Source organism: Mastacembelus armatus, chromosome 18 (genome assembly GCF_900324485.2).
Source record: "Mastacembelus armatus chromosome 18, fMasArm1.2, whole genome shotgun sequence".
Taxonomy (NCBI): domain Eukaryota; kingdom Metazoa; phylum Chordata; class Actinopteri; order Synbranchiformes; family Mastacembelidae; genus Mastacembelus; species Mastacembelus armatus.
Genome location: NC_046650.1, coordinates 6381710 through 6525888, shown reverse-complemented (window position 1 = coordinate 6525888; position 144179 = coordinate 6381710). Strand labels below are relative to the sequence as shown.

Below are 144179 nucleotides of genomic sequence, written 5' to 3'. Positions count from 1 at the left end.
AAAAAAAAAGATGTGTTGAATGGAGACAGGATGGTAGAAAATCTGCCCAGTGGTTAGTTTTTCAATTCAGGATTGAATGCACTGCATTTGCTGACAGGGCTAGTGAGTTTGCCTAATTGCTTTGGGCTAAAAACCGCTCAATCCACAAAGAAAAACCAGGCTAGGAGCTTAGCTGTCTCAAAATAGATAGAGCTGAATGCCTCCTTTGATACTGATTTGAATTGGCGAGTTTAAAAAGTCCCACTAAGACTGAAAATATGGAAAGTGAGTGTGGAGAGATAAGAACTGATTTGTCCTTTCTAATTTCTTCTCATATTGTATACTAGATTTAGTTTGTAACAAATAATAATTTTATTATATTATATTATATTATGTTATTATATCATCATTATTTCAGGCATTACAAATATTCACTAATGCAAAAATCTGCCTAAAGCATCCAGCTGAACTTAATGACTACTGAGCTTTGATATATTGCATGTTTACTTGGGTTATGTCAGACTGTTCATTTTGTTCTTGATTAACACTGGATGGATCGTAATGGAGCAGTTACATAAAAGTGCACACTCTTCACTGTTAATCAGACATTAGGAGGTTCAATATGTCTGTTGCCATAGAAACCAAGAATGAGTAGTGGACCAAATCACTTGATTAAACGTGAAGTTGTTCCAGTCATTAATGAAGAACGAATGGAGCACTTTGTCGCCATTACAAAAACATGGAAATCAATGCCTACACTCTCTGTTAATGTGTGTGTGTGTGTGTGTGTGTGTGAAATCATCTCATTTTAAGCCAGCTACTTATCCAAACGCAGGCCAGACAACTTTGGTTTATGAATGTGTCGGGTGTGATGAGCCTATTGCACTCCCCTGGATGAAGCTTTCACAAGGCAATACATGCATCTCATCTTAACTAAGTAACGACACGCCTTTTTGATGAATTTATGTTGATTTAGAAATAATGTATGGACTTTCTAATGTCACCAGCCATAAACTGACAAAGTCAGGGAAGGGTGAGCTAAATGAAAATGTAATTTGCTGCAGATTTACTGTAAGAAGTTCTAATCAGTAATGGATTATTTCAGAGTCAGATACACTTTATCAGCCGAGCTTCATCAATGTGTAGTGATTTGTGGGATTGGCAAAGGCATAAAAGAACCAGTAACATTTTCAGCTCATGTGTTTGTATTTCCTATTTTACAGTTTGCTCACATAAAGATTCATCATCTAAAGAGGTAGATGCGAACTAAATTACATAATGACATTGGGTTCACCTCTGGAATAAAGAGGTTAAATGAGTAAATCCATCCAATTTCAGTGATTACAGCTCTGCTAAAGGATTTCAGGTTATAAAAATGTGTTTTTTTTTTCTGCTGTTTTTAATCACTTGCTTAAAATACTTTTGAATGCAGCAAACATCTATAATTTACCAGAATCAATTTTATCCTTTATGTTATTATTGCTCTGTTGTATTTTTAATATCCTTTCCTCATTCCTGGTAGGTGGGTTTTATGGCCCCAGATAGAGTCAGTCTTGCTACTCATAGTGTTTACTGCACAGATATGAGTGAGAATGACCTTCTTGTCCAACATTTAGTAAGAATAAGTGTATTATTCCTTTGAGTTAAGTATGTATTTGAAGGCAGACCATACCAAGTTGACTGGAAAGAAAGAAAAATTAGGGAAATCACAAAAATGGCCAAACTTATTGGGACTTACATTTTTAGCCTAAGCAAAGACCTGGTGGTCATGATGGTGAGAATTTCATGTGTACCTGACAAGCTGCTGCTTCCATACTTAATCTAAAGGTTGTTATTTTTTTTATCCATGCCTTTTACCAATAATTCTGCAAAACATGGTGGCCTCTTCAGTCCTTATGTTGGCTGTGAAATGAGAACACTGTGTACTGATGAAAAACAAAACCAATTGCTTCCTTTTCTAGTCTTCAGCAGCATTTCAAGGCTAAAAACAAAACAGGCTATTAGATAACAGTACTGTTGTGTCCCGATAGGATGTGCTTTGTATCCACAGGTTGACCTCTCCGTGTCAGGCGATCCTGTCAGATTTGAGATTTCCCACACTAGCTGTTAGGGTTACAGACAAAGAGAATTCACTCCACTCCAACTTCTGTTGACTTCCCAACAGGAAGAAGGTCCTGTAGGGGCATACCCGCTTCCTGTCTCTGCTTAGCAACGAGGTGACCAGGAACTCTTAAAGGGGACAACAAGCCACTATAGACCGCATGTGTGCAAAAGAGGTGTGTCTGCAGTAACAAATTTGAAAAGTAAGTTTAATGTTCAGTGCTCTGTTGAGAGTTACACGTCATCTGATTGTCACTTGAGCAGTTTTTACTCTCACTTCATATTTAATTCAGCCTTAAAAGTCAGCAAACGTACATGAGATCTGCTTTAGACAAAGTCAGAGATTCAGCAATAATTAACAATCAGTCTCGCCCCGTTGGCTTCACTCAGTAACCTGGTATACACACACACACACACACTGGGCAGTCATCTTAAATGATGGTTTCTTATCTGCTCGTGTGTGTGCGTCTGTGTGTGTATGTGTCTGGAGAATGTCCTTATCTGCTGTAAGAGTCCTTGTAGGCTCCAGCTTTGGGGCAGTAAAACACAACAACACTTCAGCTGTATTTCCCCCTTGTGACAAAAGCACAGCAGAAACACCAAATAATGGCACAGAGGAGAGCCCCATTGCAATGAAGTGAGATTACAGCATGCAGGAATACACTGAAATGTGGTCAGGTGGTATAAACTGAGGACAGACAATAATAAGACTGAGAATAAAAGAAGGCTAAGCCAAAAACATATTATGATAATGCAGGATAATAGAGCACACACACACACACACACACACACACACACACACACTGGAACAAACTAATGATAAGAGAAAATGGAAGATGCACTTTAGGTAATGCTCTTTCCATACATGTTTATGTCCACTTTCACCTCATTAAAAGCCACAAAGCCTCTTTTAGTAGTAGAAGGACAACACCGGTAAGCATGTAAAATAAAAATGTATCCTGACAAGTGAGGTTTCCAGACTCTGACAGCAGATAGCAAGTCACCATGAATGTAGTGGGAAAAGGGCATCCATTGCTGCAGAGCCAAGAGTTCAGGGAAAAACACTGTAGGTGATCATAAGAAAAAGTGACTGGACTGTCAGAGATTAGTAGTCAAAGAAAACCTGTGTTATGCAGCACTGGTCAGATGAAAATACGATCCACTTATAATGACAAATGTTTGCTTCCCTGAATGTTTGACCTGGCAACATAAGCTGCATTACAGATGACTTTTTAGTCGTCATTAGTAGGGTAATGTTTGTGAGAGTTAAATTGTTTTCTAAATGTCTTGGTTTCCACTCATTTATCAGCCAAATCAAATCCTCCAGAGTGCAGCAGTAACAGATGTTTGTATGGACATGAATAGAAAACACTTAGTGGCCTTAATGGGAGATAAAATACGCTGAAATCCTGAAAGAAAAAAACAGAGCAGGATGTTTTGGAAAATGTTTAGTCATGATGACAGTGTATATGTTTAAAGTTAAGTTGGGCTAAGTGATGTTGCTTTAAGGATGTTGACTGACTTGTCCACCACAATGGTTCAATAGAATTACCATGGAACCTGGTACAGATGTGCATGGTGCCCAGAGGATCAACCCTAATAACTTTGGTGATCCCCTTATTCTCCTTAGTGCCACCAGCATGTTGACATATGACCTTTGTATTGATTATCATGCAATGTGGTGCAGACATTCACGGTGTATTCGAACTTTGCTGAACCTTTAAATTTCAGGTCAAAATGTTATTTAGTGTCAAACTGGCAACGTTTTTGGTTTTGGCTGTGGACCATTAGTCTAGTCGAAATGAAATCTTCTTTGAGAAATGAAGAATGCTCTGACAGGAAGGGTGCCACTTACACAAACAAACTTGTACCCCTGACCTTCCCTTTACTGGATTTGAACAATCACTGTAACCTCTCCTGCTGTGAAATATTCTCCCAGCTGCTCTAATCAGCTTCATTCTTCATCAGAGGTAAAAGCCCTGAAGCCTGCCCGCCTGCTGCCTTGGACTGAATAAGTCAAAAAGAAAGACAGGCAGAAAATGAGAGGGAGGGTAAGAGAGCACCTGATGAAAAGAAGAAATGAGAGCCAGGGAAAGAATAAAAAGGAATAAAAAAAAACAGTAGAGGACAGACTGCGCCCTCCGGTGCTTTTGTCCTATTGGCCAACGACCTGACCGGCGCCAGCGGCAACCGATGACATCACTGTATGAACCACAGCAGGGGAGGGCGGGGCCTCTGCTGCCTCTTGTCACCCTGGCAACAGGTTCATTTGTGTGTGTGTGTGTGTGTGTGTGTGTGCTTGTTAGAGTTATGCAGCGTTGGCCTCACCTCTGACTAGACGTCTGCAGCCAATTCTCTGTTCTGCTGTTTCTCACTGTCCTCCCTTCATTCTTTCCCTCGTCAGACTAAAATGTATTATCTAAAAAGGGTTCGTGAATTTTTAAAACACAATACACAAAATTCTTTTGTGACCCCCTCTCATTTACTCTAATATCCATGTCCTCCGTTCGCTTCTCCTCACTTCATTCGTTCCTGTCCAGATGTCCTTTTATCCTCTCTTCTCCTTCCATTCTTTTCCCCCTTCTCTTTTCTCCTCATCTTTTTTCCTCCCCTCCTCTTCACTCTTTTCAGTATTCACCGGAGTCTATCGTAAGTGGATTGGTGGTGTGCCCACTTAAAAGGAGTGGAGGAATCACACCAGTAATCCCATTGTGAGAGAACAAGAGCTGCTGGACGACAGTGTGTGTGTGTGTGTGTGTGTGTGTGTGGGGTGTGTGTGTCTAGAGCCCATGAGTGGAGTGAGGGACATTATTTCTGTATGGAGAAAACGTGTTTGAGAGAGGGATATCCTATAGATGGAAAAGACAGAAAGATAGAGGGGTCTTTGTGTGTGTGCCCTGTTAAATCAGGCATGTAACTCCCGCTTTTATAAGAAAGCCTCTCAATACTCCTGTGGTAAGTGGCAGGCTCCTCTGATCTATACATGAAAGGCCGAGAGCAAGAAAGGGAGAGAGAGAAAAGGTGGAGAGAACAGAGAGTGTGAGAAGAAAAGAAGAAATAGTAGAAACGATAGTGTGGTCTGTTCAAAGAAAATGTAGCTTTTCTACATCTTTGCTGTCTTCCTGAACAGAATGAACTTCGCATTCACACATCTATAGACTTTTACACCAGCACCATCCGGGCTGAGCAGCTAAGTCAAAGGCCCTTCGGTGCTTATTCTTACATTTTCCTACCAGCACAAGAAATCTGCCCAGATTTTCATAGATTAGAGGAGATAGAATTAGATGAGGATAAGAGAAAGCAACAGGTCAGCCACACTAAATGACAAAATATGTTCTTTGATGCCTTTACCCATATGAATGTTGTCTGACAAAGTGCCCCATTTTTGCAGGAAAGCAACATTTGCCAGTATTTTCCAAAATGATAGAATAATTCATATGACTGGAGGAAGTTTGATTAAGTTTGGGCACACAATCTATTTAATTGAGATCAGGGAAATTGCTCACAATCATTACTTTTTAGCCACTTGGGGGCAACAGAAACAAGCTGTAAACACATCTGATTTGTCATCATTTTCTGTAAGATCTTGATATAATGAAACTTTCTGGCAATCAGTCCCCTATGAACACACCCAGCTGATATGACTCAACATTAGTCATTTGGAGTCATGTTTCTGGCAACCTGATGGATTTAAGTCCAATATTCACCTTCATTTTAGCTCAATTATGGTCTCCACCAACTCCCGGGAGAAAAATCTGTCTCTTTATCTCCTTAAAGCTCCACTGTGCTCACCTGCTGTAATTGCAGTTTTAGTTGTTAGCAGTGTGCCAGAAAAGTGGTACTGGGAAAGTAATGTACATTTGGTTGATGAGAGCAGTAAAGTTGTGAGCCTCAAAACCTAAACTCTGAGCTCAAAGATGCTGCAACACTTCATTAAGCTGAGGGGAAGAGTGGGTGATAATTGTCTGTTGATTTCTCTCTATGAACGAACCCCTTATTTTTTTTTAGATCATTTGGTAATATAATAATGTTAATTAGAGAAGTAGAAAAAGAAGAAATACAAAAACAGATCCCTGGTGCACACAGATAACAGGAAGTCTCCTCTGATATGTGTTATTTATTAAAGTATTTCTGCTGTCCTTTTCAACCTTGATTTACATGCTCGCACCGTGCCAGCAGCAGGACGTCTTCCTCTTTGTCTCTTTCCCCTTCATCCCTCTGTTCTTGTCCCTCACACACTCATCACCCACCAGGAGCAAACACCCTGCTCTTTCATTCCTGACACTCCTGTTTTCTTCTCTTCACTCCCACCACTCCTCGCCCTGTGGGAGGCAGAAAGAGATTAATAGAGGCTGAAGTGAGATCATTGTTAGTGGTTGTCCTCTGAGCTCCCCTTTGAAATACACACACTCACACACACACACACACACGGATGCTGAAATGATGAGCGATCAAACACATGCAGGTGACTGAGCAAGCAATGAAGGGACACAAATGAATGGCCGCCCACACAAAAAACACACACACACATTCTCGCACTTTGACACACACATGCTACCTCCTTAGCCTTCTCCTGCCTGCTGTCATGAGAGTTTGTTCCCACGCTGTAGGGAGTGTATCTCATGACTGGCCAGCTGTGTGTTCATGTGTATGTGTGTGTGTGTGTGTGTGTGTGTGTGTTAGAAGGCGTTTTGGTACACCGGGGCTCCTCCTTGGAGATCAAACTCATGTTGTAAGGTCAGGCAGTGCTGCCCTGCTGGTGGCTGGGGGATTTACCCACACACGCACTCACAATCGGTTACCACAGGACAGAATTAGCTGGTGTCAAATGCAATATGTTATGTGTCCTGCCAGCAAAATCCATTACAGTGACCCCACAGGCCCCAGCAGTATCAGAAGCTATCCTCATGGAGCCTCAGCTGGGGAATTACTGCGTGTGTAAGTGGTTGGCAGGTGAGTGTTGTGGTAGTGAAATTCATTTAGTACGTAAATCACATCATGGTTAGTGCCTTGTTGCATAGTGCCAATACCTAAAGAAAGAAATGAGCATTGTAGCAAGGTCATTGTGAGTATGTTGCAGTCTTCCTCACATGCCGCTGACCATAGGCATGTGTTCTTTGGACTGTATCATGACTGCCCTAAATCAGCCCCATTGATCCAAACTGAGACAATGACGGATACAAGTCGGACTGTGACATGCACCAATGTGATACTGCTCAATAGCCAAACAAAATAATACACTAGGGATTACAAAGACATTATCTGAATTATTAAATGGAGAAAGTGTTTGCGTGGCTCAGTTCTGCTTTATTCATTCAAAAGCGGTAATACATTTGCATTTAAACATTTACAACTGCAAAATATCAAGTACAGTCTTAGAAATTGGACAGAGCTGATACTGAAGAGATTTAATATCTGACTCATGACTATATATCATAATCACTAATCATTTTCTTAACAGGAGCACTGTGGTTGATAGTAATAGTGAAGTTAAATAAATAGTCTTAACACTGAGCTGATTATTTGGGAAATGTTTTAGGGTGAATTGAGGAAGAGGGTTTTGGAAAGGGATATATGGGTTATGATGAGTTTTTTTTGAACATGGGTCTTAGTGCTGTTTAATCCCATTGTTATGAGACACTGTGGCTTTAAGGCTTCTGTGCCTCTCAGTTGACTAGTTCTGGGGTGTCACTGTTTTGGTCTGATTCTCTGCCTGTCGAGACAAATGACATTTGCTGCAATATGTTTGTTTGTGTCAAATGTGCTAATACCTTGAAGCCAGTTGTTAGGTGTTTGAGGTTTGTGAATATAGTTTGTGAATAAAGCTTTGTACATTCTTAGCAGTAGTAGTTTGAAATAATGCAGGTGTGCAGACTTTGGCTTTGCCACTCAGAAGTCCTGTGTGGTCTGGACCATTTGCTTCGGGTCACTGTTGTGCTGAAAGTTGAACCATCTGAGGGTTCTTGCATGCTGGAGCAGGTTTTCATCAAGGACTGTCCCTGCAGTCCTGATCATCTTTCTCCCTGACACTCTCTTAGTCTGTTAAATATCATTTGGCATACACCGAGCAGGCTGTATCATGCTGTGTGCCTTTCTAAACTGTGCCAAATCAGCTGAGTTGGCCACAGGTGGACTCCAGTCAAGTTCTAGACACATCTTGGGGATAATCAAAGCTGACAGGATGCACCTGATCACAGTGTGAGTGCAACATCAAAGCTTACTCCTGTACCTACAACTGTATATATTCAACTCACTCAGCTTTTATTTTAAAACATTTGTAATAATCTTCACATTTTGTCATTTTTCCATGCATCATTAATGTTACTCTATGGGTTCGTTTTTTTGTTTGCACTGACAATGAAATGTAGATAGATACTTACACACACAGTCTGTGACAGTCTGCAAAAGCTGTACTAACCTTTAGTTTCCTTTGTGTGTTTACCCATTTTGGCCCTGTGATGGACTGGTGACCTGTCCAGGGTGTACCTCTGCCTTCCACCCAAAGAGAGCTGGGATAGGCTCCAGCAGATCCCTGTGACCCTGATATGACACTGGACTCCAAACATGTGAGGCAATGTAATGTGAGGAACAAGAAACTGGTTCAGGTGGACACTGTATTTGACCTACTTTTAATTGGTGCACTCAACCCCAGAGCACATCTTAACCTTTTAGTGGTGAGGACCACCTGAGGCAACAGGAGGACAGTTTCTGAGACAGAGCAATCAGGTTCCTATTGTTTGTTGATTCGGGAAGGTGAAATTCTTTCACTCTCTGTGTTTGCCTTGGACAATCTTTTAACTCTAAAATTTAAACCACCAGGCTATTTTCCCTTTGGTGTTATACATATTCATTTTTCTGGTTAATATTTAATTTCTGACCTGTACTTCTTGTACAATATAGTCACCTTTATTATCAGTTTTTTAGCTTCTTTTTCCAGAGCACAGAAACCTAAATTATTACCTTGACGACAGCTGTTTTACAAATACTGCATCAGCCAAAAATGATTCGACCACTACCGGGATGATGAACAATTAAGATTTTCTGTTCATGAACCCACATTTGTGTCAAAACCTGCAGATGCATTGAAAACAGTCACATCTGGAGGGTGTCTTCATCCTCGGCATCTCCTTCACTGCTCTGACATTTTGAGCGACAATCATAATGTCACAGCTGACAAGCCGCCACCAGGACAGGGATGATGATCTTGCTGATTGAAGTGGCATTTACAGTGCTGCAGTTGGTGGTTTTGGGTGCAAACTTTAACCTCCTGATGTGTTTGGTCAGATCCACATAATCCACAGGATGCCTCAGTTTATTTATCAATGCATGACTGGATGAATGGAGAGCAATCTGCTGTTATATTGACTGTGTTGCCTCTGCAGTACTTTACACTGTATTGACTAATCAAAATGCCTCTTTGATTTTCCAATAGGTCATGCTGATAAAACATTTCTGCGCTCAGGATTATCGGCTACAGCTGCACTGCAGCTATTACTTTAGCTTTTTTTTTAAATTAATGATCATTTTAAAGTATTTCTGTGGTTTTAGTGGCTGATGTTTATTAAGTGTTACTGTAGACATAGTGCCAATACTTTCAGGTACTTTGCTTTCCATTAGTTGGGATATCTAGATCAGATGTGTATTGATTTTGGCACTATACAGACATACGTATACATATTATGTGTACTCAGGCTTAAAATAAAAGTTTATACACTATTTATATGTCAATAATTCACATAATGGTTCATTTTTGAAAGTGTTTTTAAAATGTAAAAATAGCCCTAAGCATAAGTCCCTCTTTTTCCTTTTGTAGAAGTTAGAATGCAAATTGTTGTTGACATCCCCAGAAATCAAATCCCACTGAGACCAGTGGGACAAAATAGAAAGGTTCATTTACAGTCTCATCATGTGCGTCAGTGAATTTAGTCATGTGTTTGTTAAATATATCTTAGAACTGCAGTTTAACAAACATGACCCCCACCTGTCTGTCTACTAGCAGGTGGTTCATACACACAGTAAGATGCACACACACTCACCCTCCCTCCCCCCCAGAATGTCAGAAAGCATCGATTGCAAGGTCATGAACAGGAGCCCACAGGCAAATTCAGGTTGTGTTTGTATCTCAACAAAGATATAAAAAACTCTGACAGTGTATTTAAAGGTCAGAACTAAAGAATGGAGGACCCCCTTTTGTGGGGGGCAGAGAAGAATGGACAGTAAGAAACAGAAATGTAGAATTACTTGACTTTTTTTTAGCAAAAATAATTCTCTAGTGAATGAAAAGGTAGCACTATAAAGACAAACAGCTGAAATGTGTTTGTATTTTTTTTGTTCAAAGCTTTAATTTATTTTCATGAAAAAGGTTTAAAATAGCTATTCAGATGCAGTGAGTAGGACCTCACACATATATACGGAGAGGGGCTTCTGCTTGGTGTTTAATTTAATCTCAGTCTCAATCCACAGGCATTAATCCTGCAGATTAGCGACCCCACAGTTCACACACCCACATCCACAATATTAACAGCATCTTTATTATATGTGACGGCCCCCTATCAGGGATATACAGCCCCCTCAGCGTTTGCCCATGACACCAGCTGAGCCACAGCCTCACACTGACACACATGAACACAGTCTCCTGCAGTATACCCTCACATGATCACATCTGTGTTTGCTTCCTCTTGTCTGTACATGTCTGTTTGTGCAGATAAATAATCAACATTAGACCCAGACCCAGGACTGAACTCATTTAACATATTGTTGCTTTTGCATGGATTAGTGTTTCTACATGTACACACGGATATACACAAATGATTAAGGTGATTAAGGACTCTGTATTAATCTGTCTCAGTGTGAGTGATAAGACAGCTAAAATATGCTGACCTCCACATGTCCGCAGTGATGTTGGGATTATACAACTACGTGTCTGTGTTGTGTAATCATATGTAATCTGTGATTACTGTGTATTGACACTGGGACACGTATAATTCGTCTGACCTGGTAAAGACAAAAATAGTCCCAAAGCTAAATGTAGAATGTGGAACTAAAACAGGCAGAAAAATAGTAACATTGTCTTAAAAAGATGTGCGATGTTGCTCAGAGGAGATGGGATAAAGGTGTTTGATAAAAGTTGTTCTGCTAAATAAGACAGTCATTTCTTGCTTTACCTTTTTTTTTAATTTGAGCAATGTAAACACACTTTTTCATATGTTTGCTAACTGGGCTACTGAAGTTTTTATGAAGACATTGTTCATATTTACGCCATAACTCCTTGACTGTCTTCATCCGTCTCATTCATAATCATGATCGAGTCTATATACATGGTTAATCTATGCACTTTACAGACAGGTAAACAAAAGTGAACCCAAAATACACAAGTCGGAGGAATGGTTGTCTTAACTGTCTGCAAAGAACTGCTCTTCCATGTTTACACAGGTGACGAAAGAGAGAACGAAGAAACATTTTTGGGTTTTTTTGGTTGCACAAATTTCACCATCAATTTATGAGTGACCCCACTAAGAAGCACAGTTTATTCAGTCTCCGTTTTCACATACAGAACAATTCAGAAACACATGGTACACAGTGCCGGCACACAGTTATTCATTATGAATGCTATTGATTCTAACAGAGAAATTATTTATTAAAAGACAAACATAACCATGTGCAACCATCAGTAACACCATAGCAACCACTGAGAAAGCATTAAAGCATCTGTCAATCAAAATACTGTCAATCAAACTGCTCGCTCACACATCAGCCGACTGTTTAATCATTTTAGACATTAGACTGTAACTCCTTTACTGTTTATATTTACTGTACATTTCAGTCGCTCACTCCTGAGTTCATTGCATACCCTTTTTTTTCTTTCATCCTTCATCCCACAGCAATCACATCATATTTACTTCAGAAAACGAACTCCCTGTTTATTAATGCTGTGATTATAGGGAAAGTTAATTACTAAATGAAGCATAAAAATACAAATATTTCTATACAGTTTCATTCTGGTGCCTCTGAGCATATGGGTATGTATATTCATGAGAGGATATAGAGATTATTATAATAGAGAAGTGCCAGTAGAGAGTCTGTGTGTGTGTGTGTGTGTGTGTGTGTTGTGAAATGGAATAATGCCAACGAGTCTTCGAGTCTGGAAGGTTCAGCATTAGCTTGAGATCAGACCATTGTGTCATGATCTTCTACAGCACGGTGTGTGTGTGTGTGTGTGTGTGTTTTTGTGTGCATATATATGTCTTTCTCCATTGTCCTGTCTCACGTTTTGCCTGCATGATATTACTCCAAGTTATTAGGTTCATTATTTTAACTGCTGACGGCCACCTATGCTGCTTCTTCTGCAGGTGCTAGTGAGTTTTCCTCTAACACATCTACAATTCAAATTTCTTGAAACAAGTTTTCCTCCTCTTTCCACTGTGCAACATAGAGCATGTTGCCTGACACACTTCTTTTATATTCTTTTAAAGACAGTATATAACATTACACATGTATATACATATATGTATGCAGCAGCAGTTATTGATGTAGTATCGAAGTAATTTCTATATTTGATCTCTTTCTGCTTTGGTCCAGTGTACGCTGGTAGCACCTAATTTATCCATGTTAGACTTTTCTAGCTCAGTATGTCTTAATGTGTAATAAAACATGTCTTGTTTGACTGTGTGCTCCGGATAGCATGAGTGACTGGGCACGATCTTGGCTCTACAATGCTGCGTTGGACCGGAGCCATGATGGCAGATGGTTGCTTGTCTGCAGGGTTTGGATTCCTACAGGGCCTTTAATACAGCAAACACAGACAACTGGGTGGAGGAAGATGCTGCCTGTATGACGATGTTGGTATTTATTGTCTCTTTGTGTCTGTCTCTCTCTTGTTTCTTTCTCAACCAATTAGTTTTTTTTAAATTTAACATCACTCCATTTTGTCCTCTTTTTTTTAGTGTTTTCCTCTTGGTGTTTTTTTTAATTTTATTATAAATAAGGTGTTCTAGCAAGAAGCAGACATAAAAATGACAGATAATACATTATGTGTTTTTTTCCTGTTTTACATTTAGTATAACTATGAATTTAAGATCAATTTATTTCTTTAATAATGGGATTATGACAGAATTAACAAAGTATAATATACAATTTATAAGTCACTATGCGGGCTGGGAAAGAAGACATTTTTCTTATTTCTGTTTACATTTTAGAGTCTCCTTGCAATAAATTTTCCTGTTTTAACATGTGTTTTTGATCCAGAGTTCTTTGCAGTGTGGTAAGCTTTAAATTCCTGTAAATCAGTGGCTGATATGAAGCATAGATGGTGAGTTACCGGACAGTAGATTAGATTAAAACTTTGCTTTGCTTCAGAAAAAAATCAATTATCTTTTGCTGTACAAAGAGTCATAAAGACAAAATGCTGAGCACTGTCATCCTCACTCCTGCATCCATTCATTTATCTATCAATTTGTCTTTTTTTTCCATTTCCTCCCAATTGCTTCTGCTGCTTGTCCTTTTTGCTTTTTCTCCCTGTCTCCCCGATTCTGACTCCATCTCACCCCTCTCAACCTCTCTCTCCCTTTCTTATCTCTCCGCATCCCATTCTCTTCTCCATCTCGATTTCTCTCCTGGAGCAACAGTATGTGTACACCCGGTTGCCGTGGCAACGCGAGGAGGCCACATGAGCGGGCGGATGAACAAAGGACCCAGAGACCCTCATCCAGAGAGAAAGAGTGAGAGCGAGAGGAGAAAAATCAGATTTCATTTTTAGGCGAGAGATTTGGTGTGTGTGGAAAATGAGAAGGGGGGGGTGGGGATGGATAGCGTAGGTGAGGTGAGTTCATAAATGAAAGAGAGAGACATGGGGGGTGAGGGGGATGTGGTAACAAAACAAAAAAAAAGGAAAAAAGGGAAGAGCCTAAAATATGCATCGGTACATTTTGTAAAACTGTTGCTGTCACACCATAATGGCCGGCAGTGGAGATCGTTTCAGAAGAACATTTTCTCTTTCTTAAAAACATCTCTATCCATCGCTATTCCATTGGAACAAATATAAGGTCATTTAAAGGCCATTTGCTTGAAAAAACAATTTTTATTAACACATTTGTTGCATTTCACTGCATGTAACTTGCATTAATGAAATCTTTCCTGCCTTTATACTACTGGCTCCATATTACTCATGTGTAAAGCAACCAGCAGTGTGTATAGTATGTGATGTAGGCCAACAGTGACATGTGAAACAGAGGGAATGACAATGATGAGAGAGCTGGAGCCATGAGCACTGGGAGAGTCTGATTAACAAGAATCAAAGTGCATTTTAGTCGAGCGTTTTCATTACTGTATCATGCAGCCTTTAAATTAGACAGATGTGTTAGTAATTTAACCATCCATATGTACGTAAACGTGATTTACATGTTTGATGTGATCATTTAGTAAATATAATGTATAATGAGATACAGAATTATGCTAAGAATGAACCTTTTCTTTGATAGATCACTTCAAAGCTTCTTCTGGTGTAGAACACAATAAATGTCTCTCCTTTAATCAGCTGCACTGCTTATCTGACTTCACATATTTAGTAATAATTAGGAAAAAAAATACAGTTATGAAAATGTCAAGTTGATTTCTACTTCAGCCATTCCCCTCATTATTTTTGCTGAGGTGTGGAAGCAGCTACAACTTTGTTACCAGGTCAGTACCATGGAGGAGGTTGCAGTTTTTTTGGACTTCTCTCAGCCATCTATAAAATGACAACCCCCAAATGCTCCATTCAATGCCATTAATCTTTGAAGTCTATAATTAACAGCTGAGATAGAGGCAAATGTGATCCTATTTGTCTAAGTAAATGGATGAAGCACTGATCTTTTGCAAAATATACACATAGACCCTTCAGGGCACAAATGGGAAAACCATATTCAATTATCCTGCCTATTAAAACTTGTCAGGTGTGTGTGTGTGTGTGTGTGTGTTAGCTGAAAAAAGTAGAGCCTTATGCAAATATAATTACACCAATTAAACCACAGAGGGGCCTCAGAGGGGTTTTGGGTGGAAAGACTGGCAGCAGTTGTGTGTGAGTGTCGGTGTGTGTGTGTGTGTGTGTGTGTGTGTGTGTGTGTGTGTGTGTGTGTGTGTGTCGGTGTGTATGGTGGTGCTTGTGTCTGTGCATGTGCATACATGTATGTAGGTTGGCGTGCACATGTGTGGGTGTTGACATTCTGGAAACACTGTTCTTTGCACCCTCTCCTCCATCCCCCATAATACTCCCCCCCCCCCGTCAAAAAAAAGCCTGCCTTCCTGTCAGTCTGTCTTCAGGGAGTTGAGGGAGCTCAAAGGAGAAGCTGGGGAGTGGAGGAGAGGTGGAGGAAGGGATGAGGACACAGAGAGAAACTGGAGCTGGATTACAGGGCAGTAGATAGTGTAGTGTAACTGGGGGTGGGGGGAGACGGACGGTTTCTTATAGCAGCAAGTGTAGTAGTAGTATCATGAATACTAACCTTTCTTTTATTTTTATAGTTTATTCAACGCAGCAACAAATATCCTTTACCTTTATGACTTTACTCATTAAATCTGGTAATATATCAAGTACCTGAGTGGAAATGAGAGTACACAGTACACTGAAAATGACAATATTCTTGGAATTTGATGCCCAGATATTAAATAAAACAGTACTATTTTAGGTAGAGGATATTGTTGGTGCAGGATCTAAAAACAGGACAGGTTTACAAGCATATAACCAAATTATTTTTGGAATTTGTTTATTTTTTATGCTCATTCTTATGGTATTATTGCTATATTATTATTATGCTACTCTATGCCTGCTTGCCAATTGAAGCTGTCAAGTGTTGTGGAACCAATCTAGCCCTGTATGTGTCATTTCTTCTGCAGAAAGGACTCAGGGAGAATAAGAAGGTTAGGTATAGATGGACTGGCTGAGGGAGTAGAGAAAATCACAGCAAAACTAATAATTATAGTTACAAAAACTGCCAAACGATGTAAACTGCATGTGTGAAGGCTTATATGACTGTCTTCTTAGATGATTTCCTTCTCTGTTGTTGCCTTGAGGAAACTTCAGCATGGACTGTCTGTGTGTGGAGATGAGTGAATGAGTGATTGTCTAACTAAAGTGATGTAATATTTCCTGACATTTACTACGAGTTTCTGTGCACGTTTCTCCCCCTTCCCTCCTCAACAGATTCTCTGGTATTTTGCCCAAAGGGTAACACCATCAGCCAAGCCTGTCAGATTAAATTTATCCCTGAGAAACTACCTGTTCATACAGCCAGTGGGAAAAAAAAAACAACAGAATTTCTTTTGACATTGTCTCAAAAAATATTTGCAGGTTTCCTCTCATGGAAGATAAACTGCCTTCACGACGCAGCATAGCTGACTGTATCACAAGCATCAGCGGCAAGTGGAAGTTATTGTGAAGTGTTCATCTCAGTGTTACTCCAAAGCACGATAACAACATCACACACTGGACTGCATTTGTGTGTGTGTGTGTGTGTGTGTGTGTATGTTGACAGCAGCACAAGAACAATCCAGTTCGGTTGAAAACAAAGGAAAAAAACACTTTTTTGTGACCATTGTAAGATCAGGTCTGTGAAGGCAGCAGATTATTAAAGAGCATGAACTGCTGTCACATGCCGGTACCCTATATTTTGTAAATGATGTATGGTAATTGTAATGTAATTTACCTACACTAATTAAAATGCATGCACTTTGACAGTATAAAGAAGAAATACACACGATTGCATTTTGAAGTTTATATTTGCTTATTTACCTTGGATGGGGTTTAATGTCAGATTTTTATTTTTCACACATATGACTTTATGACATTAATAACTACTGGCCCACACACTAGACCGCTCACATGCAGAAGGTGGGGATATGTCAATCCGAAAGAGACATGGGCTCCACAGCTCTCTCCTGTCTCCTCACTGTATTTATTTTCTCTATCCACTTTGCCTTATCTATTTTTAGCTGTCAAACAAACTTTAGGTCTTCCCTTCTCCTGCTAACCAGTCAGCAGTTGTTTGGGAGGGACAGATGTCATCGTCTTCCTCCTCCTTCCTGGCTGCTTGTCACTCCTCTACTTTTTCAGTTCTCTCTGAATTTCTTCTTTCAGCTTAAAATGAAGGAGCAGTAGTCATGTGAGCGGGTGCCCAGCTGGATTCTTCCCTCCCTCCTTCTTTCCCTACACAAGCCTGTTCTCCCTCCTGATTAAATTATTAATGCATATTCACGTTCTGATTATCCAGCCACGATCTTTATTATTAGATTTGATATTTGTTACTGTGTTACTAGCCTAACCTTGCGTTCATTCATCCGTCTATAAATTGTTCCTTTCTATGGGCCTAACAAGCAGCAAAGGAACAATTTAGCACCCTTCTCTATATTTCCCTTTCTTCCTCCACCCCCACTCCTTTCTGTCGTTTTTCCTTTGTCTCAAACCCTTTCTCTTTACTCAACCCACTGTTTTCAGTTTGCTTAAAAAAAAAAAGAGATGAAGGGGAATGATGGAAAGGCAAACATGATCTAACTAAGCAATATGATGAAATAGCATTACATATCCCTCACTGCACAGTGTATCAGTTGAATGAAAAAGATCAATTAAACTAACCATGACAGAAACTACTGCAGCCACAAACTTACGTCTTATGGCTTTTTAAGAGTTTTTTTAAGAGTAGGTGGCACTGATTCCTCTTCAGTCGTCAATGGGAAGAGCAAGGATGAGTGAATGTAACAGACCTTTGGACATTGTGGCTCTTGTAATAGAAGAGTCACCCATTTGTGTAGTCTGTTCCTTTATAAATTAAGGTTTGTAGAGAAGAAGGCATCGCCTGTCAGAGCTGCTGAAATAAATTCATTTGGCTCTTTCCCCACACATTTTCCTCCAGTTTAACAACCATGTGACTTACTTTACGTGGGTAAAACAAAGCATAACATAAAAACTCAAATTTGTGAACATCTCATTAGAAATCATAATAAGAAGTCATCTGTAGCCAGATAATTCATTACTTGAGTTTAATGGCCTTTGCTTTATGAACACTGAGGCTGTTTAATTTACCTTAGGGGAAGATGATAAAGAAAAGAAGCTGCTATAATGGGAGGGTTTCGTGTGTGAATGTGTCTATACACTTTAAGGCCATCTGGCTTGAACGAAGACTTGACACGTTGTCATTTTTATTGTGGGCTGAATTATAACTAGTGAGAGACACAAATTCTCGCACTAGCATGTTGTATAGTTTACCTGTCCTTTCCTTCGCTTGCTGGAGTGTTGTTTTCATCTTTCAGTGGATGAAGTGCAAGGCGACAGCTAACTCTTCATGGAAGGTCATTACATAAAGCCTCATTGATCAGCATGTATCTCGGTACTGAGCAGCCCAAACGACTAATTGAACACATCAGGTCTCTGCACTTGACCAATGTAAATAAGAAGTGGAGATGCTGGGGATTGAACCCAGGACCTCATACATGCAAAGCATGCACTCTACCACTGAGCTACATCCCCCTGTGGAAAGTGACCTTTGTTTCCGTAGTCACTAGGAAATATATCATGGTCTCAAAGCATGAAGTCAAGTGTCAGGTCACTGTATGTGTGACTTGTTTTTGTCAGAAGACAATAGTGAAGTTATTAATGGCACTGATGACTGTGGCTATACATTTTATTGACAGTACAGTCTAACATATAGTTCATCATCATTTCAAACAGGATTATTATGGATGTCGACAGCCACACATATACAATGAATTACTTCATCAGTGAACTATAGTGCAATATAATCTGTGTAATCAACCACAGAATCAGCTGAATGAAACGATCCTTTTCTTCTATATAATCATCATCTCTTATCCTTTCAACACTGGCTGCTGTGTAATTAATCCAGTGTGATCTCACGGAGCCTGACTGCAATGTCATTTTTCCTGTAAATGAGTGTGCAAAGCTTAAATTGCAGCTGCCTTTCTTCTCACTCTTAAAACGGACTGTTTAATACACGAAAAATACATCTGAAAGAAAATGTGTCTAAAAGGTTTGAGCTTATTTATTATTTCGGGCAGATGACTACATGTAGGCTGCATTTAATGCAGTCAAGTCAGTTCCAACCCGTATAGAGAAGCTCAGTTTAGGAATTAGAGTCATACTGACAGCTGAGGGTAATGTCATTAGTGTCAGCCATGCTGCTAAAATATCAGGTGTAGCTTTAGGATGAGCGGAGATGTAGTGTGGGTGTAAATAAACTGTTTCACTTTTGGGGAGAATTTATATTCAAGTCAGTGGGGAAATTTTGGTTTTAGTATCAGTATTGAAGCTGGACGCTTTACAATTCACAGCTCTGACTCCAATACAGCCAAAGCTTTATCCGCCCTCAAACAATAAATGCTTTGACGCTGAAAGGCCTTGAATATTTTCTCTTGCCCCTGAAGTGGGAATATGCCACATCTGCTGAGGCCCACGTTGCAGCAGAGTGATAAAGCCAGTAAAAAGCTGTGGTAGCATTTACTGTAAAGGGTTTAAATCCGTGTGCTATCAGCCGCCCAGAGCAGTTTATCTCCCAGCACGGGGGTACTGTTCTTACAAGCATGTTTCTCCAATAAAAGATCTACTGTGAAATCTACCATAGTGACTTAACCTGATGTCATTCCTCCCTGAAATGTATATTCATTCATATTGTAAAACATATAGGACTTTTAGCTTCTGCTAAATTGACCAGCGCACCCAGTGTTTTTCAGTTAAGACTCTTTTTCCAGCTCAATGATCAAAACATGTTGTCCATAACAGCTTAGCACACTCAACCTGTCTTATGCCTTCAGAGGTTAGATTTTATCATTATGAGACAATGACCTCATTCACCTCACATGTACTAAAATAAACAGCCTGTAGTGTATAAAGTCATGAGTAATACAAATGTTCTGAGGTTGTCTCTCCCCAAAACAGGTTCAGTGTTGGAAATGGCTGGTTAAAGATTAAAACGACCACTGTCTAATATAATTTTATACTATTCCTTTGAAATCAGTGCAGCAGCAGTGAAACTATACTGACATTGTAATGCTGGTTGCTGGACCGCACCCGCTGATCAGAGGTTTCACCATGTTAACACCTCAACTTAAGCATAATATAAGCTGGTGTTCAAATTTGGATCCTCTTCTTCTACACCCCCGCATTCAAAATCATGTTTTTCAGATTTATACGCTGAGGATCACAGAGGTCAAAATCATGTTTTTCAGATTTATACGCTGAGGATCACAGAGTTTTTTTGTTTTTTTCCCCCGCACGAGTCATGTATTAATGTCACCGTGAGTCAAGGAGCTTCACTTTGTACTGAGCACTTGTTTCTTCAATAAGATCTCAGCGGGGTGAAGGGGTACAATGTCGTACGCGCCCCAGGCCCTCTCCTGCTCATTCTCCACACAGTTAGAGTGGGTTAACAGGATTAAGGGGACATTTGCATTGGGTTTGGGTGGAACGCAGAGTACGTGGGCTGTGACTCCACCATGGTATGATAATGTGCAGAGAGCTCAACGTGTAGAGTCTTTATGTCAGATTTGAAAAATGCATATATTAACACACAACAAAGACACTGAGGGGTTAAAGACCTGCAACTGCGAGGAACTCAACCTTAACATGGATAGATAGATAGATAGATAGATAGATAGATAGATAGATAGATAGATAGATAGATAGATAGATAGATAGATAGATAGATAGATAGATAGATAGATAGATAGATAGATAGATAGATAGACAGACATAGATGACAGGAAATCCTGTAACAGTGTTTAAAGAAAGTGGTATTGGGGGTGTGCATCTTGATGTTGATCTAAGAAACTGAGTCTGGATCATCTGGGAGTTGATGTTTGCATAATCTACTTAATCTGATTGAAGGCAAGTCGTCTTCACAGGCTCAATAATTGATAACACCATCTGCTGTGGAATCAATCTACCACAGTCTCACAAATAAGGAATTAGGTTAGAGCAACAGTGGGTAATTACATTTTGCCTTTCTTTTCCAGAATGGTGAGATTGGAAAATAAAATAAACACAATTTTTTTTTTCCACTAGAGCCACAACAAGATGAATGTGTATGCAGTTCTTTGTGGGTGTATCTGTTCCAGGAAGATGTTTCAGTCCCTCAATCAAATGTAAAAACGAATATTCCTTAATCAGGCATGATGTTACACACACACACACACACACACACACACACACACACACATACACACACACAGTAGGTGGTGACCTGCACCTTTACCATTGTTAGGCCTTTACACAAGTAAAAGAAAAGAAGACGTTTTCATGGTGTTCATATTGTCAGAGAACATTAACAGTTGTAGTTTATCGTTTATTAGCTTGTCGGCTAACACTACGAGCTCTCAGATCTAGTCTGCTAGTGCACAGTATTATTTTATTAAATTAGAGAAGATTCTGTACTATAAAATATATTATAAAGAATCGCAATTGTGCACATTCTTCTTTGTTAATAAGTGAAAGAAAATTCAATTCCATGTTTAAATTAACTAAAAAAGTAATTTAACTTTTTATGGCTAATGCACAAACCACAGCTAAGTCACATACTGTTTTTATGACTGAGTGACACATATTTCATATAGACAGATATAGATCAATTTATTAGATTACAAATCCTCTGGCTGTTTGGTTGACCTTCTGGTGGGAAGCACAAAGATGAAGAGAGGAGAGCAGAGAAGGAGAGAGAGCAGGATAACGTCAGCAGAAAGAGAGAAAGAAGCGGGTGAGACAGTGGACAAGTTGTAAAGGCCAGATTGTGATAATGCCAAGGCCTCCTCAGGTACAAGTACCCCCTGACTGGGAATCACTGAATAAGATGATTAGATTTTGAGATTTTCAATTCAACTGATCGGCCATTGTTGAATAGCAGCATGTGTGTCTCACAAAACCTTTTGCGGTTTTCAGTGGGCTAAGGTATGTGTCAGTGTGCGCGTTGATGTTTTTCATTATGTCTAAATGGTGTTTTTATCTGTGTAACATGAATAATCGCAGCACAGAGACAGATAGCACGGTTCTCCCATCATGACTGAGAGGAAGTGTCTGTAAACATGAGCTAATGTTTCTAATTAAGAGCCTTTCTCTAACAGTGAAAAAGCACAACATGCTGCATGTAATGATTCCAGACAACTCTGTTTGCTCTGCCAAGTATTGTGGTGCAACACCTCAGCAGGTGGAGCCTTTTCTTGGAAGCCTCAGTCACTTTGACTTCATGTCATGTTGGAAAAGAGTTGACAGATTACTGCTACATTTTGGGAATGCCCATGAATTTAAAACCACTGCATGGGCGATATGGGAGATTGTATGGTTGCATCCAATATGGAATATCTACAAAGCAGCTTGAAGGGATCTGTGGGAGTTATGGACAAAGGGAAGTGAGCGATCTTTGTGTTTCTGAGTTGTATAGAGGTAAAAAACACAAATGAGCCAAATGTGTGCAGGAAAAGGGACTGTAGTGGAAACAGACCAGTACACTGCCTTTCATTCAATATGAGCTCCCAACCCTATACAGATAATCAGTGAAGCTGATGAATGTATGGATTGAAAACCTGACATGCACATTTAGTTTATATGAGAGGTGAGGGTCACCCACTGCAATAGGATTCCTGCTTTGTTCTGTCATAAAGGTAGAAATGGAGATGCTGGGGATTGAACCCAGGATCTCATACATGCAAAGCATGCACTCTACCACTGAGCTACATCCCCTCTGAATGACAGGCTTCAGTTTATTTATGGAGAGAGGTTGTGGTATTGATAACGAGCTTCATGAACCCACATGTGGTTGTTGACACTTGCAGTGAAATATAACAGATTCACTTGCTAGTATTGGAATTTATGAAATTTCATATGGTTTTGTTCAAACACCTCTGGGTTGTGGGAAGATGTTGTTTTCATCTTTTTGAGCAGAATTAGTTGAATCCAATGTTTGGTTATGCATAAGCAACAATACAGGATTATTTTATAATCCACTTTGTGGTATGTATATATATATATCATTCATTTCCAAACTAAAATGTCTGTGCATGTTGAATAATATGGACAGAAATACACACATTCCTGGGTCATTTGGGTGGAATGGAGCCAAGGAAATGTTTTAACTGGAGCATTGATCCAAATCTCCAGGCTTACCTGTGCTCCGTACAGAACAGTTCAGACCCACTGCCTCAATCTCTTTCATCTCCCCCTTAATATAACAGCAGAATCCATTGTTGGGGGATTAGTGGAAAGGGTTTGGGGCTGTTTGTTCCATTTCCTTCACAGCTGAAATAAGAGGTGGGGGGTAAATCATTTGGCAACACTCCAGCTGTAATTTAAAGACACAAGTAGTGGCTATCACACAGATTGGGGATTGACCCCATGGACGTCTTGTAATCTGTTTAACTCAGACATTGTGGGGGAAATGCTCACATTTATTGCAGGATTTCTGCCCTATGTCTTATGTGTTCACTCAGACTGACAGCTTGATTGATAAACCTGGAAAGAGGGAGGGGGGAAATGTGAGCAGATGTAACATGGGAGGTGGAAAGTGTGATGGGAAACAGGGTCTTGGGTTTAATTAGGGAAATGAAAGCTGATAACTAAGTGAGTGTTTCTGTGTGAGAGAGAGTGCATGTGGCCTGTCTGCTCCTTAGGGCAGAAGTCCCAATCCATTTGTGAACCCCCACTCTCCACACACATGTAATCAGAATTAATTGGAAATGGAACAGAATTAAAAAGCACAACTACATGCATTACGTACCCAACAAATCAATTAGGCACAGATTTTCTAGATTTAGTGGACAATAAACAACATTTTTGTCTTTTTGAACAAAGTCTCTGCTCCACTGTCTCTTTTAATGTCTGAGGAAAGGCCAATGTCACATCCATGAGTGTGTATGTGTTTGGCTTAAAGCTGATCATGGAGCAGCTTGCTCAGTGATTCAGAGCCACACAATTGCATTTGCTGTAGGAAGAGGCCTGCCTGTCTCTCTCGATCTCTTCCCTCTATCTGACTTTCCTTTCTGTCATCCTCTTCACCCGTAACAAACCCACCAGTTGTCCTGCACCATTAGTCACACATGTATGCAGATTCACACAAAACCTTTGTCCTAACTCAGTGTCTGGTCTTGTCTGACACACATTGTACTGATATGTGCACCCATGTATTCAAGTCTGCACACACATACTGTACACTCACAAACATGCATTTACAGACCTGTGATGATGCATAAAGAGGCCCGTGCACACAGGCACACATATTAACTCATGAAGTGCAGGGTCACGGACTGCAGCATCCTTACATCAGGGTCTGAATATTAATGTGGGAGGACAGATAAGCAACCGTGGCAATCCCTTTAAGACTCCTCTATGGTTGGTGCTTTTTATTAATGTATGCCAATGTACAGCCAAGGTGAGTATTTTTTTGCATCAGTTTCAACCAGTATGTGCAGAATGGTTCAAAGATTTTGATCAACCTGACTACATCACAGTGTCTTTGTACCTGCTTGTCTTATTGCCTGAAAACAGTATTTTTACAAGGGCCTAATAATTGCTTCACCTGCCCAGAAGGGGGCAGTAGCTAAAAGAGGTTCAAGAGATTTGCACCAGATACATCCATTCATTCTGAACCTATGCATGTGTTTTTATCCCATATAGACTGCAGTTAGTCCCAACAGACACTGACCTCCACACTGACAGTGATAAATGTCCCCACTACCTAAAAGCCACGGGTGAAGGGAGGGTGTTGTTTACTAAAGGGCCCTCAGATTCCAACGGCTGCTGCGGCTGTCACCGATTAAGACGTCTATTGTGATAGTGAGTGATGTTTAGTCATTCAAAAGTCATTGGCTGCGTAAAGACGAGACACGCACAGTGTGAGCTTAATCAGGCTCGATTAGAGATGGCGCCGATCTCGTCTTAGCTGCATTTGGCTTCTTTATCGTCGCTCAATCACCTCTGACCCCTGTCCTTCTTCTCCTTCCCCCTCATCGTCAACAAAATCCTTTAATCCTAGCTCCACTGTGACCCCTCCCTTTTGTCCAGGCGTCGGGGTACATGTTTGCACCCCCGCCCTGTGAATTAGGTTTGTGAGCACTGCCATGGCCGTGGCGCTCCCCTCCTGGGAGGAAGTGGGACACAGAGTTGCCATGTTTTCAGCGTTGCAGCTATGAATGCTGTACAATCAATCATAAAATATTAAAATTACCCAACAGGCTGGAGTGCTTTCCTAACTGGGGGAGGCTGTAATTTATTGCTTTTCAAATAACTGTGTGTCATCACCCTTTTAAATCACATTACTTTATATAAATGTCAAGAAACAGTAACAACACATGGCAGAAAACAACCTCTCTGTGGATTATTAGTGTGATTAAGGCCTGCAGACCATTGACTTCACATCTATTTAATCATCTTTACTTTGGAAGCCCCCCCCCCACGATCTCAGATGACTGACAGGTGGATTAAGGAAACCAGAAACCAGATCACATAGGAACAGGATTACATAAACAAAAAGACCAAACCCACAATCTTTTTTTAGTTATTTCTATAAAACCTCGGTTAAATCATTTGATTAGACTGATCAAACATCTTATAACACACTTTTTATGCAAACTGTCTAAACTTTCCAACAGACTTTTGAGTTCAGGAGAAAGTGTTTAATGCAGCCTCCAGGGATATTGTAATAACCAGTTTCACTTTAACCACTAAAGGCTTTTATGTCATTGAATGACAGGGCGGGCAGCTCTACAATAGGCTATTATACTAGTGGTCAGAGTGAAACCTGTGATTATTCTTTGACCACAGTGCCAGCCATCACCACACACTGAATAAGTCCTTAAAGAGCCTCACAAAAACCCTTAGTTTCCTCAGAAGTCTCACAATAGTCGCTTTCCTCAGAAAAAAAAACTCGACCTGCACCTGTCGCCGTGACGTCACCATCATCTCCTCACCTGTTGTCCCCTCCCCGCGCTGGAAGAAGGGCGGGGCGCGAGGCGCGAGGCGCTTTGCTGCTACTCACAGCTCGAGCTGTGGATCAGCGCGTCGTCACTGCGCGTTTCGCTGCTCTCGATACCGCGCGCGCTCGGTATTTGTTGTACGTTTAAACATGAATTTCTTGATTTAATGTCGCCTTTGTTTTTTTTTTTTGTTTTTTATTTGAAACTGAAGACGAGCACAGAGGTTGGTTTGTTTGGGACAGGCGGAGACACCGGGGCACGGAGCGGGGACAAGAGCGAGGCTTCAGCTTATTATCGTCCCGGACACTGGACATTATTCCTGCACTAGAGGACGCTACTTTTGGATTACTTTGACCCAGTTTGGGGCCGCAGAACAACACAGATGTCACTAAAACAACGAATCATCTGCTCTCCAGCGTGTCGCTGTTCATGACTAAATAATACAACCCTCATTTCTACGCTGAGCGGATGCAGGCACTTCTGTGCGCTTTGTGCAGACTGTAGCAAGGAGAAGGACTAACCTGTAACCCAGTAGCAAAAGAAAAGATCATAGAAACATTTCTTTGAATTAGAAATCATCATCCCAACTTATTTGTCAAAGTATTGGACAAACCGCTGCGCAGTTTTAATCTGAGAAAAATCTGTGAAGTCAAAATCAGGACCAACATGCAACGCAGCTGAAACCACGAGTCCGGGACTTTGGTACTGAATTCGGGTCGGACCTCCAGCTCCCTTCTGGACCCGGACAGGAGTCGAATCACGATGACACCAGGCGGTGCGACGATGCTCCTGCTCCCGGCGCTGTGGCTGATCTCTGGATCCTCCTGGGCAGCGACCCTGAGCGGACAGGAAGGCGTGTATAACCGGAAAGGTGAAGGTAAACAAAAACCAGAATGGCAATATGTTTGTGCATGAGTACTGATGATCCAAGCTCAGGTTTTATTTTTAAGAGCAGATTTTCCGGTTTTTGTGGAAGGACTTTCTTTACTTTGATATCCTGAATTCAAAATAAAAGTGATGTAAGTGACTTCATCGTCCTTCCTGGTGAGGATGACGATGATAACAGGTAGAGCCGCCACTAGAACTTTAATGAATTTGCATGTTGTCTAATATTATTTGAACGAGTATGCCCTTTTGCGATGTTGAGCACGTAACACGTAACCCAAAGTGAAACCTGACTTTGTGTCCGTGTAGTCAGCCACCGCTGTGCGCTGCTGGTTTACGCGCCCGGAGCGCGGTGCCAAGGCGCTCCCTTCTGCATTTATTGTGGCTTGATAAATGGTGCGAAGCAAGCAGGTGCCAGGGTTGTTTCTGCTCAACGCCAACAAGTGCACAGCCTGGGCAGAGACACCGGGTTGCTGGCTGATCCAGACACGTAGCAGCTCTCAAATTTAAAGGCGCAGTTCAACCAAATGCTTTCCCGCTAGAGGGATTGATGTATGCAGGGGATTTGTCTTTTCATTTGCCAGAGTTCAGGATCAGCGGTTCTTTAAGCTGGTAGTAATTCAACTTCTTGCTCAGGGACAGTTCGGCAAAGTGGATGCAGGCGATAGAAGAGGATTGGATGGTAGACCACTTCTTAAATCATATGCATGTCTATATTTAAAAATATTTAGTGGGAAATGATGAAGGGTGACTGAGAGTCAGAGGCAGATTTTGGATGACTAGAAGTCGGAGTGAATGGAGCACAAGCTCTGCTCTCTAACAAGCTCCCTCTTTGTGCTGTCACCGTCAGGGTCAGCCGCTCAGACTCATGAGCCTTCCTGTTTTCTTGAAAACTGACTGACAGTTAAAATGGAAAACATAAAATGAGAGGAGGCATCCATCACAACACAATAATAAGGAGCTTATGCCACAGCAGTCATATAAAGCTATTTTGTGACCTTTTGGAGATTGGATTGCATTGTGTGTCTGTCCATGCCTCCCCATTCATCCCTGTTTCTAATGTCTTCTCTGTTTGCAGGGTAATAGCTCTATTTGTGCAATCTCTCCAATGGAGCCTGATGTTTTTTCATCTTTCGCTCCCTTGTGATTATTATGTGTCTGATTTGTTCTTTCTGTATCTCTCTACCATATGATGGCATTTACACCCAGAAGCAGCAAGGAGGAAAGATTTAGAGGTTGCGTCACTGTGTGTCCATTGACCGTTAGCCTGTACTCCAGTCACCTGACCTGTATTAATGGGGTTGCGGCACCAGTGTTCTCTGCAGCAAAGCTTAAGCCCTCAGTTTTTGATCGCCCTACATTTAAATCACTTAGGACAGTTGCTGCTGGTTGTTGATTCAGATTCATTTGCTGAATGAATGCAGTGTCTCTAAGTCAGCTCCCCGACCCAGTGTGTCATTATGCAACAGTGGCCTGTGGCATGCTGGCCCCAGAACAAATATAGTGCATTTGGTGGAGCGAGTGCCACCAAACAGCAATGACAGAGAGAGAGGGAGACATAGAGCGAAAGAGTCAGACATGATGCCCCAGAGTGGCCTCCTTCTTTTCACAAAACACTTGTAGATGATGAAATGCGTCAGTTCTGTGTTTTATGTAGTGTCAGTGTTTTTTGTCAAATCAAAGTGACTCAAGACATAAATGTGTCTAGAGTCACATAACAACATTGAATACTAGCAGAGTTTAAAGCTGGGTGTCTGCATGCGTCTTATGATAGAAAGCCTCTTGCATAAGAGTAATGAGCAAGTAGTCAGATGATATATGTGTGTTTATCTTAGGTCAGTCGAGTGACTAATTACACAGCCGAATGTTGAAGTCAATGGAAAGTTCTGCTAAAATCCTCTATAGTTGCTCCATGTGTGACAGCCTAAGTAAATCTATTCATTTCTCAATGCCTTTATTGCTGCTCTGATACGTCTGTATCTGTAAGATGTTATAATAAATGTCAGAGTGGAATTGTTCCAACTCGCTGGTTAAGTGGTTTGGGGGAAAAAGTCATAAAACCGCTTGGCTGAAATTACACGCTGCATAATGAAGTTACCACCAGAGTGTGGGATGTTCATTTAAAGACAGCACAAACAAGCTGTTCATAGATGTGTTCTTATAAACAATTTGACACCCATCTCAAAGACATCAGAACATGGAAACTATATACAGGACTTGTATCTGGACATTTTAGCAAAAAATATGATTAAGGGTAAAATATAAATGAGTGCTCATCAGCTTTACTGGTCTAGCAGCCGTTTTAATGCCCCTCACATGAAACTCATTAGGGTGCCTGCACACAAGGGGAGGCCTGGCTCCCAGCGGTGCACCGGCTCAATGGACCGGGGTCCATTTACAGTGTGGGAGACGGAAGCTCCATCAGATTTGATTAGATTGGTGAGTTCAGAAGTATGCAGATGTATAAGGCCACCCAGTGCCTACCTACTGTACCACCTGCTTGGATCACTAAAACTATACTTTTTTCTTTGTTTGCAGTCAACAGTAGCTTAACAGAATCTCTATTCAAACATTTCTCACTCCAGTTGCACTCAGATTTATTACTCTATTGTCTGTTTCTGCTTTAGTGCCAACGTTTGCACTTGGCTAGCAGTGAACTATGTGAGTGTGTGGGTGGGTGGGAGTCCCTTATGACAAAGCCTAATTAAAGCAGACTGGAAAACACAGTTAGCACCTTGATTTCACTATAGAGTGTTAAGCGTTGGGTGGGGCCAGAGACTCTTTGTGTCTGTGGTGTGGTCTGGTCCAAACTGTGAATTTTACTTGGCAGGTGAAAATGTTGCTTTATGGCGACTACGGACATATCCCACTTAAATGAGCACCGCCAGTGTTTCTGATCATTGAGCGTAACATAAATTTGACATTTAAGTTGAATATCCTGTGTTGCTTTGTTTGTCTTTTGCGGTGTGCAACAAACCGGTGCGACATTGAGGAAGTTTGCGTCTAATAGAGATTCATTTACACAGCATGTGTTTACTGGAATGACTGACATGTAGTAACTGGGGTGATTTCAAGATGGGGTGCATTAATATTCGTCTCACCATGGACTTCAGGTGATTGTTCAAATCATACGTTTGCTTCACAGTAGTTAGTCTGGGCAGCATGTTGCACGTTGGTAAAAGGAAAAACAAACAGCCCAATCAGGTGCAATCTAATGCTGTGTGAATTTGATAACCACTAGTTGGACTTTGACCATTACAATCACTGCTTACCGCCTCCACAAATCAGTTTCCTGGGTAAAACAATGAATGTAGTTGTCATAAATTTGGATCATGGTGTGCAAAATTCTTATTATTCCAGTGTTTGCATATCAGAAAAATGCCTCAGGGATTAGTCCAGGAAGAGTTTAACCACTCAACTGTCTGAACTGGGCTTTGCCTGTGAGAATACATATGGACTACAGCAGATTATGTGTTTGGTTATGGCTGCATTGTTGTCTCCCACCAGGGAATGTCAAGTGGTTATGCAGAGAACAACAGTCTTTTCCTCTTTCTCATCCCTGCATCCTCCAGCCCCTCATCCCTTTCCTTCGGCGAAGTGTTGATGATAGGGCGTGGCAGAGCAGAGCGGTACCATGGGAATGAAGAAAGGCACCAGAAGTGCTTTTAGTGTGTCTATCAGTTTCAATTCCCAGCTCATCTCACCTTTAAAATTCAACAGAACAGTGTGATTTATTATGACTTAGTAAAAAACCTTTTAAAATGGGTCACATATTTACCCAAAAAGAATTAAAGATAAAGCAGAGGAAGGGTGGACTGAAAGATTTAGGAGTAAATTCCCAGCTCTCGTCGGCCACCTACAGAAAATATTCTCTCACTCCTTCATACGTTCGTCAGAGAAGTTCATTAGCTTCTCATATGCTTTTTGCTCATAATGCTTTCTCTGTGAGGCCCAGACGTCGCCTCTGGTTCTCCAGAATGACATTAGCGGTGCACACGTACGGAGTTGTCCATATACTCTCCCACATTGTTTGTGAATGGTCAGCCCACCCGGGCACTCCTGTGACTGGAGCTTGTCAGAGTAAAGGTCAAACCGAGTCAGATGTCAGAGGCCACACACACACACACACACACACACACACACACACACACACACACACACACACACACACACACACACACACACACACACACACACACATATACACAGTCTACGCAAGCAAATCCCCTTTTGTTGCTTTCCCACAAGGATTTCATGATTGGGATTCTTGGTGGCTTTTTCGCTTTGGCACAATTCTGTAACTCTTACTCTGATGCATATTTCCCCACCTAGTTTGACCAGTGCTGTTTACCATTCAAACACAGGGCACTTGAAGGTCATTAGCATGGTAGGCTGGTATTGTTGGTGGGATCATTCATTCATTCATTCCACCTTCCAGCCTTGTTGTCACTCCCTCGTGCATAAAAATGTGTTGCGTCACAGTCCTGAGGCTGGTTGAGTAATCTGGAGTTTAGATCTTGAAGGTTTTAGTAGATAGTGCCTAACATGTATCTGGCCTTCAGTATGCATTACCTGCACTGACTTACGCCGGCTCAGGCTTGTGGTATGAACTCATTGGGATTCACTCCTGCTTTCTGCCCTCATCTCCTTATAGCCCTCTGTTGCGTGAAAATCCCATCCAATGGAAAGCCAGTTGAAACCAATTATAATGCACAGAGAACAGTTTTCAGCATTTAGACACGCGGGGTACACTTAATCTGTAGAGTTTTATTTTTTTCTACCACTTGTTCTATTTAATTTCAAGGTAAAGTGAAGCCTTTTCAGGATTTTAATCAAACCCGAACAGTCCCGGAGGTGTTATGAATTTAAAGTTTGGCTCCATGGGTTGAATTCTTCAATGAGTTTGAGGATGGTCTCATATCTCAGAGGCCTGGCTGTTCAATATTGCTGACTGTTGTCTGAGATCATCATTGATCCCAATAATCAGTATTGATCATAAAGCTCACTGACTTCACTTCAAGGTGAAGAAAAGGAGAATGAGAAGAAAGACAAGAGGTTGACTTTTGATGTTGGGATGTGATGACCAAAGAAAGGAGGTGAAAAGGAGGAAAAGAGGGTGAAACTGGGAAGAAACAGGTAGAACCAAGGAAACACCACAATTTAAAGCCGATCTGATAATCACTGGGGAAAGAGACCAAAACTAAAAGTTAATGATGCAATGAAAGAGAGTTTCATTGATCCGTCTCCTTTGGGACAAACCCAGCCAGACAAGTCAGGAGGTGATAAGCGTCACAGGTTTAAGGCGAGGTCAGAGGTCACACAGGGTCACCTTGTTCATGTTGAGGCATTGACAGCATCCACTTAACCTGTTAGTGTCTTGGAGGTCTCACACACACACACACACACACACACACACACACACTCAGCTGCAGTCCTCTGCAAGTTTGTGACTGTTTATTTAGACTGATTGGAAGTCTGGAATAAAGAAAAGTCACAAACTGATCGACCGGTTTGTGTTTTCGGTCGGATTTCAGATTCACAGCAGTTGAGATTGTGCGGTGATTGTTTACATTCACGGCTAGTCCTTCGAGTGTGAGTGTCGCTCTTTGTGCAGGACCTGTGTCAGCATTAAGGCAAAGGAAAGAGAGAGGGAGGGGAAGGAAAGGCCTTGCACACACACAGATTTTTCTCTGTCTCCTCTCATGAGTAGAATACGATACTTCCTTTAGCCCTTTCCTGCCTAGACATGCACACAAACACACTCTTCATCTCACCATGCGTCTTCTCTTCATTGATTTACACATTTCAGTCAAGCCTCTGCCATCAACAGCCTCAGTCATATATAAAACCCACATGAGCAGCATGTTGTTGTCAAAGGAGGTTGTTTAAAAGGCGAACGGTGCATTCTGGGATCAAATGGCCCACATCAGCACTGCACTGGCAGTAGCAAACAGTCAGCTTATTCCCTGTTTTTAACTCTCAGAGACACTTGGAAGCTGGAAGAAGTCACTGTGTGCAGACTGCTGAGTGTGAGTGCAGATGCAGCGTCTTGTAAATTCCACTTTTACCGCTTTCGCATTGCACCAGTATTAAAGCATCTGTGCAGATTCACCCAAAGCAGTTGGGTGGCCAGTTTTGTCCCTTGAGTTTCCAGCGGAGCTTGTTGACAGTGAATACAACATTAGGGAAGCTGACGAAAGGCTCGGTAATCTGCTGACTTTCGCTGACAGACGGCAAACGTGGTGATTGCATTGCAGTGGACTCAGAAGTTCTCCGGTAGTAACTCCAGTCCTATGAGTATGTGTGTATCCCACCATTGTTTTATATCAAAAGTAAAGAATGTAAATACAGTTGCCATGGGGAATATAATTAAAGTAGGATTTGGCCTGATTATGTCTGATACTCATCCATGTGGTGCTGCTGTAGTGCTGTGAGCACATGAAATAGTATGTTGAACTATGATTAAAATCTATCTACAGTGAGATTGCTGTTAACCTCTGACGTCAGGTACAAACACATGATGACTTGCACACATACGCATGAACTTGTAGTGCGCTCCTAATAATGAGGTCTATATTTAAGGTTGGGTTAGCATCAGGCAGAGTGGGCAAATCTCCAAGGCCTCTGATTTGGTGCTTACACGTTTCACATTCTTCAGTTAATTAGTGTTTAATCCAATTACCACAAAGCAAACCTGGAGACAGATAGTAAGTTAGCCTAGTAAAGCTGTACAAAATGCACAGAGGAAATTTAAAAGGAGTGAAAAATTATATTAATTGCTTCCTCCTCTACGTGTTTTATAGATGTTTTAGCAGATGATAAAAGACTGGTTATATGGGTTACACAGGATAAGATGCCCACAGTCCTTCACGAATGAAATATCATCTTTTACCAGAACTGGATCATCAGGTTTAACCTGCTAACACATGACAGGCTTTGGTTCATCTAGTTCCATCAAAATAGAAAGCCACCATTTAGTTCATTTACACTTCAGTCAGTCTGGGAACGTGTGTGTGTGTGTTTTTCCACGCACATATACACTACAGGGTGTTTGGTCTCTCATGCATATCAGTGCTCTGATCGAGGCAGCACACCTGGTCATGAAGTCAGCACAGTGACTTCTGTCTGGAACACACACACACACACACACTCAGTCTCATTGTCTGCAAAGATAAACTGAGCAATGAATCTTCTAAATAAAATGGTTTAAAATGGTAAGGGCGTCTGAGGGTAGTGTGTGTGTGTGTGTGTGTGTGTGTCATGCTCTCAGATATCTATTTCCTCTGTGTGCTGTTCTCTCCTTGGCAGTCTAGTAAATCAAACAACCTCTCAACACTCCCTCTCTCACACTCCTTTTGTGCATGTGTGTGTGTTTGTGTGTCTTCTGGCAGTCTTGGTTGGCTCACAACCATGAGACCCATTTCTGCCTTACACACTCACACACACACGAAGACAAAGACAGCTTGAGTGTAAGGGATACCCTGCTGTTCCTACTTTGTGTTTATTGATTATTTAGTGTCTTTCGCCACAGAGAGGGCTTCTTTGGTACACTTTTATTTTGTGTGTTTGTGTGTGAGAGAGTGTATGTGTATGCACTGTTCAGTTTAAAATTCATGTATTGACTTTGCCTCTCTCGCGCTATGTGGTGTGACTTGTTGATGTCCAATTCTCCTCTTTTGTTGTTTATCATTCTCGACTGGCATGTTTCTTTTTTTTTATTGTGTGTGTGTGTGTGTGTGTGTGTGTGTGTGTGCAGTTAAGGAAAACAGAGCATTGGGAACCTTAATGGCAGGAAGCAGGCAGTAGCAAACACAAAGGCCGAACTGTCAGCAGTCCTCCTCAGTCTCTCTCTCTCTCTCTCTCTCTCTCTCTCTCACACACACACACACACACACACACTTGCATACGTATGCATACATTTACATATACATGCTCACAGATACAGACATGTACATTCCCTTTCGCTTGGGTTTTGGATTTACCTATATTACCTTATAATGTTATAGGTTTTGCAGTGCATGTCTTTATGGGTGTGTGTGTGTGTGTGTGTGTGTGTGTGTGTGTGTGTGTGTGCGTGTGTGTGGACAAACCTCTCATTAAATTCCCCCTCCGTCTCACTCACCACCGTCCCCTCTATCGTCCCCTTACCGCCCCTCAGTCTCCCTCCTCTGCTCTCTTTATTGTGGTTTCTTTTAATTGGAGTCTGAGGTGGTAATTACAGGGAGAGAGGGAGTCTGGGAGTGAGGAGGGGGTACGAAGAGGAGGAGGTGGAGGAGGAGGAAGAAACAGCAGGGTTATGATGAAAGAGCTGCAGCAGCGAAGAGAGAGGGGAAACACCTTTTCAAGTGGAGCAGTTGCTGAGAACTGACCAAAAGATGTTTTCTCAAATAATCCTTGTGTACTTCTCCCGAGCTAATAGTGGTAATACTGCTTATAGTACTGTGTACTGTCCACGAGAGACTGTAATTAACGCTACTGTTGGTGTTTGTGGTGTGATCATATCAAATCATATTTGTTAATTCTAGGAGGTGTAAATCAGTTTGTACATTTTCAGAATATTTTGGTCATTCAAATGGTCCATTCACAAAATATCTAAGTTAGTGAGGCCCTGCTCCACTAGTTATGATGTATTTTGAATGTTTTAGATTATTTGAAGTGTGTGATCTGAGTTTCTTCTGCACAAATTTATGACCATCTGGACTGTTGAAATAGTCCCACACACTAACAATACACATACACATTTGGAAAAAAAAAAACACACGGGATCATTTTCTCAGAGGCGTGTGCTTTTGAAATTAGGCACAAGGCAGCAAACTGTGGCTTCGGCATTTTCTGGAATCGTATCCATTTGTTCATATTCTCTGTGGTTGCATCCAAATCAAACCTTCATTTTACCTTCGTGTTGTAACTCTGCGCGTGTTATTTGTGTTTGTCTTCATTTGTGTAGGAAGGTAGAAATGCTGAGGGCCTTGGCATTTTGCTTCTCTGGAGGGAGTAACCTGTGTTAAACGAGATACAGTGGCTCCCCCTCCTCTGCTGCTGTCTGGGACACACACGCTCACTCACACACACGCTCACTCACACACACACACACACACAACATTGTTGAAAGCCAGCCGTGCTGTAAGGATACATTAATGCTGATCCACATTATCATAATTGAGGTGTCTGCTGAGCCTGTATGTGTACTTTGTGCGTTTATGTGCAAGTGTGTATCCAGAGGGAATACAGAAAGAGATGGAGAGAGGGTCTTTAGAGCCAGACAGACACCACACTTTCATCTTTTAGCTTAACATTACAATGGAAACAGGCTCCCTAAAAAGTGTATTTGTGTGTGTGTGTGTGTGTGTGTGTGTGTAACATCAGAACAGCTGAAAAAACCTCCTAAAAGCATTATCACACTGATCTAAAAAGCACGCCAACATTACAGAGCACCACCCAGGTGCTTCATAGACGGAGATGGTGACATCACATTAAGAACACATTAACTGAGCCTTTGTTATGGAGGGAAGAGAGTGGAGAACAAAGCTCAGTCACCACTCATTAAAATAAACACTGAGAACACTTCCTGGTTTTAAAATGAGTCTAATAAATAGTACAGTGCTGTTGTATATAAGGAGAGGTTTAATACAACATATATATATTATGACCTACGACCCAAAGTGAAACAACTATGTGATGCGACAGTGATTCAGTTATGATTTAACGTTTTAATTAAAATGATCGGATGTGACATCAGAACCAGAGAGTGGATTGCATCATGACATCACAGCGGCCTGTGTCTTGGAGGAGCTCATCAGCTTAAGTGCTTTTGTTAAACCGCCCTCTGGTCCACATGGGACAGAATGAAAATTAGCTCCCGGCAGTCCAGATTAGATTAGTATCGTGCTGTCTGATATGTTGCAGCGGCACAACAGAAACATGGACATGTATTCTGTACAGGGGTATAGTGTATAACCAAACCATGTAACAAGCTGTTCAGATTTCTTCCAGTCACCCAGATTCTTAGATGTGAAGATTTGCTGCTTTCTCAGTTTGATGTTTTTATACCAGTATCTTTGGACCAATTTTAAGCTGTTGCTTTGACTGCTAGAAAAATGTGAGTTTGAATTAAACAAAAAAAAAAAACAGATAGGTTGATAATGGGCGAAGCCTTAGCTAAGTGTATGATGTATAATCCACTTTACAAGACACAAAATAATGTCCATCCCTCTAAATTATCTCTACTGGATCATTGCATTCACAACTAGAACTTGGTGCAGTTAACAAATGCCTACATCAATTAAAATGTACTAAATCGAGGTTTTCAGCAACTGAACCAATTGAGTATTGAATGGATAAAAATCTGTTAATAGGATTGTTTGTGTGTGTGTGGGGGGGGGGGGGGGGGGTGTTTGTGTGTTATTGTGTAGACCCTGGCACTAATAGGGAATTGAATGAAAGGCCTTAATGCGTTAAAGACACTAAGAAGGGATGTGGCCTTATCCCATCCAAACATATGGGTTAAGTCAAAGTCTATGTGTGTGTGTGTGTGTGTGTGTGTGTTCATGCTCTAGAGGAAATCTCAGGGTGTGACAACTGCTAATAGGCTCATAGTTTTAACCTAATGTGAATTACTTTGATAATGTGTTTTTCCGAGGCTTGTGTGGTGTGTGCGTGTGTGTGTGTGTATGACCATGGAAAGTCAGTGTGTGTATGTGTGTGGTGGAGGAAGTCAGTCATAGGTGACCTAGTAACACAGATGACACAAAGCAGTCGGTGCAGCTGTGGTGCTGATGGAGTCTCTCAGATATGATTAGGCTGCTTTTTGTCTGAAGGGTTAGGGTTTGCAGTGCTGATGAATGATTTACTGTATTAATGCCTTATTGTTGGTGCTCAGGGAGCTTTTATGTACCTACCGATGGAAACAATCCTCTCAACACCAAATAATAACCTGTACTGTGTTTGTGTAGTAGGATTTTCAAAGCACCAAAACGCCACAATTACTTCACACAGTTTCCAGCACTGCAATAATATCGTACATGCTATGTATGGACAGGTAGTGACTCACTAAAGCATAGAGATCGATCCTAATCCTAAAAACTGAGGCCAGCTTTACTGAGTGATGTTGCTGCTGAATATTTACAGTGGGAAGAGTTAGAGACTGAAGATGAAATATGACAATTGAATTAATTAACCATAATAATAACATTAGCTTACATCAACTTTTGCTTACAGTCTTTTTTTGACGTACACTCCATGTCGTGTCGAACATCACGCTGTCACTGTTTGGTTTAGTCAGGCTGACTGGTTTGCATAATGAATAGGCAGTTAGTTTGCATGTCATCATCACTGTAGTTTAAATAGAAACACCCTCAGAAATACACAGACCAGGACTCGCAGCAAGAGACAGAACAGTTAATAATACATTTTTTTACATTTTATTTCATGGCGCCTTTCAAAGTCTCAAGGTCACACAGTCTCAAGTTGTCTCACCTAAAATAAAATATAATTATTGTAATGCAGCGTATTGTTTTAAATGTGAAGCTCTAATTCATGTAGCTTGTTAAAGGCTTGTGGCAGTTAAAGGTAATGGAAATGACTCTAATATAGTTCCTCTGAATAAACGTACTGTAGCCTCATCCCACACTGCAATCAATCAATCAATCAATCAATCAATATCTAAAATCAATATTCAATCAAATAGCACTGGAAAAAGCCTCCCTAAGTCCCCCAGTAAGAAAAAGTCCCCCTCCTCTTATTTTAGCCTGCTGTTGATGTCAGTGCAGGAAAGTGGAAAAATGTCTGATATTGTGCATCTTCTTGTGCAGTTGCTCTGGTTTAAAACCACTTTCAGCCCTGAATGCAGTAAGTTACTGAGCAGTGCAACAAGTCGAACCACAGTAAGTGTGCCAGTCTAGCAACTCCATGCAGGTCATGCAAAATCACAGGGTAACATAAATAAGGATTCTAACTTTAACAGTCTGTGAGCTAAAAGTAGAATGAATTGTAGAAGGAAACATGTTTGGTTGAGAGAAACAGGAAATGAATGGCAGAAAGAGAGAGCAAATAGACTTTTCACCCTGTGCTTCTGTGTTTTTCTCACTGTTGTCGTCTTTGTGCTATTGCTTTTCTGTGCATGTGTGCGTGTGTGTCTGTCATTTGATAGTTTGCTACCAGACCGGCCCAACCATTGTGAAGCAGTCAGTGCTGCTATATTGGCCTCACAGCTATCATCCACTGATAAAGATGTCAGATAACATGCACTGCTTATGTTATGAAAATAACTTGCTCAACTAGGGAAACTGTCAGACCACTTACTTTAGATGCTCTTAACAGAAGCCGGATTCCAGGACCCATCCTTATAAGAGCATGAGGTTCAGGGTATTTGTATGTAGTAAAAGTATGACACTGATTGTTCCTTTTTGACTTTTACATTTAAAAAAGAAATAAAATCAAATATGCAAGGAAATATGCTTTCCTTGTTACACACACACACACACACACACACACACACACAGAAAGAGAGAGAGAGAGAGAGAGGGATGTTGGCATTTGCCAGGAATGAGCTAAGGGTCATTAATCTTGCTTTGCTTGGAACAAACTGACCTTATACACTTCCACACATATACACACACTTGAATGTTCACACTTAACATCCCACACACACAAGCTGGCAGCCACAACACATCTAAACCTTTCTCTGTCTGAGTCTTTTTAAGTCTCAATACTTTGTTTTTCATTTGTTCTGTTTTTCATTTGTTCTGTTTTCTGAGGGTGGAGCTCCTTTCACCAGGTGTGTTTTCACAAACAGGTGCATCTTTGTGTGTGCGTGCATGTGTGTATGTAGTAAAGCATAATAAACAGACCTCGTCAGGTTTTGCTGTCGGGTTGGAATTTCACCGGTTTTGTTTTGCGTGTTATTTTTTTGCATGTGTGAGGATTTGTTTGTCTGCATTGTGTTGTCAGTGTGTGCTCTGCAAAAACAAATCAGACCTGCCACAGGATTATGTGGGTGGTGGAGTCACTTAAGTGTGAACAAGAGGATTTGAGGCCCTTTAGTGATTATGAAGGAAGGGGGTAGAGGAGATTAAAGTAGTTGTTTCCTTTATAATGTAACTATTGGAGCTTTTCTTTTTAACAGTGTATTGTTGCTTTTTAATATATAACGACTTTTCATTGAGCCCTCGGTGGAAGATGTATGCAGAAAACATTTTCTCAGGATGGGAAGTAAGAAGAAAGATGAGAAGTAAGGGCAGGGAATCAAGACGAGCTGTCATGTCCTGTAGAGCGATGGGATTCTGAGAGGAGAGAAAAGGAGATTTTTCCGTCTATATGTCTCCCCCTCTCTCACAGTACGACCCGCGCTGTCTCTCCCTTTGGGTTTAATCAAGCAGACAGTTGGTTTGACCCAGTACGAGGGGGGTTTATAATCGGCGGGCATTAATCTGCGTGACAGGGGCTTATTAAATAAGAGCAACCACCCCTGCTGGCTCACACAGTGGATGGAGCCGGCGCTGACAGAGAGGTAGCTGAAAGGAAAGTCACACTGTAGGGAGGGCAGAAGATGGAGGGATGGAGGTGTAACTTTTAGAAATTACCTTTTTCCTCTAAAGGGGCTGATGAAAGTGTCAGAGAAGGAAGAGAGGATTTTATTTCTATTTGCTCTGAAGTGAAGGGAAATGAAAAGCACAGGAGAGATCTGCTGTCTTTGTTTGCAAGGTCAACATCAATTAGATGTGCAGTGCTCTCCATGTCGATATACCTGTGTGTGTGTGTTTGTGTGTGTGTGCACGAGCGAGAGACACAGTCATGTACTCAGCACATATTCTGTGTGTTGTAAAGTATGTACACACCTTGTTGTGTGTGTGTGTTTCTGCTCTCCACCTCCAAACACAAACATGAATGACTGATCTTTATTCTGATTACGTAATGTCACAGCACAGCGTCTCCTCAGGCTATGGGTGGATGTAATCAGACTCATCCTTTCAAGACTTTATATAGTCCTGGCTGCAGCCTCATGTTTTTTTGTTTTTTTTAACCCAGCGAGTTCCTTTCATCCATCTGGAGTTACGAGTTGCAGTTTGGCCTCAGAAGGAAGCTGAAGAGAGCCTAAATCACCTGAGTTGTGGTGCCGCATCGTGCTGACTCACGCTTCTCGTGCCAGTGAAGCAGTGCACACGTCAGTACACACAGGATGATCTGTGGCACCATAGTGACAGCAGGGAAAACAAGCTAATGAGCAGGATTACATGCTGGTCAGTTCAGCAACACAAGCAGGATCGTGCCTACATTTTCTCAAATTTAGCTCCTCCAGGTTACACTTAAAGTTACAGTACATTCACAGTGGCCATTGTTTTATATAATGATATTCACAGGTATATTTTTGGTGAATCTGAATTTTCAAAATCCTATTTTTGTTCTCATGCTTTAATAGTTTCAGCTTCACTTACTCATCCAAATCCACCAATCAGAAACTATATTTCTTTACTAGTATGTAGTAGTTTTAGGTTGAAACAGAAGGGACAACTCTGCAGTGCAATGAAGCATAGAGCAAACAAAGCAGCAAACAAATACATCAGTTTGAATTTGGAGAGTAAAATACTGATCTCGCACCAAGCCAGAGCCTGAAGGTGTAAGCAGAGTCTGTGGTGCTGCAGAATATCTGTTAGTCACCATGTGCTACTAGGAGGAAGCACATGGAGGATGTTGGCCCTGTAAAAACTGCATTCCAGGAAAGGAGTCAGGCTAATGCAATTAGCTAACCACACTACACTACACTACAACTACATTAACCATAACCCCTCTCTCTCTATGGCTTCCTCTTCCTTACCTTGGTTTTTGGCGCAGTAACAAGCTTGGTAGGTTTTTGCTGATGATTGACCACCCTGAGCTGACCCGGTTTTTGTCTTACTCAACACACCGGCGTGCACGCACACACTCACACAGTACAGTTGTAGAGCAGGTTCTGCAGGTGTGTGTGATTGACAGGGATAAGTGAGTGGGCGGGCATTGCCTGCAGATATAGGTTCTCCATAAGAGCCTGAAGTGTTCGTTTTACCTGTGTGTGTATCGGCATATGAAACTTCAGACTCGTTATTTTACTTTTCTGTTTATAAAATGTGTAAACATATTTTGAATATGACAAAAAAATCAATAATGGAAAATTCTGATTCCGCAACCATCCTGTAGGTCGCTCATTTGCTTCTTTTGAAATACTAATCAGCAGCTCATTTGTGTCTTCCACATTCTTCTCTTTTGTTCTTATAACAAAAAGGTTTTGAGAGCTGGTCTAATTGCAAGAAGCTCATTTAGTTTTCTCACAGTGTTAGGAGGCTGAGCTCACTTTAAACTAATGTGCTCTTTAGAAAGAAAAAGAGAAATTGGTTTCCTCAAATCAAAAATCAGTGAGGATTCATTTCTGTGTTTGAGTGTGTGTCCTGGTGCACATCGACACTCCTGCACTATTAAAAATTTTCTAAGAAGAGCTGGATCAAAGGCGTTCAACAGAAGTACAAAAGAGCAGCCAAACTTGTTCCTTCTTTTAAGATTGTTTCCTGGAAGTCCACAGGCTGTTTCCATTCAAATCGCATCTTCAGAAAATGGGAATTTCCTAATATGTGTTCATTTTAATGCTCCCATCATTCCTGCCAAAGCTCTTTGTTGTGGTTTCTTTGTATATTTACTGTGCACTCAGTACAGTGATGACCTTTTCCTTCCTTATGGTTCAATATTCACTTGTACATTGTGGTTAATGAACTGAGCCCTCTGCGTTCTGTCTGTGCAGCAGTTATGTTCTGCTTCCAGTTGCATGTAGTGTCTTTTATTTCTTCGCATTTATGACTCATGAACAGCAGAGTCGAGTTTGTAACTCACTTTCACACACATTTTTATACACACACACACACACGTCTTTGCATAAATCCGTGCGAGGGCTTTCTTTGCACCAACAACAACACTGTGTGTATGTGTGTGCTTCTATTGTATTGGAGATGGGGGTCAGGAAGGAAAAGCCCCGCCTCTTTATTTCCTCTTGTCGCCCAGAGTGACGATGACGTCACAGATGAGCCTGTAGCTGCAGGGCATCATGGAAAATGACCTTTAGACCTCAGCACATGAAGATTCACACAGGTGCACAAGAGTGTGGCAGATGAGAGAGGTAGAAAAAGAGAAACCAATATATGGAATCAGGTTAGGGGGCTGGGAATCTCATCTTCACACATGGGAATATTCTATCCATGTCAGCAATTTGCCAGTGTGTGTGAGTCTGTGCGTGTGTGTGTGTGCGTGCATGTGTGTGTGTGTGAGTGTGTGTGTGGGTGGGTGGGTGTGGATAGATAAATGGATGAAGGCAACCCATCTGACATGATTAACAACTAGACATACTGTGTTCACGTGTTTGTTCTTGTGTGTGTGTGTGTGTGTGTGTGTGTGTGTGTGTGTGTGTGTGTGTGTTACTGTGTTGATGCCAGGATTCTATTAACTTTAATCAAAGCCAATGAAACTAAACTCTGCTGATGTGCACAGTAAGCAGTACATGTGTATCCACAGTACTGCAGCTTCTTAGCATTCAGCTGCACATACATGATAAATATACACTCAGCAAATAGGTGCATGAAAAATAGTTTCTTCCCCTATTGATCATGCGTGTGTGTGTGTGTGTGTGTGTGTGTGTGTGTTTGTAACTATTTTTCTATCTTCTCATTTACTCTCCTTCACTCTGGCTTAACTGATATTTTCCAAATGTTACACTTACATTATCTTGACCTGCAGGCAACTATAGGATTTAGTCAACTTAATCTGTGAGTGTGTGTGTGTGTGTGTGTGTGTGTGTGTGTGTGTGTGTGTCACAATGCACTATTACAGTTTAAGATCAACTGAAGAAAACGAGTCCTAAAGCGTGTTTGCGACAAACAGCTGTGGTATTTTCCAGCTCTCACTGTCAAGAGTCTCGTCTTGAACTTACAAACATTTACCCAAGGATGGAAATGTCGCACACTGAGCATGCGCTGTGTACACAGGCATTAAATGGAGAAACCCTCAGGCTCCTCATTCGTGGAGACAGAATTGATTCCTGGTCAGGGATTAATCATGTGAGTGAGAGAGGGCACAAGCAATAATGTCTTGATATTGATTCCCAGGATTATAGGCCTTCACAGTTTGGGTAATACCTCTGAAGTTTGAACATGTATGAATTGTTTTACTTAAATAGAGAAATGAATAAATAAGAAATGTAAATCACTGTAAACAGCATTCTAGATTTTATTGTCCTCTTCCAGTTCACTGCCTGTAGTGGCTTTAGGAAACCTGTTTCTTGTTTGAGGATGGAGGCAATTGCAGGGTGACATCTAATCAAGATGAGTGACAGCAGGAAACTGACAGACTGGGGAAGGTGCAACTCACAATGCACACCATGACAGGAAAATGTACGCTGAGATTCAAACCACAGCTCCGTGTTAGAGGCTGTTTTCTTTGCAGGGAAATACAACTCATGAACTCAACATAATATTTTACCACAGAAGTAGATCGTCCATCTCAATCCACCATTTGTTTCCTGTTATTTCTGAATGTAAGAAGCTGGTGCGACAACATTTCCAGTGAATCACTTTTTTTTGAATGAATTAAATTGAAAACACGGAGCAGCGGTGACCTGCGGCCGCTGATCACATGCTGAAGCTGTGTCGCAATGGCTGCATGCTGGCTGAACTTAGCCTCACCCCTCATCCTGTCTCACTTTAAATATTTCATACAAACAATCTGCCTCTGCTCAACCAGTCCCTGGGTTAAAATGCTCTAACAGCCTTTGACATCACAAACTTGAGCTCAGAAACACACCATGCTTCATGTTTAACATTTCACTGGAAGTTAGTAGTGTGTGCGCAGATCTTTGCTGTGTGTGTGTGTGTGTGTGTGTGTGTGTGTGTGTGTGTGTGTGTGTCCTCCAGCTCAGTGACAGTGCAGTGAATCAGCAGAGGAGCTTCAGCCGTGTGGAAATAAATTGCATCATTTATTTAGGATGAACTGTCCCACGTGTGTTCAGGGTATGAGGTTCTACAAGGCCCAGAAGCTCTCAGCGTTGTGTTTAAAATGTGCGTCACGTGTTTGTGTAGCTGTGCGTTATGTAACAATAAGTCTCCCTCTCTCACCTGTGTAAAAATTACTGTCATCAGAATACAATGTCTTAACTGAGACACTGTCATATAGCATCTTGCTGAACTGGAAAACACTCACACAGGCCTGTATTTTCAGCTTCAGTGTGCTTGAAATGAACATGTACAACTGTCTCCAAATAGCTTTGTCACACTTCTTCTTTGATTTCTAAGAAAATGGAGGCTGCATTTAAACTTAAGTTTCCTGCGTGCAAGTATAATCTAGATGAGATTTAATGCATTTGATTATACACAGGTTATGCTGCACGTGCTACGTGGCAGACAGTGGATTATAAAAGCCTGCTCTTTGTGAGAGATACATTTGATGGCATTCATCCCGTGTGACTGTTGTGTTCATCTATTGTTTGCGACATATAGTGTTTCACACACACACACACACACACACCCTGATGTCTTTTAACAAATGTTTTATTCATGCATTGCTGTGTGTGTGTGTGTGTGTGTGTGTGTCTATGTGTGTAAGAGGTGTGGCTCTTAACTCTATGAACTCAACAACAAAACCGAGGGTAGGTAAAGATTTCAGGGATACTGGACTTACATGCAAAGACTAATCATTGTGATACTTGTTTGCTCAGACATGAAAGCGTATTTATTTTTGCTCTTCTCTCCTATGAACATCTGAAATCTCCCAAACGCCTCCTGGCTGATGAGATTTTAATTATGTTTCTGCTTTGGCGAAGGAATCACATAACACAGGTCAAAATTTTAAAACCTCTGGGCTCATGAAAATCCGGCAAAAATGAGAATTTGTAAAGAGCACGGCTGTCCAGCCAAATTCAAAGCAATATTTCATTACTGTTTGCAAAGTTGACATTTCAGAAATGCCAACACATTTTTCATCCAAGTTATACAAGACATTTACTGATGAGCATCATCATACCAACAACATGCATAATACCTGTTGCTGTAGCATCTACGTATCGTTGGTTATTAAGTCTGATTTTTAATGCTAAGTAATCATTTCCTCATTCCACTCCCGGAATTTCATGTGAGTTTGGTCACCTTGAACAGATAAATCATCAGCCATCAGCCAGACTGATGGCTGCAACTGAGATGATGCATGTGGCTCCATCTGCTTCTCCCACTTTGTCCCCTGGATCCTCAGAGTTGCCTGCAGGACAGATAAAGCCATCAGCTCTGCAGACACGCCGGGACCCAAGACACCCATTTAACATGAACAGGGCACTTAACCTGTCGATCTTCGCTGCTATATGTCACATCGGAGACACGCAGACTGAAGCACTGCAGCCCTGCCTATGAAATGATGTACAGAAAATGGTGGTTTCACTGCAGTGGTGTGTCTGTCCCCTCTTGCTTTTCCCATCTCTCTTTTTCAGTCTCCGTCAGGTCAGCGAGTTTGTGCCATAAATGGAGGGAGTGAGAGGACTGCTAGGAAAGCAAAACAACAGGAGATCAATCAGCTCTTTATTGGTTTTAAACTGGTTTTCATATTGATCTGTGTGGACAATAGAAATCTTAGAATAGCTGGTGTACATATGAAAGAACACAAAGCTGTTCATGCTGGAAAGGTGAATTCAGTAGTCCAGGTTTAGGATGACTTCCAGTTTTCATCCATCAATATTTTAATAATCAGTGTTAGCACAGAGCAGGGACCTTTCAGCAGGGATGTCTGCACACTAAATCATCTCTTCCTGCTCTTTGTGCTGCTTAGCATCAGCCTGACAGCTGGCCAGCTGGTGTTAGCAACAAAGTCGAATCCACATGCTATTAACAAACAGGAACAGAGCTCAGATCAGTGTACAGAGTCTGTTTTCAGTCTGCCACTCACATACAGTACAGAGGGCAGATTAACAGCAAGAGAGGCAAAGCCAGCCGGTCACTGTTGGGACGTGCAATGTAATGTAATGTCTGTGGAGATTCTCACTGGTCCAGGTGGAATTATCTAGAGGTTGAGTCATGGCAACTGGACTTGTAGTTTTTAGGTCGAAACGTTTCAGTACTCATCCGAGTAGCTTCATCAGTCTGACAGAAAGCTGGTATGGAAACTCTGATTTATCTTTTAGGTTGGTTTCACTTCACACCTGGCCTGTCTGTTCCTTAATTTCCTGGGAACAGATGAAAGGGCAGCCTGGTAGATTGAAGACAAGTTATGTTTGAGCCCTCCAGCCCTGTTAAGGGAGGGTTTTTCCACTTGGACAGATATAGCTTCTCTGACTCCTCTCAAACCACCTATCTTCTATATGTACATCACTATCTTTAAATGAGTGATCAGCTATGTAATGCATATAATAACATGTAGTAATGACTGTATTCACCAATTAACATTAGCAATACTGTATATGGTCTTAATAGTTTTTATTCCAGGACTGTTTCGATGGGACCATGCAATATGTTGTTTATATATCAGTACCAAAAAAGGGAGAAAGTTTGGCACAGTTAAAAAACTTCAGTGACAGTACAGATGGTGTTTTTTGTGTTTTCACTTCATTACCTGAGCTCTCAGTTCACTCTCTTCATCTCTCCATTGAACACCATTTCCTGTTCCCCCCACTCCCTCTTTTCCTTTCACTCTCTGTAGTCCCATTATTTATTCCAATTCCCCATAGCATCTTCCTCCCCCCCACCCCCTCTCTGTGGAGTTTCTCTTGTGTGATTTGGTGGCATGCTAAATAGCTTCCAAAACTGCGCGCACACACACACACACACACACAATTTGGGTGAGGTGGGTAGTGAAGTGCTACCAAATGCAATTTAAAAAAGCATCAAAACAATATTGAGATCCAACTGACCTTGACAAGCAGCCAAGTATGGAGGGAAAGAGGGACAGAAGGAGACAGAAGAGGCAATAGAGCAAAGGAGGAAAGGAAGTGCTGAAATTTATTATCTCCACCAGGAAGCATTCATCTCTCTACCTCTCTCTCTCTCTCTGTCTTTCTGTTTTGGAGCCTCTCCATGTTGTCATCATGTTGTTTGGTGTTGGTTTCTACAGCTGCAAGGTCATCATCCTCTCTGTTCCACCACACACACGCACGCACACACACACACACACACACACACACACAATGGCACTCATACCAAAGTGTTATCAGCTGTGGCACTAAAAGTGGGTAAAAGGATCAGATTGCTTAGAGAGAGGGGTCACAGGTCAAAGAGGATGTCATGTCATGTTTGTGTCATTGTCTGCTGAGAACTACTGGGGAGTAACCTCCAATATAAATACACTGACAGCCTCATGGTGAATTGTGTTTGTGTGTGCAAGGTGTACTGTCCAGGTTTTAACTGGGGCTCTGTAGTGCAGGAGGAGCCGGTTATTTCAGTGCTGGGAGAGTTGCTTGTGGTTTAACAAAGCATCTATTGTTCTTTACACTGAATGAAACTGAAAGAGGAGAGGAGCTCAGAACCAGGGGGTAGAGGGAGGTATGGAGCGCTTCTTTCCCCACTCGGGGAGCAGCACCGGGACACGGAGTACCAGCAAGAGAGGCTTATGGATCTGTGTTCAGTGGCAGCAGTGAGGACCACAGCTCACATCACAAACACACACACACACACACACACACACACACACCTACACCTACACCTGAGTTAGTCATTAGCCAGTGGTTTGATCTGTGGTGTCTGTCAGGGGCTCAGCACACTGGACACTTTGTTCTGTTGTCCAGAATAGATCCGGCCCCAGACATCAGGAACACAATGGGTGTTTTGAAAAACTATGGAGTCAAGATGTGTCATTTTCAACACCTCTCTCCTTCAAAGAAGACATTTGTTGTGTTGTTTTTTTTTTTACAGCTTCATATCTCTAGGGTTGTGGACATATTGGAAGCTGCACCTGACAATTTACAGCCAGTTTATAATTTCCATATTCAGTTCTGCTTGAGTTGTTTTCTTCCACTTTCCACTACAGGTGCACAATATGCAGTTCATTTTCACATCCTGTTAGCACATTAGTATATCGAATGAAATCAGTGGCTTTCATTATTTTTTCCTCAGATTTGTTTGAATTGTGTAGTCGGCTAAGCTATCGACAACTTGTTCTTCCATTTTCTAAGAGACTCAAAACAAGTGGGGTTAGTTGTCTCTGGGTTGTCCCTCACATCAAGTATAGTTTCTATAACTATGCAATGTGTAGACATTTTTAGGAAGTGAGAACATCGCATTGGTGGCAATGGATGTGAAAAACTATTTGGGGTTTATTGACATTCTTGTGCGATTATACGTTGGGTTTCTAAGGTAATGTGTTGAAAAAGCAATGTGGTCAGTGGTAGCAGACATTCGTGAGAATGTTCAGCACCCGTGTGTGATTAGTGTTAGGTTGTGGTATCCAGGAAATGGGCACATACCTGATATATGTGTGTTTCTGTGCCTCCCAGGCCAGCTGAGTGCATGGAAAATAGTTTTTAACCATGGGAGGTAAACCTCTATGGTTTCATTTTAACGTGCAGGATGGGTGTGTGCCCATCTCTCTTTCTTGGTTTTAATAGTCTCATGTTTTATTTCCGTTCATCTCACTGCTCAGTTAAGCTGTCACACACTTATTTGTCATTAGCTCTTGTCATTAATCATTTGTGTTGATGCTCCTGACACCTCCACAGCTTCCTCTTTTCCACCTGTCTCCACGTCTTTACTTCTGTTTGAGGCTCAATCATATCACAATTATGACCTGACCTTTAATTCCTGCTTCCTCCCTTAGGCTACAGAAACAGAAAGAGGGGGATGGATGAGCTACAGAGTTTAACGTGGGAGGAGAGGATGGAAAAGGAGAAGTGATTGTGATGAATAGTTATTAGGTTTACATTTAGAGGAATCAGAAGATAGATAGATAGATAGATAGATAGATAGATAGATAGATAACTTCTTTGTCAGATTCTCAATCTGAAATTTCTCTTGCATAAAAAGACAAGGAAAACTGTTATACTAACACACTGCCAGCAAAATCAGCATCTCAAATTCCTCTCCATTCCCTTCTCATCTATCCAGGCCAGCAGGCAGCTGATTGACACATCTGTTGTTGATTAGCCAGTCTCCATCCCCGATCAGTCACTGTTACTATCTGGTCCACTAATGGACAGTTCTGCCCAAAGGAATTTCCCTTCCCTTTACAACTCCATTGTCCATTTTTATCATTGCTGTCTCTCACTTTGCTTATGTGAGAATCAGTACGGGAGTAGGTAAGAGAAATAGTGTAGAAACAGGGAGTCTTGTGTTGAACATCTGTAGGAGTGTCACCACTGCAAATCACCTTTGTCAATTATTAAACCGTTGTGTCCACAGTGAAGGCCAATCAAGGGATTTATTCCCCGTGACACACTCACCGTCAACCTCAATGCCCTTCTTACTCATCGTTTAACTTCATGTGTCATCGATGTCCAAATGTTATCAATATGACACTCCCTTGTCACATGTTGTGTGTTTCCGGGCTTTATCACACACACTGTCGTGACCAGAGTATCATCACAGTAATCATAAAAGTTCTTTTGTCTTTCACAAGCAACAGATGTGTGTTGGTGTGTGTTCATATGGGTCGGGTCTATTGTTCTTCCCATTTGAACAACACTGACCTTTTGCTTTGCGGGCCCTAGAAGTCATCAGCGACATGCGTATGCGAAAAGTCCCTTTTCTGTGGGTTTGTGACCGTGTCACCACATGCAGATGTTAGTTAGAACCGCGTGGTTACTGCTGGTTTGATGGGAAATGTGTGGGGTCTCTGTGTGGTTGTGTCTGCAGTTAAGTCTGAAGGGAAAAATACAAAGTTGAATCATACAGCAGCACACAACACACACATATACTGCCTGCACACAAGCAGCTCACATAGTGGAAAAGAAAAATCAGCCTGTATTTGTGTATGTGTTTATATCTTGTGCTCCACAGTGTGTACCGGCCTGCATCGAATAGTGAGCACAAATCAAAATCCACAAATTGGTGTTGCCACCCACCAAACACATCAGGTGAAAAACATCTGTGTTTGTGTGTGTGTGCATGTGTCTGAGTGTGTGTTTATAAGTCTCTGGGGTTTTGAGTTGATGTCACGCCATTTGGTTTTTGCTCGGTTGCTGCTCTCTCCTGCTGTTTCTGCCCGTTTAACTCTCCGGCTCTTCTTCACTCAGCTTTATTCTGTACCAGAGGGAAAACATCTGTACAGTAACAACAGTGTTACACTGTTAAGTCAACGCAGTGAAAAAGCTGTGTGTCTATTAAAGCCAAAATGATACATCTTCTGTGGAGAATTCAGTTTGGTGGAGCTCACCACAAGCACTCATAGATGAACCACGGGGAGGTCAAAGGTCATTCTGAGCTACAGAATAGCAACCCTTAAGCTGATAGTGACAGCGTGCCCTTCAGCACAGTGCTGTATCACTCGCAGACATGAACTCTTGTCAAAAGACGACCATCTCAGCAGCTGTTCTGGTGTAACAGATGTTATGGCGGCTCCTGTTCTGTTTGGCTTTGGAGACATGAATTCTCCAGGTGTTTAGTCTGAATCCACCAGCCAGAACCTAAACACACAGAGCAGGTGAGAATGTGTGTGTGATGTGTGATTCTTGGAAAACAGATTTTTAAGGAAAACTAGCCAATGGGCAGTGGTACAGTGGATATTCTCAACATACAGTATATATTGCCTCTGTCTCCATGTCCTCCACCTCTTCCCATTCATATGCAGAAAGACTTTTAAAAACATGATATTGCTTTTCATGAAATATATGATTGCATAGGATATTATGGTGAGATATGTAAATGATGCAGAACAGAGCTTTAATATATCTAGCAGTACTGTCTTGCTTACTGTAAGAAAAAAAAACAGGATTGTGTTGTCTCAATGACTCATTCATACAGAAGTTCTCTCTCTCTCACACACACACACACACACTGAGCTTTATGTACACATACCTCCTGTGTGAGAGCTGGCGAATGCTGCAGGCATAGAGCTTCTAAACCAATACACACATGCACACACACACATACACACACAGACACACACATGCACACACTTGCACATGCTAATCCTGCAGGGCATGGGTGAATTTAGGGCAAGCCTGATTAGTACTGCTACTGCTTATCACCCAGAGCCAGAGAGCGAGAGAGAGAGAGAGAGGTGGGGGAGGGAGAGGAACTGGGGAAGAGTCAAGAGGTAGTGGGAGGCTGGAAACTGACAGTACTGGAGTTATAGCAATGTGGACTCCCACAAAGGAATATCATCATTACTGTTTTTTATTCATCTAAAATTGTCACTGCACACAGCAACACCCTCAAAGAGGAAACAAAAAAAGAAAAATACAGAAGTAAAAGAGTAGTGAAACAATAAGTGTCATTGGATCACTTCCTCTTCCCTGCTCATCTCTACCTTGCTCTCTGTGTCCTTCTATCGTTTACTTTCCGATGTGTTTTTTCCTTCCTCTTACATCTCCAACTTTCTCCTTCCTTCCTCTCTTTTTTCTTTATGTTTGATAAAACTATATATATAACTATATAGCCAAAGTTGTATGTCAGGGTCATTATTTGTTTTTGATACCTTTACATTACCTCTGAGTGAAGAGGAGGCCAAATATGTAGTATAAAGTAGGTACAACAGGGTAAAGCTACTATTACTTCATTGGGACATTTGTGCTTAGGTACAACCAGGACATGACAACTGGTGCTAATCCTGTTTTTTTTTTTCTACATAAAATCAAACAGGCACCTCAATTGCTGTTAAACATAACTGTTAAGGCCTTAATTCACTTTTGAAGGTCCTATAGATTTAGTGGGTTTTTTTATACACTGTGAATTCAGCTCAGTCACGCACACACAGACACTTTGACACTAGTTTTTCATTAAGATGTTCATTTCAGGGTCAGAATTGGTTTTATAATTTATTAAAGCTGCCATAAAGCTCTTATAAACTGTTACATTAGACTTGATTACATTTGCAGGCACACAGGCAGAGCTTTGCCAATATAGTATAACTCAAAGGAAAATGAGGCTGTGTTCTCGTTTGTGACCTTGTTATTCTTTTGGTAGGTTTTTCTCATTTGGTGTCATTTATACACTACATATGCTTTATAATTAAGCTGGTGCATCCATGGAAATTATTTATCTATTTTTTTTAATCTTATACTCAAATGCTGCCTCTGTTGAGATAAGGTAGCTCTTACAGACAGTGTAATTTCGATTTCACAAATTTGTATAGAGGCTTGAAGAAAATGAAAGAAAATGACACTATTTGCTATATGGTCTCATTTGTATCATTTCTGCTGTGCTTTATTATAAGTAAATGAATGTTACACTCCGCTAGAATTAAACATTTTCTACTTCAAGTGCATCCAAGCATAAAATTGTGTTAACAGATGTTATGATGTAGCCTTTGTAGCGTTCAGCTGTGTCGGCATGTTTGCGACTGAACATTAGCTAAACCCTGACCAGTCTCTCTGTAGATCTAATGACTACACAGCTTTGATGCCTTTGTAAGCTTCTTCATTGACTGAAGAAAATATGAACCTGACCGTGATCACGACAAGAGGAGGCTCATCTTTCTCTTTTCTTTTTTTTTTCCTCTCTTTTGATCTGTCACACACACGCATGCATACATTAAATGAGACTGTATGGTGTTTTGTAGAACCAAGATTATGGGAAAGGACGTGTAGTCCAGAGGAAAATATTTTGTTTAAACAGTAGATATGAACCAACCTATTTATCTGTAGTTTTATTTTCAGTCCATATTCTAAAACCACTGCCTCCCTCCCTCACTCTTTACTTCAACACACTCTAGAAACGCCTCTTGGGACAGGATTTGCCTGAATAGCTGATTTGTGTCATCAATCAATGCACAGACAATGAACTGCTTAGAAACAATGAGAAGGGGTTAACCAAACATTACAGACATACATGCACACACACACAAGCTTAGTGTGTGTCATTTTCACAGTCTGGGTGCTGGAACAGACACTGGGATTTTTGGTGTTATAAATTACATTCATATTAAGCTACTGTTTGCAATAAATCCCTACAACGTAAACACAATATAGTCATCCATCCATCCATTATCTTTATCTGTACAGAGTCACAGAGGGCTGGAGCCAGTCCCAGCTGACACTGTGTGAAAGGGCCTGGACAGGTCGTCATTTTATCACTGGGTCGACACACAGAGACGCTCACAACCACACCTACTGGAAATTTAGAGTCGCCATGACTTCCACATGAACTGACACCACCTTGAGTCTAGACATCTGTTATTATGTTTAATAGTGGAAAAAAATTAACAAGGATAGTCTGGTGGCTTTTATCTATATCTATGGTTTATCATTATCTACAGCATATCTATATCTGTATATCTACAGCATATCTATATCTATATATCTACAGCATATCTATATCTATATATCTACAGCATATCTATATCTACAGCATATCTATATCTATATATCTATAGCATATCTATATCTATATCTACAGCATATCTATATATATATATCTACAGCATATCTATATCTACAGCATATCTATATCTATATATCTACAGCATATCTATATCTATATCTACAGCATATCTATATCTATATATCTACAGCATATCTATATCTATATCTACAGCATATCTATATCTATATATCTACAGCATATCTATATCTATATCTACAGCATATCTATATCTATATATCTACAGCATATCTATATCTACAGCATATCTATATCTATATATTTACAGCATATCTATATCTATATCTACAGCATATATATATCTATATATCTACAGCATATTTATATCTATATAACTACAGCATATATATATCTATATATCTACAGCATATCTATATCTATAACTACAGCATATATATATCTATATATCTACAGCATATATATATATCTATATATCTACAGCATATCTATATCTATATCTACAGCATATCTATATCTATATCTACAGCATATATCTATATCTAGTTTTCTGAAGTTTTAGCATAGAGCAAGGTGCTCTGCTGAATGGGCCAGTGTCAAAGCTGGGACATTATAGTCCTTTAACCTGTGGAGTATGTCTGCCACTGACTGCTGCTGAACAATTCAGAGGAAACAGCAGCTGGAAAATGGCATTGAGTGGATGATAGTGCCATAAATGTGTGTTTCTGCAGAGACTGTGTGGCTCATGCAGCTGTGTCCTGTCTCACCATAGGAGCTGAGAAAGTGTGTGTGTGTGTGTGTGTGTGTGTGTGTGTGTGTGTTAGATAGAATGTGGGGGCAGGAGCGTGTGTGTGCCTCTGCATCTCTTCTCTCCATCCTGCTGGTTTTGATTGGCAGATGAAGGAGGGAGGTGTATAATTTATCACTTCCTGTTTGGTCGAGTCCCACAATGCCCTACAGCCAGAGACCTGGGTTGATTCCCCCAGAGCAAAAGCCAGTTTATTAAACCCTTAATGGACATGCCACACACACTCTCTCTCTCGCTCTCTCATACACACACACACACACACACAGATTCTGTTGGTCTCTCTCCCTGGCTGCCTTTCAGTCATGTTTAATGTATTATGAATGAATGATTCATGGCAGGGAAGAGGATTTTGTATTTTAGGACTCCTTATTCATTTATACTCACACCAGTCATATTTTAAAATTATACCCTGGGTGTGATTTTTTTATTTCAGTGTGTCTAAGGTCACCAGGTTTTTCAGACATGTTATCATTTTTAGGGTGCAGCTGTATTTCCTAATAAATCCCATACAGTAATTTACCAGTAACTTAATCAATAATTTGATATTAAAATTATTCAGCTCTATGAAGCATGTTGCACTTGCTCAAAAATAGTTTTAGTATTCTGGCCCACAGCTTTACTGTTTTGGTTCCCTCTCGCTGCTCTCATCATCGCTTTCAAATGTAGTGTAGCAGCTCTGCTAAACCCGCAGAACGCTACGTGCCCAGCACCAAACAGATAAAGTTAGTGACTGCCCGGCGAAGTGAAATGAAGAACTTAGCAGCTGAGGGGCCAGATACTTCCTCCAGGAGTTGACAAAAAAAAGCAAAAATAGAGCTAAAAGAGAGTGAATGTTGTATTTGCATTTAAACCTGAACCTTCCATTCTTCGTGTCCTTCTGATAATTCTACTACTACATACATGCATCTGCACGTACACGCGACACATGTGCAAAGACACACAGGCGGGAGGTGATATTTGATACATGGTGAGCTGCAGGCTCCTGCTGTCAGACAGCAGGCACTTTCCCAACCTGCAGAGCATCCTCACCTCCCTTGTGACACATACCATCTTAAATGTCTTCAGAAAACGCTTCTAACAAACAGCTGTGCATGTCCTCCAGGAGATGAAAGACACCAGGGAGATAGAAAACACAAAATTGCAGGTTCTCTTTCTTTCTGTATGCTAGTGTATAACTGGAAGTGCGGGCTGAGAGGTCTGTGCACACAAATACATGTGAACAGGGCAGATGGTGCACCTCTAGGAATCCTCCCTCTACATTAGGGTGCACAGCAGGTGGTGGCACTGTGCGTATTCGTGTGTGCATGTATGAGGTGTTTATGTGCGGTTGTGCCCTACACAGCCGGTGAGGACCAGCTTACAAGGACATGTCTCCAGACCTTGCCTTTGGCCTGTGTCACTAGCAATGATGTCTGCTTGGCTGTCTGTGCATGTATCTGTGTGTGTGTGTGTGTGTGTGTGTGTGTGTGTGTGTGTGTGTGTGTGTGTGTGTGTGTGTGTGTGTGTGTGTGTGTGTGTGTGTGTGTGTGTGTGTGTGTGTGTGTGTGTGTGTGTATGTTTGTGTTGGTCTACAGGCTTCACTATACAGGCTGTATAGTGAATTGAGAATAGTGTTGTCTATTGATGGCGTGCGGCTGGTTGATGATGCAAGCACAGATGATGAAGCAGATGAAGAGAAGCCACGAAAGGGACAAAAATATGGAAAGAATGCGAGTGAGAGGTCTCTAATGTTTTATTGCCCGCCTTCTCATCTCCCTCAGCTTTCATTTGAAGTCAGTTTTGATTGACAGATTGAGGAGGAAGCTGTTTATTTCATTAGCCCAGGGTATGAAAGTTAACTTTTAATCAAGGGCAACACCAAGGCACTTCACAGATACACACATTATCAGCTATGGTGCCTTTGAGGAACAGTTAAACAAATGTGCGCTTCTGTCTGGCATATGCATCTGCTTTAACAGACTGCGATCTCCCTACTCACATTGGCTGATTTTCAGGAAGTGGAAGCTCTCTGTTAACAAATCAGGGCCCGGCTTGCTGTTTGACTGCCTGGAGGCTTTTAGCTGAGCAGATGGCTTCTTAGTGAATGAAAAATAACATTCATTTAGGATGGTAAGGGAAACGGACACAGATGGAGTGGATGAGAGAGTCTTGATGGAGTCAGGGCAGAGAAAATATCTGATTCAGTTACAGGCAGATGTCTGTGTGTTGGGATCTTTTTTTCATTTCGCAGAACATCACAGACAGGCTCTAAGTGGAAAACCATGTCACAGCTGAGTGCTATTTATCAGAATATTCAACTTGGTACTTTGAGTCCCCTCCACCGTAGAGAGAACAGAGGGGGATTGTACTAGTTTGAATCTTTTAGTCGACAGCTGCCAAATTGGGGGTCATGTTCCTCCATATTCCATTTGTGATCCTCAAAGGATTTTCCTGCAACGGTTTTCTCTTTCATGTCATTTGTGCAGCATATCAAGTTCTAACAGTAATTATTAGTGATCTATCTTTTTTTTTTAATAATTGGCCTAATGAAGATGACTCAAAGAGGGTTTTTGTTATAAATGTTGTTTTTACCTTGTTTGTGTTGAAAATAAAACCCTATTGGTGTGCGTCATCATCACCTCCTCACCTCTGCCTACAGGATAAAACAGAGCTCTTTATAATTTCTACATTATCAGTGAGTGGACAAGGCCCATTATGGAAAGTACTGCTGTTTGTCCTCTTGACTAATATTTATGAATGCCTGTTAATAGAAGATGATAGGAATGTTTAAGAGATGAAGATAAAAATATCTTATATGGAGACTTTGTGACCATTGAAGGAAGACAAAGCACAGTCCTCTGGAAATGAAATCTTGAACTGATAAACAAAGCACATCATTTCTCAGTCGAGCATGTTGCTGCCTCTCAGCCTTGTTTGGTCTGGTGTGACTGGTGGCATTTGGTGGCTAATGTTAGTAAATTTTAGCAAACATCACATCAGTGTTTAATCAGCTGTGGCAGAGCGTCTTCGTTATCTGTGCTGAGGTTGCAACTGTGTGTTTGACAGGGATGTAGAGCGGATCAGAAACCGACCATCGGTTCCTCTTTCATAGAAAATGAGTCTACCTCTGTGAATTTTCCGATCTCTCTAAGCACGTCTGGCCTTTTTCATAAGGGTCGCTAAAGGTCAGCACTGCAGGACTTCAAAAAAAATTCCTGCTAAATCCATCACACATACACACACACACACACACACACACACAGAGGTGGACTACAGTATGTACACATAAACACACACGCTGTCCCACCAGCACTCCAAAAAAGCTCCGTACACAGCTGTGCCCTCGTAGCAGCTGGGACATGAACGCGCACACACACACACACACACACACATATGTTTTGTTCTGCAGTCGATGATGGCAGACAATAGTAGGAGGGAGATGAACCGATAGAACAAATAAAGCAGAGACACAATACAAAGGCTTGGACGTAGCTGTTAGCGATAGATTTGATATTAAGGAGACAAATATAGCTGAGATTACACATCATGTATTATGTAAAAGTATAATGCATTATTAATTATATATCATGGTTGTGCATAATTTAATTTATTGTATTTCTCCTCAGCAGTGGATCGGGCTCTGAATTAACATGTTAGAAACTGGGGCAAATAGAAATCTGGGTGGAAGTTTCAGAGTCATAAAGACATGAAGCTAAAGATACAGTGGAGGTTTGTGATAGAGAGATAGACTCAGAGGGATTAAAGGAGTTAATCTGTAGCTCTGATGATGTGAGAGGGCAGAGTGACATAATGTTTTATTTATCTTATTCATCAGCCTTTTGCGCTCACATTTACGTTATGCGACAGTAAAAAGATATATCTTTGGTTTAGATCTCATCACTACAGTTTCCTGTCAACTGCAGCTCCGTACAGCACCCATGATGAAATCACAAGTGTGATTCACAGCAGCACTAACTTGCCTTCTCCTTTATTGTCCACAGATATCATTCTGGACCCGGAGACGTTCGGGGGTGTGTCCAACTTCACCACCTTCCTCCTGGACCACTCAACGGGCAGGCTGTTCCTGGGTGCCAGGGATGCCATATTGTCCATAGACACCAACGGACTGGCCAAACCACCACACAAGGTAGGAGGGCAGTTATTCTGTGTGACCCACATAAAACACTTTTCTATCATGGTAACCAAAATGACACATTCACCACCATCAATAAATAGACAGTGTGGTGAAGTGCAATGGAAACACACTTAGTGAATAAATAGCTCCACTAATAACACTTAAAACATCCGTGCTGTGTGAACCGTGAGGAGGCTGTGGCTTTGTAAAGGTTTGCAAAATAGATGAGTATTATCAGGATTATTATTTTTAACCATAAAATGTAGGCCTTTGGACTGGATTCAAAGTGCACAGTAACATTTGCAGGGTCCAGAAATCATTTTAAATGATTTTAAGGGTGTGGAGTTGGCAGGGGTGCAGTAAATGCATTTATCTGTAGAGCTATAAGACCTTTTTCACAGAAGATATTTTGACAAGTCACACAGTTGGAAAAGTACAGGTGTAAATAACAAAATTACAGATAGCTGAATTCTATTTCACACTGCTATGGCTTACTTGTTAATGTTATTAGTGACACTTGTGCTTTTCCTACTATGACAAGTCAAAGCCTGTAGACTAAAATGCTGCAAACACAAAGAACAGGAACTGTGGCCCAGTTCTGTAATCAGTCTGAACACTTATCAGCAGACTGATCCAGGTCGCTGTGTCTCTTTTCTCCAGATTACTTGGGATGTGCCGGAGGAGAAGAGAAGGTCTTGTGTGGCAAAGGGAAAGACAGAGGTGAGAGCTGTGTGTGTTTGTGTGTCATTCTAATTCATTTCAGCATCTGTATTATATACATATATATATATGTGTGTATTTCAAATGTTTTTCATCAATGCAAACACTTGAGTTGTTTTGTAAATTAATTCCTACAGCTCTAAGAGCCAACACCAATTAATGCCTGTATGCAGAGCGGAGAGATTTACGGTGACTCACAGTATTTACAGTAGCTGTCTCTTCCATTAATCCTGCTGTAATGATGCTGAACGGAAACATCCAAAAATATCCTGGAAAGCACAATATTCCCTGCAGGAAAAGCTTTGTTTAAGTTTGTGATACCTCAGGATTCATAAAAGCTGTCAAATCCCAAACCTGCTGTATCTTTGAGTCTGAAGTATAATTTATTTCATTTCAGCGGCACCCGACATTTGAAATGTGTTCATTGCTCCGTATTTCATGTGTGTGGGATTGTTTGTGTGATTGTGTGTGTGTGTGTGTGTGTGTATGTCACGATCCCGTGTTGTTAGGCGTCGGATGGGAAGTTCTGGGACTTACGCCAAGACATCATCAGGGGTGTGTGTGCGTGTGTGTCTGCGTGCATGTGTGTGTGCATGTGTGTGTATGTGTTTGTGTGTGTGCCTAGACAAGTTCGACAGTTCGAGAGGGTGTATGTGTAAGTCACAGATGTCCAGCCTGTGGAAACTGATTAACTAGAGCGAACTGTACACTCAAGCTGTACATCTCATTATGTGTGATGACAATAGGACATCAACTCATCTGCTTACAGTAAACGAACACTACATTTGTCTGACTGAATCACTGGTTCTGACAGTTTACTGAGCAGGACCAGGCCAATAGAGCTTTGGCATTAAAAGGCAGGGTCTGGAGTGACTCTGAGCTGGTAATGCTCAAACAAAGTTCCTGGAAAACGCCTTCAGTTCAGAAAAATGAGGTCAAATGAAAATATAAACACAGCCAGTGGAAGGTCAGTGTTTTAACGGAAGGAAAGTGCAATTAGTCTTGACCTATTTTACACAACCCTCATCAGAGCAGTTTTCTGCCTTCCACTCTTAAAGAGAGAAAGAAGAGGTTTTCTTTCTGATTATAAGATTACATGGGAGTCAGCACTGAAAAGAACGAGGGAAGGAAACGGGAAGGGGAAGAACGACAGACAGTGAGCGAGGAAGGATGGGGAGCATTGTTACAAGACACAGAGAGAAAGGGAGTGAAGGAGGGAAGAGATGGATAAAGATTAGAGAGACAAGACAACAGACTCAACAGGAAACTTCCTTGAAGCTGGCCCAGGGAGACATGGTGGTGGTGTGTGTGTGTGTGTGTGTGTGTGTGTGTGTGTGTGTGTGTGTGTGTGTGTGTGTGTGTGTGTGTGTGAGTGTGAATCATGCAAAAACTAAACACTCAGAGGAACAAATCAGAGCAAGTTATACAATGCTTCACTGCTATCACCAGGACTAGAACAAACACAAAACATACTCAGGGATGTATTTCACTGGAGTTAAATATACTGGATTTAAAATTTTGGGCTGTAACTATAACATGAACCAGCACAGGAGCTGGTTCCACTTAAAGCTTCTACTGTTCATCTCTTTCAAACATAAGCCTGTGGGTTTTTTTAGAAACCAGAGCATTAGGTGAAGAGAAGACAGTTCTGCTGTGTCCACACACACACACACACACACACACATATATATATATATATATATATACACACTTCTCTGTAATTATTGCAAAATTGCTCTAAGTGTCAGTTAGTGTGAAAGCTTTAGATGTTTGTGGGGGCAATGCATTACATTTCCAATGTGAGCACTGAAGCCACAGAAGATTTTAACGCAAAAAAAAAGAAAAAGTACTGTATATCTAATTATAATTAAGAATAGAATCAAATAAAATAGAATAGAGCCATTTGATCCACCCCATACCAGATTGTGAATGAAGCTTATCAGTATGAATGAGGTTCATTTGGGCCAATGAAGTAGCAGCTAATCCCAGGCTGATCCCATTGTTACCAGGCTGAGCCCCCCCCCTCCCTGGCACCCTGTCCGTCTCATATGGAGCTGTACCAGAGCGAGGGCTGGTGCTTAGTGGTGGTGGCCAGGGCTTATTTGGGTGACATAAACTGAGAGGATCAGGTCCCTGAGGAAGAGCTGACTCAGGCCTGGTGTGCATCCAGGATGACACACAAAGGCACACACATGCATAGGTTTCTAAGAAGTGACTGTGTCATGGTTTCATGGTACCTCAGGAGGTGACAGTGGGGGTGTTTTTCCATAACAGCTGTGGACAAGACATATATTTGTAAAGAGAGGAGAGAAAAAAGACAGAGGGCTTAAAACATCAGAGATGTACAAAGAAACACACCTGTGTGGATACTTTCTGTGTATTATTATATAAAAAATAAGTGGTCTTAGGTTGCAGATTACATGCCTGTGTGTGTGTGTGTGTGTGTGAGTGAGAGAGAGGGAGAGAGAGAGAGAGAGAGAGAGAGTTTATAAGGGTGGTCTCTGCTGCTAGCAATTGTGAGTCTCGAGTTTCTCTTTCAGCAGTGGGGCTCTCCAATTTCCAATCAGAATCACTGTCACTCCAGCTGTTGGCAGAATCCACCCCAACCTTTCTCCTGAACTCTGTGGTTGATCTGAGCCAACAACACACATACATTTATAATCAGAAACTAAATATCTTGTTTATAGAAACACTGACTCTGTATGTAATCATAGCAGGTATACAACAGCCATAAACAACATTGCATGTGGGATGTGGACCTTTTAATTGACTTTATTCATTGACATAATAAAATGTTGATTATGATGGAAAAACTAAAAAGACCATTAACAATCAAATCAAAATGCAATAAATGGAGACATGTAAAAAAAATATTCAAGCTTCTGTTTCGGTTTCTAAAGTGGAACCTGGAGGTAAAAACTGATTGAGCTTGTCTTTATTTCTGGGTCTTTGTGTCCCCCTGCAGGTTGACTGCCACAACTACATCCGCCTGCTGGAGTTTCTTGGAGATGGACGCGTCTACGTGTGTGGCACATACGCCTTTGACCCCCAGTGTGCCTTCCTGGTAGGTTTGTGTGTAGCTCTATATGTGTGTTTTCACCTACAGTGTGTGTATTCAGAGCTGACAGGATCGGTCAAACTCCAGGGCTTTACCAGAGAGTGAAGGGCACATGCACACACTCCCTCAGACTCTTACACTGTTATTCTCCCACTGTGGTGTGTTTATTCACATTTAAACCTTTTCATCTGTCAGTCACAAAGTTCTTCCCATTAATTATAAGAAAATGTGTGATGTCAGTCAACCAACAAAAGCTTTTAAATCTTTTCTTGCAAGTGACATTTTCCAGCAGGTACATTCAGCAGAGTCACTAAAGCTTTTAGCATAAGGCAGTATAATTAGAGTCAGTTATAATGTCACTGTAGGAAACAAGACAACTGGCAAGAATCGTCACTACAATCAGTTTAGAAAAATAATCTACAGTAAAAAGCTCCTATTATTAATTTAGGTTATCAGAGTTGTCTTTATCTCGGCTTCTTTTCGTCATCCCTCAGGAGCTCTCTTCCTTCACCCTGGAGAAAGCTGAGGATGGGGGGGTGAAGATGGAGACGGGGAAGGGCAAGTGTCCCTTTGAGCCTAGTCAGCACTACACAGCTGTTATGGCAGGTAAGTGTCGCTGGACTATCGACTGATTACATCTTGTCTGGTTCATCAGTATGTAAGCCTGAGCTGACGTATATTTATGTGTGTGTGTGTGTGTGTGTGTGTGTGTCTAGGTGGTATTTTATATACAGCAGCTACCAGTAACTTCTTGGGAACGCTGTTCGACATCTCCCGGGCAACGGGCCCTGAGCAGGATCGCATCCGAACCGAACGATCCATCAACTGGCTCAGTGGTGAGACATTCATGCACATGTTCACTTGTAAACCCCCAGTATCCTTTTGACACCACAACACAAACACATTTTCACTTGGTATTTTTTTCAGACCCAGAGTTTGTGAGCTCAGCCTTCATAGAGCAGTCTGCAGACGGCAACCCCACTGGAGATGATGACAAGATCTACTTCTTCTTCACCGAAGTGGCCAAAGAGTACGACCTCTACACCAAAGTCAAAGTCCCCAGGGTGGCACGAGTCTGCAAGGTAACCCAACATCTTGAATGAGGGACTGATTATTTTCTCATTTGCCTTAAGTGAATCCCCAGTGAGCGTGTCTTTCCCCCTTTGTTCAGTCTGATGTGGGAGGGATGAAGACTCTGCAGAGACGCTGGACCACCTTCCTCAAGGCCCAGTTGGTGTGTGAGGACAAACCCAGCAATCAGCGCTACAACATCTTGACCGATGTCTTCACCATGCAGCACACACAAGGCGACCCCAGCAGCACACACTTCTATGGACTCTTTAGCTCCCAGTGGTAAGCTGAAAAACGAGCAAGGGTGAAGTGCAAAGTGGATCCTTTTCATGGGACTTCAGAGAACAGACTAGAACCATTCTTTTTCTTTTTCTTAGGGAGCATGAAGAGCTGTCAGCAGTGTGTGTTTTCAGTCTGTCTGACATCAGCAAAGTGTTGGATGGCCCCTTTAAAGAGCTGAGGAAGACCTGTGAAAACTGGATCAACCCTGAACCTGTCCCCACACCGAGGCCTGGTCAGGTATTAAACTATATATCTCTTATCTGACTATACTTCCCACAATGCCTTTCTTTATATTCTACTCTTCTACTGTAAATGACTCAGACTCCCCACAACTTTTGTCTTCTGTCCTTTTTAGTGTCTGAACAGTGCATTAAAGGCTGAAGGATTTGACACCTCCCTAAAACTTCCAGATAAGGTGCTGACATTCGTGAGGGACCACCCTCTAATGGAGACCAGCGTTACTGCGGCGCCCCTGCTGGTCCGGAAAGGAATTAGATACACCAAGCTGGCAGTAAACCAGAGAGACAGCCAGGTGGAGCCGAGAGGAGTGGTGCTCCACCTTGGAACAGGTGGATACGCAACACAGAGATAAACTCAAACTGATGGTCAAAACTACCCAGAATACAGATGAAAGTTGTTTAAATAGGACATAGACATAAAAGTAATGGACATGGCAGATAAACGATAAACAGGTGCATCTCAATAAATTAGAATATTGTGGAGAAGGTCATTTTTTCCTGTAGTTAAAGGATCAGTTAAAGTTCAGGATTTATTGTTGACCATATATGTTTGTGCGATTTGCAGACCGTGGGGAGCTCCACCAGGTGGAAGTAGTGGGCCAGAACACCACCTTACTGCAGGAGATTCCTCTGTTCAGCTCACAGGAGCCCATTAACAATATATTACTGCACAAGGTATAGGGCTGTTGCATCCAAGCACATACCTCCTCAAACTCACACAGCTATTGTCTGTATTCATCTGTGACACATCAGTTTTATTGTTGAGTCATTTTGTAACAGTTCCTTGTGTTTCCAGGGCCAGGCTGTGGTGGGCAGCCCTCTGTCACTGGCCCGTGTCCAGGCCAAAGGCTGCACTCTGTATCTCAACTGTGAAGTGTGTGCCAGAGCCAGAGGACTGGGCTGTATGTGGAACAAACGGGAAGGAGCCTGCCAGAACTCAGCAGCAAAGTAATTCTTCAAGATATATCACAAAAAAGCTAAATCAAAGGCAGCTCTTTGTTCCTGTTAAAACTCTAGTGTGACTTCATTTTGTGTGTGTCCAGGGCTGATCCAGGTGATACGGTAGATGATGCCTCGAAATGTGATATACAGGAAAGTAAGTGAATCCCATTTTTGTGCCTTGATTTAGAGATTGCTAACTGTGTAAGTGTCAAACTCCTTGTCGCTTTCAAATGTGTGTAAAACCTGCCCTCCCCCGCAGGGCGTTGCTCCCCCTCCATCAGGGAGCTGCGAGTTTCCGTCGGCCTGCGTCTCCTGTTGCCGTGCGTCCAGCTGTCTCCCAGGCCCTGTATTTGGGAGCATCCTCCGCACAGACACACCAGGCAGCACCACTCTGACCTGGAGGTGACTGTCACAGAGGAAAGCCTGGGAATGTACATCTGCACATGCCAGGTACAACCTATGAGCACGCAAACAAACAAATTGCTGCTTTTCAATTCTGCTTTTCATTTGTAACTTATGTTGTTACTGCAGCCTGTCCGCTGCATAATTCTCACTTTACACACAGATCTATTAAGGTAGAACAAGGTGCAGTCAACCAGATAAGCAACTCTCTCTTCTTCTCCAGGAGACAGGATCAGGTATCAGAGACCCCGCCCCCTGCCGCAGAGCAGCCTATCAGCTGTCATTAGAGGGCCCAACTGCAGGAGGAACAGTGGCGAAGGCTGGAGGTCGTCACATCATGGCGATATACATCCTTTTCTTCTGCGGGGGTTTAGTGTTTGGTGTATTACTCTTGTACTTCATGACCCGGCGGCGCCGCAATAACTGTAAGGGCAACCGCCTGCCAGATAATTCACTGTCGTCAGAGAAGGGCCGGGACTTGCTGGGCTCCTCGACCACTCCGCAGTCTCCTAGCAGTGCCAGCTTGATGTCCGAGGCATTTCGGCTGACTGACAAACGAAATGGGACAACAACCACAACCACAACAACAACCCTCCTTAGCAGCCAGGGTAATGGTGGTCCCCATAGTAACAGTTACAGCGGCACCATGATCCACAGCAACCCAAGCAATGGCCACGGGAATGCTCTGTATGCAAGCAGCGGTGGGCTGAAGTTTGCCTCAGACATTTTAGCTGCAGACATGCTGGATGGAAGGACGGGGGAGAGGGAAAGGCCCAAGGGGGGAGAGAGTGAACTGGGGGAGGGGGATGAGGTGGATGAGGGGTTGGGGGATGGGTTAGGGGAAGGAATAAAAGGACTAGAGGAGGACATTGCCAGCTATCCCATGTTTAAATCATCAGCTCCACTGGCTAGGTGTGAAGAAAGTTCAATATGAAATATTGATTGCGCCACTTTGCTGCCCACAAATAAACATACTACTACTGGGAGAAATGCAAAATGGATACTGCCAAATGCCTTTGAATGGGAACTGTGGCATGAAGAGAGATGACAGAGGTATAAGAGAATATAAGATACGTTTATAACTAAGCATGTGAGATGTATGGAAAGAACAAGACAAAGAAACATACTACAGTGTTGGAATAGACTATTTATTATGAGTTCGTCAGGATGAGAGCCACAGTTAAATAAATGTGTCAGATGTAAATAAAACGTGTAAATATAAGTTTAATAAGTTTTCTGTGGACGTGAACAGGAGTGGGATGTTAGGCAGTTCAAAAGAATCAAAGATGAAATGTCTACATGTTTGGACATGGAAAAGCCATATTGTCTTTCTCCTTAACTTCTGTTGTTATTAGCTCTCATTCTGTTTTCCTAATGGCACTGCAAAAAAAGTGCAATTTGAGTCTTTTTGCACTTCTCCTGTGTCTCACTGTTTTTATCTGTCTCTGACATGCCACTCAAAATCCCTGAGTCCAAAGGCACCAAAAAACTGCTGAGCCATAGACTGCCTAATCAGACTGCACCTGTCCTGGGCTTCAAACAGACAGACATCACTGTTAGAGACGAGTCATTAACTACACTGGCCATGAGCAGGCGCTTCCTGCCTACACTGACACCTAAAACGAAAGACACAAGAAACTTGACAGCTACCGAGGCAGAAAGGAAATGATTTTTAAAGGCTGTGAAATTTATTTTAGCCTCACAGACTGGTCTAAAATAAAATGTATTGTTTTGTCGTGTTGTTTTGTAATAAAATCTAAAAATTTGTTGTTAACACAGTATTACTGTTGCTATATGAAGAAGGTGGAGTGCTTTTTTAGCTGGACCAAAACTGAAAGTAAATTCTGCACCTTTTGACTGTGTGTTTTCTCACACAATCCTGTCAGATGGTTGTGTTGGTGAGGGACTGGCTTATACCCCAGGAATCCATCTTAAATCATAATTAATAAATATTGTTAAATTATTATTGATGAAGTTTCTTAAAACAGATTTTGCGTAGCACTAAAAATGCCAGACATGACCATAGATATTCTGTGACAAAAGCATGTTTAATTCCTGTATGACAGAAAGCTGTTTACTCAAACATTCAGTGTTTCTGCGCCACAGAGTGAAATCTTCCAAATCAGGATTTGAGCTGGTCCCAGCCCCTCGGCACTCTTCTCCTCCAACCTTCTTGAGCCAGCACCCTGTTCAGAAACCTGTCTGTATGGTTTGAACCCTGTCTCTCAACCACTCCTTATAAGATATCGTTTACCCCTCTACTGTTTCCTGACCATTTGAAGAACTGTGCACACGCACCCATAATGCTGTCTGTTCCTGTTGACGTGTCCTGGTGTCCTTGTCACTTTTGGGAAGCTTTCAATCTGACTAAACTATAACTGAATTAAATTCACTAAGTATAGCTGGCAATCCTCTTCATCAGGATCACAAACATGAGAGAGACCATTGAATCCAAGTGCACAGGTGTTTCCTTTTTTGAAGATGCCGGGGGACCCACACCCTGCCCAACTCTTCTGCTATGGCTTGGTGTGATTCTCCCCACCCTCTCTTCTCAATCCTTTGTTAGATTCTTGGATACATACAATGATATATGACACACAGTATCATGTACTCTTCTTTTCCATATAAGGTTTTTACTGCAGAGCATTTTACTCACACATAAACACACATGTAATACCTCTCTGTGCTTTAATGTTTTTTCTTTATGTGAAATATGACTTTTCAGAATCCTTCACAAGCTACATAGTTTGTCCTCTGTGTGGCCTCAGCTTTTTATCCACAGCACTGTCTTCACTCTAAGCCTGAGCTCCGTTGTCAACACTTCCTACAACAGTCTGTGTGTGTAAGCAGTGCATTCTTCCTGAAGGCCCCTTCTTCTCTCACCCTGTATGTCCCTTCACACCGTGTGGACAGTGCTTCTAACCTTCTTTCCCTATATAAGGGACCTGCACAACTCTAGCAATCATGTGAGCAAAACAATATTATGAATTCACTGAAGAATATATGTATAAGCTGTTTGTCAGAAAGCGGAAGTAAGCTAAAAATGCACTCCTTGCTCATTTCCCTAACATGTGTCTAGCATGACATTAACTTTCAAGTGTGGCATTCGCTTGAAGGTTTTCTCAGACCAAGGCTGAGAGCAGCTGATGAGCTCCCCACAAACACTGTTCCTCTCTTCTTTCAGTGTTTGAAATCAAACTCACAAGTCGACCAAAGTCTGAGCCAAAGGTTTATTATGTACTACAACAGTTGCAAATAAACCTGAGTGATCCCCAGACATACACTGACTGTAGTTTACTGTGTTCATCCTTATATTCATTTCACAGTCCTGGTATATGTGGGGCCTTATACACAATAAATCGGGGACTGGCCCCACTACTGTATGGTGTCGTGTCTGGACGACCTTGTTTCTTGACTGAAGACTCTGATCTGACTTACCTATAACTGCATCAAACTCACGTACTATGAAGAACAAACCTTCTCAGTAGGGTCACAGAACAGAAGAGAGGTAGCTGGCTCCAAACGCACAGGTGTTTATTCACAAAACACAGTACAGACAATGTGAGTTAACCCAGGGGAGACTGAAGTGCTATCTCAAGCTCCCTGTTTATTTACCTTTGTCCATAAGGTTGGTATCCACCCTCTGGACCACCTTCTTTCATCTTATTAACATGCCTGTTTGCTACTATTATTTTCCCTATTTTGGTCATATCCGTGTCTCACCTATACATTATTCTGTTTTTTAAAAGCACCTGGGGATCACACCCTGCCCATCTCCTCCTCTCAGCGCCGCCTGGAACTCCCCTGCATCCTTAACCTCAGTCTTTATTTCCATACATGGTCAATGGCCAGTTAACAGTGGTTCTCAAATGTATATAGTGACTGTCTCTGCAGCAGGTGCTTCAAGGCTTGTTCCAGCTTGGCTACATTTGGTCGAGGAACAAGGTTACTGATTTCACATGTCATCCTGAGTACCTTTGGTTCATTTTTTCTTAACATAAGCACATTAAAACACTGAATATATTTATGACTCAGTTTTCTGAGATAATACACAAACATGGCAACATAAAACGTACATAAACCTTGTTTAGAAAATAGCCACATACTATGCTAGAAGAAATCATTTGTAAAGTTTCATTATGTTTTTTGTTATGTAGGACAAGTGAGAGAGAAAAGCTAAAAGATTACTGACGCTACAGACAAACTCAATAATAATAATAATAAACTGAAGTATCTTCCTGACGACTGATATCCAGCTCCAATAATCTGACTTGGGTCTTGACCTTTTCCAGCTCTGATTCATGCTCCTGCAGTTTTGCAGCAATGTTGTCGAATGAGCTTCTAATGAAGGCATTGTTGCTATTAGTGTAGTCCTCCATATGTTCCACTTCTGATCTAGACACGTGTTTGAGTGATCTCAAAAGCTTCACTTTGGCTATATTTTCACTCATAATCTTCAAAGTGATGTCACGGCTCGACTCAAACTTTGCCTGTAGGACAGGAAATTCAAAAAGAAGGGAGGTCAAACAATGCAGGTGAACTTTATTGCCATGAAACACAGTTTTCAAGTCATTTAATAACCCACCTTTTCAGATTTCATGACTTCCTCTATTTCTTGAAGTTGCTCCTTCATCATCTGCTGTAATTCAAAAATCAAAATTGACACACTGCTCAGTTTATATAATATATAATAAGCCTCAGAATTGATCATTGATTTACAGCAAACACCTGTATCCAAATATAAAGCAAAAAGATATTTACCACTACTTCCTTCACATTCATCGAGTCAGCGACGCAGAGCAGACACCCCAGGCTGATGATCAGCACAGCGCTGGCTCTGAAACGGAACTTGCTTCTGGTTGTCATCACAGCTCTGGAGGGAGTAAAGACGCGGTCACAGCTCTTTCAGGTCGCCTAAAGACTTTACACAGTGCGCGCTAATGTGTTTTCAGGAGCCGAGCGCATTGATGCAGACGAGAAACACTTGATCGCGCAACTTTACAGTTTAAGGGGATTTTTCCAGCCGGAGGCGCCTCCCCCATTCAACCCGAGGGGCGTGATGAGATGTATAGTGTACACTGCGTCTGAGATCACACCCCGGCCATCTCCTCCTCTCAGGGCCTGGTGTAATTCCCCCTGCACTTCCTACTTCAGTTTTTATTTCTAAGGCTTGTTCAGTTTGTCTATATTTGGCCAAGGAGCAAGGTTACTGATTTCACATGTCATCTTTTTTATTTTCCTGCAAGAGGTAAAACCCCCACCCTGTGCCCCCATTCAAAGGTCAGGGTTAGCAAGAATAATAGACACAGAAAAGAAGAGACAGGATGAATCAGAATCGAGCTCTTCAGAGGAGTGCCCTTTCCCATCCGGGTGTGGGATCAAGGGGTTCCTCATCCCTGAAGGCCCTTCCTCAGAGGATTCAGGGCCTGTGGGCTGCACTGCCATTGTCACTGATACTGTGTGGGGCTTTGTGCCCCCTCTTGTGAAGTTAGTCTGTGTCAGCGACGCTCCGGCAATCGTGCTGTACATCTTTCTCCTTGAGGTGAGGGGCTCTCCGTCTTCATTCTTTACCAGCCGTGTGTCACCTGTGACATGTATGTTGTAGCTCTGTGGCTCTGTCTTCCTGAGAGCCCCCCTCAGCTGGCTGCCTTTTCCCTGTTCACCTCCACTGGATCAATGGAACGCACCTTTTTACTTTGCTTGGTTCTTCGTTTAATTATCTCATCCCACTCATGCCCAGCTGGCGTGGTCTCCTCACTCCGTTGTCCCCTCTGCAGCTCTTTGTTAATAAAGACTCTCAGCTGTTCAGTCTCCTCTTCATCATCACTCTGCCAGCCTTTTTCCTTTCCTCTTGGTCCACTGCTGTGAGAGGGAAGAGCGTTGTCGTGTCTGGTTGTCCTTATTACTTTTGGGAGGTTGCCAATCTGACTGGACTAAAACTGCATCAAACTCACTAAGTATAGCTGGTTATCCTCTTCATTAGGATCACAAACAGGAGAGAGAGTCTTGAATCCAAGTGCACAGGTGCTTATTCACAAAACACAGTACAGACGAGGTGAGTTAGCCCAGGGTATACTGACAATGTTCCTCAAGCTCCCTGCTTTTCTACCTTTGGTCTAGGGGTTGGTTCACACCCCTAGACCCACCTCTTTTTCATCTCACAGTAATTTCCCTTTTTTGGTCATACTGGTTTATTCCCTTCTCTTAATTCCTTTTTTAAAGATGCTGGGGGAACCACACCCCACCCAACTCTTCTCTGGGCCTTGGCGTGATTCCCCCCATCTCCCATTCTCAATTTTTTATTTACTTCTAAAATGCATACAGTGGTAACAGACACTCAGCGTTATATACAATGACAGTCTCTAAGACTTATCCAGGAAGTCCCTTCTTCCTCCATGCATGGTCTTAAGTCCAGGACATTAATCACACCTGTCTTCCTAAGATCTTTTTGATACGGTTCTGTGCTCAGGCTTCTCATTTAATACTTTCCTTTATATAGATATGTTCTTTCAAAGATACACACAGGATATGCAGTTTGCCTATGCATGGCTTTTAGTTTCCAGGGATAATACACAACAGTGTGAGGTTTATCAACCACTCTCTGCAGTTGGTATAATTCATCAGTGCCCACCTCTCTCTCTGCTCTCTCTGGCATCATCTGTCCGGGGTTGAAGTGCTGAGCTTTCCTGGTCGGTCTGTCAGCTGTGATGTATAGTGTTTATATGACGAGGGACTCTCTGGTTTCCAGGCACTATTGTGCTGCTGTAAACAGTCTAACTCCAGCTCATTCTCTTCAGTACTGCACAGGTCCACTGATAGACCAGCTGTGTGATTTTCAAATTCTTTTTTGGTTCAGATCTGGGTACAAGTCTGATGTACACTGTCCTTCTTCTGGTCTTTTGCTTAAATCTGGCAGTGGGATGTCTTACTCCTGTTTGCCTGCTTGAGTCTGAGAATAGAGGAGTGGTCTGGCCTTCCATTCCCATTCTTCTTTCTTTGGCACATGCATGTAGCACTAAATCCTTTTCTTTTTCCTTTAATTCTACAGTAAACTACAGTAAACAAATTCTATGTATTCATCCATCCTCAACTCTGCTTCCACTCTGTCACAGTACACCTTTGTGCTTTATTACTTCTCTATTTTACTCATTTCAGGTGTTTACTTTTACACTTTTCAGCACACAGATTTATTATTCATTCATTTATTTTACACACTTTGTAGTTTTTACTTTACTTTTACTTTACCTTCATTCTGGTAGCTACTCTCACAGCCCTTCTTTTAGGCACTGGAACTGTATCTATTAGGCCCTAAAGGCCTGTATCATCCCTGAGAGGGCATGGTGATATTTAGTCAGACCTAACCTCTTGACCCCCAGTTCCTGCTCGGGTCGCCCTGAGTTCTATTCGCGCTTCTAATCTCTGTCTACACTAACCACTAGTTAAACATTAGTACTCCCAAATTATTCTATCCCTTAATACTACACCAAGCTTCACACACAACTTTACCACTGGGCATTAGAAACATTCCACTGTGATTCATTAAGTATCTTGGGTGCTAACTTTGCTATCTCTGCATACCTAACTATATACCATATCATAAACCAGACACAGTCCAATCCGTGTGAAAATCACCACATTCAAAAAACACTTTTTCTTTGGAGTTAGCTTTGGATTTCACTGCAGGCTTTATTATCTGCACTTTGAAGTCTGCAGTACAGCTTTTTCTTTTGGGAAGTATTTTCATTTGTGTTACACTAGGGGTTAGAGTTTAGCATGGACATAAACGCTTTTACTTTTTCAGCAGTACACTATTATGTTCAATCGAATCAAGAGTGCATCTAACGCTAGCGACTATAAAAATTATTATCACTATAAAAATCTATAAAATCACAGGAAATATACACATGTAAGTCACAAGACAAGCCAGTAAAAAAGTGTGATTTTTATGTGTGTTTTTCAATAACTCTTCTTTAAAGAAGGAATCAGTGAACAGCAGTTCACATTTATTGACTTTAACTTGACTTTGCAAATGTTGATTTTTATTAGTTATGAACATTATGTCATCTTTTCTAATAAATCTAGCATACCTCAATAATATAAATTGATGATGCTATATTGCATTATATTCCAGTCTAAATATTGCAGACTGAACCTTTAATGTTTCTACAGTACATTTTTTTGTATGTCAGTAACATGTGAAGTGACTCTCTGTCCACTTCTTGTTATGCTTTCTGAAGAAGAAAATTTCAACAGAAAATTAACTTGTCATGACTGACAATAGCCGTTGACTTGCAAATAAACATGCAAATTGTCGTCTCTGTCGAAGGAAGTCTGAGAAACTATTCATTTCTCAGTTGGCCTTTGTCAAACTGAGCTTGCGAGGCAAACCAGACCCAGAGGAGTGAAGATGAGGAACAGGCCTTTTGTGGCCCTGACAGTAGTCAGAAATTACAGAGCATGAAGGTTCAGTGAAGGGAAGACAACAAATCCGTTGATTATGGCATGGAAAACACAATGGTTGTAGACATGCTACCGGCTAACAAGGGAGGTGGTTGTGTTACGTTTGCTGACTCATGCTGCACTTGATCACTATTAACGCAGCACCTGATGGCTCAGTTTCTCTGGAGGGGCTGAGATAAACTGGCAGAGAACTCAGGTGTTGACACCAGCATTTGGTTTGACAGTATTTTTGACGATGAAAGGTCTTGTTATGCTCACTAGAGTTATCATTGCTATAGTCATTTTAGCTCTTTGGGGTTGTTAATAATCAGAGTAGATGATAAATCTATTTCACAAACAAACAGCAAATCCTCTGTTGTACACTTATTGATGACTTAAGCTAAAACCATACTAATGAGGTGTTTTTAGTCATTTTAAGTAATTTTTAAGTTTTATTTATGTGTTAATGAGTATTCAAAATGGAGAAGGGCAACGGGAGATTTTTTCGAATGAACTTTGTTGAAACTGCTTGTTTTTGTTTCGCATTTTTATCTTGAACACCTTGACTTGGAACTGACACATATCTTCAGTTTGCGCTCACTGATTTACTGTGTGCCATCAGCTAGGGAGGGTGGCTCCAACTGCTTCTAGCTCAAACAGAAATGAGGGAGTTGCAGCATCCATCCTGCTAAGCTCACTGTGCCCTTAGAGTTGTGTTCACACCCCCACAGGCGGCCTTGAACTCTGTATTGACTCTTTGCAAAGATAATAAAATACGCAGACAGTTCAGTATTTCAGATCTCCCTTTCGCACTAAAAGTTTTCATAAGTGCAACAATAAGGACACAATGCTGCTCTTTTATTTATGTGGCTACATGGATCATCAGCTGGTGAAGATGCAAAGGTTTTGTTCTTGGTAACATGAAGCTGGAGAAAGAAAAAACCTCCAGAAACACTTTTTGACACTGTTCTGGCAAACTGCCTGATTGCTCCTCCTCCTGCCTGAGTGCCTGTAGGCACCAGGTGGGAGTAATCCAACAATCACTGCAGGCACCAAGTACACTTAAAATAAAGAACAAGCCTCAATGCAAAAGCAGACAGGGACTTGGTATCACAGTACATAGAAGCACCTAAACCTTTTAACATTTTTGCAGTGCAAAAATAGCCACTCAACAACTCCTGAAGAGACAGCTGGTAAAGATCTGAGTGTGCTATCCTGTGTCTGATATGGTGTCACACTTTTGCTTACTACTTGTTTGAGTATTCTTAAGCAACTTTGGTTTAAAATGTAGCTCACTGAGTAAACTCCTGTCAAAATGGTTAATCTAAACCTAATCTTATCTGATTGGATCTGCTAAAATTTAAGTTAAAATCTACAGCTACTAAAATGTCTGAAAAATTCTAAGTTTAAAAGCTTTAAAATTCATTTTTGTTAAATAAGCACTAAACTTTACTAAACTATTCAGCTCTATAGTTTTGTAAATATACTGATTCACTAATGCTCATTCTTGTGTATAGCTACACATTTAATTTATTTGAGAACTAATTTAATTTATTGTAAAATGTATGTTACAATTTTTTTGTCTTTAAGGTTCTTTACCTTCAACTCTGACTAATAGTCAACCAATAAAAGCACTAAAACAAAAAGAAGGCTGGTCATTGTGAGTGACGTCCAGTTTAAAACTCTTCATGCCCTTTCAAGTGGGGATTTGCACAACAGCAAGAGAACCTGACACTCACTTTAAGTATCACATCATGGATACGTGATTTTAAAATGATCAGAAACGGCTTTAATACTTAATATTTGCTTACAATTCAAAGCAGTGGCTGATCAAATCTGGTAGCAACAGTTGTCATTTCTGACAAAAACTCATTTCCAGTATCATTTACCATACCTGGGCTCCAGCAGAACCCTGTGACCCTAAATAGGAATAAGTGTGTAAAGATAATGGATGGATGGACCATAACTACCATATTTTTGTGCCTTTGCTGTTTTCAATGAAAATGTATTCTTTACTATGAACACCAGGGGTCAGGATTTGACCATATTAAATGTTAAATCCAATGAAGAACACTTGACTTCTGTTTGCTGCTCCTATTCCAGCTGTTCCCATTTGTTTGTTTTTTAATTGTCAGCAAAATCCAAACTTAATGTGTCCAGAATGTTACATGCACACACGTAATAGTAGAGTTTTGCATATTTTCTACAGCTGTGCACATTAACACAGAGTTACCACAGGTCCTTCCTTCCTGCTGTTGTCAGACTGTACAGCTCCCTGTGGGCCTTATAGGTAGAACTTATCTACCAGTGACAGTCCTTAGTTTTTAGTCCTTGCACAACATAGAAGATGCTGAATTAACTAAACTGAATTAATAGGCCTGTAACACTCAGTAGTTGACTATATGGCCATATTCAGTACAGTTTGAGTCTTTTCCCTGTTGATTCACATATTGTGGATGAAGGGTAACAGGATAAGGAGTCAAGGCTGTTACAAAACGTTTATAGTGTTGAATGATAGGATGACATTGTATAGGATAGGCATGGCTTCACACAGACCTACAGTAGCAGCTGAATACCACTTAGTTTAATGAATGAAGGGACAACACACCCATTCATCAGTGTTATCAAACAGGCGCACACACACACACACACACACACACACACACACACACACACACACAGACACAGGAGCCTAAGACCGTAAAAAGCAATCAGAGAAATCAGACCTGTTGTGTTGCTACACCGGGGGTCCTGATTTCACTGTCAGCCTCCGTCACTTCTGCGTCAGCACTGATGAGCTCAGCGGTACCGGTATTGGGGGGAGGAGTCGGTGAACGGAGGATGGGAGAGAGAGGCAAGAAAGAGAGAGAGAGAGAGAGAGAGAGAGAGAGAGAAAAGAGCCGGGGTGTGACCGCCTCCGAGACACACTCACTCATCATCACGGAGCAGCAGCATCAGCAGCAGCAGCAGTGTGAGCATCCTTCCATCCTCCTCCCTGGGAAACCACGGCTGATTTCCAGTCCTTGAAGCTGTACAGACGCTTTTAAGCTTTTTACCGTAGTCAAAGCCGAGGCTTTACGGAGATACCGTGCCCCTGGCCTGCGGATAGGAGAGCTCCCCGTGAAAGCGACCATGGCTCCAGCGGTGGAGGAAGGAGCCCAGCTCGGTGAGTCCCGGTGCTGTCAGGGTGAATGTGTGGGGCTGGGGGGACTGGTCTTGGCTGGGTCAACCTCACCAACACGCTGCCTTTTTCTTTACGCACGACCCATCTCAAAATGTTACTATCAGTCACCACTAGCTGATTTTTATTTCCTTTAAGGTAAAGGTGTCAAATGTGACTTCACCCTTTTACCGGATCAAACAGCGTCTGGGGAGACGTCCTGCCTCCATTTTATCCGCTATCTTAATTAATTATCCGGAAAACTAGTGTGGAGGTCAGGATGTGTATTTTTACTGGGCGTCCTTAATATGAAGGAGATATTTATTATCGTGATCTATGTTATTATTATTAGAAACGGAATAAGTGTCACTATAGCGCAGGTGAAGCTTAGAAAGTACGTTTGTTTTCTGGATGTCCTCTCGTTCAGCTGCCCTCCCGTTGTTGCAGCCATCTGTAAATCCACTCCACCCAGGGCACTGAGACACTGATGACAGGAAACAGCATGGACAGTCAGTATACTGACTCTCATTTTGTTTAATAATAAGATGAGTTATACATTTCAGGCGGCTGCTAGACCCATAACAACAAACAAGCTTACCTTTAAATTAACAAAATCAATAATCACATACGGGCCTAAGTGATCAAAAGCGTCCCCCTGTAAAATCCTGCATATTTATGGAGGAAAATAGTTTTAAAAATTTGTGTGTTTACCTGGTACCTCCTGACAACATGGGTCTCATTTGAGAAAAGTGTAAATAAATGATTACAAACATTTCAGTGCTGATTATCTGATGATCTGTGATGTGAACTAGAGTAGATTTGACCAGCTGGAAAAAAACTGGAAAGGCATGACTGATTACCCCCTCGACCCCACCCCTGTCTCTGTCTTTCTTTTGTATGGGTGTTACCCTGAGTGCTTCTCCATTGGGTCGCCCTATTAACTGCAGGAAATGATCTCCAATATCTCTATTCAAAGAGACCTATTAACTCTGAAGGCAGAACAATTATTGTTGAGTCACAGTCCAACACCACGAAATAAAGAACTGAAGCATTCAGTGGCAAATATCTCTGTATAATGTCTCTATAGTAAGATGTTAGTGATACCATGGGAGACAAATGTACAACTGATTGGAAATAGATCCCTATTAATACCTGAACATGATCTAGGAGGGCTATAAGTGAATATAACACAGGACCTATCACACATGCCTGAGATATTATGCCGTACTTGCATAGAATCTCACTCCAAATATGCCATGTAAAGAAATACAAGGCTTTGCATAAAACCTAATAATAATCTTGGTCATAATTATAATAATTGTAATGGTGACACTGGGACATGTTCGTATGCTCAACTCTCTGAGTTCAGCCATTTTTTTAATCAGTCTGACAGCAAGAAATGACGTTATATTATTTTTCCTAGCAGTTCATGGCTTACGCCAGCTGTTTCCTGTTGATATGCTGTAACCATCTTTGGAGTATTGACAGAGAAATGATGATCCCCATCAGGGTTGAGCAGATTGCATTGTTTTCATCTCCATTTGAGATGAAAACAATGCAGCCTGCGTCAGTCAGCCACAAAATGGATTCAGTTGCCTTAATACGGCAATAAAGTCTGCTGAAGTTGTGTTATTTATGCATGATTGTTTTACAGTTGTTTGTTCTGTGATTTTTTAGGGTGTGTGGTCAAAATGGTTTAATCAAAGTTATTTTCACCCCTCCCACCTCCTCCCTCCCTCCACTCTCTGTCTTATTCCACAGTGGCAGTGCCAGTAGGTGTAGCTGTAGTGAGTGTCTTCGGCCTCGTCTTCACTGTGTCAGCCTTTGCGTGGATCTGTTGCCAGCGTAAAAACACCAAATCCCAGAAGACACCCCCCTACAAGTTTGTGCATATGCTCAAAGGGGTTGACATCTACCCAGAGAGCCTCAGTGGCAAGAAGAAGTTTGCTGCACCTGCCACCACAGCAACAAACGACACCAATAAAACTGACGTTAATGGAAACTGCCACTCTGCGTCGCCGATGAGTCCGACTGGCACCAGTAAATTTGCGCCAAGTCCTAATGGTTCCAGACCGTCTCTGCATCTGGATCTGGAGAAGCGGGATCTGAATGGTAACTTTACCACCAAACCATTTCACCATCACCAGCAGAAGGTACGGAGCTCTCCGGATCTGGAGTTGCCATCTCCCCATGCAGGATTCACCCAACCTGGGGCAATGGACCGCCGTGACCTCTCTTCACCTTCTAGCACCCTCTCCAGCCAGGCTCCTACCCCTGCTGTGGACAAGCCCCAGGGGGAAGAGAGGGACGGTGGACTGGGGACCCTTCACTTTTCCCTGGAGTACCAGCCAGAGAGGAAAGCTTTTATTGTCCATATTAAGGTACTGTATGAGTTTATGCTTGTGTTTAGGTGTGTGTCTGTCTCTACCATAAGTTTTTGATTGAAATTTGAATAAAAATGATCCCAGTCTTCACTAATTGATTTATTTGACTCCTCAATTTAGGAAGCTCATGGCCTGACCCCAACTGATGAGCAATCACTGACCTCTGACCCCTACATCAAGCTGACCCTACTGCCGGAGAAAAAACACAGGGTGAAGACCAGAGTCTTGAGGAAGACTCTGGACCCCGCTTTCGATGAGACCTTCAGCTTCTATGGGATCCCACTGGCCCGAGTGTCGGAGTTGGCCCTTCACTTCATGGTGCTGAGCTTTGACAGGTTCTCCCGTGATGAGGTCATCGGGGAGACCCTCGTCCCCTTGTCCGGGATCGACTTGTCAGAGGGGCGTGTCCTGATGAGCCGAGAGATCATCAAGAGGAATGTCAAGGTAGGCTCTACAAAAACTGAAATGTTAGAACCCTGTGAAGACATTTTTTGCTGTTTTAACAATTTTAAGCTTCACACGATTATATGTTTATATGTTTTTGTTAATATCATTTTACACGTCATCTTTGAGTTGAATCATTCCGATTAAATTTATTTTCTCAGTAAGTTGATACTGATTTTTCAGGAGGCAACACACTATATCAACAACTCAACTAATTCTCAGACCGACCACTTAAAATAATAAAAATGTTGTAGTAATGATTCATTAGTTCCATCATTATACTCTAAAAGAGCTACAACAGAGGAGTTAGCAGAAAAGCAGCAAACTAATACTGAAGTGCTTCCACTACTAAAATATTAATCAGTATATAATGATGCTCAGTCATTACATATTAAAATATAATCAAATTTAAATAATGGAGCTTTCTCTAACTCATCTAAATGCAAATGTATTATATTTCTTGAAAACACAGAAATTTTCCTCATTGCCTTCAAATGTTCATTTACCTCAAACAATGAACAAAATCAGATCTCTGGATCTGTTGCAACAACATGGGTTTACAAGCTGATACTAAGGTCTGGTGTTGCCCATGGTTGTGGTTATTTTGTGTTTTGAATTTCGTGAATGATTTAATATCCAAACATCATCATAGACTAAAAAAGTAATGCAGGGATGGCCAGTTTGACATGTAACAGGTACATGTGTACATTTACACTCGCAGTCGTATTTTGAACAGATGGAGTAACATCCACACCACGCCATTATGGATCTGTGGGCTGGTGGTCAATAATCTTCTGTTCCAGACTGGCTGTTCCTGGCAACCATGAGGCCCACAAATGTACTCGCTCATTTCCAGCAGGATGTTTTTCATGTACTTCATGTACTCTAGCCTTGGTTGTTGTTGCTGTGAGATTGCTCTACTGCTATCACAACTATGAGATGAAATACCCATGTGTAGAATATATTTCCTAGAAACACTTTGCACTGGGCTTGGATTATGATATTTGATATTACATTGGGAGTATTAGTGAATTTAAAAAATAGAAAGGAAAATGATGTCTGCATCCTTACCGTTGGTCTGTGGTGTAGTACACAGCAGCAGTGGATAGATTGGTACTAGATGACTTTGCCGTACATGAACATTTGTCCATTTGCAGGTGTAATGTGAGATGATAGCAGTGTGATTATATATTTGTGGGTTGATACTGTACTCTGCAGAGCTATGCTAAAATGGAAGCTCTGTGCCTACCAGGTGGGAGAGGATATGTTCATGCACATTTGTACCTTCCCAGGAGGAATGTAAGCTATCTGTAATATCTTTAAAGCTCTATGATGTGATATAGGACTCCAGAGAAGTGCTGGAAAATGCAGCTCAAATTCAGAGAAATGTAAAAGGTTTAAGCCCCCTCTCTGCTGTAGGTTTATCATCAAGAGTATAATATTTCTTAAACTATGTTTTGCTGGCTCTTCCCACACTGAAACTAACCATATTTTTTTCAGTTTCATTTCCCATTCAGGCCCCAAGAGAAAGCAATCTCATAAACCTCAGCTGTAGGGAGGAGTCTGCACTGTCTGAATGTGCAAGCATTAGAACATTTGTTCTAAAATCCATAAAATTACTGGATTATTTGGTTGGAATTGATGTTGACAGATGAAAAATGAAAAAAATGCTTGGCCTCTAAGGGGTTAACAGTTTTTATTTTTGCACAGTTAAATTAATAAATAGACATAATTGTTTATTCAGTGCTACATCTGCAATTTTATGACTTCATCTATGTATGCCATGCAGTGAAGCTTGTTTCATTTTTGCCTGCATGTCCTCAGTATAAGTAGCATATTTCCTACATTATTGTCTCTGATTAGAAGCCGCCCTTTGCGGACAGGGTGGTGGCTCTCTTTGTCTGCATGGCACAGTCTGACTGCATCTATGTGTGTGTGCATGTGAGCACGCAGCAGTCCAAGGAATCAATACGGCATGATGCAAGCGGTGTAGCCATTAACCAGTTTTCACGCTGGAGGAAGAAATAACAGTAGAATTGAATAATTATCATTTGTGTAGATATTTAATTTCCTCGACTATAATAAATTTAGTAATTTCCCAGACGAGGTAATCTGTATTTTCAGAGACTTGAACATCAGGTCAGGGCTAGAAGTTGTCTGTCTGTGTGTTACCTATCATTGCCATGGCAACCAGAGGAGTGAGATCCTGTTAGGTGTGATCACAGCATCGAAGGCGTCAGCACTCTTATATGCAGGCACAGGTGTGGATGTGTATTACAAACTCAAGAACAACACAGTAGAAGCGCTAATGCAGAGCAGATTAGGCAGCTTCTCAATGGCATGTTTGTGTTAGTTGAGATACGTGAACACACCTCATAAGTGGGTGGCGATTATTTAGTTGAAAGCCATTTAATTGTCAGCACCAACACCATTTATAGAGCACAGAAAAAACATCTACGTGTTTCATCGCAACATTTCTGTCTCCTTTGACTCCTGCCATTTCCCTGCTTATCATCTTTTTGGTTTTATTTTTTTCACAACTCCTCTGTCTCCCACCACCTCTCACCCTTTCCTCCCCTCCTTGTCTCTCTACAGAAGTCCTCAGGCCGAGGCGAGTTACTTCTGTCCCTGTGTTACCAGTCCACCACCAACACTCTGACCGTGGTTGTCCTCAAGGCTCGCCACCTGCCCAAGACTGAAAACAATGGACCTACAGGTACAGCCACTTTTTCCTTGAACCTTTTAAAATGCAAACCATAGGCTTGTTGCTTACACAGACAAACACAAATACACAAATGCATGTGTGCATGCACTTCCTTCACATAAGAAATATACAGATGAGACTGACATAATTTTGCTTTTCCTGCACACGGCCCAGAGTACTTTGGATGCTGTGATAGTTGCTATAATAACATTACCACTGCACTAAAGTAATCTGATCAGGATGTGATAGAGAGCATTTTAGTGACAATCACACACACAAAACCACACACACACACACACACACACACACAGTGTTTACCCAGCTAGCCACTTTTGTCCTCATCTCTAGCATCCATCATTTCCGCTCTATTGATCACTGTATTGATTTGGCGCAGGAATAATATGCCACTCTGAAACCACTGGAGAGATGGATATGTACCATACCTTTTTCATCTGCTGGCCTTACTTTATTCATCTGCTGTCATTGTTCTTCTCCTCTAGATCCGTATGTCAAGGTGAACATGTACCATGGAAAGAAGCGTGTGTGCAAGAAGAAGACCCATGTGAAGAAATGCTCCCCCAACCCTGTCTTCAATGAGCTCTTTGTCTTTGATCTGCCCTCCGACGAGGGCCTGAGGGACACCAGCGTGGAGCTGCTGCTGATGGACTCAGACTCAGGCAACTCACGCAGCCCTAACAACGTCCTTGGGCGCCTGGTGCTGGGTACGTCATCACCTGGCACTCCTGGTGAGCACTGGAGGGAGATATGCGACCACCCACGCCGCCAGATTGCCAAGTGGCACGCCATGTCAGAAGATTAGGACACTGGGGTGTTGGTGGATTCTGATATCTGTGTTTGATCTGGTCCAACAACAAGAAGGATGGAATGTAGATGGGTGGAATTTAACATCCTGCTAACCATTGGACTTTCAGCAAGGAGGGGTGGGAAAAAAGGGGAGGGGACTTTGAAGGTCATTTAAAGTGATGTCATCATTCAATCAATCATTCAGTCACTTATCTTTGAAGTTATTGGGGTTCTTACTGGGAGGGTGAACAAAGAACCTGATAGCTTTAAACAATCCCAAAGACTGTCACAGAAATCACCTGGTAACATGCAACATCATATCCATGACAACAACCCATTGTCACGGTAACCGTGTGCAGTGCAGAATGTCTTAAATGTTGCTCTACTTCTTCTTCTTTCTTCTTCTTCTATTTCTCCTTCTTCTCTTTCTTCAGCTCTTCCTCTTATAAATAGTAACCTAGTTCATCATATGAAGATAAGAACAAACCACATCTGACAATACTGTAAAAATGTGGATTATTAAAGTTTATTTTATAATGACAATGTTTTCTTCATAAAAAATGTAATTCTTTTTATTTATGTTTTTGTTTTGTACTCTTCTGGTTGATTTGTTGAATACGTTTTGTAATTATAAGTGGTATGTCATATATCATTACCTAAGTACAAGAAAGCCTAAATTAGGTGGTTTGAGAAAACACTGGAACAGACTGAGTGCATTGGGGACAGTAACTGTGTATGTATGCATTTATTTGTGGGTGTTTCGATATGAGAATGCTTGTGCTGACTCGACTGTGTGAGTGTGTGGACATGTGTGTGTTAGCTCTGAAGAGATGTGAGCCACATAATGTTTACTGTAGATGTTTTGTCCCCCTTACTGTGAGCACAAAGACAGCTGAAATGTAAATGTATGTACCTTACTATAAAATGGCAAGTTCTGAGGAAAAACCGAGTTTGCAGTCTTTATTCTCTTGTCTACCTGTGACATTGATTGTGTTTGTATTCACAAGTGCATTATTATTACATAGAAACATTTTTCACACTAATATGTCTTTTTCTTTTTTAAATATAATATCTAACAGCTTGACCCCACAGAAAATTATGTATAGGATTATTCCAAGGTGTGTAAAAACATCTTTCTTGCATGGATGTCTGTGTGTCCTCACCTCTAGCTCACTGGGGATGACATCATTGGGGCCCTTTCCAATGATGATGTAATAGCTGCTGAGTGGCCCAGTGCTCAAAAATGAAGTCATCATGGCTGAAGTTAATATCAGCTAAATGGTTTAGTGAGGGAGCTGGCTCAGCATGTCTGCTTTCCCTTATTCTTTTTTTTTCCTTTTAAAAGCAGATACAACAGCATACATCTTTTAATTGGATCTTGCTGTATTCTTCCTGTGCCCCCACAATTACCCTTCAGTCCTTCATCCACTCTCTTATCTTACACTGATTTACATCATGTGTTTGGTGGATGACTGGAGAATCAGGATGTTCTGTCACATTGTACCTCCACGTTGGCTTTGACCTGTCTGAGACTAGTTTCTATTTTAAACTTCTGCTGTCATCCTTGAAGCTATTAAAAATTCCTGTGTCGTGAGCAGAATCCCTCCAATGCCCCAATTCCTCACTTCTTTTAACTAACCAATCACAATAAATAAAGTCACGGCCTAAAGTGGAGATTCCTTATCCTGAACGCTGATCTTTTCAAGGACATTTTGACAACTGCACCAGTGTTAGCAGGTCAGGATTTTATAATTAACTAATGAATGAATTAACTAATTATCAGACTGGAAAAGCAAACAGGGCAGCACGGTGGATGACTGGTTAGCACTGTTTTTTTCTCCTACATTGTCCCAAATACGCCGTCGTGGTGGTGCAGGGCCTGTGTGTGTAGAGGCCTAAGGCCTAAGAGCAGAAATGAAAAGTGGTTTTCTTCTGATTGAATGATGTTGATGTTCATGTCATTTTCAGGTGAGAAAGTGTCCACTGCATTTATAAGACCAATGCGAGCATTAGTTAAGTCACTAATTACAATGGAAAAATGCAGAGTAAATGTAACAACAATAAAACAATGCGATATTTGATTGAACACTAAGTTACTTTATTGGAAAAGATTATTTGTTTTGACGACGGCGGAGCATTTTAGCTATAAGTTAGCTGAGCAGCTAACGAGAGATGGCTCTAAGAAATAACTTCCCTTCTTCCAGTTACAGAGCTGAACAAGTGGAGGGGGTCAGGACAAACACTGGGAAAGGGCGAGAGGACTGCTGTTCTCCCTGTGGACAGATGTGGAAACTGTTTTCGATTAAACCCGTCAGGTCATCTTCATTGTACGTTACGTTAGCTAGCAAATTAGCTGGTTCGCTAGCTAGCTAGAAGTAACTTTGACATTAGCCTGTTGGATAAATTAACGTCTAGCTAACCTGCTAACTTAGTCTGCAGAGCTATTGTGTTGTTGTTTAGCTGCAAGTCAACATCTGCAGGTTGTTGTGGAGAATACCAGTGCAGTCTGTAGCTGGCTAGCATTAGCGTTAGCCTCAATTAGCTGGTTGGTAAACGACTGAAATATAACTTCACTTCCTCATGAAGTGGTGGAGTCTGAAAGGGCTAAAAAGAGAATATTTTACTTACATTAACCAGAAAATACAACCTCAAAGGAAAGATAATGCTAATGTTCCTCAATATTTGCTGACTGTAAATAGGTAGGCTGTTTACTTTTATTATAAAGATGATAGTTTGTCAACCCTCCGTTTACTGCAAGTTTAGCTGTTAATATTTTCCATTTTCCAGAGAAACATCAAAGTTTGGGTTAGAGTTCATTTAACCCTCCCATACCATGAGTATCAAGTACTCAATAAAGAGTGCCAGCATATAGATTTACTTCACTATCTTGTAAGCAATTTATCCAGGCCATTTTGTCTCCTTTTTTACTAAGCCTGTAATTATTGGTATATACTCATTCAGTGTTTAAAAACTAGGCAACATATACTAAAATGGGAAATAATGAGAAGAAAATAATAAATAAATAATGCTTGATTTAATAAAAAACACAATATCTTCCCCAAACAAATAATTGTGAGTTAGGTAGATTACCTTAAAAAAGATCTCAGGGTTTAGGGCAACACCGTGGATTGGTGCTTAGCACTGTTGCCTCACATCAAGAAGGTTTCTGGTTTGAAACCCATCAGGGGCCTTTCTGTGTGGAGTTTGCATGTTCTCCCTGTGCTTGTGTGGGTTTTCTCCAGGTACTCTGGTTTCCTCCCACAGTCCAAAAACATGTATGTCAGGTTGATTGGTGACTCTAAATTGCCCATAGGAGTGAGTGTGAGTGTGTGAGGTTGTTTGTCTCTATGTGGCCCTGTGATGGACTGGGGACCTGTCCAGGGTGGACCCCTGCCTTTCACCCAAAGAGAGCTGGGATAGGCTCCAGCAGATCTCTGTGGCCCTGGTTAAGGAATAAGTAGGTATAGATGATGGATGAATGTATTTCAGTATTGATTTATCGAGTATTGATCTAAGAGTTGGAAAGTGCAGACCTAATTTGAAATCTCCTGTCTAATCAGTGCATCTCATCATCATGGTTAAGCAACATTCCTCTCGCTTTAAATCATCCTGGTCCCTCTGTGCTGTTATGGTCTCAGGTTTTCAGTAATAGAATAAAAGAGGTTTTACCGTTAATGAAAAAAGCTGCAGCAAACTAGTTTTTTATTGGATTAGTGGCAGGTGATTTCAAAAAGAGAGGAATTATATAGCTGGGCTGGGTAGCACCAGCTGTCATAAACTGATTACTTTATATGAAAGGCTTTTTAAATTCATCCTCAACAATTATCTCATTTCAAATTACTATTTTAATACATTTGTTTGAACAAATCAAACAATAATAAAATTTAACAATACTGTAAAAAAAAACAACTTTTAGGGATCTAGCTATTTATTTAACTGACAGTTCTACAAGAACAAATATGCAGTTTAAAGTGAGTGGGAAATTTCCAATTATGCTAACCTTATTTAATTATTTACCCTAGTGCTAGCATGAAGATTTGGTACTTTGAAGTTTGTTGGTTGTTTTTGTGATTTGTAATTTAAAGTTAGAGCCAGTTTTCACCACAGTTAGGCTGTATTCTCAAATATCAATAATTCATTATAGGGTAACTCTGGTACTAAAAATCAGCAATGAAACTCATCTTTGTCTGTGAATCCAGAACCTGGTTTAGCTTATTTGTCTGTGCATAGACAGTCAGTGCTTTCTGAAAACTATTAAAAACATAGTGAGCCACACCACTGAGCTGGTTAACGTATTTCTGCCTTTCAAAAAACATAGGCCTTGACTTTTTTCAAAAGTGAGTTTGACACAGTAAGAACAGCCATCCAGTCGCTTTAATGTACAGTAAAAAATATTGAGATTCATTCTAAAGATTCAAGTGCTACAGTGAGTATACAGTAAGTATACTCTGTACTTTGTATAAGATCATAGTAGTGAGTGGAGCAAACCCCATCCAGTAACTGTGAATCACAAACTGTAAATATTGTAAATATACATTCACCTGGAATCTCTTCTAAACTCCACATTCACTACCTATTGCTATTTTTATTTCTTGTACTTCTATTTCATTTCTTTTTTCGTTTATATATATTGTTGCCACTGTAGTGGAGTCAAAGTCATTGTATGTCAAACATACTTGGCAATAAATTTGATTGAGCAGACGGATGCAATGGAACGAGGAAAAGACAGTTTGTAAAGTGAGATTGCAGGAGAGGAGGAGGATGCAGATAGATGGCCGGAGGGAGGAGGAGGCGAGACAAGATTCTAACAGCCTGACTGGAATGGAGGGAGGTGTTGAGGGATGATATAGCACCATGGTGAGAAATGAAGTAGAGGAGTGAGAAGGGACTGAAGTGAGAAAGATGACCAGGGAAACAGTTAGTTTGGGGACCGAGTGACATGGGTCCATGAATGGCTGATTGAGTGGGTTTGCAGACAGACTTCAGTGGGTGTTTGAGGGTCATTCGCATTTAATGAAACAACGGCAAAGAAGTGGAATGATCACTTGAGTAGAATACATGAGGGGATTATTTATTGGCTTGAAAATGAAGGACAGAAAAAGTGTTGTTAAGCCACATGTCCTCATATGAGCAAGTGATTAAAAGAAGAATCTTGCAGTTACAACACATTTAACAAATTAGCTCTGTAGCATCAATGACCCAATTTATTTACAATTTTATAATCAACATCTGTTTGTTCCATGAAATAGTACATTTGTATTTTGTAACATTTTATTCATGTGATCATGCTTTTAAAGCAAAAAATTATTAAGCTCTATATTTTCTCATAACCATCATTACCAAAAAACAAATGCTTCTCATCTGTCACTCTTTTTCCTTGGGTGCTGATCTGTACAGTCATTTTCAACCAAGCATCATAGTTCTGCAGGGTAATATACAAACTGTTTTTTGTGTATGTACAGTATTTTCCAGGTACTGAAAATTTAAATTCATATACTTCAATACTTGACTTCAAGGTCGATCTATTGTGCTGAGAGCAGTGGCGAACAGAATGCACTGCTGACACTGTAGAGAGGGAAGAGAGTTATTTATATAACCTGTTAGCAGTGTTGTGTCTTTACCTGAGGCACACTGGAGCAGAGAAAAAGATGAGAGAGGGAGAGTGTGAGCAGGGGAGAGGGAGAAAAGGCAGAGAGTGAGTATATCTGTGGCGACAGAACTTCAAAGCAGCCAATGAATTATTAATGACGACATTTACATCCATCCCACTGACACTGACATCTGTTACAGAACTGACACATACTGTATACACAGACAAACATTAAGACTCATCAAATCACTTAACTTGTGCTTTCACATCCTGCTTTCACAGACATAATTGCATCTTGTGTTTTGCTACCCTGATAGTGCCACTAATCCACGATTACTGCATATAGATGTATATTTTTTTTTAAATTTCATCCTGGTTTTATGCTGATATTTTAACATACTGTAATATAGATTAGTGCTTAGCACTGTTGCCTCACAGCAAGAAGCTTCCTTCTCCCTGTGCTTGTGTGGGTTTTCTCCAGGTACTCTGGTTTCCTCCCACAGTCCAAAAACATGTATGTCAGGTTGATTGGTGACTCTAAATTGCCCATAGGAGTGAGTGTGAGTGTGTGAGGTTGTTTGTCTCTATGTGGCCCTGTGATGGACTGGTGACCTGTCCAGGGTGTATGTCAGGTTGATTAGTGATTCTAAAACAGGGTGTACCCCTGCCTTTCACCCAAAGAGAGCTGGGATAGGCGCCAGCAGATCCCTATGACCCTGGTTAACAATAAGCAGGTATAGATAATGGATGTAATATAGATCTTAGCTATGCTATGCTAAATCAAGCTTTGGCAGATTTATTTCATTCACCTTTTAACTTTATTCCTTAATGTGTGAATTGGAGCAGTTTCTTCTAGGTCTAATCCTTCTGTCTTTAATTTCCCACTATGTTGAAGTCCCAGGTGTTCTCAACTTTGATGTCACCGTATCTGATGTCTAATCAGTCTTTGGATGCTGTTCCTTCAGCATCATTGAAATTCTTGTCATTCTGCCTTTCAGATCTATTATTGAGCAGCACCGTGCTGAGCTTCAGGTTGTTCCAGAAGATTCATCTGTAAGTTTCCATCAGACTTCACTGTCATCAACTGTGTGTAGACTTCAGGTGGATCCAGCCTTTTCTCATATCTTTATAAGGACAGACACAATTAGGCAGCCGTGGCCTAATGGATAGGGAGTTGCAGGTTCGAGTCTCAGGACCGGAGTGAATAGCCAGTGCTCTGTCCACCTTCAATACCACAACTGAGGTGAGACCCTTGAGCAAGGCACCGGACCCCCCAGTTGCTCCCTGTGTGTGTTCACTGTTGTGTGTGTGCACTCTGGGATGGGTTAAATGCAGAGCACAAATTCCGAGTATGGGTCACCATACTTGGCTACACAAGTCACTTTCACTTTCAATTAAGTAACTTGTTTTTACTGAGGTCACTAAAGGCAAAACATTGTTGCAGTAGTGTTCACATTGTTAAGTATATAGCCTACTTTAAACATTTGGCTCTGTGGCAAGCTATCTCTGTTTTAAGTCTGTAAACTATTTTTCAGACACAGTCATTCTTGTTTTGTCCTTCGGAGCTATTCTTATCTATCAGTGTGCTGTGCTTTAAAGCTGTCCCTATGTCTGTCTGGAGAAACCTGTCCCCAATGCACTGTAGGGTGGACAGGATGAGTCATTGTGGAAACGATCTTTGCTCACACAGACAACCGAACACATTTCTCAGAGACCTTTGCATTTAGCACAGGCAGACTCAGGGGAACATTCAGCATGTGCATGCATATCTCTACAAACATACACACATATTATTGCAAACAAGTTTAATGCACGCTCCAAGCAAACTTGATTAGCAACCATAAACGGACAGTAACATTAACCATGTGTCTCATTCCCGATATTTACACCACAGCGCACATAAAACACGCACATAAACACGCTAATTACTTTGCTTTAATGGGGCAGGAAGGCTGCCTGTTTGTCACTTTGTGAAAGCATGGAGAAACTGATTAGTTAGTGGCTGGAAAAGGCTGGCATTGGTTAATGAGAGTAAACAGTAGCTTTGGCAGACTCACAGTAGCTGCTCAACCATTAAGGCTCCTGGTTTTGTGGCATACAAAATGTCACTAGACATTAAAATGTTATTTTTATATTGTTTTGTTTACTTTTATACAACATTTAATTAGTCATCATGATGAATGAATTCCCAAAAAAAGTACAAAAAACTAGTAAAGGAAAAAAAAAGTAGCTGCCTGACCCCTAATGTGACATAAAAATATTTATTTAAAGGCAATCTGCAGTTTATATTTTTGTGTGTGGGAACTGATTCAAGTCTGGTCACTAAAAATAACTAGAAATCATCTTTGGGGGGTTGTGAATGTCTATGCTGAGATAATAGATTAAACAAACAAGCATTTAAATAGGCTGAACCACACTATCACAGAGAGCTGAAGTCCTCATGCCACCTTCAGATTAACTTTGGTGAAAGTGGCTTCTGTGACTCATAATACCAAATAAAATACTGTTATAAAATGCCTTTCCTTGGAAATCTGATACTGTCGGCCCCACCTGAGTCTAAATTGAGACTACAGTAGCCCCTGATTTAAGTGAAATGCTCTATGACTTGATCTTCTTTCATCTGGAATATCAAACCAAATTGAAAAGGAATGTTGTGTAGCACTATTAATAAGTTTGACCAATATCATTATTATCTCTGTGATGGACTGGTGACTTGCCCAGGGTGTACCCCTGCCTTTCACCCAGAGAGCGCTGGGATAGGCTCCAGCAGATCCCTATGACCCTAATTAGGGATATGTAGGTATAGATAATGGATGAATGGGTCATGATTATCATAACTATCCCCCTGTGTAGTAAAGACACTTGAATAAATTATACCCTTCAACTCTCCAATCAATCAAGACACAATCTTGCAGCAGTTCAACCAATGAAGGATCATATAAAAGATCCATGTGGGTTGCCATAGCAACGGCATGAATGCCACAGGTGCCGATCCTTGAGAAAGGTGACAAATGAGACAGAGACAGCAAGATCCTGATGGGCTTATGAGACAGCCTATAAAACCACAGCCACCTGGGGCCTGTGTCTGTGTGTGTTTTGAGCATATTTCTAGCATATATTCTGGTCCTTCATTTTTTCAGACTCCTGTTGGAGGGTTAACACGTAGTTTTAGTATTAAGGTTAGGGGTGGGGTTAGGGTTGAGGTTAGGCATTTAATTGTGATGTTTAAGGCCAAGGTAATGGTCTAGGGAATATATTATGCATATGAGTGTTCTCACAAACAAATACAAGTATTTGTGTGTGTGTGAGTGTGTGAGAGAGAGAGAGAGAAAGAGCGAGCGAGCGAAGAGAGAGATTTAGACCTGTGGACACAAATTAAAGGTTAAAAACAGGTTTGCTGATCTCTTACCTCAACATTACCTTCGCTGTCATGGCAACAGTGCGCTGTGGTACTTCCGAGCTAGGATGGCAGTGGAGAGCAGGAGCTGCCAGGGGAGGAAGAGAGGCTGAAAGTGAAGCAGGAGGCAGAAACAGTTGGGCATGAAGCAGGTGATTGATGGCGCAGGGACGTGGGTTGGGGAGGACAGAAGGAGGGTGTGGATAACTCGACCAGCCGGAGCGGTCTCACTTTGTCGTCTCGATGAGCAGGCAGAAGAAATGGAAAACACTTAGCTTGAGATAATGGGCATGGAAGTAAAAGCTTGGCATGACTGCATTGATAGGGTTTTGTTTTAAGTGACACTTCCCAGTTCTAAAGGGCTATCTCTTGTTTTCAGATCAATGGAGCATTTGTGTTGAAGTTTAAATAATTATATATATGTGTGTTTGTGTGTGAGAGAGATCAAGGAACACAACAGTTTCTTGGGTTTATATCACATCTCTGAAAGCAGGAGGACATAAAATCACCATTGCATCCTAAGATAGTCACAAAGAAAAGGCCTTGCTTGCAGGTGGCCTTTAGAGTGTAAACACATTTGATGGATTAACTATTAGAGATGGTGCATGCAGCAGTTGTAGCATGGGACAATTCACATAATGGGGTTTATCTAGTTTTGTGATTTCATGCTGGTCTAAATGCTACTGATCGTTTAACATGAAAATTTCATTTAAAGTTAAAATAAATTATGGCCAATGTATTTGTATATTTAATTTCTTATTCACAGCAGTATCGGTCACAGACAGCTTTATCTGGACACATACACAACTAAAAAAAACCCTTAGATAGTATATACCTCTCCTAAGGCTGCATAATCATCTATTAACTTGTTACTTCAATACCAAAATATTTTTTTGTAATATTTGAGAGAGAAGAATGAAATGTACAAAATTGTGTCTCATGTGACTTTTAAATAAGTTATCATTTTGTGTAAATAATTGTTAAACACGCCACATGCAGCTTTCTGATTAGCCAGTGTTGGTACAGTGTTATTCATAGCTACTATACATAGCTAAAAGTTTTCCTGTAGGCCCCGTAGTCATAGTTAGCCTCATTCAGTTAAATTATTGACTCGTTTTATTTTGTTGATTAGCCCAAAGCAAGGTGCAACAACTCTCTTTATGCTTCATACTTTGCACATACCATTCAGTGGAGTTTGGTCTCATTTTGTGAGCAGTTTTGGCCACTAGTTAGAATTGTTGTCACAGTATAATATTTCATGATACTCTGTCACCTAAAGTACCAAAAATATGGTGTGTAAATTTGAACACTGTACTATAACATCCATCCAGTAAACATACAACCAGTGTGCACATTTATTACCTGAAAGCAAATTTGTATTGTATCATATGATATAATTTGTTCAAATATTTTAAGAAGTTATAATATAAAAAGTAACATTAAGTGTCTGATTTCCAAAGGGATGTCCAGTGGAGATGTTGGAATGGAAAGCCAAATCTGCACTCTCTGATGGACCTTTGTCATTTTTATCACTTTGTATCTCCACAGATTTTTACAGAGAGATATGGAAGGTGTGGCAAATGATCTGCAGAGGAAACTTAAGGAAGATCAAAAGGACAACTACTATCTGAACGCAGGATTGTGTGAGTGCATTAGATTGGTATAGATTTCATGTATTGTTGACATTTTTCAGTCCAAGGCAACACATTACGGCTGAGGAAAAGCAGGAAGTGAGAGAAGGGGAGATTTGGAAGAGAAGCTTTCCCTCAGCCGTAATGTGTTGCCTTGGACTGAAAAATGTCAACAATACATGAAATCTATACCAATCTAATGCACTCACACAATCCTGCGTTCAGATAGTAGTTGTCCTTTTGATCTTCCTTATCTCCTGCTCCGTGTTTCTTCATTTTTATTTATCACTCCCATTCTACCACTTGCTGTGTAATTCTCCTCTTGTTACTAACCAGTGTCCCCTGCTCTCTCTGCACTTCTCATGACATTCCCTGTGGTCAGTAGTGTCCTGCCATGGAGAGCCATCACTCACACCACCCTTGATCTCTGACCCCTGTTTCTTGTCAGCATCAGTCTCCTGTCTCATTGTAAATCTGCAGAACCAATATATGCTCTATCTGTTGCCATTCACTTCTCATCCTTCTTTCTTTCATCAGTCTGCTTAACTTACAGACATACTTTACTGGGATGTGAGAAAATACAATATGCTATTCCTTAATTTTCACTAAAGAAATACATGATTAAATAAATTGATGAGGTGAGGGTCTGACAATCTTGGCACTGGAATCTACAATATAACTTACTTACCGAGGTGCTGCACTGCACAGTTGACAATTTGGAGATAGACATAAAATCTCTGTCGTCCAAATTAACCTTACACACACGTACACACCTATTCTGTCCACGTTTAAGGCTCAGCTCACTTTAATCATGTGCTTAAGCTTTTGCTGACTCCTAAAATACTCGTCCAATTCATGTGTGTATTTTTTAAAATGATCTACATATTCAAGTATATGATGCTTCCAATAACAGAGATTATTTTGCCTAAAACACTAATTCCAGCTTAAATTAAATCATCTCACTGTATGTCATTGATTTTCTCTGAAACTGTATAGCAAGGAATATCAGATTTTTTTTTTTTCTTATAGTGTCTAATCTTTAGGTCATATTTGTTGGTTGTTTGACGTACATTATAATAAATAATACATTCATATAATACAATTTCGTATCAGAACAACCTAAAAACATTAGATTGTGTCAGACAGGAACATGCAGTATTGTGGGAGAAGTTGATGTTGTTTTGATCTCAAATTTTACAATGTAACCATGGTAACTGGCAGAAATGTTTTTCTAAATGAAATGGATTTAATTTGATGAGATGGATGAGTTTGTCTTGTCTCGCGTGTGTGTGTGTGTGTGTGTGTGTGTGTGTGTGTGAGTGCATGTGCATGCCTGTCTATCCCAGCATGCACCTGAACAACAGTCATGGACTTTCTGTAAGTCCTTTTATGTGTTCCTGCTTGTTCCTGGTATTACTGTGTCCATCAAACTGATTGCTTGGAGGTCGGCTCAGATCAGGGAACAGCTCAGTCATAAACGACTCTGGAGTTCAGAGAGCCAGGCTCAGTAGATTAGCAGCTGAAGCATGCTGTTGGACGGTGCGGTCAGGAGGCTGTTTGCTTGCACGGTGCTGTTTGGGTCACAATTTAATTTGCATAGAAATTCAAACTGAAGAAGATTGGACACTTTCAAACTTTCATCTCAAGCAGCTGAGACTGTAAAAAGGCACATATTATCCTCATAAAAAATTCTCTCTGAAGTTCTGAAGTTAGACAGCTTTAGATTTTATAGTCAAATGTTATCTCAAACCACGATTCCCGGTCTACACGGGTGAAATTGAGCCTACAAATTGCTCCCAATTTACTTCGTTTGAAGTCACAATGATACACTCTTACACCTCTAATCCAGCCTCCTCCACTTTTTGTTCTCCAGAGGCAACTTGATTTTAAAGGGGTAAGTCTGGGCCTAGAACCTCAGAGACAGACAGCTACCGTAAGCTCAGTGGAGGGTCAGAGCTGATTTGTCTGAAGCAGATAATATGCAATACGTGTTCCAACTGACTGGGCAGAGAAAGAGATGGACAGATGTGAATTTCCTGATAATGCCTCACAGCAGAGTTTTGCTATCATATTAAAATGCACTGGCCCACTGGACATTAGAAAGGTATATCTGCAACAACACTTTACTATGTATCATCACATCAAGCATGGTATGTAGTCAGAGGGAGTTCAGGCATGGAGAGCATAAGGTCAGAATGGCATTAAAGAAGCAATGCCAAGTGTAATGATTTTCTCTGTTGATGGCAGCACAACCTCCACTTCTAATGACATAGGAAGAGATACACAATCACAGACAGCAAGCTTACTAACACAAACACACACACACATGCAGGGTTGATCGTTAGGCTTAGCCTTCATAATGATCTTTTGTCTTCATCTAAGGCTGCTGGTTAATTGCTCAGCTGCTGGAGGGAAGATGGAAGGTTATCGACCAGCCCAACACAACAATGTCCCACATCTCAATGAAATGACTCTCTAGGGAAGCAAAAGGGCTGGGTCACTGCAAGATTAAAACGCCTCTTTATGGTGCTGTGAAGAAATTGTCATCATATCTGCAGGAAAGCTGTGTTATGATGATCAGATGTTTAATCTGAGCTCACTTATGGAGACAAAGTGTGGAGTCAGCTGTGGAGTGATGTGATTATATTTATATATATATATATGTGTGTGTGTGTGTGTGTCTGTATATAGACTAGAATGTGGAGACGTGTAGCATGTTGGGAAAAGTTGTTTTCATTTTATTGTTACATTAATTGGAAAGTTTAAGTTTTTAAAATAATAGTTAATAGTTCAGCTTATGATGGATTTAATGTAACACTATAAGAATATTGAGGTTTTGTGTAGAAGCTGTGATTGCTGTTTAACTGTTTTTACAATTTGCAGTTCAATCATATATCTTGTTGGTTAAATATCTACTTTAAGTGAAAGGTCTTGGTTTGTCACAAGATTATTTGTCATTGCAGCTCCTCTGGCAGTAAGCTATAGTAATAAAACTGTCTTCCAGTTCCCCAAGTTACCTGCTCTTCTCAATGAGTTTTGGTATAAACTAAAGTCTATATTGTACTAATTTCACCTCCTACGAATTGGAATGATTGTGAATGAAAAATATCAAGTGAAATAAAAAAATCAGAGATGATAGTTTTCTCACCAGAAGGGCTTTATAATATTTGTTTATTTCCATTCAGCTTTTTTCTTTAGCAGCAGCTCAGAGGAAAGATGAAATGCTGATTTAACACGTGGACCTTTGAGGAAAAGCTTCTAAACTCCCTGTCAAGCTTTCACTGACAAGACTGCTGTTTTCACAGCCTGGGATCAAACAGCTGACACACACTCAATAAAAAAACTATTTTAAGATCAAGGACTTTAAAGATCAAGGCTTTGAGTTATGATAGGGTACATAAAATGGCTAAATATTTATAATACAGTATAACCAGTTTAGACTGAGCAAAGCCTAAATTCGTAACAGCTCAGATTGCACATTTTGATTGCGTTCTTTTAAGAGCACACACTTTGGATAAATGTTCCAGTCTGCCAGTCTATTTAAATGTTTCTATATGCACTGCTATGCATCAGACACTGCTACTTACAAAAATACTGTGGAAAACTGGAATTCAAATACTAAACTAAAGGTTTTAAAGTTTAGCCTGTGTCTCTTCTGTTCAAAAGAGCATCAAGCATTTATGGTTTTCACAGAGGTCTGAGTATATTTGATTGGTGTCATGTTCAAGGACATGTTAAACAGAGATGGAAACTGAATCCACTCTGGGAGTCCCTTATGAAGAACTGTAGCAAGAATGACTCACTGAGTCTTAAATGGCAAAGCAGGTAAATCCCCGTAACTGGATCAAAACAATGTGGTTTATGTCCATTTTACTCCCATTCACATACGCTTTAATACTGCTGTAGCACTATTACAAAGATGCAGAGCGCAAACCTCACTTAAGAGCTGGATTTAAGAGATTGGCTTGAGTGGATTCATTCATCCTAAGGTCAACTTTCTGAACTTTTCTTCTTCTAATTCCCTGCCACTAAACTGGCAACAAGGTGGTAACAAAACAAAATGGAATGGATTTTTTTGTATACTTATATGTTGTGTGTTCTCTTCATACAGCTCTCTTCATTTCACCAGCCCTGATGGTGCTGTGGTTAAACAGGTTCATGCCTATATAAAGCTTCCAGCTAATCCACTGTAGTGCCCCTGCTGAGGAGCTCAGTAGTCTCAGGTGGTGAGTCACAAACACACATCAGTCACTCACCGCCTCCACGTTGTCTGTTCTCTTTTCCTCTCTTGCCTTGTATTAAGTTGATTGGATTAAGTTTGGGTGTCCTCATTTCTGCACGAGCCAAACAAGGAAACGCACGTGCATGGAGAATCCACAGTTAGGGAGGGCTATATTTAAAATCTCTCCTCAGTGTCCTTTACTACCAACAGATTATATTCATTATGGCTGCAAACTGTCTGCCAGCACTGTGCTTCTGTTGCAACACACAATGATTATAGCAAACAATGGATCATACCTTAACACCCATGCATGCATGCATAATGCTTACTGAACGTCAGTAACAAAGCAATTAATTTTAAAATAGTATGCTAAAACTAGACAGAGACCAAGACCAAACTATGACACTGTAAAGCAACATCTTGATGTAGTGTCTCATAAAATGGGTTTAGTTTCTTTCTGTTTCACTCAGTATACAAAAATGTTTGTGTACTGATCGTTGTTATAATTATTTAATTTCTTACAAAAACATTAAGCAATTACTAAATAGCAATTATACCAAAAACATGAGCTGGTCCAGATTTCAGAGCAGCTATGCCAAAATAACTGTGTTATGAGTTTGGCTTTCTTTCTTGTCTGCAGCTAGGTTAGTCAATAACAGAAAAAACTGTATGGTGTGAAAATGATGGGTAACAGCAGATGACAAGGATTGAGCTAAGAGTGATTTACAGGGGTGATGAGAAGGAAACAAAGAAGAGAATGGCTCTCCACCCATCACCCAGAGGGCTCTCCACTGGAGCAGTGGGAATGATCCTTCCATAAGTCATCACCTCATTCCCCTGTCTGTCCTTTTACCCTTCAGTGTTTTTCCCAGTAGCCTGTGAAGAAGAGCTTATTGCATCGACCCTATAGTGCTTGTCAGGTCAGTGTTAACTAAGGTGTGTGTACTCCTAATGTCCTCATGAAATGATGATTGGATAGGCTGAGAAATTAAGAAAAAACTGATTGAAAAAACTTCTCTGTACTAATTTTACCGGCAGCTTTAATCCACATTTAAAGATGAAGCTCCGTAAGGTGAGGGGAGGGTCAGAGTGAAGTAAGGGTTAGGGTTAGAGTTTGGTGAACTGTGTGTGCAAGAGAAAGAAACTGCAGACATTTCGCCTTGACTTGAAAAATGGAAACAAGGATATTAGTAAATTAAAATATATTTGATGTTATTGTGGTTAGAACAAACTAAATAATTTCAAATAAAACCCACCTGAGCTAATATCAGATCCCAACAGGCTACATTTCATAGTGTTTCCCACAGGGAGGTAAACTGTCAGGGTGGTAGAGGGCGACTAATCTACAGAGCAAGCAGAAAATATTAGCATAAAGACTTGTGTTGGCTTTGTCCTGCAGCACATTGGATGAATAAAACATTTACTGTGGCTAAAATATTGGCTATCTGCTTTAATTTAAAAGATAAGCCATCCATTATTCCTATTTAGGGTCACAGGGATCTGCTGGAGCCTATGCCAACTTTCTTTCAGTGAAAGGCAACACCACACCCTGGACAGGTCACCAGTTCATCACAGAAAAGATAATGCAGTGATTTTCTGTTTTCTGGTTTTCTACAGCAAAGACAAATAAGCTGAACCAGCTTCTGTTTGTACACAACATTCACTGGGCTTTTTTTAAAAACTTTTTTCAGATGGAAATAAGTGACTGCGAGTACACCTGGTGAACCTAGAAAAACAGCGGAGTGGCAATCACTAGGATGGACAAATCGCTCAGTTCAGGTGAACATGAGCCATTTCACAGAATGAAAACAATAAAATACGATGTAGTTTGGTACAAATTTAGGAGCAAGCTTAATGGCTAACCAAACTTTACATAATAAAATAAAACTGTGTGTTGGTGTTACAAGTTTCCTGTTTGCAGCATGTGTTTCATATCAAAGTTTGGTTTACCAGAATAATTATTTTCTTCACCTTTTATCAGTTTGCTCCACTTTCATGTCTCAACTTCAGAGTTTTAGGAATTCACTGTTTGTACAGATAGGAAAGGTTTGAATATTATAAGACAATTAGTCCTTTACCGTTGACTTGTGGGAAAACTCTTAAGTACCATGATGTGAAAATTACATCTTGAAGTCCAGATGGGCTGTAATTTTGGCGTCTTATTTGTGATTTTATCAGGGCCCCATGCTTCATTTACTTTGGAGATTGGATTCTTTCAGGCAGCTCTGTAATTAAACATTTTAGTGGCTTTGGGGAGTATCTGTAACTTGATCCAACGCTCGCATTAGTTTTGATTGTTATCTTGTGTTTATTTAAAGTCTGCCTGAGGTTAATAGAACTATAATTATACGCAGGGATAATATTTTGCCCCTTGAAGTTCAGAGAAAATGCCGATACTTTTGGATTTTCATGTGACTGTTTTACAGATTATGTTTGCAACCATGTAACAAGCATTGCATTCATCTTGTATATTGCTAAAGACCCATTAGATGTAGAAATGTATTAACTTAAATAATGCAATGTTTACTGTGTGTACTTTGCATTTCAATTTGTTGGACACAATCTTCACCATCTCCAGATTCCCAGTAATAATGATGTTGCAAGGTCAGACTCATCCTCTGAAGGAAAGGGTTAAAACTACAATCGCAGAGTTTCCAAAAGCCCTATTCAGAAGGGAATAACATTATTACCATGTGCTTCCTTTATGTTTAACTCCAGATAGGAATTTAAACTTTGCAAAATTACATAGAGAGAACAAAAAGCCACCACAGGGAGTCTTTTGGGAGAGGGAAGAGAAGAGGTGAATCAGAGTCAGAAATTTTACTCCTCCACAGAGACATAACGCATAGACATGAAACGCATATTTGTATGATTGAGTGGGGCTTTAATGTCTCTAGGATATTATTGTCAATGTCTGTCGTGAGTAAACATCCATAAATCTGCTTAGAAGTCATAGAAAAAAATGCTGTTGAAAATCAACACTTTTTTTTAGCTTTAGGTAACCCAGTTCTAGTTGTCTGTGCATATATGCTATGTGTTAATGTGAGCAGATTTACAGAATGTTTTGACTGTTTACAAACAAAAAGTTTTATATTGACAGAAAAATGAATCAATTTACAATGCTTGCACCCTTCTCTGGATTTAATTTAAGGAAAGACTTCAAACACTACCAACCTTGCTGAAAACCCGTTGGTAGTTGTGGCTGTAATTATTACTGAGAAGAGGGTTAAAACAATTGCCTACATACTGTATGTGCTCCAGACTGGATGAAAATCACTAGCCAGAACAGGTATATTAATAAAATCACCTCACCTCCCCTGGAGAGTTAAATCCTGACAGAAGGGGGCTTAAGACACCAAATACTGTGCTATGCAAAATATTGCAAAGTTTTTTGTGTTTTGTGATATTTTTGTATAGATTTATTGAGGTGTTTGTTTTTGTTTTGTTTTGTTTTTGTCTAAAGGCCAATTTTGGTACAAGTATGCCAACCTTTGCAATACACGTTGTGGTATGTGACATACTGTAGGTTCATGCCGTTCACTTGTCCTTATAAAAATAGTTATTGGCTGAATAGATTCGTATAGCATTCAGGACATACTACAAAACTATGCATCTTTTATTACAAGCTATAAACTATAACCTATAGCTTGTCAGTTTGCAGTTCAGTCTAAAAAGGTCTTCAGCTCATATCACTAGGGTTGGTCTTTAGTACACAGCACATTCATAACATATTAGACATATTACACATAAATCAACACTATACTGCACTTAAATGTACTGTTGTACGCTCTGAGTGTGTGGTATTTTTGCATTCAAGTGACCTTTGGCCTGGAGGGGAACAGACACAGCATAAATATTGAATTAATTTTAAAGCTGATGGTACAGTATGGGAGGTGGCCTTATTTTGCTTAATTTGTGTGTGTTGTTGCTGTGTTAAAATCATGTCAAAGTGTAATCATTTACCTGCTTCTCTTTCTCATATTACAGCCCAGTCTTCTCCCTAGTGTCACATTCTGTGATTGATGGAATGAGCGAAGGAGCAGAGACAGATACAGCGAGGCGGCTGTATTTATTGAGGCAAATAAAAGATTGATAGAGCAATGGAGGCAGAAGGGGTGAAAGAGAAACATGAGCTGTCAGAGCTTCTTGAATGGCACAGCAATTTCCACCTGCAAAAAGGCTTTTGAATTGCTGCTCCACTGGCTCAGAGTGAAAACATGCTCTCTGTGATGTGATAGTATCTGACATGGATGTGCACCAGCAGCCAGTTATGTACGCACTGTTTATGCACACACTTGCAAGTCAAATTTTCTCAGACAGAAGTGAAATCAAAACATTTTTGTGTTATTCAGGTGCACTGAGTTAATTTTCACTGCAAAACTGGAAGAAAAATGGTGACTACAAGAACTGGATTGGGAGAAATGCAGGCACACTCCAGGTGCACTCAGCTGTTCTTAATGTGGAAACAAAAGAGAAGGGGAAGACCTTTGTAGGCCCAAGCAGCGTGATGAGCCTGTTAAAGCAGACATCAACAGAAAGTCAAAAGTAAAGCAAGTGCTTCTTCAGTGTTACAGAGGAATCTGATGTCAGTAGTATCTTCATCTCCTGCATCTCAAAGGCAGCAGAGCAGCAAAAACAGCTGGGTTAAAGTGTATATTACACAGGATGAATGGATTACAGAGATGGATGGTTCTCTTCTTCAGCAGTCCTGATAGTTTGGACTTTGTTCTTCCCTGTCACAGCCAGTGAAGGGCTGAGTGAATATGTTACCCAGCCAGCCAGTTCATAAGTCATCCCCTAAAACCTCATTGGAGAGGAAAGAGCTGGAGGAGGAAAGGGGAGAAGGAAAAGAAAAATGTGAAAGTTGCAACCCGGAGAACAAACTCACGGGTAAAAAGTGAAGAATAATTATAACATATTCATCACATTATGCATCATCCATCAGCTGCAGGGTCATTGATGGAGCCCAGAACAGAGGTGGAAGCCAGCAGGAGTCGTGCCAGCCTCGGTCGGCATGTGTTGAACGGTCTGCTGCTGTGTACTGGGGACATGGAGCACTTGGATAAATATATGCAAGGTATGACTATATATGTATATATATATATATACATATATATAATGCAGTCAGTCATCATTCATTGCCCAACTTAATTCTTTTGTTAAATCCTGAATTGGTGTCAAGGAATCCAACACAGGAACATGTTTTGTGTTTCTTTCCTGTTTTCAGCATCTGTGAAAAAGAATGTATTAATAATAATCCCAAAAGTTTTGTGCAGGAAATGCTGTCAAAGAAAATGTGTAAAATACTTTCTTTCTGTATCCTCAGGCAAGTTGTTTGTGCTGCAGCTGTCGATGTGGAGCCTGAGAGGGGTGAGCAGGGTGATTTTGGCCAACAACCCGCTGAGTGGTTTTCTCATCCTGACTGCACTATTCTGGGCTTCCCCCTGGCAGGTCCTATTGGGAACCCTGGGTGTTCTGGCCTCTACACTAACAGCTGTTATTATGGGACAAGACAGGTGGAAGGATATGAACAACTACACACCACATGTATATACATTAAAAAATGCACACTTTTGTATGTACAGTACATAATGGTATTTTGGTAACAGCACACTACAGCAAAATATACACTTAAACAGTCAAAGCCTCACCAAAAACCTGCCTGTTGCTTAAAAGCCAACCCTGTAACACAAGTCTAAGTCTAATTTACTTGATCTACATCACTAAAGTCGATTGAGGCTTCTACTTAAAATTCATGAGAACAGCCACCACCAGGCAATTCTTGTTTTAGTTCCTCTTCCAAAATGTATGTCACAGACAGTATGATATGCTAATACACAACCTTATTTTAGGGTTTTAAAAGTAATGAATAGCTGAACTGGGGCGCCTAACATTTTTAAGTTTGACACCCTGGGGCCTCCACCCATTAAAACTGAGCCCTTTGTTTCATGAAGGGTTGTAAAAAGCAACACTGAAGTGAGTTTTGATCATGAAAACAAACATCTTTTATGATCCTACTGTATATCACTTGTATTACAGAAAAGTTGTGTTTTGTGTCTTCAAAATGTTTGTCTGTCTGAAGTACTGAGGTGTCGGGAGGTCTTCATGGCTTTAATGGGATGTTGGTGTCTCTGCTGATGGGCGTGTGCAGCTCAGCTGGAGACTGGTACTGGTGGCTTCTTCTGCCTGCTCTCTATGGCTCAGCTGCATGGTAGGAGACAAACACGCAGACGTGTCTTTCTGTAGTTTGATTGACAAAATGCTTTCTCTATATGCATACCCTAAAAACCATGTAATTCCTTTTATTTCAGTTTTTAAATTAAAACTTAGAAAATGTGCACCTCAGACATCTTTTATGCTCAAGTTGTCAGATAGTTTTAGCAAACAGGCCTTTGCAAGCCTCAGAAGCATCCAAACACACACACTGTAGCATGGTGGGCATCCAAGAACTACTTATCAAGATTAATCATAATTTTCTCACTGCAGCATCCACTGGTATTTATCAGGACAGTTTGTTGTGCTTTCACCTGCAGAGTATCTTTCATTGTAACATGTAACCAAGGTCCATTTCATTCAACAGTGATTGGTATATCCTTTCCCTCTACAGTGTCTTTCTGTCCAGTGGTCTCTCTTCAGTGTTGGACCACTGGGATGTGCCTGCCTCTGTGTTTCCCTTCAACATCATCATCATCCTCTACCTCCTTTGTACTGGTTCAGATAACCCCTATTTCCCGCACCACCCAGCTACACCACTGTGGAACATGGAGCCCAATGACACCCAGCTCATCGTAGTAGAGGTAAGTATCTGATTGGACACTTAATGAAATGTTTGTGTATAGTTTGAGTGAAATTAAAGAGAAGCTTTAAAAACGTTTGTATGATCAATAATGCAGTTTTGCTCTGTATTATACAGAGAGGCATTGCTGTTATTTAGCCTAGCCTCATACACATGGGGCATTGCAAAACCACATCTAAAAAAAAAAAAAAACATAATGAAATTATTGTATGGAAGCACAAGTTGCATAAATAGGATAGTTTTATGTTACATGTAGGGTGGATACAGCTTTTGCACCTAATTGTGAAAACTGTGTGTTATATTTTCCTTAATATAAAGACTATGTGGTGTATGCAAGCTATTATTATTTCACAGTATATGCTAACACTGCATGAAAGTGTCAGATCTAACTTTGGGACATGGACAGTTTCATGGTTGGAAGTGCAGGTATATCATGCAGTGCACAGAAGAAGTGGTAGTGCAGTGGAGTGAATTTTATTATCGCCCTTCTCACAATTTAATGGTGCAGTGAGTCGAGGCCACATTCTTCTGAGGGGAAACTAATATTCTTGTCCAGGTTGGGCAGCAGATGTAAATATTAAGCAGCTGGTATGTGCTAGCAAAGGGCAGATGTGTTTTTATGATTTCATGATGTGCTTTTCTAATAGTCAGTATGTTACTGTGCTCAGTGACGCACAGTTTCCATAGAAATTCTCACAGTATGGCCCTATATGCAGCTATAAATAACATATGATGCAGCAAATAAAAGTCTGTTTTGTAAGTTTCATTCATTTTAAATCATACATACAGAAAGTCGCTGTAAGAAAAAATATTAGCTGTATATACTCCTTAAATAATAATGTAACTTATTGTTTTTACAGTTTCAGTTTAACCAATACAGGTTTGATTGAAGTGACAGATCTGTCAGTACTGAGAGTCAAGTTTTTAACCAAATCTAGGTTCTACACAGTTAGACTTTACCAGGGAATGAACATTGATCTTATTCTATGCAAAGCAGTGAGTATTAATATTGAGCTGCTTATGTAACTACTGCATTCATATTGAATTTACATGCTGTTTTCTTGCTGTTGCTGTTTTTATTTTATTGCAGACTATTTATGGCAAATAGCAACCCTCAAATTCCACTAGCAATTTGTCATAAGATGAGTATAATATTTAATTATTAATGATACTGAAGATTTTCATAGTTTCTGTTTTATTATAAGGAGTTTTTATATGGGCTCAGATTGGGAAAGGAAAAAGGATTTTTAAGGCTGAAGTTGTAATTTCACTTCATCAGCATTTCAACAGACGAGCTGCCATCATGAGGGTATCTATCAAAGTAACGTTTTTCAGTGATATTTAACAAGAGGCGGCTCATCAAGCCCCATGATGAGAACAGCAGGTGCGGATCCTTCATATACTCAGTGACAGGATATACGAAGAGGGAAGAATACAGAAAGACAAAAAAACAAGCTGAATTACAGTCAGATGTCCTGTGTGCAGCTGCCATATTGCAGCCTGGTCTCCAGAGTGAACAAGTTACCGACAGGAGCACAGAATGAGTAAGATCAGCCGTCTGTGACTCACCAGTTACTTAGCAACAGTCACTGATGGAGCCCCTGTTAGGGAAATAAAATCAGCCCAAACTGTTTTAATTAACAGTTCTGCTGATTAAAACTCACAGTAGAAGTGAAGTTACAGTATTGCACTCCACTTAGGGTATTTATCATATTTTACTTTCTGTGGTCTGGGATTGTGTAATATATTTAGAACTGCTGATGGCCCCGGATTGAATATCATGGATGCCGGTCAGGTTTCCTGAAAGAATAAGCTAAATGGGATTTTTTTTAGGCAGCTGTAACTTGGTCCAGTCGATTAAAATGCACCATGGTGCACAGTGCAGCTTGTAAAGAAAATGGTTAGTTTTTTACCACAAGCGAATCTAAATCAAGTACACATGCTTGAGACTTTGGTGAAAGGATCCAGAGTCTCACCACCTGCTGCAGTTGGAGTTTGATCTCTGTGAGCCAGCTGGCATTTCAGTGCTTGAAGAGCGACTGAATTTTAGACTCAGTGTTTTTCCTTGGAAAGAGACAGAACAGAATATGTGAGCTGAATCATAAAAGCTCTTCTTTTGGGCGTAATGAATGTACAGAAGGATTAGCATTTGTATTTATGTACAGTTTAACATTATGTGGACAACAAAACTTCAGAGATACAGTTCTATGCAAAGTCCTATATATAAATAAATACATGTATATCTCAACTGTACAAGTTCAGTATTTTATTATGTGCAGTACATAATGAAATCATTTAAAGCTGCACCAATCAGTGTTTTTATATTAACAGCAGGTCAAATAAGTATGTTTAAGGTAGAAGAAATGTGAAATGTGATCCAGCTGTGCAGTTGCTGTCGGCTCCACAGAGCACCGTAGCATCTTTCAGCTCACACAGCTTTACTGTTTAACCCTCTTGCATCGTTGTCATCCTTCGTTTGCAGATGCAGCAGTCACCTTTAGGTAATGGGTTAGATTGATCCACTGCACACTGTCTGCCCAGCCCCAAATAAACAAAGTTTGCAACTAGCTAGTGAACACAGAGCTTCCTTTAACTGCTGCGGAGAATTGTATGTCCCTCAGGTGTTGGTGGATCCCAAGCCAGACTTGTAAGGAAAGTGAATATTGCATTTGTATTTGTCAGGAGGCCAGAAATACGATTCCAAATGAATGCTAATGTTTCTCTGTGCCTTCTGGATGTTTAAACAGTAATATTTTTTATTAACGGAGTTGCCGCATCAATTTCCTTGGATAACAACATGTTAATGCTGTATTTTGCTGGCTCCGAGACATAATCTTACTGGACCTGTAAGAGGATTTTGGTATACAACTACTGGATTTGAGCACTTACAGATGGTGTGTGTGTTTTAGAAGAACATTAAGAGCCAGGAGTGGAGGAGGATGTTTCTGCACACGATGATCCACAAACTGACTGTGAAGTTGTCTAAACTAGATTAGTTACACTGACTAAACCCCCTCAGCGCTGTTAGGTGTCCTGAATATAGAGTCAGAGATTTACATGTGCATCAGAGTATGCACCTCACAATAAATAATTACTTCCTCCTAGTTTTAGCCCCTGTGTTTAATATTAGTTCTCTCTCTGTGTATTTCATAAACTATTTCAGAAAAACTGTTTTCACACCTCTTTGAACCTCTTTTTCTTTCATTTTAATATCTCACATATTTTCCTCCATCTGTCTCTCGCTCTCTTTTTAAAAGTGGTCTCTTTCATACATTCCCTTTGGTTTTATACTCTGGGTGATCTAAAATCTCTAAATCCTTCTATTTACTGCTCTGCTTCTCTTCTCTGCAGTCTCCATCCATTTCACTGCTCTTTTATGCAAATGTCCTTCCTCCTCCTCCCACTTTCTCTAACACTTTTTTTCAATTGTCTCTATCTTGTTTTCCTTCTGTTCTTCTGCTCCATTTAGAATAAACAACTACATAACCACATTTTGAAGCCAGCATAATAAAGTCAATTTGTTTCTGTTACACTCCTTATGCAACAATTTCGTCCCATCCATTTGCTTCTTTCTCTTTTCTTCTCTCTTTTTTCCACCTTTTAATCCCATTTTTCTTCTGTTACTCTTCTTCCTTCCTTCACCATCTCTCCTTGTCTCATCTTTGCTCTGGTTCTCTAGAGATTTCGATGACGTCAGTCCTATTTATATTTAATGTCTTCAGCTTTTACTCTGCTGAGGATGGCGCTCTGGCTGCGCCGAGAGCGTAGTTAGCCTAACTGCACGCAGACATACACATGCATACACACATAGAAGCACACGCGCACAGTGTTGTGTAGTAGTGATATAATTAAAGACCATTTATGACTTGTAAATATCAGTGACGGGCAGATGCACCCAACATGTCGCCATGGAAACTCACTTCCTACTGGCTGTGGAGTATGAAGCATATGTGTGTGCAAGCGTGTGCATGTGAGTGTTAAATTGGGTGAAGAAAAGAATAACTGACTGATTGTGACTGGGAAGAAAGCCCACATATTTTGTCATTATGTCTTAGTAATCATGTCTTGTAATTTTATAGATTGTAAGACTATATAACCGTTTTCAAAATGCAGTGTCATATTTGCCTAATCAACCTCATTTCAAATCCCTCCTCTAACTTCTGCCCCCACTGCAGGTGGTACGTGGCATCCCACTTGGTGTGGGTCAGATCTTCGCCTGTGAAGCCCTGGGACCCTCCCTCCTTATTCTGGGAGCAGTACTGCTTTACTCCCCCCTGCTGGCCGTCCATGCTCTACTGGGATCAGCAGTTGGAACACTCGCTGGTGAGTCTCAGTCTCTGTGGTCATGTGCCAGGTCCTCATTTTGTCCTTTCATTCTCTTCTCCTCTTTGCTCATGTGTCCCTGCTTGCAATGGGTGACACCCTGACCCTCGAAGGTCTGTCCTGTAGCTAGAATACCTTAAATAAATACCTGCCAGTTTTGTGATGTGCCCCAGTTGCTGCAGCCATGGTTTCACAAGTCATCATACTTATGCCAGTAGCATAATGCAGTATCATAAACCTTTATCTTAGGCAACAGAATAACCTCGCCATTTATAAAACCCTTAGTCAGCACCCAAAATGGATTGCAGGCTTAGCAGTACATTTTAACAAGGTTCAAGTCACTAAGGTTTATGAATCCCTTTGGTGTATATAAATGTGAAATCTTCAGACAGGCCGTACCAGGCTGTGGACACTTGTGGTTCCACAACACAAACAGCAATTAGACAGAGTGCAGATAACCACTGACTTGTACACAAATACACAGACCTGTGGCTGTGTATGCCTTTTACATCTGCCTCACTGTGAGGGAGAGAGGGAAGATGAGAAATGCTGGGAGTTTAAAAGACATCAGCCCCCTGCTTCCATCTGCTGCTGTAAGTACAATACAGTGTCCCTAAATACTCTGGTGTGTGTGTGTGTGTGTGTGTGTGTGTGTGTGTGTGTGTGTGTGTGTGTGTGTGTGTTTGTGTTTGTTTGTAGCTATGAGTCATACTCTACAAAATATGGAGGAGTGGGAGTGAGCTTGTACATACACACACTTGCACAAACCTGTGGACACATGCTAACGGTGGCAGATACACATGCACACACTAAAAAAAAAAACCAGTGTGACAAGAAAGTAATCAGAGGGGCATCTTTAATGAGATTGTGTAGGCAACAGAGCAGAGAGGAAACAGCCTGCTGGAGCATGGCAGCTAAACGTATAAGAGCAAAAATACCACATAAGGTTTTTATGGCTTTCATTTATGCATTCTTGTTTCATTCCATCCTTCCTTCCACTTCAATTGTACAGTCCCCTTTTTCCCGTGCTTTCTCCAGCGACATTTCCTGTCTCTTACTCATTTGTAGCATCTAGAGATTTTGAAAAGGTCTTGTTTTCTGGTTACTTAAGAGTTTACGAATCGATTTTGAGATGTAATTGTACCTTTGACTGTCTGAAGAACAGGCATGACAATATTCTCCATTTTTGTTATTGTCAAATCCCAACAACACAACCAATGATGAACCTAAGTTGTCTGGCAGAACCTTTGTTGTCCAAAAAACAAAACCACATCATTTTACGAATGCTTGAATTATATGCACTCTTCAAATTGTTCCTTTTTTTTTGTTGTTCTTAGACACTTTGAGACTTGAAAGAATGTAATTTTAAAAAAGTTAATCGCTTTTTTGGGAGGTCATAAACAAAATCTGGACATTTGCTGTTTGATCTGAATTGGTTTTATTGCCAAGTATGTTGGACACACAAGGAATTTGACTCCGATACAGTGACTCTCAGTGTGTTTGTCATAACAGTTTGTGTTTTACCATAAAGGGTGAACTGGCTGCTCAGAATTAGAGGTCGACCGATATGAGTTTTCTCTGGCCGATGCCGATATTTAGAAATCAGGGCAGCCGATGGCCGATATATGAGACAGATTTGTTTGGCCGAATTTAATTTTCCCCTTTCATCTCTTTCCTGTGTGTCGAATGCACAGACACATTTATTGAGGAAAGTTATCCTGCGTGTTTTAGCACACGTTTCTACTTTCAGATTTGTTGCACACATGATAAACACGGGCAGCATAAATTCTAATACGCTACGTTGGAAACAAATGGTTTTCCCCTGCCATCATTAGCTGAAGCCGTGTGTGTAAAATGTAAACAGGGCACAGAAACAACAACAGAAACAGACAGAATTAATAACATATGAGTTTATCTGTACAACGCATGCTACTATAACAGTTTAGCCGCTGGGCTTGTTAGCATGTTTTGGTACCCGTGCCTACAGCCTAAACTACAGCGCGCTAACAATACAGACCCAAAAAGTTATTTACAATCGCTCTCCAAAAGTAGCTTCATATTTAATCAATGAAATGTATCAGGTTAAAGTTAAAAATGAAAGATAAGTACTTTCTTACTGTTTTTGGAGGCTTTACAGCAGACGGGAACATCAGCTCACTGAACACCGGTGGTGACAGCCTGCTTGTCGCAAGAGGGGTCCTTACATGTTCCACAACAACGCTTAGCTGGTCGCAGATGTGCCTGCCTATAAATTGGTCTAATATACAGCGAAATGGGCCGATGCCGATTAATTAATATGTGCAAAAAAACGGCCGATTAATCGGTTCGGCCAATCGATCGGTCAACCTCTGTCCAGAATAAATGTAAATGCACTAAAACACACCCGGGCATAGCATTAAACGAAGACACAGTGCACGGTGAGTTAGGATTGTAAATAAGTGCCGCAGGTCAGACTCAAAGCTTAATCCACTCTGACAGAGAACCAAAGGGGAAAGAAGGATCAGTGTCAGGAGACAAAGGAGGAAAGTGTCAGATGGAGAGAGAGAAGAGAGAAAAGGGATAAAGTCTGAAGAAGAATAAAGGACAGGGAATAAACTGAGTGAAAGGGGAGAAGTGGTGCCATACAGGGAAGGAAACAAAGAGGCAGATACTAATAGATGTAGTACAGAAGACAAGAGTTCTCCCAAAATAATCAAGTGCGTTGAATTGATACTATCTTCTTTACCACTTCAGTCAAGTCGTGCTCCTGGCAGTACCTTTCTTCTTGTGTCTTACATCCCCTCAATGAACAGCCCTTTTCTTCTTTCTAGTTTTCTCTTTCTCCTTCAGTCCTTTCATCTTATTAAACCTTTCATCATTCTTTTCACTTGCACTACTTTATCCAGTGTGTCTCTGCATTCATTATCCTTCAGTGTCTACAAAATGCTGAGTACAAAGACATTCTGATTTCAGGAAGGAGAAGGTGGGAGTGTGTGTGTGTTGTGTTCTTGTTAGCACCGATTTGAGTTTCAGTTGAGTTGTAACCAGATTTAGCCCCGCCTGCCGGTAGTGATTGTCCAGTCACTGCTGAGCAACCATTACCAAGCACAACGGGCCTGTCAAGCTATGGATTTTTGCATGTCAGCAGTGTGCATGGGGGTCTAGTTATGAAGAAACTCTAAAGCACTTTAAGAGTTCAGACTCATTAAGATTCTTTTGAAAGCTAATCAGCAGGAAATATAGAAAAAAAAAAAAACACATTCTCCAACTAGTAATCAGAGGCTTGATTTTGTTCATTTCTGTATTAAATGAGTGACAGCAGTACTTAGTTAGGACTGGGCCATTATCATTCTCCATATCATTAGCACTATTCTCACCTTCTCTGTAATCATCCTTATTATTTCATTCATCCCATTGTCATTATTACCATTAGCACTCTCTACATTAATCATTCTTCTTTTTATTTTCATTGACATCACCATCATTTCCTACCTTCACCAAGAATATTGTGGCCAATAATGTTTTCACTTATCACTTCAGAATAGCTTCCACCTTAAGTGTCAGTGCTGTCGTCACCGTCTCATTCATCTCCATCTTTGGTGCAGTCGACATCAGTTTAATCTTTTTTTTTTTTTTTTTCTTCTTCAAGGCTAAAGCTGAGGTGAGAGACCAAAGGCAGGCAGACAGCAAATGTTTAGAGTTATGTGGATCCCTGACAATACTCATGGGGAATCACTGTACTGTAGCTGTGCATGAGTAACCCGCCTCATCACCTACTTTTTCTATGGGAAGGGATGAGATTGATGAAGTGATACTCCCCTTCAGACAGAGAGAGGAAAGAGATATGAATTTTACCTGGGACAGTGTGTGAGGCCATATTTAGAGCTGTCACTCAAAGCATTGTGGTGCAAAGTATTCCCATAAGGGGTTTCCAGAGAAGGATTTAAGGGGCTGTAAGTAGGCCACAGCCTCCTACTGCAGTCATGGTGCATGAGGTTGATTGTAGAAATGCTTCAAAGTAGAATCAGGATCTGGGGGTAAGAAGTGAGGCACTTGGTGGAGTCAGTGAGGGTTCACTTGCTAACTTTAAGAAGCTTTATATTTATGATGTGACATAATTAGTATTTTCTAGTTGAAATTTTATACCTGCCAGCTTTGACGTACTGTGCACTACATCAGACAGGAGAGAAAAGCCCCTGGTCCTGCAACCAGGCAGTAAATACTCAACACTAACAGTTTGCCCACCACTTTGATCCAAACTAAAATGTGACAATAGCTAACGACTGAATTGTCAAGACACTTTGTACAATTATTCAAGCTCTATAAAAAATGAATCTTACTTACTTTAGGAATCCCCTGACGTTTCTAGTGAGTGGTTGATGTTGACCTTTGTTGTCTCAACAACAATTAGATGAATTACTATGAAATCAGGTCCAAAACCTCTGGATGAATATTATTAGCATTATCAATTCTACGGCTTTTCATCCAGTGGCGTCATGAACATTTGTATCTGTTTATTAATTTGGTTATTAATAATCATCAGTCTGTGGTGTGAGCGTTGTCATTCCAATGAGCAAATGTACACATGCTGGAATGCTAAACTATATGAGTGAGTATAAATATCACCCACTAATTATCAGCATGTTAGCATGCTATGATTAGCGTTTATCTCTATGGACCACAGCTGCCAGTGTTGCTGTAGGCAGCAAGGGTTTAACTTCACATTAACACATGATTAAAAGCATTAAAGGCCTTCACAAAGAAACAGTACTGTAGCGAAGTCTATAAAATACAGAAACAAGGCTCTTGGCTGGAGAAATGTGGGTGGAAACAGGCTTACCACACAAAACAGTGTGTGGTAAATGCTGCATGGACAGCAACAAATAGTTCCCTCTGCCTCTTATGCTGCTGATATCTGGACAGTGTTAACAAATGGACTGCATGCAGAGCAATCCATTTAGCTGCAACCACAAATAGTTTTCTCCTCCAAGGTGTCAAAGGACATAATGATAGATTCACCAGCTGAATGAAGAGCAAAGCCCCAAAGTTAGCTATTATCTACTAAACAAGGGATTGTGTACAGTTCATTTCAGTACCAACCTATTAAACTGTCCTCCATTTGGTCTTCAGCCAGTCACTGTGGTGTGGTGCAGGCAACAACTGGAGGAGAGAGGAGAGAGGAGAGAGGAGGAGGAGGAGGAGGAGGAGGAGGAGGAGGAGGAGAGAAGAGGAGGGGGAGGGGGAGGGGGAGGAGAGAGAGAAGAGGAGAGGAGGACATATTAGGTCTGATATGATAAGCGCTCTGTGACTCATTCTATTAGCATAGCAACACTACATCACATGCATACACACACACAGATACACCAATGGCAAAAAAACAGTAAAACTGTTAGTATCCTCTGGGGCCTCCCTCCCACATTACCATTACTCTTTAATGACACCCTTATGTGGGGATGGGGGTGAGGAGAACAGCGTGCTGTGATGAGGGAAGCAAGGAAGTGGTGTGAGTGAGAAACAAAGGGAAAGGGTGAGACTGAACAACAAGAAGATTCAGAAGAACATAATGAGGAAGAGACCAGACGAGTGCAGTGGGAGACCAAACCATTAAAAAGCAACTACACAAGAGGGTTGCTGTGAGGGAGGAAACACACAAAGCATAAAGAGGCAATGGATGGCAGAGGAGCCAAGCAGACACAGTGAAGAGGCAGTGCTGGGGTGTGGACAGTCTGCTTCAGGACCAGACTGCTAAGCTGCAGCCCATAATGTCTTGTAAAAAGGAAATCAAATGCAGCGCAGCCTGAGGATCATTTATCTACAGAAGAATTTCCAAAATTGACAGTTACCCCAGATAATGTTTTAAGGAAAGTCCTGCAGTGTTTCTACAGGTGAGATGCGGCTACTGTGATGTCTTTTTTTTTGTGATTTTTAAATGTTAACACAAAAATATGGCACTTACCAAGGTGGAAATGTGTCCATATGACAATCCTTCCCTCTTACCCAACAGCAGACATTCAGCTGTCTGCATGTGTGTGTGAATAATACATCACCTACAGGGTCACTCACCAGACAGTGTTCAGTAATTTTTTATGATGCTGCTTTTACTCAAGAAGGTAAAATTCCACAGTTGCTGCTGCAGGGTTCATGCTCCCACAAACATAAGGACTGTAAATATCAAGGAAACAGTCAGACAGCAGGTTTAAAGCTCATTCCTTTCTAGAGCTGAGCAGTGGCAGCACATTATTTATCTGGGTGGGGGTAACAGGACAGATGGCCTCTGCTTGCAAGTACACACACACACACAAACACAGATGCAGCGTTCTGCCTTGTATGTCATGTAAAAAAAAAAAAAAAAAAAAGCTAAACATGGTCATGATCTGACAGTGTTGAGTGCAGCTACATGAAGTTACCTGTTCATTTGGTGCATATTCAAAAACATTTAATGGAACTGCTCTGCAGTTCACCCCTTTCTGTGAGGTGACGTGTCAGCCAGGAGTAGATTAAACCAGTTGATTTTAGATACAGGATGTGGCTTTGGGGATGGCAGTGATGACTTGGGTCCACCTGTTTGGTCCAGACTGAAATATTTCAACAGTTGGAAATAAGCCCAAGAAAACACATTTCTGCCTGTGTCAAAATAATGAATAATGTACTAAGACTCAGCTACTCTTCTACATCCAGCAAAAACTCCCCTGAAATCCTGAAAGACCATCGTGACCTTTCCCATGGAGTAGGTGCAGAGGAGGAGAGGAGGTTTTTGTCCATGTCAAGGATTTTTACTCACTTTTCAACCGAGGGCACATAACAGTGGACTTTTATTCCCTCGTAACAAAGGTTATATTACAACAACCTGTCACTCAACAGAATGCAGGACTGACTTAACATCATTTATAAATGTTAAATATTTCAGAGAAATGTTAAGCACTGTGCCTGCTGATTCAAAATGAAGCGTCTTGGCCTTTGCAGCCAAACTCAGTAACCCCACTGTTCCTGATGTCATTGTGAATTTATTGTTATTCTCCTTTAGGTTTGGGTTGAAAGACACAGTGCAGCTGCTGAATGCCAGCAGAGAAAAGCTCCGGCCTCTGGCCTTACTGGAATTTATCTCAGTCACCTTGTGCTCAATGCAGTCTGCTTATAGGGCAGCTTCAGCATTCACAGTGTGGTGTTTGATTAGTATGGATGTGGGTCAGAGGTGAGACCCTGATCTGGTGTTTATCCACCTACAGCATTAGTGTTCTGCAAAATCATCACTGAGATATGTGAAGATGGAGAAAAAATTAGAAGACATGTTATAACAAAGACTCTATACTGTTATCAAAGGTGTGAAGTCTCTTGAGAGATTCTCTTTTCCTCTCATATGGTCTCCTTACAGTAAAAGACTAGATTGTAATACCATTTGTCTTAGTGCAACTCCGGCTCAGCAGGGACGGGCATGATCTTTGTCAACAGTTCTCCTTGGCCCAGCCCTGCTCACCATATTTTCATGACATCTGTCTGAACACAGGGAGTCTGATCCAACCTGGAGAATTCCTAGATACATGACACAAAGCAGATAAATTAGCAACGGTTTCCCTAGTGCTGCTTCATATCCTGTAAAAATTATTACCCATGACACCACAGAAATAGGTCATTGCTATTGTTAGATGTGTATTAATTGTGAGGCTCTGAGTAGGTATTAACAAAATCCTGCAAACTGGACCAAATATACCTGTATATAAGCATGATGGGAATGGAAAAAGTAAATGTAAAAATGTCTTCATTAGTTTACATGCAAAATAAATATTGCAATGATTTGTATGTGTCTTGCACCACCCAATGGTAAATTCTGGTACTGCAGATTGAATATCACGTGATTATGATCTGTGTGTATATTGATGTGCTTCCCAGTAATGACTCATTGGTTGGTGTGTGTGTGTGTGTATGTGTGTGTGTGGCAGGTTTATCCGTAGCTGTGCGTCATGATTCTCTGTACTCAGGTCTGTCTGGGTTTAATGGAGCTCTGGCCTGCATGGCAGTAGGAGGAATCTTTTTCACCTTCAGCTGGAAGACCCACCTCTTTTCCATTGTCAGCGGTGACACAAACGCACACAACAAACACACACACAACTCATTTGTTCATGGTGCATAATGACTGTGTTTATCTAACAGACACTGTAATGCTTTACCACATCATTTAAATAGGGTGAAAAGTGCTGCTGTTGGTAATCATTTAGATTTATCTACGTGCACCCTGGGAACATTTCTGAGCCCTTTGAGTGATACTTTGTGTATCACTGCTCCTCTCAGTAAAAGATCAGCTCAGTCAGCTATGGTAAATTCAACATATTAGCTCATTCATCCTCCTCCTTTAACTCTACATCCTTATTTGTATCTCTATACTTACTGTATATAAACCCATTTTCCTCACATCCTTTTACCAGTTGTCTGTGCTGAATGACTATAATTTAGGAAAAGAAACTAATAATTCTGTAATTTTGTCAGGTTAAAGCTTGATTTATTTGATCTATTCAAAATGGGAATTCGTGCCTCCATCTGCCTTTGCTTTCACTCGTCATAAGAAAGAATTGACACAAACACACGGCCCGTCTGAAATTGCAGCTGGAGCAGCATGGACATTAGTGCTGACCAATTTGGCAGGAAGCAAATCTTCTCACATTAGGACAAGTGCTCTTAATTGGGGCTTTTAGTGTGTTTTCTATGAGGACCGACTGCAGCCAACCAGTGTTCTTGCCACTGCATGTACGTCAGCAGCGGAGGAATGATGCATAATGAGCATGGAGGAAATATTAAGCCTGAGTCTCTTCTCCTCTGCCTGCAGCCTTCTTCTCAGCATATGCTAACATTGCTCTGAGCAATCTGCTGGGAACTGTAAGTATACACACCTCAAGCCATGTGTGCATGAAGCTGCAACAAACAGTACAGATAGACATTTTCCCCTGTACATGTAACCAAACCAAAAATATGCATCAGTTACTTAACCTTAAACAACACATTCAACAAAACATCAGCAGCAAAAGTCGAACTATAATGTTGTTTGTGTCTTATCTAATAACATTTTGACTTATTTATAGCAGGTTTAAGGAATAGGGGATTAATAGACTTTAGGTTTGGTTGCAGTCCTGCTGTTTGGCTTTGTGGGTTGAAAATTTCTGACCTTCCAATGAAATCATCTTTGGGTAGAGATTCATACAAGTCTGTCTTTTTCTTTCTTAACCAAGCTGGGTCTCCCAGCATGCAGTTGGGCGGCTACTCTGACAACCACATTTCTGTTGCTGCTGACCGGCAATTTAGCAGCATACCGCATCCCTACTGGTCAAGTTATGGCCCCTGAACACAACCTGCGATCTCGCAGCCAATGGGAGGCTGGGAACACCGTGGAGAGGGAGAGCACTGATGTCTAATACCAGGTCACCTACTATTTTATATAGAAATAAAAACAGCCAAGTTAAAGGGAAACAAAGCATCTTTTAATTGGCATGAAATCAGCAATTCATTAGAATTATTTCTTGTTAAAATGTCAATTTTACTGTTATCAATAAAAACACAGATTTTACTCTACTACAGATATTTTAACCCGTTCATTACCCTGCATAGACATACTACTGTACATAGTACACCACTGCAAATTATTGTAAAAACAAATTGTACAATTGTACATGTACCTCCATGCAGGCAAATGGTGAGACAATGAATACACTCACGACAGGCAGAGTGGTCAGCTGCTCAGGCCTGAAGTTTGAAGGCAATTAGGCCCATTAATATTATTATTATTGTTGTAGTTGTTGTCAAAGGTTCTCTGAAAATGGAAGTCATTGTATTTTTGGTGATTTATTAATTACTTTTTATTTTTTTGCTTCTTGTTTTCTGTGTTTGTTTATATATTCTCAATGACCGTCCCTATTCCCAAACACACACATGCCTACATTCACACCTACATATTTAAATTTGAGCACAAACTGGGGAAGTGACAACTTTTTCCAACAAACAGTGGCATCTTTTCTGAAATTTTCTTTACATCATGCATTTCTATCTCGGTGCTCTGGGAATCTTATGTCATGAAGTACCTCACAGACAATGGTGTGGACGTTGGTAACAAGAAGAAACATACAAAAGTGCCTTTCAGTCTGTGATTATCAAGCATAATAATAAAAAAGAAGAAAAACGTACAAATAGAAATACTTACACCAACAGTACTAGTGTTTTTAAGCTGAATTACAAAAAGATGAACATTCATAGTTCTACGTACTTTCAGTTGAAGGTTTGATTGTGAGTGCTGTTGTGCTTCTATTAGTGTCACTGTGTGTGTGTGTGTGTGTGTGTGTGTGTGTTTGTGTGTGTGTGTGTGTGTGTCTGTCTGTATGTTTACCGTGGGTCAGAATAAAGGCAGAATGTCTATTTGGCACACACACCTTCCTACACCTCATACACAGTACACACACATACACCTTACATACACATTGTAATGTTTACAGTATCTGACAGCTTGGTAAATGAAGTTAAATGAGGGAGAGGTATTCAGTATTACAGTATGTCCAATTGAACCAAGTGTAAACTTCAGATGGGTGTGTGTGCGTTTCATGTATCTCATGTGTGATTGTTTTACATGCACAGTTCTATTTTTTTTGTCCTTTTGTTTTTAATGAATGCTCTGATGAATTTGAACATGCATGCATTGTATTTTGTCATTTTGGTTTCTCCATGACAGCTAAGAAAAGCCCTAAAAAAGTTCCTCCATTAATGTGGTCATGTTAGTCCATTCTGTTGAAATGATACTTATGTTCGTGTCAGTGTCGATTATGTAATCCTACCCCTGCGAACAGCCACACGATGTTTTGTTCTTCATGCATATAAACATTCATCTAAACTAAGTGTAAACAGTGATGCCATGTCTGGGCTTGGTCTGCTCTTAGCAGAGTCGATTTAACCAACAGGACAGGAGCTAGAAAACCACATCCTAAATTTAAAGAAAAAAAAAAATCTCATTTATGAACTAAACAGAGGGAGCAGAGCACAAGATCACCTGTTGTTGGGTACAGCAGATTACCTTACAGTGCCATCGTACTGTAAGAGCTTGGCATTTTTGGGAATGATGCTTATTTGCTTCCTTGCAAAATGACTGTTGTACCCTTTCACATACAGGAAGTCATGTTATCGGTTGTTAGAAAGGACACGTTTGTTGCTGCTGTGATCTAGCACTCTGCTCCCATCTCAACCTACACTGCTGTTGACTTCCTTGAAACTTGACTAAAGCTTATAATCCTCAGACGGGTAGAATCTGACAAAGATTAGCACAGCTCTGCAGAAGGTTTAAATTCAAAGCTTATTTTATATTTTGTAAATTCCCCAGAAATCTTGGGATTCAACCCCATTACTGCCACACAGACTCAAAGGAATCTAGGATTGTCCTCTAAGAAAGATTTCCTCTCCGAGGGAGAAAATACAGATCCTGCTTCTTTGCAAAGCTGAGCTTTCAGTACACATATAGTCCATACCATGATTCTAACATCTTTCTATATATATAAGTGCTTTTGTGTATCTTCTGTCTTTACAATCTGTGTGTGTGTGCACGTGTGTGTGTGTGTGTGTTTTCTTTTAGAGCAGCCTCCCTAGCACCACTCCCTCTCTGCTCCTGGCTTCTCCTCTGAGGATCTCCAGGAAGCCCAGTTTTGTCAAGAACTCCAGCCTCTGACGGTCTGTTGGCTGTACCTCGCAGAACACACCCTGAGAACCTATACACACACACACACACATAAAGAGGGTCACAGAAATGATTTTTATATAGTTAAGAGAGGACTGTGCTCTGGAACTGTATACGAATGGAGACTAAAGCAAGCAGTTCATATCAAGCCAATAAATGATGCAGCAGAGTCTGGGGTAGCTTGTCAAGAATAATTTAACATCTGCAGACATTCAGGTTTAGTATCAACTACCCTGCAGGCAACTAAATAAATGTTTTAGAACTCCTGAATTTAATGGTTTGAAAGTATCTACAACAACTGTATGTTAGGGGGTATCACATTGTTTCAACCTCCATATTTTTCTGTTCTCTCGCCGTCTGCACCTTCTTTTTTTAGTCTTGAGACAGTGAGCACTGAGAGAAAAAGAATCCTTCAAATAGCATGCACATTTGGTAAAGAGGTATATAAATAATTTCCAAGCATGTTTTAATATTGCATTCATTTTTTTCAAAGAGGCAGATAGATGGTACTTTAACCCTCTACAGCAGGGCAACAAAGTTTTTTTTAAGCCCCATGCCCAGTGCATGTGAACTTAAATGATGCCAACCAATCACAGTTTGTTAAAAAGTATCAAATTTTAGTCCAATAATATGTGGAAGTCACTATCAAGCATTATTTGAAGGCAGGACATGCTTTTCTGACAAATGGTCACAGGAGAGCACATGGTGTGAGAAGAAGGTAAAAATATTAGCCCTAGTAATCATATTGGAAATGACAGAAACTGTAAATAAAAAGTACATGTCTGTGTATGATGTTGTAGAGAGGGTTTTTGTCAGGTTTTATGAACTGTTTTTTATTTTGCATGATCATAAACGATAAGGGGTACTTCTTGAGGGACACTTTGGTGAGTGTGTTTGAATGTAATCATATATTATTTCCTGTATTTGTGCACAAAACTAGCTTTAAATGCAACATTATTAGTACTCCAACAGATCCCTGGGACCCTAATTAGGAATAAGCAAGTATAATAATGGATGTCTGCATGATTTTCAATTCTTTCATAATTTGTTGACATTTTTGAAAGATTTTCTGATGTTTTTATTGCTCTGTAATAGTTGTCTTATAATCTACAAATTAATAATTTTCTCTGTTGTTCTGTACTATTGTTGCACAATGTTGCCCTAGGCAATGAAAAAATATCTTGGAGTGGGGGGGTCTGAAACATAAAAAATTTGTTTTAGCAATAAAATGGCCCAAAATGAATCAGTAAAAGATGTTGAATCATTTTCAGCATGTACCATCAAAATGTGTGCAGTAGAGGGTTAAGTAATTTTCTCATTTTTACACAAAAAGGTCACACACTGCCCTGTGCCCATACCGTTGGCTTTGAGTGCGGTGAGGAGGGCGGTGAGCAGGGTGCGGCTGACGCTGATGTCCACCAGTTCAGGCAGGGCGTCCAGCCGCAACTGTGAGGGGAAGTGATAGAGCAGGGAGTCTGGGTACTCTCCCTGGTCCTCCTCCATCAGTTGGATCAAGTCCTACACAGGACAGCAAAGGTCACTGGAACAATCTGACAATGTATGGCTGATGAAGATAAGTTAACTTTGTCCTTATCAAATCAATGATTGGAGAAGACTATGCATAGCCCTCTGTTGTAGTTTCTTGCAGCCGCCGCTAGATGCCACTAATGAGCCATATTCAAGTGACAGCGTCTCTCACTCATTAGACCAGGTTTCTTTCAAGTTATCCAGCAACCAAATCTTAACAGTTGCATTTAAACTGGAAGTATCAAGACTAAGCACTATCATATATACATATCTCTTACATTGAGCATATATTTAATGCTTTGAAACACCAACAGAGTCTGCTGTATCAGCAGCTTTTATTTTGTAGACACAGCCTCTGTAATTACTGATAATTACTGATGTCCTGTCTGAGAAGCTGGTAAGCAGTTTTTCCTGGAATAGAAATTGCTAGCAGTGAGATTTTTAAGTCATATACAGTCAGCAATATGTATTTGTAAGAAAATACTTCGAGCAGTCACTGATTACTTTAAATAATGCTCCTAACAGAAAGACAAACCCAACCCTGCTTGGCCATCTTTGATAAAAAGTAAATCCGTCAGCTGTACACCTGTGGCTGCAGTGTGAACAATAGTCATCCATAGTGGGGCTGTCAGTGTGTGCACCGTGACGCACAGAGTGGGCCGATAAATGCTGCACAGATGTCAGGGACTGACTGTTTCTGTTACTCACCACCGGTTCTGTTTGGCTCTTTGCCTCGGTTCACTGAACTGTTTGTCATGATGGGCTAAAGCAACTCCATAAGAGTGGTGCTTGGCTGAATATGGAGTATCACTAATTTTGTGGCTTATTGATGATGATCTATTAATTATATGAACTAATCACAGAAAGCCATTGTGACTACATCTTACAATAATGCCTGCACTAAATCATCATAACTCATATATTAGTTAAAAAATGTGTGTGTGGGTCATTAGCATTGTTTACCTGTGTGCTGTCTACCTCCCAGTGGGCTATTAATCCGCCACAGATGGACCCAGGTGGTGTGACTGCAGGTACTGATATCTCTAAACATATGTGTGCTTAATTTTACCTGTGTGTCATGTGCATGTGTCTGTAACATGTACAGTAAGTAACATTTACCTGTGTGTTGGGGTGTGTATTGCTGCCTTTTGATGGATATTTGTCCCTCATAGCAGGCATCCAGCTGGCCTGGCACCGCTTGGCAAAAGAACGCACATCCAGGATACCCAACACACACCCACACACACCCAGCTCATCCTCCAGGATGAAGCAGTACTCGGGGCATAATGCCAGGCACGGTCCGAGACATCTAGGGAAATGAAACGATATGACTGATTAGAAATATGTGAATTTAGTCTTCTAATATGATGCACTTCCATAGCAGGAATAATTTCAGATGGAGATTACTGTTTGCCCTCTTGATTTTCCTCAAACACACACCTGTCTCCGATGACATCTGGGTGAGCCGCACTGGACTCTTGGCCACCCTGAGTCCTGAGGTGAAGTTGGCGAACCATCCGATACAACTCCACCTACACACACACACAAAATGAAATTTTCATTAGGAAAAAATAAATATCAGTTTTTATATCACTTTTTTCCATGATTTTCTATCTCTAAGTCAGAATGTCTCCATGCCCTAGGATGCTCTTCTTTCCTGGTTTTCTTCCAGAGGTAAATGACATGGTTGACAAAGAAAGTACACTAGAAAACTGCAGCTAATGTAGGCATGGTGTTGACATGGTGTTGTGATTTCTCCTACCTTGTCCTTGCTGTGGTATGGCCTGATGTTGTATAGACGAGAGGTAGGGAAAAGAGGAGGAGGATGAGTGAAGAGTTCACTGCTGCTGCCCACTGGGAGAAGCATCTACACACACACGAGAAACACACAGACTTTATGCAGAGCAAGCAAGTCAAAAAATATGAAAAGTGGAAGAATATATGCGTGCACATGTACGCAATAAACAAAGAGAAGTGATTTACCAAATCTATGGAAAACGACAAAACACACACCCTACCTGCACCTCTCCAGACACCCCCCCTTTGAAAACCCATGGCTCTGACTCCACTCCCAGTAGGTCTGCCCCTGTTGTCTTCCCACACCCTACCACAGACAGGAACCAAATGTCAGTGTAGCGTAGTGACATCACGTGGTTAGAGCCAATGAGATGCCAGGAACTTTGCAAAATAGTTGCTCAGTTAATTAAATCTGCTGTAAATATTAATATTTTTATTTTTATTATTAACATTTTTTCAGCTTTTATGTTTTAAGATTTGAAGCATAACAATTATCTGCTAAGCTGATCCACTGATCTAGTGCAAGTTTTGCAGCAGGGGCCAGATGTGTAGTTGTTTCAGGCATAGAGCGGGAGGCAAAGAGGTCAAAGGTCATGCCTACTCACAGTGAAAACAGTTCCTCCAGGAGCCCAGGGTGGAGCTGTCACTGAACACTCGTCCATCTGAGTGAGGCAAGTGATCGTTACAATGACAGGGCAACATATATTATAGAACCATTTACACTATTCATGTCTAGTAATGTGACACAGTACAGATATTGCAGTGTGACAATAGCAACAACACAGTATTATACATTAAATTACTCTGTATTCCAGTATTTTTCTATCTCTCTGTGTCCTCACCCAGCCAGCAAATGAAGGCCTTCGCCACCAGAGCTGTGTTCCTCAGGTCCCACACATAAGGGTAAAGGTCATAGAGGACAGCCCTGTTGGCCCCGCCCACCACGCTGCAGTGCAGCTGTGCTATGTCTTCACACAGAGACAGGAACCTGGAGGCCCGGCCATGCCACTCGTCAACCTACAGGTATACATGCATGTACACAGCAAGTCATAAGGACACGTGTGTTGGTGAGTATCATGCTCTTACATAGACCACTTATGTTTGAGGTTAAGGTAATAATTAGCAGCAGTACCATGATAAATCCTCGCAGAACAAACACTAACCTTCTGGGGTGGTGCCTTCTTGTTGTTAGCACTGACCAGGTGGCAGTTTGTTTTCAGCCAGGTCAGCTCCTGTAGCAGCTTCTGAGCAGATGGGCCATGTTCATGGGGCAGATAGTGAAGACCAACCAGCAGCTGCACCTGGGACTCACTAAGCAGCCCTTTCCCACCGCAGAGCCCACGACCCTGCGCCTTCTGTCCACGGTTTCCACCTGAAGGCGCTCCAGGTCTTGATCCTGGGAGTTGGTGATTGGGTTGACTAGGCTGGATTGACCTCTTCTTCTCCCCCTCCACCCTCTCCACCTTGACTTTAGTGGGTGACGGTGGGGGTGAGCTGGAGTTGAGGGGGAAGACAGGGAGTTTGGCCACTGCAGAGGTGCCTCTGAATGTAGAGGGGCAGCTGGGTGTGTCAGGAGTTTTGCCGTGAGATGCTGGAGCAGAGGAACGCTGATCTGCTCGTGTGCTCTGCCGCCCTGATGTGATTTATGTTTTAAAAAACAATATAATACTGTGTCAACAGTGTACAAAACAATGTGATTTGGATATAAATTGATTTCAGTGGTCTATTCGGATATAAGTGACTGAGCAAATAGTTAGAATCCCTTATAATGTCACCACACACATCTACATATATGTCATAATTTTATACCTGCTTGTAATGGTTGGTTGAGTTCCTCCATCCAATCACGTAGTGCTGTGGCCAGAGCTCTATCAGGAGAGTACTCACACTCCTCATCTATGGTGTAGACAACAATGTGTTATTATATATAAAGATGTGGAATAATATATTCATAAGGTACACAGTCCATAATAATCATTCTGTTCATTCTAGGTGAACATCTGTGACAGACCTACAGTACTTGCACACATACCATGCATATGCTCTTCTCATTCACCTTGGGTTTGCCAGTCTAGTTACTCCTTACAGGACTAAGTCTAAACTAAACCATGTTGTTTGCCATAATTTGTTATAAATTTATTATGGTCAAATCTGATTTGCACTGTACTGTAGTTACAGAGTGCTTCGAAAATGCAAAAAGGTAGAACACACAAGGGCAATAAATGTGAATACATAAATGCGTTAATTGTGCACATATAAAAACACATATATATGAACATATGCAAGTACTTCCACTAAACACATGTACATACAGTGAAGCTCATACACAACAAATGATTACTTCAAATACCATCAACTCTGGATCCCCCGACCTCTCATGTAATCATTAAAATTCCCCCTGCATTTCCATCCACATCACAGGCTTCAGCTTTTCCTTCATCTCTTCCCTCATCCCCTCCCTCACAGCCTATTTCTCCTCCAGCTCCACTCTTGTTTCTTCTCCACCGAGGGACCTTCCTCTCTCTTCATTTCTTCTTTCATCCCACCACACAATTACTGTGCTCCTCCATCACTGCCTCAGCCCCCATCCCCACCCGTTTTAGTCATCACACGCTTCATGGTTCTCTCAGTCTCTAGTTTCCATCCTGTTCCCTTGTTACCTTTGTGTTTTTCTGCTTATGTTCTCATGTATTTTACTGTCACAGTGAATTAAATGTAACATATAAGCACCAAATATCAACAAGGGCTACTACAGCTCCACAATTAAAAAGTTACCCTTCTGGATTTAAAACAATGGAAATATTTGTTTTGTGAAAGCTCATTGAGTGACTTTGTTCAGCACAACAGATGAAGCTAATTTCTATAGGGAAATGTATATATGAAGTAACATCAGACAAAATTTCTGCCTGGTGGTTAAAATTGTGTTTGTTGCCAAGCAACCCTGAATTATGAAGTATTTCTCCTGAAGCAGTGAGGCTAAATGGTCTGTTAGAGCCATTGTTAGCTTATTAACTTAGGACATTTCCCGCCTCAAACACTGCTAGTTCCGTCTTACCTCAATCGATCTGCTTACCTTTCCTGTCTTCATTTCCAGCTCTGTACCAGCTCCCCAGCGTATGCAGTGGGATGTAGTTGGCCTCAAACTCACAGTTAGGGTTGAGTAACAGGCCTCTTAGATGGCTCTTTAGTTGAGGGTCCCGACCCTTGAAGGGCCCCAGGAAGAGGCGCCTGGAGTCATAGTCATTAGCGTGCAGGTTGTCCCAGATGAGCGGGGGGCGCTGGAGGACAGACTCCACCTCAGCCAGGCAGTCTACAGACAGTTTTCTGGAGATGACCTTACTGCCTGTGGGGTGAACATTAGGGTAAAGATTGAAGATACAGTAGATACTAACATCTGAAATCCATTAAGTACTAGATACAACTAAACTGAAAATGTTTTCTCTGAATGAAACATGAGGTAAATTGACGATGCGGTTCATGGTAGGGACTATGCCTATTATACTGAATAGGGATGACCTGTCATTGTTCTGCTGGAAGCCTTATTTATACAATCAAAGGCAGCACCAACATAGGGCTCACAGTTGAATAATAATAAGACAGTAAGCAGAGTATGGAGTTTATACACTGTGTGCTCAGGAGGGTTTTCCTTCCCCACATGTCCATGACTCCAGCACAATGAGAGCAACAATGAAGACGTGAACTGTTCTGTTATTTTTAAAGTTGAGAGATGAAGAAATAAAGATGAGAGCCATAAAAGGAATGAATTAACGGAGTCGGTGATAATGTTTATACATGTGTTTCTACTGTACTTCCATATGCATGTGGGTGGATGTGCACTACATCATTTTTTTTGGTCTGTGGAGGAGGTTGTGTGTGGATTTGTGCCTGCACTTATTTGCATTTGTGCACACTGTGTGTGTGTGTGTGTGTGTGTGTGAGTGAGTGAGTGAGTGAGTGCTGTCAGCCAAGAAATAGCAGGTCAGCTAATGAATCTAACAAACGGATACTCTGCTTAAAGAATCCGGTTTATGTCTGCTGGAATACTGGCATAGTGTAATACAGAAGATAGTTTCAATGTTTGATTTGTTCTTAGTTAAGCTAAAGGTTTGATAATTATACTAATGTGTGTATGTGTCTCACCTGTCCATATAACTGTTATGCTGGGCAGTAGGTCCTCCCCAACAGTCTGCAGGTAGGGAGACTTGGATACACTGGGAGAACACAGAGAACCACAGTACTCTGCAGAGAGACAGGTATGTTTCATCACCAGGTTTTATGGAAATGCGTTAAATAACACAGCTTAAATGACATTTCTATCCACAGTCCTACCTGTGGGGCAAAAGAGGAAGACTGGTGGTTCCCCCAAGAACCGATAGATCTCATTGGTTACTGTAACCTGAGCATGGGCGAATGAAGAGAAGGCCTCGCTGTCGGCTTGACACATGGAGTGATCGATGTCATCAAACAGAATGGCAAACGCCTGGCAACCCAAATCTGAAACCTGTGGAAAGAGAGAGAAGGTGATGCATGAGAGAAAAATGGAAGAGGCTAATCTTAGTAGTAGTTGTTATCCTACTATGTTTTATACCTGTCTCAACTTGCGTTTGAGTAGTGTCAGGTCACAGGAAGAAGAGAAGACAATGTCCTGACCAGGAGAGAGGGCGTAAACAAACCTCAGGCCTCTCGACTGGGCCTCCACTATGAGAGTACGCAACTGACCTGAGAGGAGGGGAGGAAAAACCCATGAGACAAAATGAGACATAATGGGCAAAACAAGAAAGAAACAACGAATATCATTTGAACTAATAGAGAAGAAAGTATGTATGTGGGAAGTGTGTTTTGTAGCACATGTGCACTGACTGCCTAGATACAGTAAATCAATAGATGGATGAATGGGATGTTATTACCTTCCTCTTCAGGAGAATAAACTTCTCTCCACAACAGTCTGTGTTTCAGGTCATCTTTTGGGCCGTACAAGTAGGTGTTCAGCCCCCAATGCTGCATCCTGGTGGACAAAGATGAGGACAAAGGAGGACAGTTTCAGGTGATTTTATCGTTAAATCTGGAAATATGGAACAAGGTGGAAAATAAAGCTAGAAAGAGGGAGAAAAGGAGTTATCAAACATCAGAACGTTCACGTAGATGTTAAAATGTAACAACATTTTACAATTTTGACTTTTTGAGAAACTTCCTATGTGTAACAAAATTTTTTTTTTTCATTTATTGCAGAGAGACAGCTAAGAGTGGATGAATAGGGCGAGGACAAGAAGAGAGGACAGCAAGAAAACTGTATCGATCGTGGGGCTCCATGCCCGCCTCAGTTACAGGAAACAACCTCCTGAATTATAAATAGAGCATAGTACTAGGAGTGAAACAATATCTGCATCAGCATTCACACACACACACACACACACGCACACACAGGCATAAAAAAGCATTAATCTTGCTTTCTGGACGTGGACCAGCTCTTGTCTTGTCAGTTGTGCAGGTGGACTGTGTTCTCACTCACTCTGCCTCATTTCCTGGACAGATGGTACGAAAGTTGCCTCCACAAAGCTGCAACCTACCTCCCTCAAACACGCACACACACATACTGTACACCCATCCTCAGCCCTGCTCTGCCATGCTTACGTAACGCTCATTGTATGAATTTTGGCTGCACCCCACACTTGAGTCTGAAAAAGCTGATCTATATATAAACCTGGAGCCCACACACTCATCTGCTGCTACACTGACAAAGATGTGGAAATCGAATTCATCCTGATAGTCTCTTCATCAAGCAGCGATGGCCTGTTCAGAAAAGTGTTGTTGCATTTCTACAGACACAAATCATAAATCATGCATTATCTGAAAATCCCTGTAGGTTTAGGAACATAGTGACTGAATGATAGCTACAGATTGTATGATTTTATTACACATGTTACACAGTCATAACATGTATAGCAAGAGAAGCATTGCAGTCTAATGTTTTGGTCGGTATATTTCAGAGCAGTGGAAAGCAGAGTCAATAGGGAATAACTAGTCTCCACTGATGCAGACGGCTGTCGCCATTGGCAACTGAACCACAAAATTATGTCAACTCTCAATGGGGAATTTCACTCATGTATGAACAGTGTGTCGTTAATAATGTATTGGTTCCTTGACATGTAGCAGGTATACACACGAGGTGATAGACATGCAGATAAAAAGGGATTCCCACATCCTTCATTAGTGCACCAATGTCTGTTTCCCATTATCTCTTGGTTTATATTTTAGACTACACCATTTTTGTACAGTGGTTCACTGAAGTCACTGTGAGCTGCTTGATGCTCAAAGAGCTTCTCTCACTTTATGAGATGATGAAACTGTTAATGAAAACTGTGTCTGCAGTCTCAACAAGGAGCTGCCTTTGTTTAGTTACCATTCAGAGAGACTTGGCTCGTGACAAGAACCTGCTTCCATGATGCTGAATTATTGTCTCTTCAACATTGAATTTATGTGGTTTTTTTTCTGCATTTCTGTTTCTGTATTATGAAGCCCATTAGCAAAGGAGTCCAGCACCAAATCTATATTGTTCCATGTTCCTGGACATAAATATGTGTACCAAAGTTCACTGTAGTCCGTCCAGTAGCTATTGAGACATTTTACATAAAACCACAAATGTGAACGGCACGGTGAGAGGCTAGAGGGAAGGTCAGGCAACCCAGCTGATGGTAATTAAGCTATTTTTAAGCCAAAGTAGCCAAGTGGACAATATTGCCAGTCTGTCTGCCTCCGCTATAACTGCCCACTCCTTTTCCCCCTACTGTCATCCACAGCTGAGCCTCGGACTGAGGATGGGCCTGGCTTTTGATATGGAGTCATTCTGCATCAGTGATTTCCTTTGGTCTGCCTGGCAATGAAATAGAGGCAAGCAACTGGATTTAACCCGCAGGCATCAGGTTAGTAGCTCCTGAGCTCACAATAATTATGGAAAGATCAACAACACCACATCACCCCCTCTGATGAGGTTAACGAGACATCTGCATGGACATCTGGACCCAAGACACAGGTTCATTACACAATGGTGAAAGACTTACCATTGGAAGAGAACTTTCCTCTGATCCATAGACCATGGCCTCCCATAGAAACCTGCAGGAAAAATAAAAGTGAAATGGATGTATACAGTACAGCACATGTCTGTAAACCATACCTTTATACTTGATCACTGACATAATGAAACACAGACAATATTGATTATTCTACATGGCCCAGCAGGTGACACACTGATCTGTTTACTCTTATTTTCTTAATAGTTTGTCCGAGTCATTTTTTGATATATTAGATATATATTGAGCAATAAGTAAAAGCAACTGTGTAACGCAGAAACTGGATTTCATGATAAATGGTCATAAGTTTGCTGCAAAAGTTAATTTGCCAACGATTGATCACAGAATATGCACCATGGTACAGCATATAGCACATCTCATGGTTGTCAGTACTATTTCTTCCAGCTCTGCAGTTAACCACACACTGGACCATGACAGGCACTGGACTCTATTAGCTGACACTCCAGCTGCTGAAACGTAGGTACCGGGACATAAAACAATGTGAGCTCTTCCAGTGCTCGCTCGGTCACATCCCCTCAGTGTTTGGCAGAAGCATAATTCATCTGCAGCTGCACTCTCCATCACTTCTTCTATTTTTAGAAATGAGAGCATCTCCAATGTCCCTCTTCCTCCTTTGTGTTTCTGAATAGGTGTGTGTCTGTGTGTGTTTATGTATATGTCTGCACTATGTGTACAGTAAGTGGGTCATAGTGAGAGGTGAATCGGATCCACTAACAATCCAGACTGCTTTCTCCTGCATGCCCATGGGGAGTGCGCATGTTAATGTGCATGTCATCGACATGTCTACCTGCGTGTGTGTGTGTGTGTGTGTGCTGCTCTGTGCTCCCCACTAATCCAGGCCCAGTTTCTGACTCTGTTGGATACCACCACATGGGACTCACAAACATGCTGGTTTCAGAGGGTCCACAAGGAATTAGCAGTAAGATCTTTGTGTGTGTTTGAAGTACAGCTGCATGTTGTGGTGTGTTTACATAATCACTGATATATGAATTTCAATAATAAACCTTTTCCAAATTACTAAGATTCACAGAGCTGGAAATTTGAGACAGTGGGCAAACCAAGGCTAATGATGAGTATTCAGCTTGAATATTTAATTGGCAACTATTTTATTAATCAATATTCTGTATTTTATCTCACAGATATAGTTGGACAAAGCCAAAAAATAAAGGTTTCATGCAATTTCAGAGTTAATCATTTAATACAAAAGAACAAATATTAGTTGCAGCGATAAAACCGACTTTATCTGATAGACATATTTTAGTAGATCTCTTCACACAGTGCTCAGCGTTAATGAGCCGTCTTCCTTTCCTCTGGTGATCCCATAATCATCCTTACGCTAAACATTCAGCACAGTGTGGTGTGAACTATAAAAGGAGAAAAATGTAAGCCCTGAATCATATTGTCTTGTGAAACATATTAGAAATCCTTCATATTGTTTCATTGCATCTCATCAAACCACTTTTCCACACACTATAACACAATAGCACAACACTTTCTTCATACTGTGTGTGTGAGGTTGTCAGGTGAGAGGATGGTAAAGGGACAGGTATGTCACAGTTACCACCTTCATATTATTGTGTGCTGCTTTGTCATTCTCATATTTTCAGCGCTGCCTCTTCTTCATCATGATTGTCCTTATCATCACCATTCTCCTCATCTCTTCAGTCAGCATTACCATCTTCACCCACAGAGCATCTTTCTTTCTCCTTCACCATTAGTTTCATTATCATCAGCATCTCCATTACTATTTTCATTACCAGCAGCCATTACCCAAAGTATTTTCTCCCTCATGGCTTCAGCCTTTTATCCAGACACAGCTGAAAGCTTTTCACCGCCTGCTCTTTGGGCTCCACTTCCAGCCTGACTGATCACTGATCTTTACAGCCTATACTCACGTCAGTGTTCATAAACATTTTACCGCTCCCGTTATGGTGTTACAGATATAGGTCAAACGGTGGTCTGTTCAAAATCATCTCCCCAAGGTAAGCAAGCATCACATGATGTGATGAGGAGGTCAGCTATTAAGTCTCTTACCTTCCACCACCCCACAAAGAAACTGCCTCTTCTCCTCCATCCTGTCCTCAGCCCCGCTGCCTCCCGCCGCTTCCAGCTGGCCCCTAACAAGCCACGGAAGACGAGATGCTGTCCCCGTCTGTGGGCTTAGAGACCGGGTATATTCTCCATGCTCCTCCTCGGTCTGCCTCCCTCTCCTCCTCTCCGTCTCCTCTCTACACCGCCGGAGCTGTCGTGCTGCGTTCAGGTGCTCCGCGAAAGCTCCAACTTTTGAACACCAAAGTCGCAGGTACAATGACGCGATTGTGATAATGGTGCTTTTAAAGCACCATTAAATATTACAAGTAAACGATTAAAAAACGAATAAAAATGACTCGTCAAAAAGTTTATTGATGTATTTATAATAGAGATGGGTCTTGTCTAATTTACCTTATGCTGTGATGACAGGATAAATTACGAATTTTAGGTTTATTACTTATTTGATTATGGTGAAACATAAAAATCGGGTAATCAATTTATTTTTATTGCCCCTTAGCCTATCTAGACTGCCCCACACACACTGATTGTCTAAGATTCATGGTGTAGCTGCTGAAAGTACCACGGGGAAGCTGGGAAAACTAGAACATAAAAAGGTAGCTGTTGATATTGAATTAATTTGTCATACTTTTATAGCATTTTTAATCTGCTCTTAAATTGCTTTTTGTTATGGGAATGTAAGCACTGACAGATTACAGTGTAAAAGGTGAGCATTAATTTCAAATGTATCTTTAGCATATATGCTAATACCCTGGACAAAGAAAATGCCAACTTGCTTCCCTTGAGCTGAATTTCCCCTCAAGGGATGAATAAAGTTGATCTTATTTTCTAGTTATACTTTCTGTGGTTTTCTCATAAATTGGATTTTTTTTTTTCCTGTAGCTGTGAAGGCATCATCTGTCTCAGCTTTCAGTTTCCAGTTCACACACACACGCACTGTCCTGCTGCAAGCAAGATGAGCAAGGTGTGTGTGTGTGTTGTGTTTGTTCAAGTGAGTGAGTATCTTGATAATCACACTCAATATTCATGTTTGAATCATTTCAGATGTGGGAAGTGTGTGGGTGGGGCGATTGGTCATTATCTTTTTTTCTCCATGTTTGAAAACTACACACCAGGTGCAAAATACTTTCCACCAAGTTGTTTAAAAAACATTTGTAGCTATAAATGTATGTTTTTTTAATGGTTAAGCTAATAAACTGTTTCCATTATTTTCAGTAACATTCATCAACATGATGAGCAACTGCAGCTGTAACCACCAGTACTCTACTGCGTAATCCGTTCCTTATTTGTTTAGGTGCTACTAAGTAAGTACTACTAAAATTTTATATGGGACTTTTCCAAGTAATGTACATTGATCTGTTGATCTACCCTGTATGCTGCCATTTTGGTTTACATGTGCCCGTTCATATCTGTCTGTGAGTGTTTCATGATCTGCATCAGCTTTTAGTTGCAGAAGTAGTTTGCTCTCTGAGGAGAAGTGCTACAGCAACTAGGGCAACAACACCAGTAGGGTGAGTACAGAACAGCCAGAGGAAGTATAAAAGACATCAAGACAACAATATGTAGTGTGGTTTGCTGTCCTCACAGAGCAGCTCAAGAAAGAGCAGCTCCCTGTTAAACACTCACACAAACCATTGTTCAGTCTGAGGCAATAAAACCCACATTATCCATAAGAAGGACAGTGAAGTTGATCATGCTTTATGGGTGCGGTCCTTAATCATGTGACCCTAACCTCAGTGGAACTACTTTAAGCAAATAATACTACTTCTTCTTCTACTGCAGTCCAAGGATTAACCACAAGAGGCAGTAGAGCATCACACTATTGGAACAGTCTAAGCACCAAATTGGTTTTGTGTTGTATTTTAAAATATCATCATGTGTTATTTTTATTTATCTAAACCTGTAAAGTCACATATAAAAGAGTATGTGTAAAATAAGTAGAGTACAGTAGCTCACTCTGAAGCACAGTATAGCAAACACACATCTACAGCCTTTTGTATCATGGACCTCTGGCAAATCATAAATCACTCTTGAGTTTCCGGTCTGGATCTTAAAATAGTAAGAGACACTGTCAAACCAGAACAGAGTAATAACCCTAACCCCCCCCCCTGTCTCTTTTTTTGTCATTTTGAATGTATTTATTCCAAAAGAAGCATCTGTCTGGACCCGTGCAGTCTCACACTGAACTTTCAATACTTCATGTTCTTAACAAAATAACACATATGTGGGATTATTGAGCTGCTTACTTGGATCAGGTGTGTTCAGCCGATCAAAAGCTTAGTACTTAGTGTCGACCCAGTACTATATAACCATGTCTCCTGACAGAAACTGCCTAAAATAATAAAACAGTTTGATGTTAATTAATCAGTTGTTTGATATAATATGAGATGTTCCTCTACAGGTTTTTAGGGCTGGAATTACACAAAAATGTTGTTTTTGACAGGGTATGATAATAGTGAAGATTACTGCACCATGATGAAAAATTATGATGCCTGTAACTTAAGTTCTACGTGATACTTTAGATTACTCTGCCCTGGTCATTACTTTCATTACCCCATGTTAATTCTTTTTTAATTCAGGTACTTCCCTTTCTCTCCCAGCCATCTGTTCACTCGGTCTTTCTGGTACTGTCCACCAGCTTTCACTTCCCAATCCATTGACCTGTACAGACAACTTATTTTAATTCCATTAACACACACAATCCACCATAATAAAATCACAGTACAATCAGTCACAATAAATCATGATACAGTTACTATGAAATCATTCCTCTTAATGATTAAGATTAACACCTTGATAATTAACCTTTGTTTTGCATAGTTTTAATCAATATTTCAGTATTATTTTTCTATCTAACCTCCATCTCTGCTTACTACATTTCTGCTTACTACATGTTCCACAGTGCTGCACTTCCTCATTTTTCCCTATATTCAATTTTACCATCCGTGTCCGTTTTTCTGGGCTCTTTGACAAATATGTCATAAATTTTATCGTCTTATTCCAAATAAAATGACACAAATGACAAGACTGATATTTTTTCTTATTTCTAGTCTCTATAATTTTACAAAGTTGTTTAAGATCCTGAATTTTATCACCATTTTGGGATCAAAACCAGTTTTGAGTGTGTCATTCAGTATTGGTTTAGCTGTCTCAATATGTGTTTGTCACTGTTAAGATGTTTATTACAGTGTTGTGATCATGTGTGTGAATGTACATAATTCCTGTTTACTTGAGATGAAGGGCCTAAAGTGAGAAATGTGATGGATTTAGCACACTTAATTCAAGCGTGTCAGTTCAGTACTAAACAACACAAGTGCAATGCTGTTACATAACACAGTACAAAGAAATGCTGCACAATGGAAGCCCAGTAAGGCACCTGATCTAGAAATTACACCTCCCACCCTGGAGAGAAGAAAAAAAGTCCCAGTGGGAGTGGTAATGGTGAATCAGGAAGGACTTTGGCTTCACCCCTACAGTCCCAGTGTTTGTCTTTGCTAGGTCAAGTTTCACATTGAATGACAAGGTAAGACCAAGAGAAAATAATTAACGGGCAAGTTTCTGCATTTTGATTAAACACATACAATATTTTCAATCATGTTTCTGCTTTGTTTTTTTACCAGGTGGATAAAATGTAGTAGAAAGGGGCCTTATTGAAGCCACTAGTCTTTATCCTGTGTGTGTGCATGTTCAGATTTTAATGGCTGTGTTTAGTTAATGCTTCAAGCTGAAGTTAAACAGTGAGTTTTTGCGAGTGTGAGAGCCTGAATCATGTGACCATGCAGCTGGACTTTGGTCAGTGAGAAGCTGTGAGCTGTTTAAAAGCTAATATATATGGAGGCTCAGATGTGTCCTGCTAATGAAGAAAATGAAGATACAAGCCCTGAAAGTGGCCTATACTGTAACTGTCTTTATTTTTGAGTCGTTATTAGTAATTCTAAAGCAATGTAAATTAATGTCTTCTTAATTATTAACTTTTCATTTCTAAGGTCATGACGTCCCCCAGAGTTCTCCTGTCAGAGGTTCAGTTTCAATGTTGCATCTGTCAGGATGTTTTCTCTGAGCCTGTCTCCATCCCCTGCGGCCACAGCTTCTGCTTAACCTGCATCACATCGCACTGGGACGACGGCCTTGCCATCAGCTGCCCCAAATGTCAGGCAGTCTTTGAGCGCCGCCCAGAGCTTTGTGAAAACTCTTTTGCCAAGGAGATGTCCGAGCAGATTCGAGCGAGAAGGCAGAATGATACCATGTCAGTGGCAGGAAAGTCCATATCTTGTGATGTGTGCACTGGGAAGCAAACAAAGGCCCTGAAGTCCTGCCTGGTGTGTCTGACCTCATACTGTGAGAGTCACCTGGAGCCTCACCTGAGGGTTGCCACCTTGAAGATTCACAAGCTGATTGAACCTGTTGCAATGCTGGAGAATAGGATTTGTAAAAGTCACCAAAGGCTCCTGGAGCTGTTCTGCAGGAATGACCAGAGGTGTGTGTGTGTGCTCTGCACTGAGACCGACCACCGCTGCCACGACACTGTCCCAGTGGAGCGAGAGAGTCAGGAAAAGAAGGTGAGGTCCTAAAGTCATCATCATCATTTTGCCATAATCTCAACCAGTCCAGGCAGCCTTTTGGACTTCGATTCTAGTTTTGCACTTAATTCCTGTTGTGATATTCAGGCTCAGATTAAAAGGATTAAGGCTGATGTTCAGCAGATGATCCAGGACAGACTGCAAAAAGTGGAGGAGATCAAACACTCTGTGGAGCTCAGCAAAGTGAGCTGATTAAAGACTTTTAGCCTACAATGTTACTTTAATTTAATTTTTGCTAGTACATCGTCTAAAACAACTGAGTTTTTTTTCTTATTCAATTTCTTCAGGTAAACTCAAAGAAGGACGTTGAGGAAAGCATGGAGGTCTTCTCCGCTCTGTTTCAGTCCATGGAGAGAAGTCAGGCTGAGCTGGTGGACATGATCCAGAGGAAACAGGCTGCAGCAGAGCAGAGAGCAGAGAAGCTCATTGGAGAGCTGGAATTGGAAATCACTGAGCTAGAGAGGAACAGAAGTGAGATGGAACAGCTTTCTCACACGGAGGACCACATTTATTTACTGCAGGTCAGGAATGGACCTAAATGGATTTAAATGAGAGAAAGATCATGCCATGGTGTTTTTTTTTTTTTTTGTTTGTCTTTATCTGAATTCCTATTTCATGTACAGTCTCGTCTTATTTCTCTTTCATATGGCTTCTTTGTGTTAGAGGTTTCCAGCTTTGAGTTCTCCTTGGTCTGCCAAGCCCTGCTCTGACGTCACCTTCTATGCAGACACATGTTTGGGGATTGTGAGGAGGGCGGTGGCCAACATTGAACGGCAGCTTCACTGGGCTTTGAAAAAGCTTTCCATTCAAGGTCTGCGCCTCAAAATATCTCTAGCCACATCTTGAACACATGAATGTTGTTGACTCATTTTGGCTAATTTGTTCTTAAAACCTTACAGAACATGACAAGATGCAGCCATATGGAGGTACAGTTGGACCAAACCAGCCAGTCACTATGCTCTTTGTCATGTCTTTTCTTCTGTTTCTCAACAAAATCAAGCAAAAGAGATGAACAATGTGTACATTCGACCCAAAGTGGGTACAGGTGCAGGACAAACGAAACAATTAAAGCTCATGTTGCACCTAATGAAGATTGCAACGTACGATAATTATTATTTTTGGGAGGTGTCTTAGTTCAGTGTGCAGTTCTTCTCTTTTTTATTGTTTCTGAACAAAATCATCTATGTTGCGTGTGTCATCTTCAAATTTTCTCTTTTGTTCAACCAACAGTCAAAGTTATTCATCCTTCCATGCATTATCTACACTCATCCTGAGAGCGTCGCTCCAAAAATATTGTTTACAGTATCTAAAGGAGCAAAAGTTTAGAAGATGGAATCTCTTGTTTTAAACCTGATGCATAATTAAAGCAGCTGACTCCTCATCACTGATTGATTTTCTCCACTAACTGATTCATTGATGAAGTGATCTCTGATTGGGTTTATTGATCGATTGATTTCTTAGTTATAACAGAGGCCTGATAATCAGTATTTTTTCACAAGGCCATGACTAATTAATTAAACTCTAAATCATTTGTGCACTTTGGCAAAGAGCAAGTCCTGTGTATTATGACAATGTATGCCACAGGATACTTACAAAGCATGCACATGCACATAGACCTCTCCTTGTGGCACTGTGGGAAAATGAAAACTTTTTATTGAGTATTTGTACATTATTTTTCTGGATAATTTAATCTCAGGAGAAAGCAGAGAATGAGGTTAACCTTTGTAAAAACCATGTCTGTCTAACAGCTGATGTCCATCTAGACCCCAGGACAGCCAACCCTTGGCTGGTTCTGTCAGAGGATGGTAGACAGGTCTGGGATGGAGATGCTGAACAAAACCTGGTGGACATACCAGAGCGTTTTGATACAGCACCATGTGTTCTCGCCACCAGGGTAAATAAACATGTGGTCTGTTCATTGTTTATTCATGCAGGAGTATGATTTCTCTATGTTTCTTTCTCTGATCAAACAGTGACATGAAACTCTCTTGCCATGCAGGGTTTCACCACAGGGAGGCACTACTGGGAGGTGGACGTGGGAGATAAAACAGCGTGGGACTTGGGTGTAGCTCGACAGTCAGTCAACAGGAAGGGTGTGGTGATGCTGAGCCCAGAGGAAGGCTATTGGACTGTTTGTCTGAGAAAGGGCAATGAGTACCGGGCATGTGCAGCGCAGGCAGAGCTGCTGTGTCTCTCTCAGAGGCCACATATTGTTGGGGTGTTTTTGGATTATGAGGATGGGACAATATCTTTCTATGATGCTGAGGCCAAGTCTCTCATTTATTCCTTTACACAGTTCCAGTTCACTGAAGCCATGTTTCCTTTTTTTAATCCAGAAGTGAGTGACAGTGGAAATAATAAATCACCGCTCATTATTTGCCCTAGTAGAGTCACTAGGGACGGGGAATTAGATGACATTACAATATGATGTGAAATATATAGTCAGCATTTTTTATCTTATGGTACTTTGTTTTTATATCATGTACACCACATAAAACTGTTCCCTGTTGATAAGAAAATAGTTTATATCACAGTACAGTACAGCACATGGAAGATGAAATGAATGTCCTAAAGAACAAATCAACTTTTACCTCGAGTTGATCTTTATTTCAAATGCAAGATAGTGAATAGAAAGAGGAAACAGTACATCAGACTTGGATTTGTCACTTAAATCACTTTTGTTAGTGCTTCTCAGCCATCAAACACTGTCTCCTGAAATATAGTGTGAGGTAAATAAGTGTTATGTTTTCTGTTAAAGGAGGAAGTGCTCTTTTTATTATTTGTTGATGTGTTCACAACAAAAGCTACTTTTTTTTACACATGGACCATACAAATCCTTACTGACCTCCCTCCCTCAATAAAGTAAACTGCTACACTTATCAAACTCCCTACCTTTTCCTTTCCAACTTATTTTACTTCCTTCACATATGTGAATATGTGTAAAACTGACTTCAGCCTCTGTCTTAGGTGGCACAGCCTCATGGGCGCTAATCAGATTAGCAAAGAGGTAAGATTAGCTTGAATGCAGATGGAGCACTGAGACTAAAGGATTGAGTCTTGGGGGTAGGGAATAGACACACAAAGCATAAAGTAAAAGATTGAACTAAATACATGCACACAAAAACACAAGTCATTACAATTTGCAATTCATTTTTAACACAGTTTCTGAAGTAATTTCAGATAGGAAGCAACTGTGAAGCCTGAGCTAGAAGGGGCTGTGAAAGATGAAGGGATGAAGAGGGATTAAAACTGGCATCAGTGGAGTACTGGGCAGTAACACACACATGAGAGATCCTACAGATTACATTGGACACCAAGATAAAGCAGGAACTCCACACATTTCTGTACTAGAGATGAACTGCTTCAGGTGAGCTGCAGTCGAGGGTAAGTGAAATATTAACAGTCCATGAAAATGTATAGTGAAATTGTTAGAGATTAGATTCAATGTTTCTGGAGTATCAAAGTACTTTCATTCAGTTTTGATAAGCAGGTTTGAGAGTTTATCTGTGTTTGTGTAAGAGAAGGCATCGTTTTGGCTACACGCTAAGATACACAGTGAATTTAGTAATTAAATATACAGTAGAATCCATTCACCATAGAAGAAATAAGGAAGTAATGAACTCTTAAAGCTCTATAATTAATTTTAGTCATTGCAACAAGTCACTGTCACAGAACTGAATTGTTGAAATTGGTCTGTTTTGCTGCTTTCTAAGACCCTTTGTCCACTTTGCCTGGATGGAGGCCAGTGAACCAGCAGTGACACGTTTGCTGTTGTGACGTTTCAAAGACCAGAGGGTTTTTTTTTTATTCATTTGGCTGAATCTGAGCTGAAGAGTTGAGATGTCACCAATGGTGGACGAGACAGCGGGAGATCTCCCAGTCAGAGATGTTGGGCTGATGAGAGGGGGACTGATGCCGACTGTTCCAGGTTGGTGTGAATGAAAAATGGTAAAATAGTTTATAGGTTAAACAAAATAAATAAACAAGAATTTGGGATGCAGGCAAATTAAGTCATATAATAATTTGCTATGCAGTCACTTTGAGTTTTGTATTACCCTATGATGTATTTATGTCCTCCTCCTGCTGTTTCCTCAGACACTCTACGTGATGTGAAGCCATGGAAGAAGCACCATGGCATGAAGACAAAAGGTAATAACACCATTTTCCAAAACTCACTCTGAGGTTTAACATAAAATTATAACTTTGAAACAAAAAAGTCGGTCCTTTCTTCCTATTATTTTCTATTTTATTTTCATATAAAGAACCTTTCATATTTATCATCATCGCTCTCTCCAGCAGATCCTCAGCGCCTGTTTCGGTTTCCCAGGGAGCACCTGGAGGACCTGTGCCTGCGACTGCAGGAGGAGAACAGCATGTTACGTCAACACATGCGAACACAGGAGCAGAGGCTACGCCGGTAACACACGTTGACACACCCTAATGACTGTACCTAACATCAGACATTTGGCAGAATTGAGCTCAGAGCAGCTGGAACAGTCATCTTTGTTGCAGCCTGGTGACATTTAAACACATTTATGATAGCAAGTCCTGTGATTTAGCTGATTTAACCTCCACCTTGCCTCAGGATGTCCACCAGGCTGCTGCGTCTTCGCCAGGCCTCTCCAGGGTCTGGTGGTGTGAAGGAGAGGGACATGGAGGAGACCATACAGGAGCTGGAAGCCCGGGTGGCCATGTTGGAGAGCCAGAAAGGAGTGCTGCAGAACAAACTCAGCTTGGCCAAGCAGCATATTATGGACCTTGGAGGACGCGTGCCATACAAGTTGAGCAGAGGTGTGAATAAACTCGAGCACATAGATGCACACTAAAATGTCTTCTTCCTCTTCACTCTGTGAATTGCTTCTATCCCTTCTTCTTGGCAGGTAAAACTCTGGAAACAGAGGGTGGAGTCAGAAGGGCAGCCCAGACAGCCCCGCCTCGCTACGGCCCCACGTTAGAAGACACCCGGGCAGAGATAGAGAGATTGTAAGTCTTTGCATTGGTCTTAACACATGCCTGTACTTCCTCTCCCTTCTGTCTGACTGTCATCTTTCCCCCTTCTTCCCACTACCTGTGTCCTCCCTGTATCTTAAACTCCTCCACCCTGACCTCACCATCTCTCCCATCCAGCAGGTCCAGTATGACAGAGCAGGTGAGGGTGGCAGAGCTGGAGCTCGCTGCCCAAGCACTCAGAGATGCACTGAGGGAGAAAGAGAAAGAGATGGAGGGAACTGTGAGACAGATGCGGAAGCAGCAGGCCGACAGACACAGGTGCTGGTGGAAGTTTTATCCTGACACTGTAGTCAAATACAAATTGTGCATTTTGTTTAGAAAATGTGCACAAAAACTGGGCCTGTCAGGGCATTCACAGTAAGTTCTCAATCAACTTTTTAAGCCTTTTTGTACAGTAAGTAAAATACCAGTGAAGTACTGTAGCACCTTTTCACAGGGAGGGTGATTGCACTCACCTCTGCAACAGCAGTGTGAGTAAGTTAAATTATGTCTTATTTTCCATTCAGAATAACCATCAGAGAGAATGTGGATCTAATCCGTC

General features: G+C 41.0%; 6 protein-coding genes and 2 non-coding genes across 20 annotated transcripts in view; 5 read left to right on the top strand and 3 right to left on the bottom strand.

Annotated features, from left to right (window-relative positions):
- Nucleotides 1-18502: 18502 nt before the first annotated feature.
- On the bottom strand, nt 18503-18574 carry trnaa-ugc (transfer RNA alanine (anticodon UGC)). Its single transcript has one exon. It is a non-coding gene; the product is annotated as a tRNA-Ala (tRNA).
- Nucleotides 18575-22720: 4146 nt separating this feature from the next.
- Nucleotides 22721-22792, bottom strand: trnaa-ugc (transfer RNA alanine (anticodon UGC)). The gene has a single exon. It is a non-coding gene; the product is annotated as a tRNA-Ala (tRNA).
- A 3290-nt stretch (nt 22793-26082) lies between these two features.
- sema4f (sema domain, immunoglobulin domain (Ig), transmembrane domain (TM) and short cytoplasmic domain, (semaphorin) 4F) lies at nt 26083-67794 on the top strand. Of its 2 annotated transcripts, none has more exons than XM_026299196.1 (15): nt 26083-26890; nt 59169-59314; nt 59963-60022; nt 62988-63086; nt 63575-63686; nt 63797-63916; nt 64008-64162; nt 64252-64433; nt 64529-64670; nt 64789-65002; nt 65238-65347; nt 65469-65620; nt 65716-65768; nt 65874-66064; nt 66240-67794. In XM_026299196.1, exons 1-15 carry the CDS (start codon nt 26782-26784, stop codon nt 66948-66950), a joined length of 2556 nt encoding a protein of 851 aa, XP_026154981.1. In that variant the 5' UTR covers nt 26083-26781; the 3' UTR covers nt 66951-67794. The 2 variants fall into 2 exon arrangements, with proteins under 2 accessions (XP_026154981.1, XP_026154980.1); XM_026299195.1 differs by having other exon boundaries at nt 26083-26896.
- Nucleotides 67795-77397: 9603 nt separating this feature from the next.
- syt4 (synaptotagmin IV) lies at nt 77398-84884 on the top strand. The gene is made up of 5 exons (XM_026299395.1): nt 77398-77621; nt 79377-79996; nt 80120-80443; nt 83039-83159; nt 83648-84884. Exons 1-5 carry the CDS (start codon nt 77588-77590, stop codon nt 83965-83967), a joined length of 1419 nt encoding a protein of 472 aa, XP_026155180.1. The 5' UTR covers nt 77398-77587; the 3' UTR covers nt 83968-84884.
- Nucleotides 84885-103600: 18716 nt separating this feature from the next.
- Nucleotides 103601-123412, top strand: LOC113125401 (urea transporter 2). 7 transcript variants are annotated; one of them, XM_026298821.2, is made up of 9 exons: nt 103601-103868; nt 104118-104307; nt 104874-105002; nt 105399-105588; nt 109760-109910; nt 117827-117961; nt 118708-118757; nt 119108-119296; nt 121491-121624. In XM_026298821.2, exons 1-8 carry the CDS (start codon nt 103721-103723, stop codon nt 119288-119290), a joined length of 1176 nt encoding a protein of 391 aa, XP_026154606.1. In that variant the 5' UTR covers nt 103601-103720; the 3' UTR covers nt 119291-119296; nt 121491-121624. The 7 variants fall into 7 exon arrangements, with proteins under 7 accessions (XP_026154606.1, XP_026154607.1, XP_026154605.1 ...); XM_026298822.2 differs by having other exon boundaries at nt 109763-109910; nt 119108-123412; XM_026298820.2 differs by having other exon boundaries at nt 119108-123412.
- On the bottom strand, nt 121460-134094 carry LOC113125402 (protein O-GlcNAcase). Its single transcript, XM_026298825.2, has 17 exons — nt 134034-134094; nt 131970-132021; nt 129819-129916; nt 129500-129630; nt 129241-129412; nt 129052-129150; nt 127985-128254; nt 126721-126807; nt 126075-126544; nt 125754-125928; nt 125517-125573; nt 125133-125218; nt 124877-124981; nt 124555-124646; nt 124234-124423; nt 122946-123105; nt 121460-121618 (listed from the first exon to the last, which is right to left on the bottom strand). The coding sequence occupies exons 1-17, from the start codon at nt 134071-134073 to the stop codon at nt 121482-121484; spliced, it is 2421 nt and encodes an 806-aa protein (XP_026154610.1). The 5' UTR covers nt 134074-134094; the 3' UTR covers nt 121460-121481.
- Nucleotides 134095-134972: 878 nt separating this feature from the next.
- LOC113125709 (E3 ubiquitin-protein ligase TRIM21-like) lies at nt 134973-141516 on the top strand. Of its 6 annotated transcripts, none has more exons than XM_026299360.1 (9): nt 134973-135039; nt 135264-137571; nt 138035-138607; nt 138716-138811; nt 138916-139149; nt 139292-139439; nt 139528-139554; nt 140377-140522; nt 140628-141516. In XM_026299360.1, exons 3-9 carry the CDS (start codon nt 138038-138040, stop codon nt 141054-141056), a joined length of 1650 nt encoding a protein of 549 aa, XP_026155145.1. In that variant the 5' UTR covers nt 134973-135039; nt 135264-137571; nt 138035-138037; the 3' UTR covers nt 141057-141516. The 6 variants fall into 6 exon arrangements, with proteins under 6 accessions (XP_026155145.1, XP_026155144.1, XP_026155140.1 ...); XM_026299359.1 differs by having other exon boundaries at nt 135264-137946; nt 140392-140522; XM_026299355.1 differs by having other exon boundaries at nt 135264-137946.
- A 936-nt stretch (nt 141517-142452) lies between these two features.
- rpgrip1 (RPGR interacting protein 1) overlaps nt 142453-144179 on the top strand; it is an 8333-nt gene continuing 6606 nt past the window's right edge. Inside the window, exons 1-7 of the mRNA XM_026296903.1 lie at nt 142453-142556; nt 142724-142777; nt 142925-143045; nt 143214-143419; nt 143509-143611; nt 143756-143896; nt 144145-144179. The exon at nt 144145-144179 is cut by the window's right edge and continues 71 nt beyond it. Of these exons, the coding sequence (XP_026152688.1) occupies nt 142469-142556; nt 142724-142777; nt 142925-143045; nt 143214-143419; nt 143509-143611; nt 143756-143896; nt 144145-144179 (748 nt within the window). The 5' untranslated portion in view covers nt 142453-142468. The remainder of the gene's footprint in view (nt 142557-142723; nt 142778-142924; nt 143046-143213; nt 143420-143508; nt 143612-143755; nt 143897-144144) is intronic.

Coding starts and splice junctions, on each gene's coding strand:
- LOC113125709 (XM_026299355.1), top strand. CDS start 137,905: ATGAAGAAAATGAAGATACAAGCCCTGAAAGTGGCCTATACT. Junction 138,608..138,715: donor GAGAGAGTCAGGAAAAGAAG/GTGAGGTCCTAA, acceptor TGTGATATTCAG/GCTCAGATTAAAAGGATTAA. Junction 139,555..140,376: donor CAAGATGCAGCCATATGGAG/GTACAGTTGGAC, acceptor TCTGTCTAACAG/CTGATGTCCATCTAGACCCC.
- sema4f (XM_026299195.1), top strand. CDS start 26,782: ATGACACCAGGCGGTGCGACGATGCTCCTGCTCCCGGCGCTGTGGCTG. Junction 64,434..64,528: donor GGACTCTTTAGCTCCCAGTG/GTAAGCTGAAAA, acceptor TCTTTTTCTTAG/GGAGCATGAAGAGCTGTCAG. Junction 65,348..65,468: donor ACAATATATTACTGCACAAG/GTATAGGGCTGT, acceptor TTGTGTTTCCAG/GGCCAGGCTGTGGTGGGCAG.
- LOC113125402 (XM_026298825.2), bottom strand. CDS start 134,073: ATGGAGGAGAAGAGGCAGTTTCTTTGTGGGGTGGTGGAAG. Junction 129,631..129,818: donor TTATTCTCCTGAAGAGGAAG/GTAATAACATCC, acceptor CCCTCCTCTCAG/GTCAGTTGCGTACTCTCATA. Junction 125,219..125,516: donor CTGGAGGAACTGTTTTCACT/GTGAGTAGGCAT, acceptor TGTCTGTGGTAG/GGTGTGGGAAGACAACAGGG.
- LOC113125401 (XM_026298817.1), top strand. CDS start 103,721: ATGCATCATCCATCAGCTGCAGGGTCATTGATGGAGCCCAGAACAGAG. Junction 109,911..117,826: donor AGCAGTTGGAACACTCGCTG/GTGAGTCTCAGT, acceptor TGTGTGTGGCAG/GTTTATCCGTAGCTGTGCGT. Junction 117,962..118,707: donor CCTCTTTTCCATTGTCAGCG/GTGACACAAACG, acceptor CTCTGCCTGCAG/CCTTCTTCTCAGCATATGCT.
- syt4 (XM_026299395.1), top strand. CDS start 77,588: ATGGCTCCAGCGGTGGAGGAAGGAGCCCAGCTCG. Junction 77,622..79,376: donor GGAGGAAGGAGCCCAGCTCG/GTGAGTCCCGGT, acceptor CTTATTCCACAG/TGGCAGTGCCAGTAGGTGTA. Junction 83,160..83,647: donor TGAAAACAATGGACCTACAG/GTACAGCCACTT, acceptor CTTCTCCTCTAG/ATCCGTATGTCAAGGTGAAC.